At 41.4% G+C, this 142199-nt stretch overlaps 9 protein-coding genes, 1 long non-coding RNA gene and 5 pseudogenes across 13 annotated transcripts in view; 9 read left to right on the top strand and 6 right to left on the bottom strand.

Moving 5' to 3' along the window:
* The first annotated feature begins 1563 nt into the window (after positions 1-1563).
* Positions 1564-5774, top strand: LOC116932510 (uncharacterized protein K02A2.6). The gene is made up of 4 exons (XM_045180723.1): positions 1564-2783; positions 2886-3058; positions 3119-3244; positions 3317-5774. Exons 1-4 carry the CDS (start codon positions 1628-1630, stop codon positions 5417-5419), a joined length of 3558 nt encoding a protein of 1185 aa, XP_045036658.1. The 5' UTR covers positions 1564-1627; the 3' UTR covers positions 5420-5774.
* Positions 5775-9230: 3456 nt separating this feature from the next.
* On the top strand, positions 9231-12575 carry LOC116936048 (annotated as a pseudogene).
* Positions 12576-22336: 9761 nt separating this feature from the next.
* Positions 22337-23529, top strand: LOC123477442 (lactosylceramide 1,3-N-acetyl-beta-D-glucosaminyltransferase-like). Its single transcript, XM_045180778.1, has 2 exons — positions 22337-23274; positions 23345-23529. Exons 1-2 carry the CDS (start codon positions 22728-22730, stop codon positions 23527-23529), a joined length of 732 nt encoding a protein of 243 aa, XP_045036713.1. The 5' UTR covers positions 22337-22727.
* Positions 23530-26288: 2759 nt separating this feature from the next.
* LOC116925953 lies at positions 26289-28807 on the top strand. 2 transcript variants are annotated; one of them, XM_045180710.1, is made up of 5 exons: positions 26289-26474; positions 26703-26904; positions 26967-27475; positions 27548-28173; positions 28247-28807. In XM_045180710.1, exons 2-5 carry the CDS (start codon positions 26764-26766, stop codon positions 28702-28704), a joined length of 1734 nt encoding a protein of 577 aa, XP_045036645.1. In that variant the 5' UTR covers positions 26289-26474; positions 26703-26763; the 3' UTR covers positions 28705-28807. The 2 variants fall into 2 exon arrangements, with proteins under 2 accessions (XP_045036645.1, XP_045036644.1); XM_045180709.1 differs by having other exon boundaries at positions 26289-26904.
* A 2474-nt stretch (positions 28808-31281) lies between these two features.
* LOC116935507 lies at positions 31282-33704 on the top strand (annotated as a pseudogene).
* A 2030-nt stretch (positions 33705-35734) lies between these two features.
* LOC123466310 lies at positions 35735-37561 on the top strand (annotated as a pseudogene).
* Positions 37562-43698: 6137 nt separating this feature from the next.
* On the bottom strand, positions 43699-61246 carry LOC116935786 (alpha-(1,3)-fucosyltransferase C). Of its 3 annotated transcripts, none has more exons than XM_045180694.1 (3): positions 61096-61246; positions 60119-60279; positions 43699-44821 (listed from the first exon to the last, which is right to left on the bottom strand). In XM_045180694.1, exons 2-3 carry the CDS (start codon positions 60254-60256, stop codon positions 43757-43759), a joined length of 1203 nt encoding a protein of 400 aa, XP_045036629.1. In that variant the 5' UTR covers positions 60257-60279; positions 61096-61246; the 3' UTR covers positions 43699-43756. The 3 variants fall into 3 exon arrangements, with proteins under 3 accessions (XP_045036629.1, XP_045036630.1, XP_045036627.1); XM_045180695.1 differs by lacking the exon at positions 61096-61246 and adding an exon at positions 60509-60624; XM_045180692.1 differs by lacking the exon at positions 61096-61246 and adding an exon at positions 60404-60570 and having other exon boundaries at positions 43700-44821.
* LOC116934851 lies at positions 50806-52434 on the top strand (annotated as a pseudogene).
* On the top strand, positions 56841-58447 carry LOC123477384. Its single transcript, XR_006652582.1, has 2 exons — positions 56841-56967; positions 58310-58447. It is a non-coding gene; the product is annotated as an uncharacterized LOC123477384 (long non-coding RNA).
* Positions 61247-74051: 12805 nt separating the features above from the next.
* Positions 74052-75596, bottom strand: LOC123477443 (ATP-dependent DNA helicase pif1-like). The gene has a single exon (XM_045180779.1). The coding sequence runs from the start codon at positions 75594-75596 to the stop codon at positions 74052-74054; it is 1545 nt and encodes a 514-aa protein (XP_045036714.1).
* Positions 75597-75600: 4 nt separating this feature from the next.
* LOC116926850 lies at positions 75601-78201 on the bottom strand. The gene is made up of 3 exons (XM_045180780.1): positions 76147-78201; positions 75688-75752; positions 75601-75619 (listed from the first exon to the last, which is right to left on the bottom strand). The coding sequence occupies exons 1-3, from the start codon at positions 78199-78201 to the stop codon at positions 75601-75603; spliced, it is 2139 nt and encodes a 712-aa protein (XP_045036715.1).
* A 15188-nt stretch (positions 78202-93389) lies between these two features.
* On the bottom strand, positions 93390-95128 carry LOC123477444 (ATP-dependent DNA helicase PIF1-like). The gene is given in 3 exon segments (XM_045180781.1): positions 93390-94129; positions 94208-94573; positions 94576-95128. Coding segments are annotated over 3 exon segments (1659 nt in total).
* A 578-nt stretch (positions 95129-95706) lies between these two features.
* Positions 95707-98625, bottom strand: LOC123477445 (annotated as a pseudogene).
* An 18366-nt stretch (positions 98626-116991) lies between these two features.
* Positions 116992-118831, bottom strand: LOC116916436. The gene is made up of 5 exons (XM_045180782.1): positions 118709-118831; positions 118453-118618; positions 117858-118071; positions 117128-117316; positions 116992-117046 (listed from the first exon to the last, which is right to left on the bottom strand). Exons 1-5 carry the CDS (start codon positions 118829-118831, stop codon positions 116992-116994), a joined length of 747 nt encoding a protein of 248 aa, XP_045036717.1.
* Positions 118832-139927: 21096 nt separating this feature from the next.
* The window catches only part of LOC116934647, a 2399-nt gene continuing 127 nt past the window's right edge, over positions 139928-142199 (top strand). Inside the window, exons 1-4 of the mRNA XM_045180783.1 lie at positions 139928-140191; positions 140390-140725; positions 141529-141990; positions 142063-142199. The exon at positions 142063-142199 is cut by the window's right edge and continues 127 nt beyond it. Coding sequence (XP_045036718.1) covers positions 140005-140191; positions 140390-140725; positions 141529-141990; positions 142063-142199 — 1122 coding nt within the window. The 5' untranslated portion in view covers positions 139928-140004. The remainder of the gene's footprint in view (positions 140192-140389; positions 140726-141528; positions 141991-142062) is intronic.

The following is a 142199-nucleotide window of genomic DNA, read 5'->3' on the forward strand; positions in this document are numbered from 1 at the left end:
CAGATCGCCAAGGAATCCTGGAAGTTGAAAACGTAACACTCCCCACGTATGTCAATGAACCACAAACTATACAAATCACGGTTCAACGGGACCTAAAAAAAGCTAAAACAACTGATTCGAAGTGCACACAGATAGAACTAGTATCGTCCTCTCCTTTATCATTCTCATTCACTCGACCACTTCACAAACTGTTCAGCTTGCAGGTTACTAATCTTGAATATCTAGCAGTAGTTGAAATTAAAACTGTTCTACTGATCGGCAGTAGTACAAGTTCGTTGCATAGTAAGCCTTTCTCTAGAGGAGGTACTTGCCCAGAAGGAAGAAGTGGTGGCTCCTCGGAGGACTTTCTCCCATCCAGATCCAATGCATTAAACGAAATCCGCCAACAGATTATAGAGTTATGGCCGGCCAGGCCTGGTTAGCCAAATTGTTTCGGGACACTCACTTCTAAACTCTCACCAATTCCGCTTCAAATTTTCGATTTCCACTGCATGCGCATGTGGCCAGCCGGTTGAAACCACGGAACACTTTTTATTTCACTGTCCTTTGTTTTCTTAGCCTCACATCGTTTTCAAGTCTATTTGCCAAGCAAATCTAGTCGATTGGCCACCAAGTCTAGCTATCATACCCACAGTCCCAGATACTTGGAAAGAAATGAGTACTGTTGTAAAGTCTACCACTAGGTGGCCTCGCATCGTCCTCTCTCAGGTCGAGTCCACCCAGACGGCACTGGATAATACACAGACGCACACAGACTACCAAGACCACAACATGGTGTCAGAAGTGCTCGAGTAATTTTTCAATTTCTCGCGTGTAGTGTGTTTCTTGATGTTTCACACTGAATTGGAACTGGTAATTGTCGTTCCCTAGCCCTGATTGTGGGGTGATTCGTGGTAATTACGTCTCTGTCGTGCCGACGCTATCCGTTTGTATCTCGAGCATCCGTTCTCGCACGTGGTCCAACTAAACTGTATCCAGGCCAATCGAGAGCATCCGTCCTCTCTCGTGGTTGATTTCAACATTTTCTGTTGCGTATGTATCCTGGTTATCGTTTATTTGTGTTTCCGACGTTTGAAATTGTGCAGCCATGGCCCAAGGCTTGAAGTTCCCTGATTCTTTTGCGTTCACGGCGCCTAATTTGGCCTTGGAGTGGGCGCAATGGCGTCGTCAGTTCGAGTGGTATATTAAAGCCACGCGTAAGGGCGAGGCAGATGAAGAAATTTTGGTTGGAGTGTTGTTATCTCTGCTTGGAAGAGAGGGAGTCAAGATTTATGAGACGTTACCATTGACAGCGGCAAATGCAAAAAAGATTGCTGAAGTGTTGACTGCGTTTACGACGTATTTTGAGCCCCTTAAAAGCGAGGTGTTCGATCGCTTTCTTTTTCATCGTCGTGTCCAGCAACCGGGTGAATCTTTCGACACGTGGCTGCTGGAGTTACGCAGTATGGTGTCGTCGTGTAATTTTGGTACGCCCGCGGTTATTGACTCTGTATTACGAGACCAGATTGTTTTCGGCGTGGCCAGTGAACATGTGCGCGAAAAGCTTTTATTTGAAATTGACTTAAAGTTGGCCGGGGCCTGCAACATTGTTCGCGCGTGTGAGTCAGCTTCGTCAAAACTGACCCAGATGGCGCCACGAGGAGAGTCTACTGTTCATCGCCTACATGACAACCAGCCAAAAGGAAAGCAGGGCATGAGCTCTTACAACAAATCGAGTCAACCTGGCGGGAACATGCAGCAGTATGTTAATTGTCAGGGTTGTGGCAGACGTCATCGAAAAGATCAATGTTCTGCAGCAAAAGTGGTGTGCTTCTCGTGTCAACAAGTCGGCCATTTTGCAAATAGGTGTCCGAATGGGGGATCTCAACAAGGTACGTCACACCCTCGCAAGATGGCGCCACCACCTGCACCTCCGACGGGTACCCGACAACCGACAATGCGGCCTGCACAACGCGGAACTTTTATGCAACAGCAGTTGCACGCCGTCGAACAGGAAGATTTTGATGGCCAGTTGACAGGAGCCAACGGGTTCTTGGGAGAAGATTACGTCACTCATCAACTCACCTGCACAGAAGAAAAAATGGACGAGTGGTATGAAGATATGGCGGTTGATGGAAAGGCAACTATTCGTTTTAAACTTGACTCGGGCGCTACGTGTAATGTGTTGCCATATGAATTGTATGCGAGTGTGTGCCCGAATGGTGCTCCTTTGGAACCTGGTCCAAGAGTAAGAAACTACAGCGCAAACGGTGGTTATCTGAATGTTCTGGGCGTGTACAAGGGACAAGTGGTTCGTCGTGGAATAGCCTATGTGCTTCGATTTGTGGTGGTTAATGAACCTGGTCAACCAGCCATCTTAGGGCTTCCGGCGTGCAAGTTAATGAAGCTCATCAAGCGCGTTCATTCCGTCACCGTGTCGCCGCCACAACTACAGCCGCCAATCGTGAAAGAGTTTGCAGACGTGTTCAACGGCATTGGAAAGCTTCCAATTGAACATGAAATACGCCTGGCAACTGGTCCTAATCATGTGGATCCGGTGGTGTCGGCGGCGGGTCGTGTTCCGTTTAGTTTGGAGAAAAAAGTGTTCGACAAACTGGATCAGATGGTTGCTGACAACATCATTGCTCCAGTAGTCGAACCGACGGAGTGGGTGAGCAGAATGCTGGTGGTTGGAAAACCTGATGGAGACGTCCGTATCTGTCTTGATCCATCTGACTTGAACAAGGCTATACAGCGGCAACACTTCATGGTGCCGACGGTGGAACAGCTGTTTGGAAAGATTGGTAAGGCAAAGTATTTTTGTAGCCTCGACGCTGCATCGGGTTTTTACCAAATACCTCTGTCTGACCGCTCTTCATATTTGTGCACCATGGCAACACCCAAAGGAAGATATCGTTTCCTGCGGCTCCCGTTTGGCCTCGTCTCGGCTCCCGAAGTTTACCTTCAGGCCATGTCGGAACTGTTCGGCGATTTACTCGGAGTGCTTATTTACTTCGATGACTTTTTGGTGATGGGAGAAACAATGGAAGAACTGGAGTGTAATCTGCGCCGAGTGCTGGTACGTTGCAGAGAAAAGAATTTAAAGTTGCAGTTAAAGAAATACCAATTCTTTGTTCAGAATCTTCCCTGGTTGGGCCATGTGATCGGAAATGGATCTTTGAAGCCGGATCCTGAAAAAGTGGAAGCTATTGTGAAGATGCCGGCCCCTACGGACAAGAATGGCTTGATACGCTTACTTGGAATGGTAACGTACTTGGACAAATTTTGTAAAGACTTGGCTGTTCTAACGCGACCTCTTCGTGACATGTTGAAGCAGGATGCGGCATGGGTGTGGGACGCGCAACAAGAACAAGCATTGAATGCCCTCAAGTCCGCCATTTCCTCGTTGCCAGTTTTACGTTTGTTCAATGTTTCCAAACCGTTGGTGGTCTCCGTGGATGCTTCACCCATCGGTATTGGTGCAGTATTATTGCAAGATGGCCAGCCGGTGGCTTTTTCGTCCACATCGCTTACTGAGACTCAAAAACGTTACTGTCAAATAGAAAAGGAGCTGTTGGCGGTTCAGTTTGGTTTGCTGAGATTCCGGCCGTATGTTTATGGACAAAAAGTGACAGTTGAATCGGACCACAAACCGCTTGTTGGTCTGCTGGAAAAGCCGATAGCAACTTGCTCCCCAAGGATCCAACGGATGCGACTTCAACTGCAAAGATTCGACTTTCGGCTTGTATATAAGCCCGGCAAGGAGCTTTTCATCGCCGACACCTTGAGCCGTGCACCTTCGCCACGTTTGTTCACGGATGACGTCACCCAGGATAGTGAAGACCAAGTGCATCATGTGCTTCATAGTCTCGTCACTTCCGTGTCCACACGGAAGCGTTATGCCGAAGCCACGGCCTTGGATCCAACTCTGCAACTTTTGAAAACGGTGATTCAAAAAGGATGGCCTGAGAAGCGTGCTCAGTGTCCGGCTGCAGTCAAACCGTATTGGTCGGTGCGGAGCGAATTGTCAATGGTGGAAGGCATTTTATTGTGTGGCAGTCGTTTAGTGGTTCCAATGTCCCTTCGTCGCGAGACCATGGAGGGTATACACGACGGTCATTTCGGTGAAACGAAGTCTGTCTTACGCACGAAGTCAGCAGTGTACTGGCCCGGTTGGGAGGACCAAGTGAAAAATATGGTGGCCAGTTGTTCGGTTTGCCAAGAAAACCGTGGTCGAAACCCTAAGCTGCCGTTACATCCCGTTCGGCTTCCGGATTACGCCTTTCAGCTAGTGTCTGCTGATTTGTTCGAGTTTGAGCGCGTGAACTATATTTTGCTGGTGGACGCATACAGCAAATGGCCGTGTGTTGTTCCCCTTAAGTCAACAACGTCGTCAGCCATCATTGAAGAGATGTCACGATTTTTCTGTGACTTTGGACGGCCAGAGGAGTTGGAGTCTGACAACGGGACTCAGTTTTCCAGTGCGGAGTTCCGTGAATATTGTGCATCATTGAACATCAAGCAAGTGACGTCGAGTCCCGAGTTTGCCCAATCCAACGGACTGGTTGAGCGACACATCCAAACGGTAAAACGCACTTTACTGAAGATGTTTGCTGAAGGAAAGTCCCTGTGGGAGGCGCTGGCAGCCATTCGTTCGACCCCGGTGTCCGGCTCATTACCGGCCCCGTCCGTGCTACTTCAAGGACGTAATCTTCGTGGTGTGCTGCCTTTTCTCGACGCATCCTTATCGCCAAAGCTGGTGCCGGCGTCGTTTGTACGTCAAGAGTTGTCTCGTCGACAACAAACGGCGGCGTTTGTTCAACCCCGCCCAGTGAGTGTTCGGTCGTCTGCGTTGACTGTAGGACAACGTGTTCGTGCCTTGATCAAAGGGACGTGGCAACTTGGTGTCGTAAATGTGGTGTGCCCAGAACCACACTCTTATATCGTCCGCTTATCTGATGGGCGTATGTTTCGTCGTACACGCTGGGCAATCAACGTCGATAACGCGAACAGACCGACAGCCGTTCAGCGGACCATGCAACCTTCACGTCCGCAATTTTCACGTGGCCCGATTGTCGTTCCACCCACTCAGCCGCCGGCTTTGGTTCAGCAGAGTGGAAGTTCAACAGTGGCTGTCCAGTCACCGCCAGTCAGGGCCGGTCCAGTCGCTGGTGTCAATACTCCGTCTGGACAGTCTTCCGTGTTCCAGTCGTCTGCTCAACAAGAGTCTACGCCGGGCCGTTCTGTTGAAGCGCCCAGCCGCCCTGTTCGAGAGATTCCGGCCTCACCCGCTCGTTTATTTGTTTCACGTATTCCCGTTCGTGACCGGGTGGTTTGGTTGCCCCCTTCGGCCAGCAGTGGTCAACATGCTCCTGTAGCCGCCCTTGGTGTTACCCGCTCGGGCCGACGCTACATCAAACCTCTACCACCCTCTCAGTAAACGACGAAAGTCGACAGTCCATCCTTCCGTCCGATTTATCTTCATGTCATTTCAGTTCATTGTCGTTTCGTTATTCATCGTTCACTGCTCATTGCTCATCCGTTTATTTTCATCTCACCTAATCATTGTTCGTTCATCTTCGTTCACATCCTCATTGTTCATTCATTTTGGTTTATTTTCACATTTGTCTTACATTTTGATTGCATTCATTTGTGTTCGGTATGGGGGCTGTTGTTCGTATATGGTTAAAGGGGGGAGATGTTGTAAAGTCTACCACTAGGTGGCCTCGCATCGTCCTCTCTCAGGTCGAGTCCACCCAGACGGCACTGGATAATACACAGACGCACACAGACTACCAAGACCACAACAAGTACCTTCATCCACAGTACAAAGCGCCTTCGCCGGCAAATCTCTTGATTCTTTTATTACTATCTCATCTTTGTTCCCAAAATTCACACTCCCAACACCTTAGAACTATTATCTTAGCAAACTGTAACTGTGACCAAGGCATTCTATGCGGTTGAGGCTATACCGGAGACCGTCGGCTGGCGGTCTTGAAGGTTCAACCAAGCCAGGAAGACTCTGCGGGCCGTACTAGAATTTGTCATGGTCACCTGATCAGCATGGCGTAAGCAGGCCCAGTTTCCAAATTTAAAAAAATTAATTAAAAAAAAATAAAATCAGCCCTGTATCCATGCCAACGATTTTGCCTAACTTAATACTTGACCTTAAATCCAGTAAAAAATATCACGCCTCGATCGGTTCTGACAATGTTTGTTCTGAAAAACTGTGTTTTCTGTAAATAATCGCCCTGTTTATCGGCAAATATATTCCGGGCAGTACTCCACCATAGGAGCTGAGCCCAGTTACAAAAAATACCCTACATTCGGTTAACGCCATTAAACGATTTACATGGGGGGGTTGATTTTTCGCACCATTTTAGGAACGTATTTCTACAAGTTTATTCAAGTAGACTTCGGAAATTCTATATGTACCTTGATACCTAGGGTTGAGCTTTTTGCTCGTACATGTCTAAGTCAATCTTACATCTAGAAGTACTCTGTCTGGTAGTTCAAAGTTGTATTCTTTTGCCCTCTTGTCATATTGGATTTTTTGTCTTACTATAGCGTCAAATAATTTTTTTCGAAACCCTGTGCGAAACCCTCTCTTAGGCGTTTCATTGTCTGGCTTTTATAATCTGCGGAGTGATTAATTCTGCTTCTGGGATTTAAAATCTTTCGACGACCATGTTCGGGTCTTTTGCCATTATTTAAAAAAGGGGCTTTCCATTGTGGAGAAGTGGACTAAATTTCTGTAAGCCGACGCTATTGGGCCCAAAACCCCTTTCAAATGTTCATAACCAACATCTATGTATTATCGAATCATTTAGTAATATCTTTTAATATATCTGGCCAATAGAATTTGTCTCTGACTCTAAAGTATGTGCGTAGAAACGCTAGATGTCCCGCTAAAAGAGAATCATGGTATTTTTTAACTACCCTCTTTCTCAGGTACCACAGTTTGGTCCTGTACATATTTTCTTCTTTTTTTAGGTAGCATAAAAATTCCAACTCAATACTACGCCATCGATCCTAAAAGTTCCCATTTCTTTCACCCTTTAGAGTTCTCTTGTTCATGTTTTTCTGATAGAGTTCCTTCATTCAAATAATTCATTATCTTTGTGCAAAGTTCATCTTTCTTCTGCTCATCTGACCATTCTTCGGTTACTACAACGCGAATACGAGAGGAAAAATCAAATCAATAAAAGAGTTGGTGTGTTCGTTTCCAGGCTTGTATCTAAGCTTAAATTTGGCTGCAGATAATGCGATCGACCAACGTCCCAACCGACTGTTCTCACTCTTGTGAGATTCAAGCCATTGGAGTCGTCTGTGATCACTAACGATCTCAAACATTTCATCATATGTAATTTGTATCCCATATATAATTGCTAATACTTCGCGCTTAATTGCTGAATAGTTACGCTCGGCCAGAGTCATAGACCCCTGGTTCCTCCACTATGGCTTTTTTACCTCTGAGAAAAGGGGTAACTCTTGTGGGAAATACTATACCAAAAAACGAGGGTTTAAGGTCCGGGCATGGTCGTGGGCGTAAGAGTGGTTTTTCGCTAGGTGCGAGTACCATCTGGCTACACATGAATTTCTGTGTGGAGTGAAACAACACACTCGCAAGAGGACCTCTCACGGGTGGAAAATCACTCTTAATCTAAAATAATGGAAAATCTCTCTTCTAACTATCCCTCTTGTTTTAAGTCTGGTGTTGTCTACACCAAAGAGTTGTACCGTGGCCAGTACTAAAATTTTTGATTTGATTCCCAGTTCTCTGCAAAATTTCCGTTTTTATTAAGCTTCTACCCGCACTACCCGCACCACGTCACCGATTTGTAGCTTTATAGTCGTGGTATTTTGTTTTTTCTACTTTCTCGGACTTCATTAACATTCTGTCGGGGCTGCGCCAAAAACAAATGCAATTAACTTGGGTTCATTTAGCACTATTAAAAAATATTTTTTTAAATAAAAGCTATTTAAATTACATAAAGTAATTAATTTAGCGAAGACTCATGCAAGGGGCAATTGAAACATCCCTGTTTTCAGCACCCTTTCCATAGATGCTCGCGAAATCTGTGCTCCTTTTCCTTTAAACCCATGTCGCTATTGCCCCGATGGCGTGTTTTAATTGCCCTGTTTTTTTTTTAGTTTTTAAAATTTTAGGTGTCTCTTGTTTTTTGGAGTTACAACTAGTAATATCTGTATAACTCCACTCTCTAAAAAGAGATGTCTAGAAAAGGTAGACGATTGTCTACTTTTATCTAGACATTTTTGTAAACTTAGTAACTCCGAGACATTGTGTCCAAAATTATATAGAAACAGTGTCTTGTGGTGTAGCGGGTGAATTCCCATATGCCGCTCCCCGTTTTACCTCGGCAACCGATACGCCCCTCAATTTTTAAGGTTAAAACAAAAGAGATTTTTTCCTTAACTTTGCTTTCATAATCGTTTTGAATGTATTTCCGAAAGAGATATTTCGGAACACTTTATTGTCTTTAAATGAAATACCTTTAGTGCACAAACAGAACATCAATCGCTTTTTCTTAATACATAAGCATGTCTACAGGATTCAAACCCTGATTTTTTAGGTTCGTAGGCATCTATTCTATCACTGTAGCACTTCATTACACACTATTATAACTGAAGTATTGCCGTAATTTACGTTCTATGATGGCTGATAGCATATTTTCGAGGACTATTTTTAAATGTTTTAAATATAACGAGAATATTTTCGTGGACAATTTTAAAATAGTTTAAATATTACATTTTATATTTTAAAATGCAGTTGTTATTATGGCACGAGGTTGGTTCTTGGTAAAACAATTATTTGTACAGTATCCTGCACAAAAATCCAAACACCGATTTAATTTTTTTAAAGCCACCTTTTGGCGGGGTAAAGGGTTTTTGTTTGTTTTTCTTAAAGAGGGAGGGTAGACGGGGTGATGGACATATAGGGCAGGGTTGGGTAGGTCTAGACATAAAAAAATGCCTTAAGGTATTACGCTTTAAGGCAAGTTACAGGTCAGGACATTTTTGAAACCTCCAGGGTGGTGTGTTTGTTGTTGTTGTTGTTGTTGTTGTGTGTTGGAAATTTAGGGCTTGGGCTTGATAATATTATTCTAAATTCAGTTCGCATCAATTATCTATGTGTTGACCTTGTATTCTAGCTAATTATAAGCAAACAAGTTAATGTGGTGGGCGTATACCCTGACTAGCCTCAGATCTTTTTTAGCTTTCAAGCAAGAATGTCGTCCGACAGTTCGTCCGACTCTAGCTCATCTAGCTCTAGCTCTTCTAGTTCTAGCGGAAAATCAAGTTCTAGTAGTTCTTCCCTTCTTAACTATTCTACTCGTAAGTTCAACCTTTCCAAGGCAAAATCGACAGGATTGTCCAAATGGATCGTCACAGGCATCAACGAGGACAGAATCAAGAAGTGTAGAGAAATCTACAAGCCCACGCTGAAAAAGAAGTCCAGTATCCTGACAAATCCTACTTCAGACGAATCGATCTACCCCCGCCTGAAGGCCTCCAAGGGTTCGAACGCCACCAAAGCCAACATTGATCCAACCGAAAAAGCTCTCAAAAAGGTGTCGTTTAAAGTTCTGGACCTGGTGAAACCGCTATTATTTCTGGCTGATCGATCAAAACTGAAGAAAAAATCTAAGAGCGACAGTGTGGCTATAAAAGTGGCTCTCAGACTCTGGACCACACCCTTTCGTGACATCATGAAATCGTGACGCCATAACATCCTATCTCAAGTCTACCCCGAGTACATAGGACTGCTGGAACGCGACGATATCTGGTCCAGCGGAATGGACCTGTTTGGACGAAAATTCATGAGACATCTCGTCAAAGAAGCGAAATCCCAAGCCACCTTGGAAGGAATTGCCAAGAAAAACCAGAAATCAAGTTCGACCAAAGACCAGCCGGCAGCTTATTCGGGCCAGTTTAACAAGCCCAACAATCACTTCAACTCCGCATTACGCGATGGGTATGTCTCAATCTCCCCTTATTCTTTTGGTGGACGTATCTCGCGTTTTGTCGATGTTTGGCGGAATATCACAGGCGATCCGTGGATTCTAGAGACTGTTCAACACGGCCTTAGTTTGGATTTTATCTCGCTCCCAACGCAACAGCGAATCCCACATAACGCCGTAATGAATGCCGAACAAATACGTATTTGTACTGAAGAAATCGCATCTCTACTAGAAAAAGGGGCGATAACGCAAGTAACTGATTACGGTTTTATTAGTAGCTTCTTTTTGGTTCCGAAAGCGTCAGAGGGGTGGCGTCCTATCATTAACACCGGCATTTCAAAATGGAGGGCGTCAACACCGTGAAATATACTATATGAAAAGGGGACTGGTTAGCTAAAAAGGATTTGAAAGACGCGTATTTCTCCGTTGCACTTAACCCATCACAAAGGAAATTTTTTTGTTTTAAATGGGGGGAGAAGATTTTTCAATATGTGTCAATGCCCTTTGGCCTCGGGCCAGCTCCCAGAGGTTTTACAAAATTTTTAAAACCTATTATCGGTTTCCTTCGACAGCAAGGACTCCGTTTAGTCTTGTACCTCGATGACATTTTGATAATCAGCCATTCAAGAGAAAAAACACAAGAAGCTGTCAAACAAGTAGTAGGTTTGCTCGAATCGTTGGGCTTCGTTATCCAAGAAGAAAAATCCGTGAGAGAGCCGTCGCAGTCACTCGAATATATCGGTCTGATGATCGATACGATTTCAATGTCGTTTATATTCCCACAAAAGAAAGAAGAGGAACTGGTGGAAAAGTGCGGTAGAGCTTTCAAGTCCAAAACTATCACACACAGAGAGCTGGCATCCATTTTGGGCATTTTGAACTGGGCGGCCCAATCAGTCAACTATGCCCCAGCGAATTACAGAGACTTACAAGCCTTTTACTAACGACAATCTAAGTTGGCGCAAGGGGATCTCTCATTTGTCGTCACTCTTCCATCAGAGGCCAAATCCAACTTATCGTGGTGAATCAAGCGGGCTAATTTCTCGGAAGGTCGGAAGATAACTTCCCCCCCGTCCATTATTATTTTTTCCGACGCATCGTTATCCGGTTGGGGAGAAGTAAGTAACACGATCAGGACAGGGGGACCATGGACCACGGCAGAAACTCCACTTCATATTAATGAACTCGAGTTAATGGCTGCTTTTAATGGTCTGAAGTGTTTTGCAGCATCAGCATATCAGACTTCAGTCGAGATCAACATCGATAACACCACGACCTTCGCGTATATAAACAAGAAAGGAGGTACAAAATCTAGGCCTCTTTGCTCAGTCGCTTTAGAAATAAGCTCTTGGAGTGAAAAACGGGTGATCGACCTTCATGCAATTTATTTGCCCGGTGAATTCAATTTTATCGCCGACGCAGAGTCACGCAAGCCGCTTTCGACGGGAGATTGGAAGCTCTCGACCTCAGCTTTCGAAAAGATTCGACAATTATGGAGCGGAAAGTCGACCTGTTCGCCAGCTCATGGAACGCACAACTTCCGATTTTCGTCAGTTGGTTTCCCCAGCTCGGTGCGTGGATGACAGACGCATTCACACTGAACTGGAGATTCATCCGGAGTTTCGCTTTCCCCCCTTTCAACCTCATCCCGCAGTGCCTTTCGAAGCTGATCCAGGACCAAGCGACAACGGTAATTATCACACCGCTCTGGCCCACGCAGTCATGGTTCCTGATCCTGTTAGAACTGTCGATAGACATACCCCGCTTGTTCCACCAAGAACAGGATTTGTTGACATCCCCGCTGGGGGAATTCCATCAACTAACGGCCAACCCCTCCATCCGGTTAATCGCCTGGAGGCTATCGGGAGTTGTCTCGATAGCCAAGGCTTTCCGCCAGAAGTTGTCCAGCTTCTTCTTTCACCAACGAGAGAGAACACAAACACTGCATACCAGTCGGCGTGGAATGGTTGGAGTAATTGGTGCCACACAAGGACAATCGATCCCATGTCTGGTGGTGTGAAGGAAGTCCTGTGCTACCTGGACCGGATCTTTAAAAAAGGTATGAGCTACAGCTCCATCGATGTATCCAGATCGATGCTTTCCTCTACTCTCAACGTGACAAGTGACGGATCAAGAGATATCGGTAAAATTCCCTTGGTCACTCAGCTGATGAAAGGAATATACAACGCAAAGCCCCCGACTCCTAAATATAGCAGCATATGGGACCCGTGTACGGTTCTCTCCTTTTTTGACGTGACAGCCGGGCGGGCCCGTTCACTCTTGCAACTGGCCCGCAAAGCGGTAACCTTGCTGGCCCTTACAACCTTATTGAGATGCTCCGAAATCGCCTCCATACAGACAGATGTGATCGAGTTTTCAGGATCTAAAGTTTCCTTTAATCTCGGAACGCTCCGGAAGTCCCAACGTTCCGGCCCACTTATGCGTTTCTCGCTGAGAGAATGGGAACAGAATAGGGCTATTTGTCCGCTCACCTGCCTTCGCACGTATGTAGAAAAAACCAGCAGCCTGAGGTCTCCCCATAACGCAAATCATCTTTATATCGGCTCAACAAAACCACATAATCCAGTGACAAGTTCCACGGTAGGGCGATGGATTAAGGACCAGTTAAAAGAAGCAGGCGTGGACACGTCTGTTTTTTCCGCACACTCTACCAGAGGGGCGGCGGCATCCAAGGCCGCTTCGGCCGGAGTATCAATTCAAACAATCTTGAAGCAAGGCCACTGGGCCAACGAGTCAACCTTTGTTAAGTTCTACCGCCGTAATACAGCTATTGAGCAGAATTGTATCGAGTCCACCGTTCTTGCAGATAGGAATACGGACTCTGACTGGTTTAATTTTTTTACGTTTCTCAAATCACTTGTTGCACTTATGCTTTAAAGACACATAGATAGTTGGTGCGAACTGAATTTAAAATAATTGTAAATTGTTCGAGCAAGCGAAGCTTGCGTTGGACAATTGAGATTATTGGGAATGAAGATGAGCATCAACTAGCTATATTCCCTCCCACCCAGCCCTAAGTTATCTTGGGAAGAGTTTGTTTTTCTTTTCTTTTTGTTTTTTTTTGTTAAATTTATTACAAACTTCTCTTTTCTATCTTATAGATCCGGTAACAGAAACGGGCCTAACTGGAAGAACAATTGGAAGAAGAGTAGCGGTGGGCGATTTAACGAAAATTAGAATTTTTTTTGTGTTTATGTTTACCCTTTTCAAAAAGATCTGAGGCTTGTCAGGGTATACGCCCACTACATTAACTTTTTTGCTTATAACTAGCTAGAATACAAGGTCAACACATAGCTAGTTGATGCTCATCTTCATTTCCAATAATCTCAATTGTCCAACGCAAGCATCGCAAGCTTCGAAGGCTCGAACAATTTACGATTGCTTATCGAAACAATTTAGCTTATGTTCCAGCTGCCTGTGAATGCTAAATTTTTTGAGTAAGAAATATTTCAAAGCCATAGCTCAACATTTCCAACTGTCACTTAAAAAACACACACCCTAAGGGTTAAAAAATGACCTGACCTGTTACTTGCCCGGAAGAAAAAAAGCAAGGTATAGACTTTCCCAACCCTGCCTTGTCGTGTCCTCACCCCATCTACCCTACCTATTAATAAAACAAAACAACAAAAAACCAGTAACCCTGCCAATAGATGCCTTTCAACATTTAAATCGCTGTTTGGATTTTTGTGCAGGATACTGTACTCCAACTAGCATAAATCAAAAATTAGCCATCTCAACGAGTAATTGTTAATAAATTTGTACCTATTGTTTCCTCTCAAACATTAGCTTAACCTAAGACCTAATTGTACTCTATTAGCTCCACCTTAACTGGTTGTGGACACGATGTATTTAGCCATTTGACGCAACACAAAAAAACAAAAGAAAAACGGGTTTCCTTATTCAGGTGATAACGCCCCTTTCCACCTCAGACGCTTTTCGGCTTTGACGCAACGCAGTCATGGCGGATTCTAATCCAAGTTCAAGTTCTAGTTCCAGTTCAGTCTCATCAGGGGAATCTCATCGAAGCAACCACAAGCGGGATCGGGCAAATCTCAGCCGAGAAAGAATAATCTTAGACCAGGCACGTGAGCAGGAGCTACAAGAGCGCAGGCTAGAGGCCCATCGAGAGCGGGAGCAGCAAGAGAGAGACCGACAGAGGCGAGGAGATCGTCGGCAAGAGGGAGACCGTAACGGTGACTCTGATAAGCCCACTGGAGAGAGCCCGCCTCAGCGCAAATTTGCAGTACCAAAAAGGCGCATGCGGGTCGTCAGAAACTGGATGACTTCCACCTTGAGTCCTTCGGAAGCCAAGCAGCTACGAGAGAGGTTTTTGCCAAGCTTTACTGACACAGATTTTGATTTGAAATGCCCTCAGGTGGATTCCTCTCTGGCCCGGCGTTTGAAGGATCTCAAATGACCCGAAATGTCGAAGGCCGAGGCTACGGAAAAGTCGTTGAAATCTGAACAATACAAAGTCCTAGACGTCGCCCGTCCGCTCCTCTACCTAAAAGAGCAGATGGCTGAAGGACAGCTTCAAAACTCGCCCATGGCTGAGGCTGTTGACGTCGTTATGCGTTTGTGGGGCCATACTTTCTATGGAATCAAGGCCAGCCGCCGCAAAAATTTATTGAAGGTGTCCGACCCAAAGTTCGTCACCTTGCTGGAGGAAACAGGACGCTTTCAGACCAAACAGTGCGGAGCCCTATTCGGCAGTCACTTCATTAAAGAAATGGTCAAAGAGGCAACTAACGACCAGAAATTGAGGAGCATCGGGCGCCCAGCGGGCCAACCATCGAGCTTCAGAAGTCGCTACCCAGGCCCCAGCTATAACCCAACAAGTTCGGCAGGCGGCTATCATTGTAGTGGCTACAATGGCGGCAACCGAGGCGGAAACATCAGGGGAGGCCGCAATGCGACCGAAGTTTTTAGGAACAACAAGCAAAAATCGAGCTAAAGGTATGTGCCAGTTTTATCGGCGTCTAAACAAGCCGCGTGTTCTTACCCTATTGGGGGTAGGTTACGTTTTTTCGTGCACTTCTGGATCTCGATCTCAAACGATCCATGTATCATTCAGAGTATAAGTGAAGGCGTTAAAATCGATTTTGGATCGCCCCCGTTTCAATCACATTATCAGGGTAATATGCAGATTGGTAAGGATCAATTAGAAATCTATTAACAGGAAATAAAATCTCTCTTGAAGAAGAGGGCCATTGAGCCATTCGAGCCGGGAATGGGTTTTATCAGAGGCCTGTTTGTGATCCCGAAACGTACGGGAGGATTCAGGCCCATAGTAGATTTAAAAGCCCTTAATAGGTTTGTGAAACCCGTTCACTTTAAAATGGAAGGTATTCCGCTCCTTCAAGAGCTGATCCGCCCAGGTGATTTTTTTACTAAAATTGACTTCAGGATGCATACCTCACCCTTCCCTTACGCAAGGAAGATCGGAAATTTGTACTGATCAAATGGGGAGAGGTTTTCTCTCAGTTTAGAACCCTGGCGTTTGGTTTGTCGTCAGCACCCTGGCTTTTTACAAAAATCTTGAAGCCAGTCATAACTTGCCTGAGGAAACAAGGAGTCCGCCTCATAATTTACCTTGACGACATGCTTCTGCTTAACAGCTGCAAGGAAGGGGAGAGGAAAGATTTTTTATTAGCATGAGAGGTTTTGGGAAACTGAGGTTTTTTTATAAACGTAAAGAAATCCGTCGACAAGCCAACGCAGATCATCGAATACCTTGGATTGGTCGTTAATTCCCTCCTTCTTTCTCTTTCTCTTCGCCAAGAGAAAGTTGTCGAAATTTTAAAATTGTGTGGCGAACTATTGAAGCGTAAGACAGCTTCGCTCCGGGAGATAGCGAGGGTAGTAGGTAACCTAGCTTGGGCGGTTAAATGCATTCCTCTCGCCCAGGCGCATTATAGAGCTCTACAACGTTTTCATATAACGGAAAGCTCCAGATCCAACGGATTTCTCAACACGACCGTGACGCTAGACAAAGAATCGCGTGACAATTTAACCTGGTGGGTGGATAACATTGAGTCCGTGAACATTCGTGCAATGATAGCAGTAGAACCTGATAATACTATATACTCGGACGCGTTAAAAACAGGATGGGGGGAGTCCAAAATGGAGTTAGGACAAGAGGCCCTTGGATGGAAGACAATAGGGATCGACATATCAATTTATTCATTGAATTATTGGTGGCTCTTTTTTCATTGAAAGCCTTTACGGGGAATTTACGCGTAATTTCCGTCCGTCTAATGATGGACAATTTCACGGCGGTTCATTACGTAAACAAGTCAGGTGGAACAAGGTCGGCTAATCTGAACGCAGTCATTTTGGCTATTGTATTTTGGTGTGAAAGTAGACAGTTTTCTATCCAGGCGTTTTACGTACCAGGTATTTTGAATGTGGTTGCAGATCACCAGTTCAGGCTGAATCTGGAGGCCGGCGATTGGAAGCTACGGCAAGATTATTTCCAACGCATATCGTCTTAGTGGAACCCTCAAATAGATTTGTTTGCGGCAGCTTGGAACCGACAGCTGGACAGGTATGTTAGTTGGCAACCACAGCCGGACGCGATGGCAGTGGACGCATTCACACTGGATTGCGGAACATTAAGGGGCTATGCGTTCCGCCTTTCAAACTCATCCACAGATGCTTGCTGAAGATCTGGAAGGATCGAGCGGATGCGCTTCTGCAGACGCCGGTCTGGTTAGCACAACCATGGTGGCCAACGATAATGGAGTTGGTATAACAACAGCCCCGTATCCTGAAACCAGCGGCGAATCTACTAATGGATCCGGAAGGGAACCCTCATCCGTGGTTGGCTCGTGGGTCGATGCTGATGGCCGCCTGGGCCTTATCAGGGAAAGATTGGAAAACAAAAGCCTTTCGAGCAAAGTGGTCCACCTACTCCTGGCAGGAAATCGTGAAGCCACATCAACTGCCTACCAAACCTGCTGGAACGGTTGGGTCAGTTGGTTTACAGAGCGGGTTCAAGATCCCGTGTCTCCTGCTCTAGGTACCGTTTTAGAATTTTTATCCGACCTCCACGGAAAAAAACTGGCTTATATGTCGATCAACGTGTATCGTTCGATGCTATCGGGAACTCTGGAGCAGATGGAAGGCTACGATGTTGGCAAACATCCATTAGTTCTCAAATTAATGCAGGGTATATTTAATTCTACTCCTCCAAAGCCAAAATATACCGGGTTTTGGGACGTGGAGGTAGTTATGCGCCATATAGAGTCATTGGGATCAGATGTTGATCTAAGCCTCACCTCCCTGTCGCAGAAACTCGTCATTCTGTTAGCTCTGATTTACTTATTCAGAATTTCTGAAATTGCGGCAATTGACTCGGATTCCTTGGTTTTCTTGGGTCCAGTCGTGAAGTTCGCCTTATTGAAACTCAGAAAAAACCAACGCAAGCCGAAAGGTATCAAATACTTCTCCTTGCGCAAACTGGACCCCACTTCTAACCTTTGTCCAGTCCTATGCCTTTAAAGGTACGTGAGTATGTCTCAGTCTTTCAGAGGGAGCAGGCGGCCTTCCAGCTTGATATTGGGTACCAAATCACCGCACGCTCCAATCGGAGCCTCGTCTATTGCTCGATGGATTAAATCGGTGCTAGCCGACGCAGGGGTCGACATATCGATTTATAGCGCTCACTCTAGCCGTGGAGTTGCCGCCTCCAAGGCCAAAGCTTCTGGGATGCCTATCAAAACAATTCTTCGTACGGGTAGCTGAGAAATGGAGAGTGTGTTCTCCACACACTATAATAAGAGCATCGTCACCGAAAGTTTCCAGAATGTAATTCTGGGTGCAGAGTGACTAGTAGACTTCGAAATCACCCAGTTAAGATGGAGCTAATTGAGTACAATTAGGAAATTGCTCGAGATTGCGTAGCGATCGATGAGCAGCTGAAATTGTACGAAGTTAGAGAGAACTTAACTAAGGGTAATGAATTACCCACCCAACCATCAGTTATTTACTTAAAATTCTTTGATATTTACAGAGGACGCAGCAATGGCTACTAACTGCCTCTCAGATATCAAAATACAGAGGATTCCATTCCCCGACAGAAGAAGCATTATTATTTATTTATGAGAAGCCTCAAAGGTCTGAGGTGGAAAGGGGCGTTATCACCTGAAGAAGGAAACCAGTTTTTCTTTTGTTTTTTTTTGTGTTGCGTCAAATGGCTAAATACATCGTGTCCACACCCAGTTAAGGTCTCTCTAACTTCGTACAATTTCAACTGCTCATCGATCGCTAAGCGATCTCGAGCAATTTCCTAATTGCAGTGGCCTTGAAGGTCATGGGATAGAAGTTGGAAAAAGGAGGGTTGATTTTTAACTTTGGTTTTCAGTAATAAGCGGTCGCTCGATGAAGGTGTCCAGCGTTCGCGAAAAGTGAGACGATAGGAGGCGTTTTCTTTTCCTTGGAGCGCAAGAGGACTGACCTTCAGGGGGATTATGAAGGCGGTTGAACAGCAAACCTCTTTTCAATACAAATTATTTGCTTTTCATTTAGAATAATCTGTAAAGAAAACGAACTAGAAAAATTTTGTCTACCGTTTTCTAAACATCCCTTTTTAGAGAACACAAAAAAAAATATTGTTGTGTAACTAAGATAGTTTGCTACACAACTATATATTTGCTGGTTGAAGTTAATCAGTATTTTAGTCAGGATTGCCAAAAATACGCAAAACATTTTTTTAGGCTAACGAGGGGAGCTTTGACATGCAGCCTAGGGGAATAAAGGGGTTGAGAGCGGCGAAAGGAAAGAGATGAAGTTCCGCCCCTCAAAGTCAAAAGGGACGGAAAAAACGCTATTTTTTGTCAAAAACCTTAAAATTAGAATAATTAAATAAAACAAACGAGAGATAACACATCTCTAATTTTTATATATAGTATAAATCAATATCTACTCTATACAATTATGAAAACGGCTTATGAAAATTCTCGCAGCCGGGGAAGATATTGATTTTAAAGAGGGGAGGGTATCAAAACTTTGTCCTTAAATTAGTAACCTTAAACTAAATATTTTTTAAAAACAAATTAAACCAAAAGATAGCCCGTGAAAATCTGATTAATAATATATATTTTAAAAAATTAGATTATCAAACAATAGGTCTACAAATAAAGAAAAACAAAAAACGCACGGGAAAAGTGGACTACGACAAAATGAAAAAAACTAATTTTCATTTCGCCGTATTTTAAAAACTAATCGTCGAAAATGGACGAAATTTGGAAAACAAGTTATTTAGGATAGTATAAACCTACTGTCCAAATTTCGCTAAATTCTAAAATATGCACGCGCCAACGATTCGGTGACTTCGGCTGGATTGACCCAACATTAAACACAATACGTCGTTTTTTGTGCCAAGTCAACATAGTCGGGGGAAAAAAAGAAAAGAAACTCATGCCTCTGTCTGAAAGGATGTAGGTCCCAGTTGCAAAAATAATAAAATGTTGGCAATATAACTTCAGGAACAGAACTTCTTTTTTTCTTTATTCATGCAGGCATGCACAATTGAAGCTTTTGGATTGATCTTTCTTTTAAGAGATGCGGATCACAAATTATTTCAATAAAATCTCTTGGACACAATTCTTCTAAATTAAGAATTGTCTACTTACCCTCCTGCAAGCTAGCCCCACTCTCCTCTACAGTTTGTACGCTGAATGTGTTTTTAAAAAAACATACTCTCTAAGAAATATCTCTAGAAAAAATTCCTAGAATACATTTTGGTACATTTTTACCAATATACTTGCCGTTTTTTCACTGATTTCCCCGCCAAAATCCCTACAATATGATTTTTGAAAGGCTACGAAAAATATCCGATAATTAATCGCGGTATTCCGATTGAAGGACAAACATATTAGGGCGGGTTGGCGATCGTAACAAATAAAAATAAACAAAAGCGTTTCCAGAGGCCTTGCCTAATTACCTTAATGATTTTTTATCCTAGGTGGGGGGGACATTTTTGTTTGTATTGTTTATGTAAGAAGGAAGGATTTAAACAACAGGGTTGTTTTCCCTTAGGTTTGGCAAATTTTTTATCCTAACGAATAAGGATTTTTTAACGGGAAGGCACAATTTTTCCATTTTGGTCTCAAGATGAAGAGCATGAGTGCAGTTGTTGATTTTCAATTTTTTCCCGACAATTCGACAATCGTAAAATCAATTTCTATGCAGCTTTAATGGCCGAATATACATAACACATAAGATTTTCAATTCTATGAAAATTTTTCCGAAAATTTTTCTATCACCCTATACACATCTCACAGTGTACTGCATGCTATAATGCAAATAAATCGTTCAATGTGGCACAGTGGTTAAATATCAGACTACTCTGCGAAAGACGTGTGGTACTAAAGTTCGGCCCTCTAAAACCTACCAGCTCTGAGGTAAACGAATGCTAGGTGGAAGAGAGATAATACACAGCGGTTGTAGAGTACTTATTATTCATACTTAATAGAAGGCTAATTCTAAGTATGTTCAATATAATAAGTATAATCATTTTAGTTTAAGCATGGTAAAAAAGAATAAAAGTAGGGGAGACCGGGGCTACTTGGCTCACATTTGTGTTAGATGCGTCTCAAGCCTTTACTTTTAATCAAAATGAGACAAACTTATATTTTTAATATTAATTAACATCTAATCTATAAAATTGCTTCAGACAAGAAATACAATAAATGACGCGATCATGATGAAAAAAAAATGTTTTATTGGGACACCTTAAATGGGCGACTTACCCCGTCTCCGGGGCAGGTTGCCCATTCCAACGGGGCAAGTTGTTCAAGTTATTTCACATTAGCATACAAAACACACATGTAATCGTCGATATTTTCTTCACATTTTTCGCATGACCATTGATAGCAGATTCCAGTGCACTGTATCTATCCAACACTACTGGAAAAATAGTCAGCGCCACACTCAATGCAGATTTCGTCTTTATTTTTAATACTAAATGCCTTAGACATTTTTTGGTTTTCTTCTTTTGCCAACTTAATGGCCCTTCCAATAAGGTCGGGATATGCTGAAGCATGGTTTGTTTTTCGAATATAATTCGTAATTCCTCATTTTTTATGTTAAAGAAGAAACAAAACGAAAAATTCAGTTCATCACACTGAAACAACTTGAGCCAACTATCCCCTTCAAAAAAGAGCCAACTGACCCCTATATGGGGTTGGTCCACTATTTATTATTTATAAAATGTTTGCGAACAGTCAATAAAAATTTTAATGTAAGCCAATTAAAGCTGAATGAATGATGAATTCATCCATTTAAAGCTTATAAGTTTAAATCACTTACCTACGCCAAGAAAAAGAAAAGCACGGAGGAAAAAAAAAGTTGGTCGGCAGTTGTCGAAAACGTTTTTCGTATGCTGTTCGTTTTTTTTGCACAGTAGAAAAAGTGAAACAACGTCAGACCATCTAACTGTCGATTTTGAAACTATTGGCTATTTTGAAAACAGCAGGTGGTAATTAACTGATTTTTAAATAAGAAATGAGCAACCTACCCGATGAGCCAACTAGCCCCGGTCTCCCCTATGTTATTTTCTTATTTCAGTAGGCTAAAATCCCTACTTAAATTTTACAGTACTGTTCAGTGTACAGAAAACACTTAAATGGCGAAAAATAAGTACTCTTTTCAATCGCTGTGTAGTTTTAACTATTGACAAAAAATTATATAGCTTTCATTTTAAAAAAATATTAGAAATAAAAATTTTTAAGTTAATGTTATTCAATAACAATTAAAATAATGTTTAAAAGTTAATGATATTACAAAGTACTGCATTATGATGAAGGACGTTTCCATACATTTAGACATACAGACCTTAAGAATACAAGAATACAGTTAGGGTAGAAGGGGGAAACTATACGTCTGGACCTTGAAAATGAAAGGGGTGGATACACCCACTAAATTTTGGGAAAATAAAGGTAAACTGACTTTAGCATTCCGATTTAACACTATTTTGCCGATTTAAGTTGTCGGTAAAAAAATGCCGACAATAAAGTGTGTGCGTTGATTACCGAGTTATTTCTTGGTAAAAATCCAGACATTTTTCTTAGAGAGAACAAACCAATGCATGAACTTTAAGTAGAAGGAGCAAAGAACTTAGTTCATCAAAATCTAAGAAAAAATGATCCTATTTGATTTGTTATTTGCTTAACAAAACATGGTAATTTCAAAATAATCACCAACATGCTTTTCTTGTTTGTTATTGGAAAACTCGTTACACGGCAATCCCTCTTGCCACAGGATGCGTTGGTGTGTTCTAAAAATTAGTTTAGATGTTTCGTGTTTTATAATTTTTCTAATTTAAATTTTTTATGTTTTTTTTTAGGATGTAGTGCATCCTAATATTTCGGGAATGGAAGGACAAAATCAATTTTCAGTTCAAGCAAGGGAAAGTGTTAAATCGACAATAAAGGGATTGAAATCCGAAAAAGAGATGCTGGAAAGAAACGTAAACGAGAGACAAAATTTTAGTAAAAATTTGTTGTTTGAAGCTGGTAAAATCCGTAAACCACTGACTGAAAGGATTGCAGGAAAAGTAAAATTAGAACAAAGGCAAGAAAAGAATAAAAATTTTCAAAGGGAAAAAATGGAAAAAAAAGCGTTCTCCGTTATTTCACGGACAGCCAAGAATATTCTGACAATGAGCTTGCATCAAGCTTAAGTGGCAGTCTTTATCCTGGAGCGGAATATTATACCCAATTTTCCGTTGCCCGACTAGAGATGTCAGCACTGATTGGAATCGGATCAGTACATCCTGGTTTCGGTCCCGTCATTAACGACGTTTTGTCCTTCCAATACCCTATTTGCATTTCATCTTGTCATGATTTTATATCTTCCAATACTAGTATTTTTATCGCTGTGCTATCAGCGCCTTCCAATTTCCAGAAGCGAAACTTAATTCGACAGACATGGAAAAATCATTTGAAAGTTTTACATCAGGAGGGTTTGTTGGAAATAGCTGGTTTCGGATTTATTTTAGGACTAACAGATAACAGTGTTATTCAAAGCAAAATTGAAGAAGAAAGCAAAATATATGGCGATTTAATGCAAATCAGAATATCAGATTTTTATCGGAATTTATCTCTAAAAGTCGCCGGCCTACTAAACTGGTTGTACAGAATGTGTGCCAATATTGACTTTGTTCTGAAGGTTGACGACGATGTCTATGTCAACGTACGAAACTTAGCGCAATTTGTTCATACTTATCGACAGTTCAGTCACAGTGTGTTTGGTGCTGGAGACCCCAATGGGGGTTGGCCTGATCGAGGTAAAAAGATGCACTAAATTTTAGATAAACGTTATTTTCCCATACCAATGAACCTTACACTTTTTATAAGATGGTAAATGGGAAATATCCTACGAGGAATGGCCATGGATCGATTATCCTCCATATATTTTGGGGGCTGCCGTTCTAATGCATGGGAGCACAATCGTTCCCTTATTTGCTGCTTGTCAAACTACACCAATGATGCCCTTTGATGATGTTTACCTATATGGTATATGTAGGGGAGACCGGGGCTAGTTGGCCTGGTTTTTACACACCCTGTCTTACCACTTGTAATTTTTCCTGTAATGATAACATTTATGGCCTAGCTGATGTTTTGTTATCTTATCTAAATTGTAGCGTCAAAGAAAATGCTAATTTAGAAAAACTTTCTGCCCAAAAAACAGTTTTATTAGGACACTTTCAGCTGGCAACTTACCCCGTAAGTGGGGCAAGTTGCCCGTGAAGTCGGAGCAAGTTGGCCTTAAATCTTTGCAGCCCACATAGCAACGGGTAATCTTTAAGACATCCAAAGGATATCCGGTAGTCCAAAAGACATCCCGGACTAAAAAAAGATGTCCTTAGGATGTCTTGTTAGGGATATTTTGGTACAAGGACATGCCTGACAAAAAAAAGATGTCTTTAAGATGTCCCGTCAGGCCTACTTTTGGGACAAGACAAAAGAAGACTAAAAAAGGATGTCTTGAAGACGTCCTGTCGGGGATACTTTAGGCCAAGGGCATGCCAGACCAAAAAAAGATGTCTTTTGGATGTCTTGTTGGGGATACTTTGGGACAGGGACATGACTGACAAAAAAAAGATGTCTATAAGATGTCCCGTTATGCCTACTATTGGGACAAGACAAAAAAAGACTAGAAAAGGATGTCTTTAAGATGTCCTGCCGGGGATAGTTTAGGCCAAGGGCATGCCAGACCAAAAAAATATGTCTTTTGGATGCCTTGTTGGGGATACTTTGGGACAGGGACATGAATGACAAAAAAAAGATGTCTATAAGATGTCCCGTCAGGCCTACTATTGGGACAAGACAAAAAAAGACTAGAAAAGGATGGCTTTAAGATGTCCTGCCGGGAATACTTTAGGCCAAGGGCATGCCAGACCAAAAAAAGATGTCTTTTGGATGCATTGTTGGGGATACTTTGGGACAGGGACATGAATGACAAAAAAAAGATGTCTATAAGATATCCCGTCAGGCCTACTATTGGGACAAGACAAAAAAAGACTAGAAAAGGATGTCTTTAAGATGTCCTGCCGGGGATACTTTAGGACAAGGGCATGACAGAACAAAAAAAGATGTCTTTTAGATGTACTGTCAAGAATACTTTTGGACAAGGCCTTTTCGGACTACAAACAGATGTCTTAAAGATGATGACACGTATGAATTTTCATCTTCTCTTCTGTCATCCACACACGACTCGCACGCCCATAAGCAACATTTTTAAATTGCACAATGAATCCAATCTTCTTTAGTGGTCGAATAACGCCCTTCGCATTCTGGGCAAAATGATTCTTTTTTCTTGACTTCTTTTTTTTTCCGCTTTGCTGGCTTGCTTTTCTTGAACTCATCAGCTTTAGAGTTGGGAGGCTGTTCAGATAACACAATCTTCCTTGCGGCTTCTCGTAATTGTCAAAAAAGGCGTCATACACAGCGGCGACAAAATACCTAATTTTTGATACTTAAAAAAGGCCAGCTTACTAGATCTTTTTTCCGTACTTAATTTCTATAAGATACTTAATTTTTATAGGCTACTGAAAAATTCAGTAACTTGAGGTTAATTTTTGGAAAAAAGAGTTAGCCGGGCTAGGATTTGAACCATGGACCTTTATATTCGCTGTCTTATACTTTACCGCTGCGCCACTTCAATTGTTAATAAAAGAACTAATTTAGCTAAAAATCAGGATAAGATAGATAAAGTGATTGAAAATTTTCAAAAATTTTTTTGATACATTTACAAACATGTGATTTTGCAGCTAACCAGCTAAAGTTTTTAATACATTGAAAAGTAATGATCGTACAAAATGTATTTCATAAAATTTAAGTGCCATATATTTCAGAAATTAAAGAAAATTAACATAAAAAAATTTTAAGCGTGGTTCAAAAACCCAGAAATCCCTTAGATTAAATAACTGATTTGTAGTTATAACTAGTAACTTAGTTCAGGCAACCTGTCATGAGATGGGCTTGTGTTTGCCAAAAAATAGTTAGCCTTATTGCTAAATTTAAGTTTGGTTCCTTAAGATTAACAAATGTTTTTGAGAACGAAGAAATTTTAGTCGCCGATACTTGTGAAAAGGTGATGTAAAAGTGAAAAAAGATAAAATATATGCGACCAGAAACTAGCGTTGCAAATCCTTCAAACTAAACAAGTTTGTTTATTGGGTTTCAATAAGTTTTTTTCCATAATTTAGTTTCTATTTCATTAAGTTATTTTATTTAGTATTGGGTTTTGTCCCATCAAGACAAAACACGTAATTAATTCGATAATTTACCGCCCTCTTTTGGGGGAAAACTCTTTAAAAGTAAAGATTTTCTATCAAGGATCTAGAGTTCGGCCCCAATTTCTTGATACCTGGCCTACTATACTAGAACGTAGGAGAGGTTGGGGCTAGTTGGCTCAAGAGCAGTTTGGCAAAACTTGTTTTTTCAGTAATACTAATAAAATTATAGTCCTACAAAAATTTGGAGTTATAAACGTCATAATTCACCATCTTAAAAAAAACTCTGTCCTATAAAGTCCAACGGTGTGATTGATAAATAAAAGAAGTTTTTCGGTTTAAAATGGTGTTGACTGCTTTTTTTTTACTTTTGCAACTGCACAGAGGCGACAAGATACTTAATTTTTGATAACTAAAAAAAGCCAGCCTACTAGATTTTTTTTTCTTCTTAATTTCTATAAAATACTTAATTTTAATAGGCTACTGAAAAATTCAGTAATTTTATAAACTATAGGGGAGACCGGGGCTAGTTGGCTCACGGGGTAAGTTGCTCATTTCTAATTTAAAAATCACTTAATTTCCGTCTGCTGTTTTCAAAATAGCCAATTGTTGCAAAATCGACAGTTAGATGGTCTGACGTTGTTTCAGTTTTTCTATTGTGCAAAAAAAACGAACAGCATACGAAAAACGTTTTCGACAGCTGCTGACTAACTTTTTTTTTCGCCGTGCTTTTCTTTTTCTTGACGTAGGTAAGTGATTAAAACTTATAAGCTTTAAATGGATGAATTCATCATTCATTCAGCTTTAATTTGCTTACATTAAAATTTTTATTGACTTTTTGCAAACATTTTATAAATAATAAATAGTAGAGCAACCCCATATAGGGGTAAATTGGCTCTTTTCTGAAGGGGTTAGTTGGCTCATGTTGTGTCAGTGTGATGAAACTTGACATTTTGTTTTTTCCAACTTTAACATAGGAAATGAGGACTTATATTCGCAAAAAAAAGCCATGCTTGAGCATCTCCTGAACTTATTCGAATGGCCATTAATTTGGTAAAAGAAGATAACAGAAAAATCTCTGACATATCTAAGGCACTGAGTATTCCAAGAAGATCTTTGACTCGTTATATAAAAACTGGAGAAGAACAGCCATTAGTTGGCTACAGCAAGTCACGCAAGGTAAGTTTTCATTCATATTTTATGTTTATATAACCTTTAAATACATTTTATATTTTGTCTAGGTCTTTTCATCTGCGCATGAGAATGACTTGGAAGAATACCTTCACCAATCAGCTGATATCTACTATGGGCTCTCTCCGAAGGAAGTCAGAAAGATGGCCTGGCATTATGCCTCCATGTTGGAGCTAAATTTTCCTGAAACGTGGAATACCAATAAAGAGGCTGGAGTGGATTGGTTCGGTGGGTTCCTCAAGCGACACCCAACTCTCTCCATTAGGAAGCCTGAAGCAACTTCCCTGGCACGGACATCTGCTTTTAACCAACATAATGTTGATCTCTTTTTTGATAACTTGTCAAAGTTGCTGGATCGTGAAAAGATCAGACCACACTGTATCTGGAACATGGATGAGACCGGTGTGACAACTGTCATTCCATGTGAGAAAATTGTTGCCCGACGTGGACAAAAGCAAGTTGGAGCGGTAGTTTCAGCAGAGAGAGGAGTGCTTGTCACATTGGCTTGTGCCGTTTCAGCTACTGGAAATTCTATTCCCCCATTTTTCATATTCCCTAGGTAAGGTGATTCATTCAATTCGATCAGGTGACCATTCAAAATAATTGACTATTAATAATTTATCTTTTTCAGGGCAAACTTCAAGCCTCACATGCTAAATGGAGCCCCCCTTGGCAGTAAAGGAACGGCGAATAAGTCCGGATGGATGTTGGAATCAACCTTTAATGATTTTATGGACCATTTCATCTCTTCCGTTCGTCCATCAAAGGATCATCCTGTCCTTCTCTTACTGGATAATCATTCGTCACACCTGTCTCTGGCCGCGTTGGATTTAGCTAAGAAGAATTCCGTACATCTCCTCTCTTTCCCTGCGCATTGTTCGCACAAGCTCCAGCCACTGGACGTGTCCGTCTACGGACCGTTGAAGAAGTATAATACTGCTGCCCAAGCTACCTGGATGCGAAATAATCCTGGTCGTACGATGACCATTTACGACATCCCCGGAATTATCAACAGTTCGTTTCCTCTCGCTTTTACTCCGTCCAACATTATTGCAGGCTTTCAGAAATCAGGGATTAGTCCATTTGACCGAGATGGATTTCATGCTCTTGCCGACTACGCTCCAGGTTATGTGACCGACCGGGTAGAACCAGCCGAAGAAGTGCTGATGCAAATTCCATTGCCGGATGAAAACATCCCGTTCACTTTTCCTTTTGATGAGAATGATGATGCAAATTTTGACAACATTGACATTGATGGTAGGCCTAACTATAGTTTTAAGAATGGTGACTAATATTTCAAAAATAATTCTTTTTTTCATGTTTCGTGTAGAAGCCCAAATTGTCTCAGAAGCTGTGCCATCTCCCCCAGTTCCGCGACAAAAATCTCCTCTGCAAGAATTGCTGCCACTACCCAAAGCTGGACCAAGAAAGCAAACCAAAAACAATGGCCGTCGTAAAAGAACAACCGCTATTTTGACCGACACTCCGGTTAAAGCAGTCATCGAAGCAGAGAAGATGGCTGTAAAGAGCAAAGCTGCTAGAAAGATGTTTCCGGATCAACCTGGTTCCTCCAAAAAGAAGCGGATGCCGAAAAAAAAGCAAGGCGAGCAGTTAAAATCAAAGAAATTTAAAAATAAAGACGAACTGTGCATTGAGTGTGGCGCTGATTATTATTCCAGCAGTGTTGGTTGGATACAATGCACTGGAATGTGCTCTCTATGGTCATGTGAAACATGTGCAGAAAATGCTGATGACTACATGTGTGTTTCCTGTGCTAGTGGCCTATGAAATATATTGGAGCCAACTGGCCCCGTTGGCATGGGCAACCTGCCCCCGGGATGGGGTAAGTTGCCCATTTAGGGGTGTCCCAATAAAATATTTTTTCAATCATGATCGCGTTATTTTCCGTATTTTTTCCAAAGCAATTTTATAGATGAGATGTTTATTAATATTCTCAATATAAATTTGTCTCAATTATATAAAAAGTTTAGGCGTGGGATGCTTCTAAACAAAAAGTGAGCCAAGTAGCCCAGGTCTCCCCTACACTGTTAAAAAAGGTAACGATTTTCGGTAGATGATTACTGTCGATAATCGTTAGCTGGTATCTCTAAGCGTTATGTGCTACTTTTCGTAAGAAATAATCCACAGTTTCTGGTAGATCGTCGCGGAAAATCTAGATGTTAAAAAATCTAACGATTTTCGGAATAAATTTGATACCGATAATCGATAGTTTCAGGTAGATCCTATCTCTATATATAATATCTTTCTCTTTAAAGATATTTTCGAAGAAACGACGGGGGTATATTATTCATAAAAGTAGTATACACACAAACAGGAACAAAAAGAGGCAGGATGAAACTGATAGACATAAAATTCTTCAGTTTTAAGATATTCTGAGCAATTTGAAAATTATCTGGTCTTTTTTCAATTGGGAAAAACTGGACTTTGTTATAGAATAATACAGTTCGATAAATTTTACAAAAAAAGAAAAATTTTCCGCAGTGAGAAGCAATATTTAAAATCATATCAAATTCTTGAGGTGTGTGAAATAATGGGACCCAAAATCAAGCTTTCTTTTACACTGTTAAAACACATACTATTGTCTTGGGTTGCTCATTTAATTTTTTTAAATTACAGTACCCACGCCAGGTATTGGATCACCTCGGTCCAAAAAAGGCGTTTTAACCCGCGCGAGATAGGCCTAACGGTGTCTCGCGTGTGAATTTTTTTTAAATACTAAGATTGCTCGTACGAGGTTAATTTTTTTAAATCAGAAAGGTAAAGAACTAGTCTTTATCTTTCTGATTTTTAATTTGTAAAAAGTATAGTTGTTATATGGGAAAAAGGATCATTTTGAAATATTGGATCACCCCCGACATGTGCTGCATTCGTTATCCCTACCCGCGGTTATGCCGTCGGGTAACTTGGTTGTAACTTGCGTCCCTTTCTTACCCCTCAACCCTCTCCCATACCCGTTGGCGTAGCCGCGGGTAGGGACAACGAATCAATATATTATCAATTTCACAACATAAATTTTTATGAATCGTTGATGTTCAAAAACAAAATTTTTGCACGGAAGATCAATTGTTTCTAAATCTTTAAAGAATTCTCCCAAATCTTTCTATCATCTAACGCACTTGAATCGATTTTGAATAGATATTTTTTAATCAACCGGCATCGAAGGTGGTATATTTGATCGCAGCTTTGGCTACCGATGTATAACAAAGGTCTGTTGTTCGAAACCCGTTGAGTACAATTTTTCCATGTCTCAATTTATTATTTTAAGTAGGCTAGTATACTACAAATGTGACAGAATTCATTATTCCATATCGGAAAATTGTCGGCCATTTTGGGAGGGTATTAGAAACACAAGGACTACAAAAATGTGGCTGTTACTTGAAGGTTGATTTTACTACAAGTCCGTAAAACTCCCCTACCAAAATGGCCGACCGAAGGGGAGCTAAATTGCTTCGGGGGATGAAATAAAGCGGAAAAACTGATGCTTATAAATTTTAATATATCTCACTAATAAAATAAAATTATATAGCTTGTATGCAGACTTCACGGTGTGTGAGGTCACGTAGGTGACGGGAAATTGAAATAAAAGTATGAAAGCACTTGCTTTTCCATAAAATACTTAATGAATTACTTAATGCATAAATGTCTTCCCTGTGAAATGTACAACAAACTTATTGATGTCATCTCAAAGCTTAATATCTTGGCTATATTATAAACGAATTTACAATTAGTTATCTCTGTTTATCCAATAAGAATAAAACAAAATAGGACCGCACCCATTTTTTTGACAATTTACCCTTGGTTTGGGGTAAGTTGTCCTGAGCTTGGGGTAAATTGTCCATCTAACTATATGATCACTTTATAGATGTAGATCACCGTTGCAATCGTAACATACAAACACTGGATCTACACAATCAACACTTGCCCATGTTTTACAAGATGTCACGTCGTGTTCCGAACTCAAAAGCTAGCTTTTTAACACCATTTGGTGTAAGACTAAAATAAATATCACAAGGCTTTTTCAAATACTCTTCTAGTGCACCTTCTTCTTCATCAGTAAAAATCTGTACTCGAACAAAAATTTTAGTTCATGTAATTTTTACTTTGTCTGAGTAACGCACTGAAAAGTTTACCTGCTTGGGTTTGGCATACCCTATAAAGAAAGTTTTATCATGTTCAGGCAATTCATCAAGACTATCCTGGTGACGGGGATTGTTCGTCTGCTACTGTCGAACTGTCACGCTTTTCAGCCTCTCTCTCATCTTCATCATTTTGCGTGTTTTTTTAGTGTTCTTGCCACAAACTGCAACTCCTTAATCAGTTTTTACGCTGATCTCGGCCCACTCCATGGATGAGTTTGACGGTGGCACTCCTAGCGACCCACCGGGGAGTGACAGACAATGTAAACATTGCAACAAGACATTCCAAATTGTCCATAACGGCTATCGCTGCTGCACCCCTGAATGCACGAAAGCCCAGCTAGTTCTAAGACGTCTGTCCTCCAGCACGTCTACGGCCATGAAAAAGTCAAACAAGCGGAAAAAAGATACTACCCAATCTCCTGACAAGGTGGATTCCAACGATACGAAAAAGTCAAAGGCTGACACTGTTTCCGCCTTTATTGCTGATCATCCACTTGCCACCATAAACTCGGTAAGTAAAACTGATCTTATATCCAGCTTATGTTCTGCTTTGTCCCTTCTAGAGAATCAGCTTCTTTTTATTTCTGAACTTGAACTCGCAATCTCTCGACTTAGTGATGACAACGTTTCTGTCCTCGAATCAAAAGTCGCCAGTCTTAGTAGCGATTTAGAAATCCTGGAACATCAAATTAAATGTCTAAAAGATGAGGCTGTACAAATGAAGGTAACTTTTGCTAATTGCGTCCTAAAACTCCAGCAAGCTAGACCCCCCCCCCCCGGTAAAGCCAGCCCACCTTTTTCTGGTCCGTCGTATGCCTCTGTTGCCCGTAACAACCCCTCTAGTTCAATTCTAGTTGGTAAGTGCACCGACGTTTCTGTGCCACCTTTAAACGCCCAGGCCGTTGAGGAGTTTCTGGATACCCCAAACAGTGGGTTGATTCCCTCACATGTTCGTTTTAAGAACAAAAAAATTTTTGTCACCCTCGACAGTGAGGTGCCTGTAGCCAAGGCAGAAGCACTCCTGAACAACCGACCTGATTTTAGCAGCCGCTTTGAGCCTGCTAGTAAGCTTAACGTGTCGTACCCTATTGTGGCACTGTTTGTTAATGTTTCAGATGTGAACAGCCTCAAGGCTAAACTGGAGCACTGAAACTGCGATTTACGTGGGCCGATACACTCCGTAAAAGTAATTTACACCTAGCCGCAAACCACCGAAGGGCACGTCAAGATCTTTCTCAAGTCCAGGGCCGTCAGGGAAGTCGTTCTGGCGCAGGGCAGGGGTCGATCCTCGGCACCTACTATCGTTTGGTGCCAGTTGATTTGAACCGGGAAGTGCGACGCTGTTTAAAATGCCAAAAATACGGGCATATCCAGCGGGACTGCTCTTCGAGCCATGCAAAATGAAAGTGCGCTGGTAGACATAGTACCAAAGAATGCACATCTGAGGTTCCGACATGTGTGAACTGCAGTGGCTCCCATCAATCCGTCCACACTACAAGCGTTGAGCAGGTGAAATCAGTTGAGCGGTATAGGACTTTCCTTGACATAAATGCCTGACAAAAGCGCTGCTCTGCAATCCGAATATGCGTTTCTTAAATGCTTAAGTTCAATTTACGTCACTCCTCTCTTGCTTCTTCCTCCCTTGCACAAGTTATTCTTGATTTTAACATTGATATGGTTCTTGTTCAGGAGCTTTATGCGCATCCATGCATCCTTCCAGTTGTAGCAAATGTCCCCCCTGGGTTCTCATCCTAACACCTGCTCTCCACAGACCATGCATATGGGGCTGTAATTCTGGTACGCGACTCAGTGGCCAAAGCTGGCAACATAGTCTGTAAGCATATCTCCAATTTCGCTGCTTGCGTTGAGCTGTCAACGAGGCACGGCCCCTTCCGCTTTTCCTCCATCTACCTTCGCCATACCATTTCAAATTTCTTGACCACGGTTTTTCCCATTTTTGAGGTTGCTTCCGCACCTTTTGCAATTATTTGCATTGACGTTAATGCCAGGTTCCGGCTCTGGAATAGTGCATACAACGACGATTGTGGCTCTGATCTTGAGTCCTCTTTGGTCTGCTCTAGGCTAAGCGTCGTCAACAGACCTCCATGTCCTCCAGGTACATCTTTTGTTGATCTCACCCTTACTGGTGACCAAGTCAACGTTAAACGTTGGCTTTTCCTCTCCATTCCTTCCCTATCTGATCACCCATACATTTTCTTTGAAATTGATCATGGGGATTTTGACAAGCCTAACAAGAAATCCTACCGGCCTTCTGTACCAACGCTGCCCCGAATCAATCGGGACCTCTACTCCATCGAACTAGCGAAAGCTCTTGGCCGACTACCCATTCCAAGACATATCGAGTCTTCTGAGGCAGTTGAGACTCAGATTGCGAATCTTACCTCTGCTTTATCCGCGAGCGCCTTTGCCGCCAGGATTCCTGTTTCTCGACTCAAGTGTAGTAAAAACATGGTTTGGTGGACTAAGGATCTCTGTGCCCTTCGAAGCAGAACTCGATCTCTCTACAATGCCTGGTCAAAACATAGGAATACTCAAAGCAAACAGCTGTACCGGAGTAGCAAGTGGATGCATCAGCGGGAGCTAAGAGCTGCTAAATGCAGAGCCTAGAATAAGGTCAGGAAGAGTGCGACCGATGGAGATGTTTTTCGTGTCCTATCAGACTTCAAGGGTAAATCTAAATCAATCCCCTTACCATCTGAAATCCTAATCGATGGCGCTCCGTCAACTGACCCGATTGCGATAGCTGATTGCTGCGCCCGGCATTTTTTTCCGGACGAACCTCCATCCGACACAGCTCACTTAGCAGTTGAAAAAGAAGCCCTGGCCTCCATTCACGCCCATCATGACGGTGCACCCCCTGTTTTTTCAGACTGGTAATTTGATTCCGCCGAACACTCATTAAATCCAACATCTGCTCCAGGAATAGATAGCATATCAGCCGACCTACTACTTTTTAGCCTACCGTTAATCAAACCTTACCTCTCCGTAATCCTGAACGCCTGTATTCTTATGTGTTTCTTTCCGGTTTCGTGGAAAATTTCGAAGGTTGCAGTGATCGGCAAGCCCAACAAAAGTGACCCTTCCTCCTTAAACAGGTACAGGCCGATCAGTTTGGTATCGAACCTGGCCAAAATTCTTGAAAAGGTAGTCCTAGGGCAGTTAGTCTGGCCTGCCAATGCAGGTGACTGGATTAGCACTTATCAGCATGGTTTTAGAGAGAATAGGTCGACAGAAACAGCGGCGCATTCCCTGATCTCCTTCATCGAAGGAACTTTTTCGGAATAAAAAGTATGCGCCTCTGCCTTTCTTGACCTTAAGAGTGCCTTTGACTCCGCCTGGCATCCGGCAATAATTTTTGCTCTTGCCAAACGTGCCTGCCCGAATTACCTGATCAAAATTATGCATAGTTTTCTTTCTAATAGACTAGTGACTCTCTCAACAAATCAGCACACCCTTAAAAGACAAGTCAATCTGGGATGCCCGCAAGGTGGGGTTCTCTCACCATTTCTTTGGAATCTGCTCGTTGATGATCTTTTTCGACTCCCATGCCCTTTCCCGGTTAAAATTATTGCATACGCCGATGATAACACAATTGTAACGGCCCACAAAGATGCTTATATCGCTACACAAAATATGCAAACTGCTTGCGACGCAGTTGGAACGAGGCTTTCCACTAAAAAATTGTTTATGAATGCTGTCAATGTTGAAAGTAAACTCAGAATCGATATTCGAACGTTGTGCTTCTGTATCAACGTTCTGTTTCCACTTAACACAATCGTCTATGTGAAGTTATTTTACCTCTTCCCAAAGAGTTGAGAAGAAGACTTCCAGTCTTTTTACTCTCATGCTATGAGAATGTCGTTTCTATCTACCTTCTGATTCTTGAGATGGCGTCATATTCTTCAAAGGACGTCAGCCATATTAAGAAATTTGGCGGAACATATTTCTCTTTCTGAAAGTTCCAAGTTGAGTTAGTACTGGAACAACACCAACTTTTAAGTATAGTTAAACGGAAAGAAATCTGTCCACTGCCTCATGTTCAAGAAGAAATTATCATCAACCAAGAAGCTATCGCTCTTTGGAAGAAGTAATCTCAAACTTCTAACTCAGTACCAAATTGTTTATCCTTCATCTTGAAGTGAAATTTCATTACTCATATTCCTCGTTTAAGGGAAGGTGTTGAAAGTAAACTCAGAATCGATATTTGAACGTTGTGCTTCTGTGTCAACGTTCTGTTTCCACTCAACACAATCGTCTATGTGTAGTTATTTTACCTCTTCCCAAAGGGTTGAGAAGAAGACTTTCAGTCTTTTTACTCTCATGCTATGAGAATGTCGTTTCTATCTACCTTCTGATTCAGAAGAGTTAACACGTTCCATAATACTTGAAGCAACTACCTAATTGAATACAAAACTATTTAATCAAAGTGTTTTACTTCTCTGCAAAACTCAGCAATTAAAACAGTTTTTGTGTTGTTCTCCCGTAGGCAAGTCTCCTTGGACAATCTCTCCTTACTCAAAAACAGGGCCAGAAACTTGCCTTCAAACTCCGCCTCCTTCCTTGGTTTTGTTTTGGATGCTCGTCTGAAATGGGATAAACACATCCAGAGCAAGTGTGGGTCTGCGACGAGGGCCATGATGGCGTTTTGCAGCTGCTTACGGCAGTTTCTTGGGTAAGATAGCAGGCGATTGCGTTTCCTCTATACTTCCACCGTTGAGCCCATTTTCGTATACGGTTGCTCTATCTGGGCGTCCGTTCTGCGTACGAAGGCGGGAGTCCAAAAGATTTGCTCGTTTCAACGTTTAATCTGTCGGGTGAAAGCACGCTCGTTTAAAACAGTCCCTACAGAATCTCTCCTACTGCTATCCAACCTCCTTCCTCTCGATCTTCGCATTCTAGAAATATCTTCTTTTCGCCTATTCTCGCAATCACCCGGCGAGTTTTTTGCCAACTCATCTCGCAAATTCATCCAGCAGAGTCTTCCCGACACGTGCAAAGGTAACACGTTGGCTCGTGCCAGTCTCCCTCTCCTTGATCAACTTCCTCCATGGAGAATCGTTCTGAATATTACCAACCTATCATATACGTCAAACGCTCTGCTACCAAACGCTCCTAACACCTTGCGCTGTTCCAAACGTGTCTACCAGTACCGTGAGGCCACTGGGTTTTGTGCAGTTTTTTCGGACTCAATGGCGGTGATTAGTATACGAAACTTTTTGCTACCTTCTTCTGTCTCTTTCCGAGTTGACCTCAGCATCGCCGTCTCCGAAACAATCAGGATAATTACTGACCTCAAGCCTAAGTGCAGAAACAGCGAGATCTACGTAGCCGAGAAGATAAAAGCCCTCAATCCTGCCACTGCTCTTTTTCCGTCGGAGGCAAGCAATCTTGCTCTTTTGGTGTCGCTTGGTAGCTCCTACCACATTTTCACTGCCACTAACCCAAACTTGCAGGGCCTCATACTTGCTGGTTTCTGGGCCAAATCTCTTTCTCCGCGCTCAACACAAAACACCCCATTTTCGCCAAACATCCTGGAGCAACAGATTGCGTCGTACGTCTCACACGCATGGCATGAGGAGTGGCTGTACTTACCATCTAATCTCAGTGTCAAAGCTTTCTTCCCAGATGTGCAATCCGCCAAAATGCTTCTCAAAATTAAAACCAGTGCTCTCTCAACCCAGCTATTTACCGGCCAATGTCCTCTCAATTCCTACCAGCATCGTTTCGGTTTCACCTCATCTGCCTCCTGTCGCTGCGGTGCCTCTGATGAGTCAGTTGTACACTACCTCTTTCAATGCCCTATCTACTACCCTCTCAGAAAGAAGCTAGTTGACTCACTCTTAGCAAGCCAAATCCCGTGGCACCGCCCTCTCTGTTTATTTCCAAAATCCCACCTCTCCTGGAATACGCTAATCCGATATATACTTAGCACCAAGCGTTTTCTCTCCTAGGACTAATTTTTAAGCTAAGCCTCTTGAACTTCCATTTTACTTGTTTTGCTTGTTCGCTTTGGTGAAGGGTCCAGAAATGCGTTTTCCTGCTGGCCATTTTCCCAGCGACCGGGTCCAGGGTCGCGTTGTCAGTGCTTGCTGCTCCCATGGACAGACTGGTGCTGTGCCTATGGGATGCCCCTACACTGTACTCTGTAGACCTGAACCTTCTTTTTTGTAAAAAATTCTCTATAGACCAATTGGCAACTACTAAATGGTAGCTAGTTGTGATCCGCCACTGTTTCATCTCTCTCCTGCCTCTGTTCTATTTTTATTTCTCCTGCCCATCAGCTCTCCAGATTGGGGCTCTGGGAACTGTGGCCGGGGGCACCCGGGTGAGACTGTAGCTATGCCGGCGACCACCGGCTGGTGGTTTTGAAGGTTCAACCAAGCCGGACAGGTACTCATAAAATCCCCCCCGTTCTCGCCACCGGCAGGCCCGCACTAGAGCCGTCGATAGGCCCAGTTTTCACACATTTGTAAAAATCTCCAATCTTTAACGTCCTTCTTCCCCATGTAAATATGTATAGCTAAGTTCTCTTCGGAAGCAATACACAGGGCAATACTCGGCCTCCAAGTCTAAGCCCTTTATATAAAAGAAAAATAATAAAAAAAATCAGAGAAGTACTTCTTTACATTCCTTCCAAGACTTTAACGGGAAACATCATATTCTCTTGCTGCTTGAGACACATTCATTCCGCTCTCTACTACAGCTTTGATAGCAAGAATCCAGATATCTTTAGGAATTTCACCCCTGTTAGTCTTCCTTACATATGTTCTCATTTCACCTGTTATTAGATATGAAAATTTGGATGTAAGGCAAGAGAATTTTAGCACCTAAAAAATTGAAGGACAACTTGCCGCAACCTCGACTGGACAACTTGCCCCAGCCATGGGGGGTAAAGATTATTTTGATTTTTTAATAGTAAAAAAAAAATATTGAAGTATAATTAATATAAAGAACGAAGCTGTATACCTGAGGATAAGAATGACACTGTCCTGGACTTTCAAAGTAAACAATTTATATCAAAAAGCCTGAGAAAACCCCGAATTGAAAATTTGTGAAATTCCGACTGAAAACACGTTTCGTCTGCAGCTTCCGCAATTCTGCATGTAATGCCATCAAACTACAATTTAGAGTCGATGCGGTCAAACTGTACACCACAGAATTTTTAGTATTTTTTAAAAGCAGAGGGCACTAATTAATGCCATTTGGTCAACTTACCCCTTGGGACCACTAACCCCGGTCTCCCCTATTATAGGAAATTTTTTCCTCTTTTGAACTGTAACAATGGATTTTTCTTAATCACTTACAAATGAGAAATAAAACTTTTTATTTTAATAAACCCCGGGTTGGGGCAAGTTGATACCTTGCAACATGGGGCATGTCGGCATATGTATTATACATGCATACCTATAAATTTTTTTTTTTGCATTTTAGGCTATTAATCTTGATGTAATCTATTACAACTTATTTCTGAGTTTCCCACTCTGAAATAACTATATAATTTTTCTTGATTTTAATGTTATTCTAGTTTGATTACAACATCAACATTTGACTGAAATTCCCATAGAAAGTGCAAACTTACCCCACTACCACTACCAACATACCCCGTAATAGGGGCATGCCGGCAACATTTTTCCAACTCTTTGAACGTTGATTTCGATATGAATTCTTTGACGTAGATTAAATAAAAAAATAGTGCGAGAAAGCGGGTTATCTAAACTTTCTCTTACAACTTTTCGGGTGCGAAATAGGAAAAATAAAAGAAACAAGAGAAGAAAATTAAAAAATGGTACCAACTAGCTCAAGCCTCCCTTACTTTATTCCTTTAAAAACACTTATATAAAAACTTTTACGATTTTTTCAAGTATCTTCAATGTGATAAGTATAATCATTTTAGTTTAAGTATCGTAAAAACGAATATAAGGTAAGTATGTAACTTTCCTATTTCAGTACGCTAAGATCGTTACTTTAATTTAAAAGTACTTTTCAGTGTAAAGAAAACACTTAAATAGCGAAAAAAAAGTACTCCACCACCGCTGTGTATTTTATTTCTGCTATGCACTAAATGCTTCTTTAGAATAAGGCAAACATAACTGTTCGATACGATAATTCAAACACACACTACTAAGTGGCCTTCGCACTTTTTTTAATGTTAATGTGCGTGTGTGACGTCTGTGTGCGTTTCTTTTAAGTAACGTAAAAACGTCGTAGGGGAGAGTGGGGCTAGTTGGCAGGAGGGCATGTTTGCATTTCCTCTAGAAGAATTGTGTGAAAGAGGTTTTATTGAAATAATTCATAGTCAAAGATGTTTATCGTGCGCTCATTTGTGCAAAGTTTTATAAATTTATCCCAAATAGTTTAGGAAATAGAAAATAACGAAATTTTTTGCGTCAAATCCACAATAGTTGCGTGCTTGGTATTCATCAATTTTAGATTTTCTTGGTATGCATATAATTTTTAAAAAATATTAGTTTTATAGAAAATTGTGTCCTCTATTGAACTGTAACAATGGATTTGTTTTAATCAATTATAAAGGAGTAATAAAAACTGTTATTTGAATAAACCCCGGGTTGGGGCAAGTTGATACATTGCAACATGGGGCATGTCGGCATAAGCATTATACATGCATATGTATGGTACATGGTCTGTCAAAATGTCAGGGAATTGTAAGTCGAATGTTTGCTAGATATGACTTATGGTGAACAGTGGTATGCATTAGAGGCCAAAATTTGGCACATTTTAGATATTTCACTTTATACGATGTTCACCTGTGAAATGTTTGCCTGAATTATGTATATTATTTTTTATTTTTTGCATTTAAGGCTATTAATCTTTATGTAAGTTATCACACAGCAGCGGTTCCCTACTTATTGTTTCCTACTTAAGAGGTGCCAGGGTCTCTTACATGGCTTTGGATACTTAAATTCCGCCCATACTTACACGAGATTTCCTACTAAAAAAACCTGTTTCATGTAAGAATGTTGTAAGTAGCTAAGTAGGCTCAATAAAGGGTCTAGCATACTTAAAATTCATTCGCATACTTTTTTTTCTGTAGGGCAATTATATAATCTTTAGTCAAAAATTCAGCAAATGACTTCTATCACATCGAAATTTGTTGTGGTTATAAAGATATATCCATAAATGGGGTTCAGAAATGAAAAAAAATTGTCGCATTCCGCGGGATTCGAACGTCAGACCTTCTGAGTCGTAATCCGATGCCTTACCACTGAGCTACACTCGATGATATTTAACTTGCAAACATAGCGTCATATACGATAAAGGTCTGTTGGGTGACAGAAAAATTTTAGGAAAAATTTTTAAGAAATGGTATCATTTGATTTTACGTGCTGAAATTCTGTAATCAAACACCACCGATTGATAAAATTTTTGAAGTTCATAGTTATAATTTGAATTAATTTATGCTAATATTAATTTGATTAAATTAAATATCGTTTTCTTAGTTGAAATAGAAAAAGATAGAAAGAATAATGTTCAATTATCTACCGAAAATCATTACCTTTTTTAACAGTGCAACATTATAAACTTCCCGGTATTCCTGTGATAGAATTTGATGTGTTCAAAATAAGTTGTTGGATTTTCAATTGACAGTTCATGAGTAGTGTTTGATCATTAAAATTCGTCAGAGTTACAAGATACTTGCAATTTTAACGACTTTGATTTAGTCAACCTGCTTCATTGTGCAAGGTACTTAACTAAAGAACTTAAATGGTATAAAAAGTACTTAAATTTCGGAAAACGATACTTAATTTTGATACAGCTTTTAAATGTAAGTATTAAAAATGGGTAAAGTATGTTTCGCAAAACTTGAATTAAGATACTTAAATTAAAACATACTTATTTCGAATGTTTCATACTTAAAATGCCATTTACCATCTTATTTATAAGTGGGATGGTAAGTGTAAGTAGCATAACCACATATAAGTATTTGCAATTTACATTAAGTGACTTGGAAAACTCGTTTTAAGTAAGAAAATAGCAAATTTAGTAGATTTCCGACCTACTTAATCAATCAGTAGGAAATTTCCTACTGAAATACTTACATTAAAGTTGGTTACCGCTGCTGTGCACTACTTATTTCTAAATTTCCCACTCTAAAATTACTATAGGATTTTTGTTTATTGTAATGTTATTCTAGTTTGTTAACAACATCAACATTTCACTGAAATCCGTATTTGAAATACATGGGGCCAACTTACCCCACTACCACTGCCAACTTACCCCGTTAGTGGGGCATGTCGGCAAATTTTTTTTAGCATTTTGATAGTCGATTTCGATATAAATTCTTCAACGTAGATCAAATTTTAAAAAAGCACAAGAAAGCTGGTTATCTGAGCTTTCTTTTACAATTTGTTGGGTGTCAAACTATGAAAAATTAAAGAAACCAGAGAAGAAATTTAAAAAAATGTACCAACTAGCCCCACCCTCCCCTACTACTGTCTGTTTTTACTTAAAAAATCAAGTGTCTTTTTTCAGTGATTAACTCCGTAATCCCGTGTCCTAATCACTGCTGTCTCTTCTTGTGTAAACTAAAGGTGAGAACCAAATGTTCTGATGCATATTTGTGTATTGCATATTTGTGTATTGCATATTCGTGCAGTGCATATTATGCATAATCAAGTGAAGCCCTACTGATGAAGGCAGAGAGAAGCCCACATGCTGTATGTGATGGCTAGCTTAAATAAAGAACGAAACTAACGAAACGCCCTTGTTATTTCTATATTCAACAAAAACAATGACTGTTAAAAAAGTACACCACTATTTCGGGGTTATTTGCACAAAACATTCGCCAAATGAGAACTTTCTATCGTATCGCAATACACAATTTTTTGGGGTATTAAAGGTACGGAATGAAAAAATGTTAGTACGAAACGGGAGTTGTACACCAAAACTTACGATTTGTAGTCCGATGCTTTACCACCGTGCTACATTCGATGAAACCTCCCACGCAAAAATCTCTTCAAATATGATTAAAGTCGGTTAGGTGATGAAAATTTTGGTGAGAGTTTTTAAAGATAGGGTAACATTTGATTTTACGTGCTGAAATTCTGTTTTCAAACATCGCTGATTCACAAAATCTGTGAAGTTGATAACTATACCTTGAATTAAATTGATATAATTAAAAAACATTAATTGAGCAACCCAAAACAATTGTGTGTGTTTGAACAGTGTGAGAGAAAGCTTGATTTTGTGTCCAAATATTTCCCACAGCTCTAGAATTTGGCATGATTTTAAATATAGCTTCCCACTGCGGAAAATTTCTCTTTATTTGTAAGATTTATCGAACTGTATTATTCTACAACATATTCCAGTCTTTCCTAATTGAAAAAAGACCAGATAATTTTCAAATTGCTCAGAATCTCTTCAAACTTAAGAACTCAGTTTTATCCTTCCTCTTTTCCTTCCTGTTTGTATGTAGACTACTTTTATGAATAATATACCTGCCTCGTTTCTTCGAAATTATTTTTCTCTTTGTATATAAATTATTATTATTTGTCCAAAAAATTTGCATTAGATTTGAAAAATGAGTATTAAAACCACGAATTTCTCGAAAAAAGAAAAAATTTCGTACATTCTCACATTTTTCGAGGTTGACAACCCCAAATAAGTGGTAGGGGAGGGTGGGGCTAGTTGGCAGGAGGGCAAGTTTGCAATTCCTAATTAAGAAGAATTGTGTGAAAGAGGTTTTATTGAAACAATTCATAGTCAAAGATGTTTATCGTGCGCACATTTGTGCAAAGTTTTATAAATTTATCCCAAATAGTTTAGGAAATAGAAAATAACGAAATTTTTTGCATCAAATCCACAATAGTTGCGTGCTTGGTATTCATCAATTTTATCGTTTCTTGGTATGCATATAATTTTAAAAAATATTTGTTTTCTAAAAAATTGTGTCCTCTATTGAACTGTAACAATGCATTTGTTTTAATCAATTATAAAGGAGTAATAAAATTTTTTATTTCAATAAACCCCGGGTTGGGGCAAGTTGATACATTGCAACATGGGGCATGTCGGCATAGGCATTATACATGCATATGTATAGTACATGGCTTGTCAAAATGTCAGGGAATTGTAAGTCGAATTTTTGCTAGATATGACTTATGGTGAACAGTGGTATGCATTAGAGGCCAAAATTTGGCACATTTTAGGTGTTTCACTTGATATGATGTTCACCTGTGAAATGTTTGCCTGAATTATGTATATTATTTTTTATTTTTTGCATTTAAGGCTATTTATCTTTATGTAAGTTATCACAACTTATTTCTGAGTTTCCCACTCTAAAATAACTATAGGATTTTTGTTTATTGTAATGTTATTCTAATTTGTTTACAACATCAACATTTCACTGAAATCCGTATTTGAAATACATGGAGCCAACTTACCCCACTACCACTGCCAACTTACCCCGTTAGTGGGGCATGTAGGCAAATTTTTTTTAGCTTTTTGAACGTTGATTTCGATATGAATTCTTCAACGTAGATCAAATAAAAAAATAGCACGAGAAAGCTGGTTATTTGAGCTTTCTTTTACAATTTGTTGGGTGTCAAAAACAGAAACCAGAGAAGAAATAAAAAAAATTGTATCAACTAGCCCCACCCCCCCCTACCCTTCTTAACATTGATCATAAAGTGTTTTTCATTGCATCAACGTAAATAAGCTGGATCGTTTTGACAATTAGCTTTGTCAAACCACCAGCTCTTTATATCCCAATAAACTTTTGGAGGTAACCCCTCATCATGGGTCATGCGACAGAGGTCGCACAAGCCACTGTTGTATGGAATTGCAATTTCATAATTGTTTTTCCAGTTAAAATATTTAGCATATAAGGTATCGCTTCCATTCAGAAGTGAAAGGTATTCAGCAAGCTTTTGGGGAGTCGCGAAATCCATGGCGTTGATGAAAGAATTAGGAGGTGCGTACCGGTTGTATTCAGCACCACCCATGGCAATTGGAACGGTATCGTACTTCAGACTTCTGTAAAACTTTTCCGTTACGTAGTCCGTGCACCACGAGTTCTCAAATGCCAGATAAAATTTGTAGTCATGGCGTAACATCTCGTAACACGAAGACGAACAATTCCGCATAGTACAGGATCCGAAAATATCTACCTCTACATACTGACTCAGCTGCTGAACGTACTCCTCGCGGCGGATTGTTGTAATGCAGTTGGATACGAACCAAGCCACCATCTTTCTTTTTCCTTTGATTAGCATTTTAATTGCACGAGCATGTTTTGCCTTTTGTGCCACTTCCAATGACTTTTTTATAACAAATCCATAGTCAGCACGATGAATTATATCTGAGTCCCAACGGTAGGTCATCGTCCAATTAAAATATCCATACCGTACACGGTGATCACTTATCTTGGCTATACTTGAATAAGATGGTGACTCAAGGTTGAAAAAAACGAAACGCTGGTGCGGATGGCGGTTTATAGGGAAATTTGTTGATGTATCGATATAAATAACGATGATGTCGCTTTGATTTAACAGCGTAACGTCAGACGTAAAAAGACACGATGTTATCGGACATTGGGAATTTACTAAAATTTGATCTGCCAAGCTTGAATCCCAGTTACTCCACATCAAGATGGTTTTGAATTTCGTGATGTTAAACGTTGTCTTGGTCGTCATATTTGTTGCTTCAATCGTTTTGACATATTGATCATTTTCAGGAATAATAAAGCGATAATCGTTGAGTGATAAATTCTGTAAGATTTGGAAATTTAAAAAGATTATTAAACGCATCTATTAATTAAACGACGACTTACACATCGAAATTTGGCTGCTAAAAAACAAACAAAAAGAAATTATTTTTATAATCTTGTAATTTTTTTCTTTTCTTCAATGGTTTGGTTATTCTTTTGGTGAATGGGATTCAAAGCATAGGTCTACTACAAACTTATTGTTTTTCAGACCTATTTCCCTCAAGACCTCGACCAGATGCTTAGTGGCAACACCAGATTTTTCATGGGAGAATTTTTCTATCGCAACTTAGAAAAAGTGATATCTGTATATAAAATTTAATCATTTTATCGCTGATATGTTGAAAAGCAGTCTATAGCCGAAGGCTTAGCAGCCCTTTTTAATAAGGGCAACATCAACTTTCTTCGAGTCGTTGGCCAAAATAAAGGGGAGACCAGGGCTAGTAGACCGGGCCCAGTCAAAATCCGACACAATTAATTGCATGTTTTGATACATGATTTTTATTGGGACACTTAAGGACGATATAAATTATGTATTGAATCATACTAAAGTCTGAAATATTATATTATGATCAAACAAATAATAATTTCTGTCCCATTTGTAGTATACTAGGCTACTTATAATAATAAATTCGGACACGGAAGATTTGTACTAAATGGTTTTTAACAACAGAACTATACATCGATATTCCAACGTGCTACCAATTATGACATCTTCGATGCCGATTGAAAAACAAATATCTATTCAAATTCGATTCAAGTGCGTTAGGTGATAGAAAAATGTTGGGAATTGTTTAAAGATTTGGAAACATTTGATTTTATGTGCTAGAATTTTGTTTTTGAACATCAACGATTCATAAAAATTTATTTTGTGAAATTCATTCATTCTACTTTACTAGTCATTTTTGTAAACTTAGGAGCTCCGAGACATTATGTCTAAAATTATATAGACTCAGTGTCTTGTGGTGTAGCGGGTAAATGCCCCAAAACCGTTCCCTGAGTTACCTAGGCAACCGATACGCCCTTCAATTTTTAAGGTTAAAACAAAACGGATTTTTTCCTTAACTTTGCTTTCAAGGTCGTTTTTAATGCGAAAGAGATATTTCGGAACACTTAATTGTCTTTAAATGAAATATCTTGAGTGCATAAACAGAACACCAATCGTTTTTTATTTACACGTACAGTATGTTCCAAAAAAATCCGACCACCCTTTTCAAATAAAAATGCCCCCTGTTGTCAAATAGCACAATCGCATCGAGTTTTAGGCCATATTGAAGCAAATGGTAAAATGTGGAAAAGCCATGTAAGAAATTGCCATGGAAACGAGACACCCATCAGTGAGCTCGCATCCTTACATCAGTAAGTGCTGGGAATACTTGCCGTTAGGCATAGCAAAGACTTTAACAAAATTTTTACCATTTTTTTACTCTACTGGTCTACGCGAGACAGAGTTAAGAAATGGAAATCTCGTTTCTATGGCAACCAGACATTTATTTTAGGTGGATTTGCTCAACCCCGAAACAAAAGAATATTTTCATTATATCATTATTAAATTATAGTAATATAATTTAAATTACTATTTATCAAATTTTTTAAACTGAAATAAAATAATATTTAATTTCTATTTATGAATATTAGATTTATTTATTATAATAGTAAATTATTAGGCATTCTTTTGTTTTGAAACGTTTTCATTAAAAGAATACTTAATAAGTCACTATTATAATTAATATATTTAATATATATTATTTATTCCAATTGTTATTTTTTAATAAATTGTGATTTATATTATATTATTATAATCTAATAATGATATAATTAAAGTATTCTTTTGTTTTTGTTGGTTAAGCAAATCCACCTACAACAAATGTTTGGTTGCCATAGAAACGAAACTTCCATTCCTTTAGTCTGTCTCGCGTAGACCAGTAGAGTAAAAAAATGATAAAACTTTGTAAAATTCTTGGCTATGCCTAACGGCAAGTATTCCCAGCACACACTGATGTAAGGATGCGAGCTAACTAATGGTTGTTTCGTTTCCATGGCAATTTCTTACATGGTTTTTCCACATTTTACCATTTGCTTCAATTGGGCCTAAAACTCGATGCAATTGTGCTATTTGACAATAGGGGGCATTTTTATTTGAAAAGGGTGGTCGGATTTTTTTGAAACATACTGTACGTACAGTATCCCGCACCAAAATCCGAACAACGATTTAATTTTTTAAAGCCACCTATTGGCGGGGTAAAGGGTTTTTGTTTGTTTTTCTTTAAGAGGAAGGGTAGACGGGGTGATGGACACATAGGGCAGGGTTGGGTAAGTCTAGAAATTTTTTTCTAATGCCTTAAGGTATTACGCTTTAAGGCAAGTAACAGGTCGGGACATTTTTGCAACCCCCAGGGTGACTAAAAACGACAGTTGGAAATGTTGGATTTAGGCTGTGTAATATTCCTTACCCAAAATTAATTACAGAGCTGCCTGTGCACAATTATGTCGATGCCGATTGCATATGTATAGAGCCTCTGATTGAGACACCGCAGTTCAGTGTTCGATTCTCGAAAAGGAATTGCGAAATATTTCGTATATTTATAATATTCTTCATTCGAATATGTTGGGAATAAAAATTTTTTTAGAACGAAGTGAATTCTTATTTCTTAAGTTATTTAATAAACAAAAAAAGCACATATTGCACGATGAAAACTTGTTTTATATATTAACGAGGATTTCTCATAAGGTAACCGTAATAACTCAGCACCTCATCTGGAGTCGAACACCGATGTCAAGCATCACATTCAGAAAGTCTACACCTACGCCATTGACAACGACGTAAACATTCACAGGCAGCTGGAACATAAGCTAAATTGTTTCGGTAAGCAACATTACCAAGCCCAAGCCCTAAATTTCCAATTGTCGTTGAAAAAAACACACCACCCTGGGGGTTGCAAAAATGTCCTGACCTGTAACTTGCCTTAAAGCGTAATACCTTAAGGCATTTTTTTAATGTCTAGATTTACCCAACCCTGCCCTGTCGTGTCTATCACCCCGTCTACCCTCCCCCTTTAAAAAAAACAAAAAACCCGCTATCCCGCCAATAGGTGGCTTTAAAAAATTAAAGCTGTGTTCGGAGTTTTGTGCAGGTTACTGTACGTCTACAGGCTTCGAACACAGGTACTCTTAGGTTCGCATGCATGCATTCTATTCAGTACACAATATCATCACTGAAGTATTGCCGTAATCTACGTCCTATGATGGCTGATAGAATATTTTAGGGGACAATTTTTAATGCTTTAAATATCACGAGAATATTTTCGGGAACAGTTTTTAAATGTATTAAATATTACGTTTAATATTTTAAAAGGCAGTTGTTATTATGACACGAGCTGGGTTCATAGTAAAAAAATTATTTGTACTCCAAATAGCATAAATCCAAAATTAGCCATCTCAACGGGTTATTGTAAATACATTTGTATTTATAGAGCAAGTGACTGACGCGTACCCCCATTGTTTTACGAACCCACCTTGGTGTTTTAAGATTAGCTTTTGCGGCTGGAAGCCATGTTTGTTTCGCGATAAACATGGCTGCCAGCCGCAATTTCTCTCTTAAAATAGTAAGGTGCTTTCGTAAAACAGTAGGGGGTACGCGTTATCACTTGCTCTACTGTTTCAACTTAAATATTAGCTTAACCTAAGAGCTAATTGCAGTGGCCTTGAAAGTCATGTGATAGAAGTTAGAAAAAGGAGGAGTGATTTTTCACTTTTGTTTTCAATAATGAGCGGTCGCTCGATGAAGGTGTCTGGCGTTCATGAAAAGTGAGACGATGGGAAGCGTTTTTTTCCTTGTAGCGCAAGAGGAGTGACTTTCAGGAGGATTATGAAGGCGGTTGAAGGGCAAACCTCTTTTCCATACAAATTATTTGCTTTTTTCAAAACAATTTGTAAACAAAACGCGATAGACACATTTTTTCTACCTCTTTCTTAACATCCCTGTTTAGAGAGTATTAACAACCCTGAAAATTTGGTAAAATAAAACAAAATTCACTTTTTCCATTCTATCTGGGTTGCTCACCCCGAAAGACTTGTAGGGGAGAGTGGGGATAGTTGGCAGGAGGGCAAGTAGGGGAGACCGGGGTCATTTGGTATACGGGGTAAGATGCTCGTTTGGATTTGTATCCATTTGAAATTTCGCTTTTTTCAGAATTGCCAAAATGTTTATTTTTATTCGTAGATTACCCCCCACCAAAAAATGTTTCGTCTGCACTTCATTAGTAAAGTTTTAATCGTCAAAAACGTGTTTCAGTTTTGCCGACCAACTTTTTTTTCGCGGACTTATTTTCCATTTTTTTCTTAGGTATGAATAACATATTTGTGTAGTGACCCATATAGCACATTTCTGCCGTCAGATGTCCGAATCATGGCCGAACATCCGTTAGATATCCATGTACTCAATGGGTAGTTCCAGGGATGTCCGTCGGCTAGTCACCTTGGAAGTGCAATGGATGTGCGAAAATTATATTCTACGGACCTCCTTCCAACAGCCAAGAAGATTTTCAATTGTTTCATTTAAGGATCGGCCTCAAGCCAATCGGGGCACTTATATGCCAATCGGGTTTCTCATTTCGGGCCAACGAGGCGTGGCTCAGGGTGGAAAATTCTTCTCCCCGAATTCAATTGGGGTTTAATCGAGGTACTTAATCAGGGAAGCTACCCCGATTGCAATCAATCGATTCATCGATGCAAAAAACATAATCGATTGACTGTTTCACCCGATCGATCCGATAACAACCCCGATAATAGCTCGTTCTACCCGCCTGCCCCGATTTTTACTCTGAAACCGAAAGAACGGCATTTTTAAAAAATTGCGTCGGGACAACGGGTTGACCTCAAATTTCTCCCCGCACCGCCCCGGTTGAAAAAGTCGCACCTCAATTCAGCCTCGAATGCACTTTATCCGTGCGGGGCGGTTAACTCGATTAGAGCTAATTGATGCCGATCGCTAAGTTTCATTATTAATTGTCAAAATTTCTTTGTTTCCAAAAGGGGAGAACTTAACCGTGTTCAAATTTTTCCCTTGAATGTATTTTTATTTTAAGTCCAGCATTCAATACGAAAAATTAAACAAAATAAAGGAGTAGTTATCTATTTGCCGGGTGGTTTATTTTTAAATTTATTCAAAAAAAAATGAATAAAATATATGTAAGTCGTGAGGTTGTTTGCACAGGCTTGCCGTTTAGCTTACGGGAACCAAGCCATTGGAAATTAACTCGCAGAAAATATATATTATTTGGCATTTAATAATATTCGAAGCAACTATACTTATGATAGGATTTTAATTTCAAATAATAAAAAACTACTTTAAACTTAATAAATCATGCTGAAAATTAAAATTTAAAAAATATTTATCATAAATTGTTTAATTGCAATTTATACACTTCTGGTTTAACCTAAGTTCGACATCATCTTGACTTCTTCAAAATCCTGTTGGTGATTTGTTATCGAAAAAAACTCAAGTGTTTTACAACAATTCGATCCGTTTGTTCTAAAATGACATTTAATGCATGAGTCGAATGGCACAGTGGAATAATATTCGAATGTGGTGCGGGAGACCCGAGTTCGAATCCAGATATAGCCTAATGATTTTTCAGGATTATAGGTCCAAGGCTACAGATATAGCCAAATAAAAGCCCGTTCGGATATCCTCAGAATGTCCGACGGCGCTGTTGAGGGCGGTCAAAACCAAAAAAAATTACATCCTTAGAACATCCAAATCGGATGTTGGACTGTCCGGCGGATATAAAAAAGATGTACTCGACATCCGACCTCGACATCTGTCGGACATCCGACGGACTGCATTGTGTTAGGTGGGGATGTTCGTAGATAGCTTATTCCTCAAGCTATTTTTCCGTTTATTTTTTTTCTGTAGTTAAATTTCATTAGATTCTATTTTAATAATTTGATGAAAATGACTAATGGGAAAGGTTGGCAATTTTTCCATGGGGCAAGTTGGCCAACATGGGTGCGTCTGTCAAAGTGAGCCTATTCAAATTTTCTTCTTGTATTTTTGCAGAAAAATGAGAAACTACGTTAGAAAAACTGACAGAGTAAAGACCCCATCTGATGTAATTGACAAAGCTGTTGCAAAGGTGTGGGACGAGGAAAATCAGTTTCTAGTTTGGCTATTCTTTTAAACATTCCAAGAAGAAGCCTTACAAGATATGTTGAAAACAAGAAGAAGTCAGGTTTAGAAGAACAAAAAAGGCCTAATAGTGTTTCTCCAACCCATCATGGGTATTCATCTGCGCGCCAGGTAACAGTTTTGTTATAGTTTATGTTAATATGAGCTTATGTGTGTAAACATTTATCGTGCAGGTTTTCAACAAGGAAGATGAGGCTCTGCCAGCTGATTACCTTCATCGTTCAGCAGATATTTACTTTGGGTTGTCCACAATTGATGTTAGAAAGCTGGGTTTTAATGTTGCCACAAAGAAAAATCTAAAAATCCCACCTTCGTGAATTGAAAAACTTGCACCTTGACCAGACTGGTTTGCATCATTCATGAAACGCCATCCTACTCTGGCAATAAGAAAACCTGAGGCTACTTCCCCGGCAAGAACCTCATAATTTAACATCCACAATTGTGATTTAACTTTTGACAATTATCAAAGATTGTTGGTGAGAGAAAAAATTGGGAATACATGGTAACATGGTAGTAGGCCCTATGTCGAATGTAAGGCCAACTTGCCCCAACTCAAAGGGCAACTTGCCACGGCGGTGGGGTAAGTTGGCCACTGAAAGTGTCGCAATATAACAGTTTTTTTGGTAAGAACTATATCTTTAGTGTTTATTTTTTCGATGCCACCTTTTAGGCGAGATATTGTCGCGGTTATTGAGGCCCCATGGACTAGTTGTCACGTCCGGCGCTCCTATATCAGTTATTGACCGCAACTCTACCCGAGATGTCCGGCAGTCTTGTCAGCGGATATTTCCCCCGGTAGCTGCTGTCCACAAAAGTGCATAAATACTTGTATGTGTCCCTTACTGCGCCCCAGTATACTTATATCTGTTGTAGTTTGGTGTACGTTTTACGATGAATAAACGTGTCTTAGTCACTACCCGGGTCTTGAAGTAACTCCCCGCGTTACAATATTAATGAATAATAATTTAGAAAAAAATTTATTTCATTAAAATTGGCCTGTGAGGGACCGGTGTGTGAAAAATGCGCCAACTAACCCCGGTCTCCCCTAGACAATTCTTAATTGAGAAGAATTGTGTCCAATAGATTTAATTTAAATAATTTGAGGTCAAATGTGTTTATCGTGCGAACATTTGTGTAAAATTTTGTAGCTTTATCGCAAACGTTTAGTAAATAGAAAATAACGAAATTTTTTGCGTCAAATCCACAACAGTTGCGTGCTCGGTATTTATCAATTATACTTTTACTTGGTATGCATATAATAAAAAAAATATGAATATTTTAAAAATTTTTGTCCTTGATGGAACTGTAATAATGGATTTTTTTTAATCAATTATAAATGAGTAATAAATATTGTTATTTGAATGCACCCTGGGTTGGGGCAAGTTGATTCATGGCAACATGAGGCATTTTGGTATATGTATAGTACATTGCCGGTTAAAATTGTCAGTGAATTGAAAGTCGAATTTTTGCTAGATATGACTTATGGTGAACAGTGATATGCATAAGAGGAAAAAATTGGGCACATATAAGGTGTGTATCACTTTCCACGATGTTCACCTGTGAGAATTTTGCCTGAATTAGGTATATAATTTTTTTATTTTGATGCGATTAATCTTTATGTACATTGTTAAAATTCCACCTGCTTTTTGGGCATCAAAAATCCCGAAAGTCAATTCTGCCAGAATGGGTGTAAAAAATCCCGAAAAATATTGAAGTGGAAACATTCCTAAAATCGGGATTTTTAAAATTGTAAAATCGATATTTATGAGTCCCTAAAATTGTGGGTTAAAATGGTGCTATCATGCGTCACATGTCAAATGTGCTATCTTTTGTTCAGCGCTTGTAAATACAAAGTAGAACAGAGGTTCAGAGGGAGGTAGAGGAGGGTGGGGCTAGTTGGTACAATTTTTTTAATTTCTTCTCTGGTTTCTTTAATTTTTCATATTTTGACACCTAAAAAATTGTAAAAGAAAGCTCAAATAACCAGCTTTCTCGTTCTATTTTTTAATTTGATCTACGTTGAAGAATTCTTATCGAAATCAACGTTCAAAAAGCTAAAAACAATTTGCCTACATGATCCACTAACGGGGTAAGTTGGCAGTGGTAGTGGGGTAAGTTGGCCCCACGTATTTTAAATACGGATTTCAGTGAAATGTTGATGTTGTAAACAAACTAGAATAACATAAAAATAAACAAAAATCCTATAGTTATTTTAGAGTGGGAAAATCAGAAATAAGTTGTGATAACTTACATAAAGATTAATAGCCTTAAATGCAAAAAATAAAAAATAATATACATAATTCAGGCAAACATTTCACAGGTGAACATCGTATAAAGTGAAACACTTAAAATTTGCCAAATTTTGGCCCTTAATGCATACCACTGTTCACCATAAGTCATATCTAGCAAAAATTCGACTTACAATTCCCTGAAATTTTGACAGGCCATGTACTATACATATGCATGTATAATGCCTATGCCGACATGCCCCATGTTGCAATGTATCAACTTGCCCCAACCCGGGGTTTATTGAAATAAAAAATTTTATTACTCCTTTGTAATTGATTAAAACAAATCCATTGTTACAGTTCGATAGAGGACACAATTTTCTATAAAACTAATATTTTTTAAAAATTATATGCATACCAAGAAAAGATAAAATTGATGAATACCAAGCACGCAACTATTGTGGATTTGACGCAAAAAATTTCGTTATTTTCTATTTCCTAAACTATTTGGGATAAATTCATAAAACTTTGCACAAATGTGCGCACGATAAACATCTTTGACTATGAATTATTTCAATAAAACCTCTTTCACACAATTTGTCTAAATTAAGAATTGCAAACTTGGCCTCCTGCCAACTAGCCCCACTCTTCCCTACTGGGAGTATGCCAGAGGGGGGACTCCGCGCCGATTCCCCAAAAATTACACATGCATCGACAAAAAATTCATTCAGGGAATTCATATCATAAGTTAGTACCATTAGATTTCTAGCATCTACAGAGGAATGAATTCTGTATCAATGCCAACAAACGGCATGCAAGTGGTTGAAGCCGTTTGTATATACAATTAAAGAAATAAAAACACCCTTTCCTCATAAACTAGCATGTAAGAAACACCATGTTCAGAGATAGCTGCACTCTCAATTTTTTATTTCTGCCTTTTCCCTACTTTTCGGCCACCATGCGTAGTAGAACGAAAAAGGTAGAGAAATGGTAGAAAATTTTGTTTACTTTTAGCTAGTAGGGGAATGGAAGATGACCTACCATATGGTAGACAAATGCATGTCTACCATAAAGTAAGAATTAGCAGACGAAAACGCAAAATCACAACAAAAATGGAGAGGCGATTCCCAAGTAAATATGCACTTTTCGTTGGAATATAACAAAACAAAACTTGGGAAGCAAACAAACTTTCTTCTGATGACTTACAGGTTAATTTTACTTCCCCTTTTTAAATTTGTCATATTTTATTTGATTTTATACAACTATTTCCACTTTGGCTTTTTAAATTTTTTATTGAACATTAACATTTCCTTTGTTATTTTGAAATATTTGGGTTAAATTAGCGATTAAAAATGAAAAAGATAGAAATTATAGTTTAAAATTAATATATAATTATTTAAAGTAGGTTTTTATTATTAACAAATACTCAAATGTCCTAAATGTAAACATACTTTAGTTTTCAGTCAGAATTTTTTCTAAGTTCTTAACTGAATCCTCGAAATAGTCAGGAAAATGTTTAAAACAGTAACATGTTGAAATAGCTGAGTGGTGAAGGCGCTTGACTGCGAACATTAGTAATATGTGTTTCCGTGTTTGATCCCCACCAAAGACTTTTCTTTTTTTCCGTTTTTGTCAATGGTAGACTAGTCTACCATTGCAAATGGTAGGCAGATGGTAGAGGATCTACTTTACCCTACTTTTTAAAAATCGACGGTTTTCCGTCCAAATGGTAGCAATTTCTACCAAAAAGTAGCATGTTTCATTTCGCTACCAAATGGTAGCCAAAAGCAGTGAAGAAGTAGAAATCAGAAATTGAGAGTGTGGGTTTTACTTTGACGGAAAAACCAGCAATCAGAAATGTTTTAAAATCACACCGCTAAATAGAAATTTTTTTTAGCTATTAAGCGGTATAAATGTATAAGAAATAGCTTATGGGGAGGGTGGGGCTAGTTGGCAGGAGGCCAAGTAGGCAATTCTTAACTTAGAAGAATTGTGTGAAAATTTTTTTATTGAAGCGCCTTTACCACTCAACTATTTCAATACATTTTTTGTAATATATTTTCCTGACGCTTTCCGCGATTTAGAAAAAATTCTATCTTAAAACTAAAGAATGTTTACATTTAAGAAATGTGAGTATGTGTTAATAATTAAATCCTACTTTTACTAATTAGATATTAATTGTTCACTGTAATTTCTATCTTTTTCATTTTTAATCGCCAATTTAACCAAAGATTTAAAAATAACAAAGAAAATTTTAATGTTTAATAACAAATTTAAAAAGCCGAAGTGAAAATAGTTATATGAAAGCCAAGAAAATATGACAAATTTAAAAGGGGAAGTAAAATTTACCTGCAAGTCATCAGAAGAAAGTTTGTTTGCTTCCCAAGTTTTGTTATGTTATTTTCCAACAAAAGGTGCAATGTTTACTTGGGAATCGCCCCTCCATTTTTGTTGTGATTTCGCGTTTTCGCCAGCTAATTCTTACTTTATGGTAGACACGCAATTCTCTACCATATGGTAGATAATCTTCCATTCCCCTAATAGTTAAAAAAACGAAATTTTCTACCATTTCTCTATCTTTTTCGTTCTACTACGCATGGTAGACGAAAAGTGGCAAAAAGGTAAGCAAGACCCATGTTGGGAATTGACTTTTTTTTCAACAACAAAATTTCAATTTTTTTCAACCATGATTCACTCTCATATAATTTATATCAAATTTCTTATGTGAACGGACCCAAAATTAACAACGGATTAATAGTTTTAGCTAGAGGAGGAATGGGAGATTATGTAGGTATAATATATGATAAGCGAATGCATGTCTACAATAAAGTAGGAACTACCCAACGAAACACGAAGTCACAACAAAAACAGAGGGACGATTCCATTTGAAAAGGGAATTTTTTGGCTGGCAATTAACTTAACAAAACTTAAGAATTAAACTAACATTTCTTTTGGCATTCTGTGGTTCAATTTAATTTCTCCCTTTAAATTTGTCATATTTCCTTTGTTTTTACAAAACTGGTTCCAAATGTGCTTTTTAAATTTGTTATTGTTTATAACATTTTTTTTTTTGTATTTTTGAAATCGTTTGGTCTAAATTAACGATTATACAAGAAAATCAAATAATTATTGTGTAAATTAGTATCTAATCAGTAAAAATAATATAACTGTAACCACATACTAAATGTCAACTTACTTTGGTTTTCAGTGGGAAATTTCTTCTAAGTTTTCAACCGAATTCCGGAATTACTACGGAAAAAAAATACTTTCTGAAATTTATAGAAATAGCTAAGTGGTTAAAGCGTATGAAAGATGAATTTATCGTATAATGGTCTAGGGTTCAAATGTGGGGATCCAGCTAGGTTTTCACTCCTTCATTTTACTATGTAGGGGAGAGTGGGGTCAATTGAGACACTTTTTGGTTTTCTGTATCTTTTGAAAACTAAACTCAAAATTTTAACATAGAAATTATATAGGATTGTAGCCTACAATCTCAGCTACTAAATAGTATTTTTTTTATAAGAAAAAATTAAGTTTAATTGTAGTAAATTGTAAAAAACTAAGGTTACTTTTTGTGTTTCAATTGCCATGGAAGCAGGGCAATTGAAACGGTGGGTCGACGCAATTGCAACGTGGGTTTTCCCATAAAGAAAATTGTTTATACCCACATAAAATCAAAATCGAGATATCTCAGCATCCACAAATGCTAGTGTGATCAAATTTTACCACAAGGTACAGTGCAATTTATAGATTTTTTACATATGCTTATGATATATCGTACTTAAGTTAAAAATATTTAAATAATTAAATAAAAAAAATTCCATTAAGCTATTTGCTTTTTCAAATAAATCCCAAACGGCTAATGCAAGTATTATAGATGTGCTAATATGATGATTTACATTTGTTGAAATGAATTACATCAAATACTTGCAAAAAAAATGCACCCACTCGCGGACAGGGATATTAACAAAGTGTTTCAATTGCCCTACAATAGGGTCATCGTTACATTTAATTATTTAAAATTATTTAAGAATGCAGGAAAAAAATTAATGACCTTAAGTTATAGAAAAATGAATTGCAAATCGTTTAAAACCAATTTTATTATTAAAGCGTACCACTTTAGGGTTCAAAACAAAAAAATTCAAAAAGCAAAATTAACAGACGAAGTACAAAAAATTGTTTTTTCGAGATAACTTAAAAAGTTTTAAATAAAAAAACCTGTTAATTTTTCTGAACTTGTAAACCCCTTCATTCTATTTACCCTAATTTTTTCAAGAAAATTCCTCTGATACGGTGCGAGAAACAGTTTTTGTTTCAATTGCCCTGTGTCTCAATTGACCCCACTCTCCTCTTTGAAGCTATTGTTTTGTTTTGGTCTACTATTTAATTTTGGATGTTGGAATTCTTAATGTTGCCCAATGTTGTTTTTCACCGTTATTGGCTGCAAATCGGAAAGGATAGAGCATGACATTTCAAGTTGAAAACAACCCGGGCCGATGTGCGATTCGGATCTTGAACCGATGAACGATTCTGGATCAGCAACAATATTGGACCAAGACTAAATTCCAGCCCGGGTCAATTGGCTCGTGGTTGATCCCTAGTTGTTATATCTTAGTTGTTTAAGTATATTGACCATATGAGACGCCAGATTTAGTCCATTCTTTCTCAAAAGACAGAAAACGTCAAATTCTAGATTTTTCATCATCAGTGCCATTTTCAAGCATTTACGTCGTCTGCTATATTTGTTATTTAGCGACTACAGAGTTACCATATAGCTACATAACAAAAGAATACTTCCAAAATGGTGTTTTGTAAGAAAACATAAACGAAATTACCAAAATTCCACGAGCAACTCACCTGTTATAGCCCTGAATGTGTTAAAATTAACTAAATAATCATCCAAAACATTTTATCGGACGTTTTAAGGACACTTATTTTTGTTTTCGTAATTTTTTTAATTTCCATGATTTCCCTAAATTTTCGTGATTTCCTTAAATTGTATTTAGTATCTAGGTAGTTATAGGAAATATTATCAGTAAACTTTCTAATTTTTAATTGTGAAATATTGATATAGGAATGCAGTCGATCACTACGTAGCACCCAACGACTCAGAAGATTTCAGACAACTTACCCCAGCTATGAGACAATTTGGCCGTCTTTTGTTTTCTCTTTATTTTCTCATTTTTTAATGAATAAAAACTTGAAATAGAAATATTTTACAATCGTTTTAAAGATAATTTCAAGCTAAATCTTTGTATTAGCTTCATAATTTTAACGTGGCAGAAAAAAATCAGAAGAATTCTCAAAAAATGACCCTGACAACTAACATCCCTCTCCCCTATCTCCTTCTAAACGACACAATTATCCGAAATTTCTGGGCTACAAACAGAAAGATACTTTCGAAAAAAAGACGCAGGTACATTATCCATAAAAGTACATACATACAGGAACGAAAAGAGGCAGGATGAAACTGATAGACATCAAATTTCTCCAGTTTTAAGAAATTCTGGGCAATTCGAAAATTATCTCGTCTTTTTTCAATTAGAAAAAAGACTGGAATTTGTTATAGAATCATACAGTTCGATAAATCTCACGAATAAAGACAAATTTTCTGCAATGAGAAGTTATTTTTAGAATCATACCAAATTCCTGACTGTGTGAAATAATTGGACCTAAAATCAAGCTTTCTTTTACACTGTTAAAACACATACAATTGTTTTGGGTTGCTCATTTAATGATTTTTAATCATAATCGACTTTAATCATATTCGAGGAGATGTTTGCTTTTAATAATTCATCGAATGTAGCTCATTGGTACAGCATGGTACTGTAAACTCAAATGACTGCAGTTCAAGTGCCGTGGCATATTAATGTTTTTTTCATTCTGTAACTTTAATACCCCAAAAAATTTCGTATTGCGATACGATACAAAGTTTTCGGCGCTGAGAACCCCAGATCTCATTTGCCGAATTTTTCGGGTAAATAACACCGAAATATTGGTGTACTTTTTTAACAGTGACTGAAAAAAAAACAAGGATTTGGTGGGGTTTATACCCGAGGTCTAATGATTATTATTTCACTTGTCAGACGAGTTAACCACTAATATACAGTCATGCGTGCAAGTTTCTTTAGCAGGCAAATGGGTATATATCCTTTCATTTTGTTTGGACGGAAGGGATACTATGGTGCCTACCATACCCTCGTTTTCTTTCCATTCTTTTCTTCCTCTACGTTTCAGTCAATTTTCCTACTTTTAATGTTGCACCTTTTTCGCGGGTTGCAAAGAAAGAGAAATAGGAATAGCATAAAGGGGTACGGTAGGCACCAAACTATCCCCTCCATCAAAAAGAAATAGAAGGATATAGACCCATTTGCCTGCTAAAGAAACTTCCACGTGTGACTGTACGTTATTTCGTCATTTTGATTGAAAAGTGAAAATATAAAAAAAAATAAAATAGTTTCTTACTTAAAACTTAAGTTAGTTAAATTTAGAACATACGAGTTCCAAACAGTTTCAACCTATTTACTGATCAGATACCAAATTTCCACAAATATCATACATATTCCGTAAAACGGATTTTAAAATTGCAAATATCGAAATAGTCATCTGCTTTCGGAACACGTTCTGAAAAAGGGATTTTAAAATTACAAATATCGAAATAGCCGTCTGCTTTTCGTCCCTCGCTTTAAAAGTAGGCGACGGCTACCTGTTTTAGGGTAGCCTTTCCGTTTTATGGATTCACTTAATGGACGATTTTCGGAATAATTTTTAACAGTGCATATTAACTAAAATTGATTGTCATTGATACATCATTTGAATTTAATGTTAAATGTATATTACTAATAGAAGAAGCAACAGTGATTTAGGCTATTTGAGATTTAACCTGTTCGAAACGAAGTCCTTTATTAATTTCAATAATGGGAGTATTCTGCGCTGCTTCCCGTAGACTGTACTGTTGTTTTAGATAATAAATGATAACGAGTAGCATTGATAGTGAAACAAATCCATCCGCATTCGCCATTCTTGTTTTCACTAACAATTGTCCTGCGCAAAAAAAAGGAAATTAAGATTTTTAAAATTCAAATAGATTTTATTTTATTCACTGTTAATTTTTGTTAATGGTTTTTGTACCCAAAAACAGTATGAAAACGACGGACACGAGACTTACGATTTAAGCAAAGTATTTTCTTTTTTAGATTTTAGAAAACGCCGGTTTTAACATCACGCTTATGGGGGAAAGGGTATGTAACTAATCAAGTGAACGATACTTTACCGCACCGGGTGTTATTCCTACTATTTTCGTTTGTAAGAAATTTGTAGCGCGTCTTTTATCCTGATAGAAGAAATAAGAAAAAAAAAAATTCTAAAAAGATATATAAGTTCTCCTGAGACACGTAGTGCCATAAAAATCCATTGAAAATGGAGGGTGTACCTAATCGTTTGGTAGGTAGGTAAAAAATGTATATGGTAGATCGTGTTTACTGTAAAATTTATGTAAATACTTGAATATTATATTTCCATTATAAAAAAATAGTAGTAGATAATAACTATTTTGTTGTTACTTATTTGCGACTATGATAAGGCATATTTGATAAATGGTTACCAATTTTTCGGATATTTGAACCACAAAAAATTGTAACCCATCGAATTTTTCGTAAGCCCTACGAAAATTTTGGGGTAGATACGAAATAATTGGGGATTTAAATATGATTTTTAAGCAACGCCTAATTTTTGGGGTTTTAAACCCCAAATTATAATTGTGTAACTAAGATAATTACTACACAACTAAAAATTTTTAGTTTAATTAAATCAGTATTTTAGTCAGGTCTCCTCTATATTTTAAAAAAATTATACTCATACCAAGAAAAGATATAATTGATGAATACCAAGCACACAACTATTGCGGATTTGTCGCAACAAATTTCATTATTTTCTATTTCCTAAACTATTTCCGATAAACCTATAAAACTTTGCACAAATGTGCGGACGATAAACCTCTTTGACCACGAATTATTTAAATAAAATCTCTTGCACACAATTCTTCTTAATGAATAATTTCCTACTTGCCCTCCTGCCAACTAGCCCCACCCTCCCCTTGACATAGACCCAAAATCAATCTTTGTTTTATAGAGGTTTTTCCATTTGGTTCGTGTAAGTAGAGGGAAAAGTCGGTGCGGCTAGTCGACTAGTGCGCACCATGGCGGGGGATAGCCGAAACTTGCTGCAGACTTTGCTTGATCCAACATATAGACACAGTTGTGTCTCTTGGTTCTCTTGGTTGGGAGACACAGTTGTGTCTATATGTTGGATCAAGCGCAAAATTTTTAGACAGCTGTGATCGCGTGATGGCGGTCTATCCAGCGGTATCACACGAGGAGCCGTGCGACCGCTCCTTCCGGTAGCTGACTCGGCCGGTTTCGGCATGTCCGATTTTCACGCAGATTTCACGGTCCAGCTGCTCCTGCCCGGCCTAATTTGTCATTTTTCCATTCGTAGGGCGATCCGAGTTCACGTACAAAAGTTATTCACGGTCAAACATGGAGACGAGCCTCTGAATTTTCAGCGGAAAAAAGCCCGTTTCCCGGAATTTTATAAACGGTTCTTACGAATTTTGCCGCCTTTTTTCCGCCGAATTTCTCCGGAACCCGGTTTTGGTCTGGCTGCAGCTCCTTTTCCTCCTCGTCCCTCCCACTTGTCCCTCCCCCTTTCCTCCCCCTTATCTCTCCTCCTCTTTTTTTTCCTCATGTATGCTTATTTTTCGGCACAAATCCTGTAATACCTTCGGTAATATTAAAATACTAAAGTATTTCAATATTTACACTCAGGGACAAGTTATGCGCGTTCGCGTATCGCCCTTCGGGAATTATTTGTTAAGGAATCGTTAGTTAAGAAGCGCGTTCGTAGTGCGTTCGCGGCCTAGTTAGACGCGTAAGAAAAGTGCATCTGGAAAAAGCGCCCAAAAGCTGTAAGAAATTTTTGGGTAAAAAAAGTTGTTCTCTAGGGATTTGACGGGTTCGATATCTCCGAGCGGCTACCTGCTATTCTCGGAAAATCCCTTTTTATTTGTCGCACGAATTTTTGTCCGATTATTTTTTAAAAAATATGAATAAATAGAAGACATTCACGAGATCGTCGTCGTGTGATTGCCGTTTCGATGCGACCTCAGATAGTTGATCTGCGGGCATTTGAAACTTTAGGTCGAACGTTTTTCTCGGAAACCAATTTCCGAGAATGCTAAGCCGAGATGCAGCGAGCTGGTCCCCACGGACCACGCTCGGCCGATTTTTTCCCGCTTTTAATTCGAAATCAATTCAGCCGCTGACCCGATTTCATTTTCGTTTCGGCCAAAGATCTTGCATTTTCTTCGGCTACAGTCTCACCTGTTTCAAAAAATTCTGTCTTCCTTGAATTCCCGAAAAGGCCGATTTAATTCGATAAATTTCGTTCCCTCGATTACCGAATTTCGAAAATCTGTTCCGACCACCCACCGTTGATCATCCAGATTTCTCTTGAAGTGGTGGTTCGTTTTTCGTTTAATCGTGAAATGGCCGAACGGGATGGAAAAACCAAACGACACAGCCTACCTCTGGCTCCGGAGAATTTCGACCTATTCTTGTGAAAAGGGACCTCAGTTTTCCGGCGATTCCAACCCCCGAGAGCGCGCCAAAAAATCCAGACCACTGTAGCTCTTATTTAATTAATGCAGTTAAATTCGACAAATACCTTCGGTATTAATTAAAAAAAAAAAAAAAAATTAATTTCCCTCAGGGATAATTTTAGACACAATGTCTCGGAGTTACTAAGTTTACAAAAATGTCTAGACAAGAAGTTCATAGCACAATACCTTCGTGTAAATTGAATCTGGAATTGTGAAACAAAATTATGGTGAAAACGAGCCGCGTTCATCGATGGCTATTGCAGGTGCGTGCGGCGATCCGCTGTTGAGATTGGCGTGTATGTTTGTAAACTTTTTTTCGTTTTCTTGGAAAATGGAGCAGTGAGTCCCTGGTTAATTGCTTAACCCCCCGCTGACCTTCTTTCCTTCTTGTATTTTTTTTATTTTTTAATCATGACGGGTTGGGCACCGTTCGATGCGTTGGCTCACGCTGATTCCGTCAGTATGAATGTCAGCGCTAGCAACGGTACCGTTCGGGAGTTATGATTTTTTTTGCCCGTTCACACCAATTCCCCGACTCCCACAAGTGCCTGGCTCCTCTTTCCCATGGCGTCCAACCCCCATGGGATTTTTTCCATCCAAATATTTTTTCGTTCATCATTAGATCACGAGACCGGTATCATTGGATGTGGCTCGTCGAGCTCGTTCCGATGGTGCAGGTCCCGCCTTGATCGGATACACCGTTCGGCCGCAAACGAATTTTAAAGCTCGAAAAATGATTATGGGCCTCTACCTGCCAATTCTAGGAATTCGACGTCAAAAGCGCAGCCGCGTTTGGAATTTATTTTCAAAAACTAGTAACTTTGGGCCCGTCCAGAGCCGGGAGATAGGTGGCCCTAGCATATTTTAACGTTTTTTTCGCCATTTAATTCTGCCAAACTGTTAACGTTTAATTTTTGCCCGTCTACTCTTCAAGGTTTCTGCGTTCCTATTTTTTGCCCTCCGACCCGTTCACTGTCTACTTGCCAAGGTGTCCGACGCCTAGTTGCCCGTCCTCTTCCTCATAGTCTGCACGTCAACCTATTTTGCCTGGCAAAACGACCGCTGTAGGTGCCTGTCGTCCCAATCGGTGGCCCTGCCAGTTTATACCCTCACAGTCTCAGCCCGTCAAATCGCTACCTGTATCTGTCCGTCTAATCCCTCACAGTCTCTGCACATCGGCCCAATCTCTGTCCACTAAAATGCCCGCTGTAGTGGACCGTCTGCCCTGTCCTTGTCCCTGCCCGCCTTCTCCATCACAGTTTCTGCTCGTCAACCCACTCGCTGTCCACAAAAAACCCGCTGTAGTTGCCCGTCAGCTCCCTAACAGTCTCTGGCCGTCAAGCTCCTCTCTGCCCGTCAACCAACAATGGATCCGCAAAAACGCCCCGTATAGTGACCCGTCAATCCTTTTGTTGCCTCTGTTCATTTCTCCCTTCTGAGTATCTGCCCGTCGACCCACTTACTGCCCTCCAAATTGACCGCTGTAGTTGCCCGTCAACCCACTCTTTGCTTCTGCCCGTCGATCTACTTGCTGCCTTTGCCCGTCACATCACTCACTGCCTCTGTCCGTCAACACCCTCTCTGCCCGTCGACGCACTCTTTGTCCGCCAAAACGCCCGCTGTAGTTGCCCGTCGACCTTATCGTTGCCTTGCCCGTCGGTCCCCTCATAGTCTGTGCCCGTCAACCCAATCTCTGTACCTGCCCGTCGACTAACTCTCACAGTGTCTGCCCGTCGACCAAATCACTGCCGGCCAAAATTTCCGCTGTATTTGCCTGTCGAATCACTCGCAGTCTCTGCACGTCCTCCCACTCGCTGCCCACAAAAATGCCCAAATGAAGTTGCCCGTCAACTGATATATTGCCTCTGGCTATCTAATCCCTAACAGTCTTTGCCCGTCGACCCCCTCCTCTGCCCGTCAACCCCCTCTTTTCCCGTCGATCAACAATCGATCAGCAAAAATAACCACAGTAGGGGGCCCGTCGACCATATCGTTGCCTCTGTTTACCATCCTCCTCACAGTCTCTGCCCGTCAACCCACTTACTGCCCACCAAAATGTCCGTTTTAGTTGGCCGTCAACCTATTTATGGCCCCTGTCCGTCGGCTCACATGCTGTCTCGTCCACCCGTCCTCTCGTCCGATTTCGTCCACCTTTTACGCATCTAGTCTTCCAAAAGCCTCATCCCGCCATTTACCTTAGCCAGTAGCCGGCGGCAACTTACAGCCAATCACAGAATGCGCACATTGCAAAAGACCCAAAACTCCTCCCACAATTTTCCTTAGATTTTTATAGAGTATAGACTAGTATACGGTGGCCCGTCCCAGGACGGTAATAGGTGAAGTCTAGTATTCAGTGTCTGCTGTGCATTTAGTTGAGTAATACTTGTATTGTCTGCTGCACGATAGTTGAGTTATACTTGTATTGTCTGCTGCACGTTAGTCGACTTTTACTTTAATACCCCTTATACTTTTTACACCTTAATCTACTTTAAGCCTCTTAATCCATGTAAAGCCGCTTAATCCACTTAAAACTCCTTAATCCTTGTTAAGTCGCTTAATCCACGTTAAGACCCTTAATCTACTTACAACTTATTTATCCACTTGTATCCTCTTAATCCATGTTAAGCCGCTTAATCTACTTACAATTTATTTATCCACTTTAAGCCCCTTAATCCACGCATTGTCAAGTCGTACCACTGATACACGTACCAAATAATGGAGGGAAAACCAATCACGGTAGAGCGCACTTGGGAAGTTCCCCCAAGGCCATGCCCGTGCTCCTTTCTTGGTCCTTTACTTGCAGATTTAGTGTCTTACCAATGCCCGTAGTTCCCAACCTATCCGTTGATTCCGCCCTGCCCGCGGGTCTCGCCCTACCCGTAGGTCTCGCCCTGCCCGTAGGTCTACACCTGCCGGCCGTTTTCCCCAGTCCGTCCTTTTACCCGCCCTGTCCACGAAAATTCGAAAGAGAAAGGTTAAGCTTAATGGCGGCAGTTCGAACCCTTTTCAGGTGGTCGACCTTTTTCCAGGCAGAAAAAGTTACGTGAACCCTCTCGAACCAATGGAAGCACGTGCACTGGAACAAAAGGGAACAATCTCTTAATGGTGTTGGATCGCACTCAATTGAGCTGTTAAGAAAAAAAAATACAATGGTGGTTCTTTGAGGGATGAAAAAAGTAAATGGTGTCTAAAGGTTGTTGGAACGCAGTCAATAGACTTGTTAAGAAAACATGAATTGGTGCTTGTTTGAGGGATGCAAGAGGGAACGGTCTCTTAAGGAGTTGTAAGAACTCAATGAATTTGTGGTTGTTTGAGGGATGCAAAAGGGAAAGGCCTCGCAACCATGTTGGAGTGCAGTAAATGTATCTCTTGAGAACACAAAGAATAGGTGGTTCTTTAAGGGATGGAAAGGGAACGGTCTCTTAATAGTGTTGAAACACAGTCAATTGAGCTGTTGAAGACAAAGAATTGGTGGTTGTTTGAGGGCTGCAAAAGGGAACGGTCTCTGAAGGGTGTTCAAAAACAGTCAATGGAGCTGGGGAAAACAGAAAGAATTGGGGCTTGTTTGAGGGATGCAAAAGGGAACGATCTCTGCAGGTTGGTGGAACACAGTCAAATAATGTTTTGAATACAAAGTAATGGTGGTTGTTTCAGGGAAGCAAAAGGGAACGGTCTCTTAAGGGTGTTGGATTGCAGCCAATGGAGCTGTTGAAAAACACAATAACTGGTACTTTTTTAAGGGATGCAAAAGAGAACGGTCTCTTAATTAGTTGTAAGTACTCAATGAATTAGTGGTTGTTTTAGGGATGCAGAAGGGAACGGTCTCTAAAAAGTGTTGGAATGCAGTAGATGGAGCTGTTGAAAACACAAAGAATAGGGTGGATGTTTGAAGGATAGAATAAGGGAGCGGTCTCTTAAAAGTGTTGGAATGTAGGCCATGGGGCTGATAAAAACTTAATAAATTGATCCTTGTGTAAGGGATGCAAAAAAGGAATGGTCTCTAAAAGTGTTGGAATGCAGCCAACGTAGCTGTTGAAAACACTGAATTGGGGCTTATTCGAAAGATGCAAAAAAGAACGGTCTCTGAAAAGTGTTCGAATGCAATCAATAGACCTGGTGAAAACAATGAATTGGGGCTTGTTGTGGGGATGCAAAAAGGGAACGGTCTCTTAAAAGTGTTGGAACGCAGTCAGGGGAGCTGTTGAGAACAGTATGCAATAGTGGTTGTTTGAGGGGTGCAAAAAGGAACGGTCTCTTAAAAGTGTTAGAACGCAGTCAGTGGAGCAGTTTAGAACAAAATGCAGTGGTGGTTGTTTTAAGGGTGCAAAAGGGAACGGTCTTTGAAAAGTGCTGCAATGCAGCAAAAGGGGCTGTTGAGAAGCCAAGGAATTGGTGGTTGTTTGAGGGATGCAAAAGGGAACGGTCTGTTAAATGGTGTTGGAATGCAGTCAATGGAGCTGGTGAGAATACAATGAATTGGTGTTTGTGTAAGGGATGCAAAAGGGAACGGTCTTTAAAGAGTGTTGCAAAGCAGTCAATGGAGCTCGTGAGAACACAAAGATTATGTGGTTGTTTTAGGGATGCAAAAGGGAACGGTCTCTGAAGGTTGGTGAAAAGCAGTCAAGGGAGCTGTTAAAATACATGGTAATGTTGGTTGTTTCAGGGAAGCAAAAGAGAACGATCTCTTAATTTTGTTGAAACGCAGTCAGAGGAGCTGTCAAGAACAAAAAATAATATTGGTGGTTTGAGGGCTGCAAAAGGGAACGGTCTCTTAAAGTGTTGGATACAGTCAATGGAGCTGGTGAAAACACAATGAATTGAGGCTTGTTTGAGGGATGCAAATGGATACGGTCTCTTTAGGGTGCTGGAAAGCAGTCAAAGGAGCTGTTGAGAACATAAAGAATGTGTGATTGTGAAGTGATGCAAAAGGGAATGGTCTCTCAAAGGTGTTGGAATGCAGTCAATGGAACTCATCAGAATACAATGAATTGGTGGTTGTTTGAGGGATGCAAAAAGGAACGGTCTCTTAAAAGTGTTGGAACGCAGCCAGTGAAGCTTTTGAGAACAGTATGCAATAGTGGTTGTTTGATGGCTGCAAAAGGGAACAGTCTCTAAATGGTGTTGGAATGCAGTCAATAGAGCTGGTGAGAACACAATGAATTGGTGTTTGTGTAAGGGATGCAAAAGGGAACGGTCTTTAAAGAGTGTTGCAAAGCAGTCAATGAAGCTGGTGAGAACACAAAGAATTGGTGGTTGTTTGAGGGATGCAAAAGGGAACGGTCTTTGAAGGTTGGTGAAAAGCAGTCAAGGGAACTGTTAAAATACATGGTAATGTTGGTTGTTTCAGGGAAGCAAAAGAGAACGGTCTCTTAATTTTGTTGGAACACAGTCAAAGGAGCTGTCCAGAACACAAATTAATATTGGTTGTTTGAGGGCTGCAAAAGGGAACGGTCTCTTAAAGTATTGGATACAGTCAATGGAGCTGGTGAAAACAATGAATTGGGGCTTGTTTGTGGGATGCAAAAGAAAACGGTCTCTTAAAAGTGTTACAACGCAGTCAGGGGAGCTGTTGAGAACAGTTTTTAATAGCTGGGGTTTGATGACTGCAAAAGGGACCGGTCTCTTAAAAGTGTTGGAACGCAGTCAGGGGAGCTGTTTAGAACAGTAAGCAATAGTGGTTGTTTGAGGGCTGCAAAAGGGAACAGTCTCTGAAAGGTGGTGAAACACATTCAATTGAGCTGTTGAAAACACAATGAATTGGTACTTGTTTTAGGGATGCAAAAGGGAACGGTCTCTGAAGGATGTTGAAACGCAGCCAAAGCTGTCAACAACAAAATGAATTGGTGGTTGTTTGAGGGATGCAAAAGGCAACGGTCTATGAAGGGTGGTGAAAAGCATTCAAGGGAGCAGTTAGGAATACATTGTAATGTTGGATGTTTCAGGGAAGCAAAAGGGAACGGTCTCTTAATTTTGTTGGAACGCAGTCAAAGGAGCTGTCCAGAACACAAATTAATAGTGGTTGTTGAGTAATGCAAAAGGGAACGGTCCCTCAAAGGTGTTGGAATGCAGTCAAGGAAGCTGTGAACAACACAATTAATTGGTGGCTGTTTGAGTGATGCAAAAGGGAACGGTCTCTGAAGATTGTTGGAATACAGTCAATGGAGCATGATAAAATAAAATGAATGGGAATTGGATTGTAAAGAACACAATGAATGTGTGGTTGTTAAAGGGATGCAAAAGAAAACGGTCTCTGAAATGTGTTGGAACGCAGTCATTGGAGCTGTTGAAAACAGTATGCAGTGGTGACTGTTTTAAGGGTGCAAAAGGGAACGGTCTCTTAAAAGTATTGGAACGCAGTCAGTGGAGCTGTTGAGAACAAAATGAAGTGGTGGTTGTTTGAGGGGTGCAAAAGGGAACAGTCTCTGAAAAGTGCTGCAATGCAGCCAAAGGTGCTGTTGAGAAGTGAAGGAATTGGTGGTTGTTTGTGGGATGCAAAAGGGAACGGTCTCTTAAAAGTGATGAAATGCTTTCAGTGGAGCTGTTGAGAACAAAATGCAAGGTGGTTGTTTGAGAGGTGCAAAAGGGAACGGTCTCTTAAAAGTGATGGAATGCTTTCAGTGGAGCTGTTGAGAACAAAATGCAAGGTGGTTGTTTGAGAGGTGCAAAAGGGAACGGTCTCTTAAAATTAATGGTTAGCAGTCAGTGGAGCTGTTGAGAACACTAAGCAATAGTAGTTGTTTAAGGGCTACAAAAGGGACAATCTCTTAAAAGTGCTGCAATGCAGCAAAAGGAGCTGTTGAGAACCCAAGGAATTGGTGGTTGTTTGAGAGATGCAAAATGGAACGGTCTCTGAAAAGTGCTGGAACGCAGCCAAAGGGGCTGTTGAAGACCCAAGGAATTGGTGGTGAAAAAAAATGTCAATAGTAGCGCGCGCACAACGATAGTTACCCGGAAAAACAAACAGACAGATACACAAACAAATCCCTCCCACAAATACCCTTTGCGCATTAATAGAAGTAGTAGACGATGCTTGTCCTCTGCCCGTCGTTTCAAACCTGTTATTTGTTTCGGCATTCCCGCTGGTCTTGCCCTGCCCGCCGTTTTCCTACGTCCGTCCTTTTACGCACCCTGTCCGTGCTAATTCCAAAGAAAAATGTGAAGCCTAACCGGCAGCAGTTCGAATCCTTTTCAGTTGGTTGACCTTTTTTCAGATAGTCAACCTTTTTCCAGGCAGACAAAAGTTACGTGAACCCTCTCGAACCGATGGAAGCGCGCGCACTGGAACAAAAGGGAACAATCTCTTAATGGTGTTGGAACGCAGTCAATTGAGCTGTTAAGAAAAAAAAATGCAATGGTGGATTGTGAATTCTTTGAGGGATGAAAAAAGGAAATGGTGTCTAAAGATTGTTGGAACGAAGTCAATAGACATATTAAGAAAACATGAATTGGTGCTTGTTTGAAGGATGCAAGAGAGAACAATCTCTAAAGGAGTTGTAAGAACTCAATGAATTGGTGGTTGTTTCAAAGATGCAAAAGGGAAAGGTCTCTCAAGTATGTAGGAGTGCAGTAAATGGATCTGTTGAGAACACAAAGAATAGGTAGGTGTTTGAGGGATGCAAAAGGAAACAGTCTCAATGGTGTTGGAATGCAGTCAAAGGAGCTGTCCAAACACAATGAATGGCTGGTTGGTTTAGGGAAGCAAAAGGAAACAGTCTCTCAAAAGTGTGGGAACGTAGTCAAGGGAGCTTTTGAGAACAAAATGCAGCTGTGGTTGTTTGAGGAGTGCAAAAGGGAACGGTCTCTTAAAAGTGTTGGAACGCAGTCAGGAGAGCTGTTGAGAACAGTATCCAAAAGCTGTTGTTTGAGGGCTGAAAAAGGGAAAGGTTTCTTAAAAGTGTTGGAACGCAGTCAGTGGAGCTGTTTAATACAGTATGCAGTGGTGACTGTTTTAGGGGTGCAAAAGGGAACGGTCTCTTAAATGTGTCGGAACACAGTCAGAGGAGCTGTTGAGAACGAAATGAAGTGGTGGTTGTTTGAGGGGTGCAAAAGGGAACAGTTTCTGAAATGGGCTGCAATGAAGCAAAAGGGGCTGTTGAGAAACCAAGGAATTGGTGGTTGTTTGAGGGATGCAAAAGGGAACGGTCTCTCAATGGTGATGGATACAGTCAATGGAGCTGGTGAAAACATAATGAATTGAGGCTTGTTTGAGGGATGCAAATGGGAACGGTCTCTTAAGGGTGCTGGAAAGCAGTCAAAGGAGCTGTTGAGAACATAAAGAATGGGTGATTGTTGTGTGAAGCAAAAGGGAACGGTCCCTCAAAGGTGTTGGAATGCAGTTAAGGAAGCTGTGAACAACACAATGAATTGGTGGCTGTTTGAGTGATGCAAAAGGGAACGGTCTCTGAAGATTGTTGGAACAAAGTCAAGGGAGCTGGTGAAAACAAAATGAATGGGGGCTTGTTTGAGGGGTGCAAAAGGGAACGGTCCCTGAAAAGTGCTGGAACGCAGACAATGGGGCTGTTGACAACCCAAGGCATTGGTTGTTGTTTCAGGGATACAAAAGGGAACGTTCTCTCAAAGGTGTTGGAACGGAGTCAGTGGAGCTGTTGAGAACAGTAGGCAATAGTGGTTGTTTAAGGGCTGCAAAAGGGAACGGTCTCTTAAAGTGTTGGAGCGCAGTCAGTTGAGCTGTTGAGAACAAAATGAAGGGGTGGTTGTTTGAGGGGTGCAAAAGGGAACGGTCTCTTAAGAGTGTTGGAAAGCACTCAATGGAGCTATTGAAAACACAATAAATTGGGGCTTGTTTGAGGGATTCAAAAGGGAACGGTGCCTGAAAAGTGCTGGAACGCAGATAATGGGGCTGTTGACAACCCAAGGCAATGGTTGTTGTTTGAGGGATACAAAAAAAACAGTCTCTCAATGGTGTTGGAACGCAGTCAATTGAGGTGTTTAGGACTAAGAACTGGTGGTTGTTTGAGGGCTGAAAAAGGGAACAGTCTCTCAAAGGGGTTGGAACGCAGTCAATGGGTCTTTTGAAATTTCAAAGAATAGTTTGTTGTTTGAGGGATGCAAAAGGGAACGGTCTCTGAAAGGTGTTGGTATGCAGTCAATGGAGCTGTTTAAAAACTAAAGAATATGTGGTTGTTTGATTGATACAAAAGTGAACGGTCTCTGAAGGGTGTTGAAACGTAGTCAAAGCTGTCAACAACAAAATGAATATGTGGTTGGTTAAGGGATGCAAAAGGAAACAGTCTCTGAAGAGTGTTGGAAAACAGTCAATGCAGCTGGTGAAAACAAAATGAATTGGGGCTTGTTTGAAGGCTGCAAAAGGGAACGGTTTCTCAATGGTGTTGGAATGCAGTCAATGGAGCTAATCAGAATACAATGAATTGATGGATGTTTGAGGGAAGCAAAAGGGAACGGTCTCTGAAGGGTGGTGAAAAGCAGTCAAGGGAGCTGTTAGGAATACATTGTAATGTTGGTTGTTTTAGGGAAGCAAAAGGGAACGGTCTCTCACAGGTGTTGGAATGCAGTCAATGGAGCTAATCATAATACAATGAATTGGTGGTTGTTTGAGGGATGCAAAAGGGAACGGTCTCTGAAGGGTGGTGAAAAGCAGTCAAAGGAGCTGTTAGGAATACATTGTAATGTTGGTTGTTTGAGGGAAGCAAAAGGGAACAGTCTCTTAATTTGGTTGGAACGCAGTCAAAGGACCTGTCCAGAACACAAATTAATAGTGGTTGTTTGAGGGTTGCAAAAGGGAACGGACTCTGAAATTTGTTGGAATGCAGTCAATGGAGATATTAAGAAAACAAAGATTAAGTGGTTGTTTGAGGGTTGGAAAATGGAACGGTCTCTTAAAAGTGTTGGAACGCAGTCGGTGGAGCTGTTGAGAACAAAGTTGCAGGGGTGGTTATTTAGGGATGCAAAAGGCAACACTCTCTGAAATTTGTTTGATTGCAGTCAATGGAGATATTAAGAAAACAAAGATTAAGTGGTTGTTTGAGGGGTGCAAAAGGGAACGGTCTCTTAAAAATGTTGGAACGCAGTCAGTGGAGCTGTTGGGAACAAAATTGCAGTAGTGGTTGTTTGAGGGATGAAAAAGGCAACAGTCTCTGAAATGTGTTGGAATGCATTCAATGGAGATCTTAAGAAAACAAAGATTGTGTGGATTTTTGAGGGATGCAAAAGGGAACGGTCACTCAAGTTTGCTGGAATGCAGTCAATGGAGCTGATGAGAAGACAATAAATTGGTGGCTTGAGTTGAAGGAAGCAAATAAACAGTCTTTTACAGTTTGTTATTGCATATTTTATTGCTTGAAATTAGTGAATAGCAATGGTAGATGGCGTAGAAAAATGTAAGTATGATGTCGGCCATGTTGGAAAAGACGTGTAAATTAATTTGCGGAATGCAGGGTTGGGATTGGCTAGAGCAAAAAATCACGTGACTCGCATGCAACCAATGGCAGCATGCGCCTACACGAAATTTCTCGGACAAACAGACAGATACACAAACAAATCCCGCCCACAAATACCCCTTTGGCTTTTATAAAGGTAGGAGGACTAGTATACGGCGGCCCGTCCCAGGACGGTAATAGGTGAAGTCTAGTATTTAGTCGGACCTGTCCTTAAACCCCTTAATCCACTTAAAGCCCCTTAATCCATTTTAAGCCGCTCACATCAAGCCCCTTAATCTGCTTACAATTTTTTAATCCACTTAAAGCTCCTTAATCCACGTATTGTCAAGTCGTACCTCTCCTACACTTAACAAACATTGGAAGAAAAACAAATCACGGTTGAGCGCACTTGGGAACTGCCCCCAAGGCCATGCCCGTGCTCCTTATTTTGTCCGTAGACCGAGGCGGAATTTAGTTCCTCTTTTTTAATGGTTGTCGTTATCACATGGGCTGTGATTTTTAGGGGTTTTTTCTTCGGCTCTGGCTATTCTTGTAGGAGAACTTCCTGGAAAACAATGTTTTTCGTGAATACCTTGTTCTTATCTTGTTCCGTGGTTTGTGGAATATTCCTAAGTAGCTTGACCTGTTTCTCTGTTTCTTCGCACTGAACCTTGACACCTTCTCTTGATGTTGCACGCGAGAATGCGACGTATAGTTGGCCGTGGCTGAAAACGGATTCAGGAAGGTAGATGCCTACTCGCTCAAAAGTCTGTCCCTGTGACTTGTTGATGGTCATAGCGAAAGCCACAAGCACAGGAAACTGCAATCTTTTCAGACATCCGCGGGAGGAAGACGTTGCGTCCTTTGTGTTTGCCGGCCGCGATCTCTGCCACGATCAGGTTACCGCTGAGCGCCTTGATGATGAGCCTCGTGCCGTTGCAAAGTCCCTGTCGTGAGTCAATGTTCTTGAGAAGAATGACGATGGCTCCTATTTTCAGTTTGAGTTGGTGCGGAGGTAGCCCAGAGACATTGAAGGTGTTTAAAATTTCCGGAGGGTAGTTGGAAATTTCCTCTGGGTCCTCTGAATCGATGGTGTCGATACTTTTGCAGACTTTTAACGCGCCAGGCATCTCGCTGATGATCTTGTTTTTGATCCTCAGACAATCTTCATTCTTGGGACATAGAATAGCCCGGTTGCAAACTTGTTCTCTGACGCCTTCGTTTAACAGATCGGATGGATTGCCAAAGACGTGTTCGATTAAGTTGGTTCGAATGTTGAGAAAGTCTTGCGGAATTTCGATGAGATCTGGGTCGTTGAGTCGTGGTATTTGTGCCAAAGATCCGTTTCCAAGTTTAATGAGCCAATCGGCGAAATCTTGACTACCATCCGCGGAACGCATGTTCTGCACCAATCGAAGCTGTCGAAAAAGGGTCCAAGTCGCATTAATGATGATGGTCGCTTCGGTGACTTTGACCCTATTTCCGTGCCTCACAACGGGTAAGCACTGTCTAAAATCGCCGCCGAGCAAGAGAACTTTGCCACCGTAGGGATCGACGCGATTCTTCATGACGGTTTGGAAAAGATGATTGATCGCGTCGAGGGCGTGGTTGGTTTTCATGGTGGCTTCGTCGGAAATGATGAGACTGGCGTTTCTGATCAGTTGCGCGTTGTAGCTGGCTTCTTCGATTTTCGATCTTGTCGTCTCTGTTATTGGAGGATAAATCTTGAACTGCGAATGGTAAGTTGTTCCGTCCAGTAACAAAGTGGACGCGATCCCCGTGGAAGCCACTGCAATGACTTTTCTCCCCTGACCTTGAAGGACGGTGATGAGGGTGTTGTAGAGAAAGGTCTTTCCCGTTCCTCCAGGGCCATCAAGGAAATACTGTCGTGGATGTAAGTTGTTGACATCGTTGACAGCAGCCATGACTTGATCGAAGGCCGCGCGTTGCCCGTCGTTGAGCTGTGCCAACATCATTTCGCCCATGAGTCTCTTTTCTCTTTGATTGTTTTCGTTGTTCTCTTCCATCTGAGCTTCGACCAGTTGGTTAATCAGCTGGAAATCAGGGACAGGCAGGGAGAGATCTTCCATCGTCTGATTGTGGAGACGTAGCTTGTCCTGAATCCATTTCAACGTCAATTTTTTGGCCACGTTGGCTTCGTGTCCGCTTCTAATGTAGTCTTCCATCAGATGGTTCAGGTTGATTTCAAATAGATGCAGAGCGTCGGAGGGATTGCAGAACAGGCAAATGTCGACAAAAAGCTGCCTCAGCTGAAGAGGCATTTGGAATGCTGCCGCTTCCTGCATGGCTCTAGCCCAAGCAGTGTCGTCTTCCAGCAAATTAAGTGATATTGCTGCCGCTTTGAAAGTGGGATGGACAATCTGGTCGACTGTTCGCAAATCTTCAAAGCTTGTTGGCCCTTTAACGTTGATGAGAAGCAAACGAAGGCAATGCCGTTCCACCTGTCGAACGCCAACCATGTATAGGCGACCGATGATCTTGGCCCGTTTCACGCGAGGCTTCCACGAATTTGTTTTCTTGATGAAAACGTAGTGGTGAGGTATTTCTCTGTAGAAATATTGCCGTGCGCTCTCGTCGACGCGATTCAACTTAAAGAAAGCAGTTAGGTTGGTGTCTCTCGAAGCGGCATTGATGGCGGCTTGAATTTCGTTTCCCGGTTGGAAAAAGACGGGCTGCTCTCGGGGCAAATGGACGGCCAGGCGATAGATGGCATGCGAACGGTCGGAAAGGGAAAACTTAAAGATTCGCCAACAGGCTTCCGGCGCGCTGACGTAACGCGCATCAAGATGGCACGTGATTTCGTCCCACTCCACCCCGACCGTCGTATTGAGCCACGTGAAGCTCCGCCTGATGTTCGCGGATGTACTTGACGCGGTTGGCTTCAATCTTTACGTAAGAATCGACCGTCCATTGCTGAGTGAGTGATCCGCCGGCCAAGACGTTGTTGAAATATTCCCGAATCGACATGAGAAAGCTGTAAAATTCGCACTGCGTGATCCTTTTTCGTCTTCCTTCGCCACGATTCAATCGTTGGGGATCGTTATCGTCTTCATCCATTTGCTCCTCTGGTTCAGGTTCTGGTTCTTCCAACAGCTCTTCCTCACCAGCTAAAGCTTCTAATGGTGCATTTTCTAGCCGCAGCATCTCATCAAGTCTTGGGAGATCGATCTTTTCCTCTTCATCCACATCCATTGCCCGTGCTGCTGCTTCCTCTCTTTCACGTCGTGTAGTGGTGGTATAAGGCATGTTTACATGCCAGCAATCGTCACCGTTGGGGAAGAGCAAAGGGTAAGTCATTGGGTCGCACATGGGCTGTTGTGTGTCAATCTGAACGAATGTTCTCCCTCTGACCGGGATGAAGAGATGGCCACGGATATCTCTCTTCGCTGGCGGCTCACCATTTGCGCTTTTGAAAATCACAGCAATCTCGTTTGTCGTCGGGCTGTTGTAACGCCTCTGATCTAGATTTCTTCGATCACTGCTGATGATCATTCCTACTGTTTGGTGCGGTAGATTCTCATCTTGGGCTCGGCGGTACTCTTCTATAAGCACTTGACGCATCATCTTGTAAATGGCTGCGTTCGGATTCTTTTCTCGGAGCATTGCGTCCAATTCCTCCATCAAGTTTCTGCAGCATCCTCCGTTTGAGGTGGAAAGCGCTCTGAACTCACCAGCCTGCGCAGCGTCCATGAAATAAAGATCCGCATACCTAGGATTATTCGTATGGGGGCCGACGGGTGTGGTGTTGTGGTACACTTGACCGTGGATTCTGAAACAATAAGGTCCACGCCCTGGGGGAGATGAAATATTGGCTCCCAACGAAGCAAAAGCGTGAGCGCTGTTGTAATTGCGGATCTTCGTCATAAACGCTTTCGCCTTTGGATGGTCATTCTGCAATAGTTTAACCAGCGGTTGAGGGCACTCTTTTGGAGGTGGGAGAATCACCTTTCCTTTTGCGCAGCATTGGGTGAATTTCTTGTCTGTCGGTTGTTCACCCTTGAAATGCCTGGCATTACATTCGCCGCAATTGACGGTCATTTCTCCACAATCGTGCAATGGAACTCGGTCATCGGAAGCCAATGTTTTGCAAGCCGCTCTATGAGTTCTTGGCACTCTCGCACGGTTGCAAGCAGCCAATAGCTCTTCGCGAAAAGTGCGCTCCTCTTCAGTTTCCAATGGTATAATTTCAGCATGTTCAAATGCATTCATGGCGCGAAGTAATTCCTCGTCTTCCTCTCTCTCTTCTCGCAAACGTTCCATTCGAGATTGACTCTCTTCTCGTCTTTCTTCTCTTTCTTCTTCTATCTCTGCCGCTCTGTAGTTGGCTGTTTGTTCCCTGTTAAGTTCCCTACGTATTTCCGCCTCTTCTTCCGTTTCTTCAACCAGATACATCTGATGACGCAATCTGTCAGCCATTGCACGCAAAGTCCTTTCTTCTGCTGTCTCTTCAATACGTTTAGCTCGATGGCGCTCGATATCTCTTATTTGTCTAACTCTTCTCTCTTCTTCGTTTTCTTCGACACGCAGAGATTGCTGTCGCAACGCTTGGTCTCTTAGTCGAACTTGATATACCTCTTTAGACTCTCTAGCTCGGCACTCCCTTCGCTTGGCGGACTCAGTGTCCAATCTTGCTCGTCTGTCGTCTTCAGTTGCGGTTTGACATTGTCTCTTAGCAGGTTCAGCAACTTCGTCTGCATTTTCTCTTGCCCCACCTTGAATTGGTTCTTGTTGTAGCGCTCTTTTCTTGTTTTCGCGAACATAAGTTGCTCTGGCTCTATTTTCTTCATTCCGCTTCGCCTTCGTCTGCGGGTCTTCCTGTGCTCTTCTTTCTCTTTGTTTCCTATTTTTTTTTGCTTTTTCAGCATCAGTCAATTGACGACGCGGTGCCATTGTTTGGTTGCTGATAATAATGGAAATGTTCGATTCTTGAATGGGGCAGTCTGAGTGGAGGGCTTTTGGAGGGCTGTTGGAGGAAAAAAAATGTGCAACAAATTCAAAGTTATTAAAACAGGCAATCGAATTTTGGAGAAGGTGGAAATGGGGAGCGTATATTGAACACCGCAAATATCCGAAAACACTTTCAAATTAGTCTCTTGAATTGACGAAAACAAAAATTACACCGCAAAAATTTCCTAAAACACTTTCAAATTAAACTAAGCCTATTAAAATGTAAAATTGAAACCATTCCACCACACGACACCGTCCCAGGCAGTTGCTCAATGTGGTTTCCGAGTGCTTAAACCTTATAAAGTTGTTGGCCCTTAACACCTATCACTATATCTCCGTTATTAAAGGACTGTTCTCAAGTCACAGGCTCTGCATTCTCCCGGCCTTACCGTAGTCTTTGGCTTCGGAGCGTGCCTGACAACGAATCATCACCCGCACAGGAACCTGTGTTCCACAGTGACTTGAGAAGGACCCTTAAAGGAAGTTAGTTTTTCGGTGCCGGGTTTAATCCAACAACTCTTTGGTGGGGGAAGGATTAGGTTGGGGAATACTATACTTGAAAATTAAAGTCCAGACGTGTGATTCCCCGCGGTGGTGTGGCAATTTAAGCGCCAGGATAGAATGTTGCGATGAAAGCCTTGATAACCTATGAATTTATCGTAAAAAGGAAAAATTACAATAAAAATAGATAAAGATGTGAAGAAAAACCGCTTACTTAATTCATTAAAACATAGTTTTGTTGTGAAAATCTTCAAATCAACATAGAAAAAGTTTTGTTTCTTTTGCAGCTTTTGACAATAATTATCCATAAATGAAATTTAGAATTGACTGCGTTCCAATATTTTTGGGACCATTCCATTTTTAAAAAGTATTATACAGTAGATCTTTCTTTTGCAAAAGTCATTCAAATTTTAAAAAACTACGTTCCAACGTTATGGTGATCCTTTTCATTTTTAAAACCTTTATCAATTCTTTGGAAGGTGACACAGAAAAGGTTTTATCAAAGAGTTTGAACGCAGTCAATCAATCAATGAAACATCTTATCCCAAAACAGTTTACTTAGAAAGATTTTGATCAAAAATTTCCTTTAGTTAACCAAAATTGATTATTAGATTGGTGTAACATGGAATGCAGGCAAATTTTTAGCCAGAAATAACATTCAAAGATTTAAGGCGTTGGTGTTTTGTAACAGATTTTCAATGTTTTGGCACCGTTCCCCCTTCAACATTGGAATTGGTTTTTTGTTAAAGAATTTTAAGGAAAAGTTTTCACATGCACAATCAATTCCAATTTTGAAGACTAAATGTTGACTTAAACTTAACAAACACAGTATTTTTTCTGTTATGGCCTGCAATTGGCAAAAGGACTGCGTTTCAAAATTTTTTTGGCACCGTTCCCTATTCAACATTAAGATGGTGGTTTGTTGCTGATTTTCCCATTAACATTTTCTCATGCATAATAAATTCCGTATTGAAGAAACGATGTTGCCTAAGACTTAGTAAATCCAGTATTTGTTTAAAATTGTATCCACATTTGGCAAAGGACAGTGTTTTAAAAAGTTTAGGCATCGTTCCCTTTTCAACTTATGAATTAATGGTTTGACACAAATTTTCTAAGAGCAGTTTTAAAATACACAAATAATTCCAATGTAAAATGGGAAAATTTAGCTTATAAACTTAATAAACCAAGTCTTTGATTCAGTTGTGGCCTGCAATTTTGAAAGGACTGTGTTTTTCAATATTCTTGCTACCGTTCTCTCTTCAACATTGCAATTGGTTGATTGATACAAATTTCATAAAACAATTGTCTTGACAATAACCAGATCTTTTATAATATACTACCTGTTTGTTTGGTTTTTTTAACTGTGGACGCGGTATGCTCTTTGTCAACGTGTGTAATTTTTCTTGGAAAACTTATATAATAATTTTGTCTGCTTTTATTTGGGTTTTACGTTTGCTTTCATCGGCCATCTATTGGTCAAATATTGACTTTCATACTGCTGACTACGAAGAAAAGAGGGTGCTAAAGCATAGAAATTTGTGCAGCGCAATGTTTGAGAGATCATGGTTCATACATCATGGCGGTACAAAATCTGCTGGACGACATGTCTGATTCCCTCTCTATTTCTGTCGACGACGAAAATGTGGAAGACATAGACAGTATTTTATCCCAAAATACCGCTTTTAGAGATCGGGGGAAAATATACCATAACTGACTGCACCGAAGAATCGATGATAGAAGAGGAAGAGGAAGAGGAAAAGATGAAACAAAGAACGGAAAAAGAGATTGAGTATTTACAAAGTGAAAAAAATGATCAGAGGAAAACAATAAATATAAAAATTGGCAAAGAAATGATGGAAGAAGAAGAGGAAAATGTAGAAAGGGAGCTAAGGGAGAAGAAGAGAAAGATTGATATGGAAGGAAGAGAAACTAAAGATGAAGAACTAGAAATGAAACTAAGAGAACTGACGAAGAAGAGAAATGCGGAAATGGAGAAGAAAAAAAAAGCGGCAGAATAGAGGCAATTCACATCGCGGTTTCGCGTGTCAATTGTTTCGATGTCCGCCATTTTCTCTGGTTGTTTATGTCATGTTTTGCGCTGTCTGTATTGGCTGAAAGTGTTATTTCCCAATACAAAGTGGATTTTGTGATTCAGTGTTAAATTATTTTTTATTTTTTTTTGTGTCAGTTAATTGCTACGTATCTTGGTTAGTATGTGTAGCAATTTCTGTTTTCAGATCACATTTCTTGTATTTAAAAAAAAATCTTTTCTGTAGGGCTGTCATGGGTTTTCATTATATTGTTGTGCCCCGGGTTGCAAAAGATCAGGCAGGGATAAAAGTGTGCGTTTCTTTTCTATACCTTGCATTCGTAAAAATCCAGGGAAACTGGAAATTGGATGTTGTGAAACGCAGAAGAGAAGTCTGGTTGAAAAGACTTCATCTTGTTGGCCAAAAAATTACAAATAACAATAGAGTTTGTAATGCACATTTTGTTCTAGGTAAGTCTCGACAAATTTATTAATAGTTAATGTGTGAATCTAATTCTTCTATTTGAAATCACACAGGAAAACCTTTTTACTACACTGGAGAAACACACCCAGACTGGGCCCCATCCCTGAATTTTGACAAAGTGTATGTTAACGCTAAGTCAGCCATGGATAGAGAGTCAAGAAGAGTAATTTTAAATGTTCAAAGAGGTAATACAAATTATGAAGTATAATTTATTCATACGTTATCACAATTGTTATTAACTACATGCAGCATTTCAAGAAATGGTACAAGATCCCGAACAAGTGCCAATTGAAAATGTGCACCTTAATGAAGAAGTGGTTAATATTTCATTAACTGAAGGTCATGAAGAACTTTTCCCTCCACTGTGTACTGAAGCTGAATAATAATTCTTTAATTTGACCGTCACTAGCAACAGAAGAGTCTTGATCAGATAACGGCTCCAGAATTTCTATTTCAAATATACTGTGTCATCCATGACAGCCCTACAGAAAAGATTTTTTTTTAAATACAAGAAATGTGATCTGGAAACAGAAATTGCTACACATACTAACCAAGATACGTAGCAATTAACTGACACAAAAAAAAATTAAAAAAAAATAAACACTAATTCACAAAATCCACTTTGTATTGGGAAATTACACTTTCACCCAATACAGACAACGCAAAACATGACATAAACAACCAGAGAAAATGGCGGACATCGAAACAATTGACACGCGAAACCGCGATGTGAATTGCCTCTATTGCTCCGGTATCGAAAGTATCCGGAAAACAAAGCATCAGATTTGCTGAGGGAGCTGGAAAAACGGGCCGAAGAAGCACGCTACACCGCTATTCAGTAATTTTTTTTAAACCTTTTTTTTGTATGAATTTATTTTTTATTTTAAAAGGTTTAAAACAGTTAGTCTAGAGGAAAATGTTTAAAAGGAAATGTAGCCTATAAATTTAGCATTACATTGTATTATTACTATTATTGCAGGCAACAATAGAAAGAAATTGCAATGGACTGCGTTTTAAAAATTTTAGGCACCGTTCCCTGTTCAGCATTGTAATTGGTTGCTTGTTACCTGTTTTCAAACAATAGCTCTGTTATGCAAAACCAAATCGAATGTTGAAGAAGGAATGTTGGTTAAAATATAAGAAACAAAGTCATTGCTTCTGTTGTTGCCTTCAATTGGCAAAGGACTGCTTTTCCAAAAATTTAGTCACCGTTCCCTGTTCAGCATTGTAATTGGTTGTTTGTTACATATTTTCAAACAACTGATCTATTATGCAAAATCAATTGCAATGTTGAAGAAGGAATGTTGGTTAAAATATAAGAAACACAGTCATTGCTTTTGTGGTTTGCTACAATTGGCAAAGGACTGTGTTTCCCAAATTTAAGGCACCGTTCCCTTTTCAGCATTGTAATTGGTGGTTTGTTGCAGATTTTTCAAAGAACAATTTGCTTGTACACAATTAATTCCAATGATGAAGATCGAATATTGTCTAAAATCTGGAAAAAATCTTTCACGCAACCAATTGCAATATTAAAGTGCGAATTTTGCGATTGCAGTATTGGCAATGGTGTCTTAGATTTTGAAAATCCCCGCCTATGTAGAATTAAAATGGAAATAAAATTTATAAAATTTATTATTTTGTATTAGGGCACGAAAAAATTCAACCACAATGGACAAACTGGGGACCGAAGCAAGACAACATCTTCATATGCTGAGGTGCAGGAGAGTTGCGGAAGAGCAAAAAGAGAAAAATAGCAATAGTGCTGGCAAGAAATAGATATTGTCTTACGTGTATTTGCATTTCGTCATTCGGCAATCGTAATAAAAATTAACAAACGATGGTTACATTAAACAGCTTAACTTTTGCGGTTGGGTAGAAGGTAAACTCAGGTCAACACTCAATCTATGTTCCATGGCTGGTGCACCGACGTCTGTTTGTTTACCTATTTCAAAGTGACACATGACGTCAAATCGACCAATAAAGTAAACATTTACGGAGCTGTTAAAAAAACAAAGAATATGTGTTGTTTTCTGGATAAAAAGGGAACGGTCTCTTAAAAGTGTGAGAACGCAGTCAATGGGGCTGTTGAGAACCCAATGAATTAGTGGTTGTTTGAGGGATGCAAAAGGGACAATCTCTTTAAAGTGTAGAAACGCAGTCAGGGGAGCTGTTGAGAACAGTATCCAATAGCTCTGGTTTGAGGGCTGTCTCTTAAAAGTGTTGAGACGCTGTCAGTGGAGCTGTTTAGAACAGAATGCAAGGTGGTTGTTTGAGAGGTGCAACAGGGAACGGTCTGTTAAAAGTTTTGGAACGCAGTTAGTGGAGCTGTTGAGAACAGTATGCAATGGTGGTTGTCTGAGTGATGGAAAAGGGAACGGTCTCTTAAAAGTATTGCAACACAGTCAGGGGAGCTGTTGAGAACAAAATGCAGTGGTGGTTGTTTGAGGGGTGAAAAAGAGAACGGTCTCTTAAAAGTGTTGAAACACAGTCAGTGGAGCTGTTAAGAACAGTATGCAATAGTTTTTAAGGGCTGGAAAAAGGAACGGTCTCTTAAAAGTGTTGAAACGCAGTGAGTGGAGCTGTTGAGAACAGTAGGCAATAGTGGTTGTTTAAGGGCTGCAAAAGGGAACGGTCTCTTAAAGTGTTGGAACGCAGTCAGTGGAGGTGTTGAGAACAAAATGAAGGGGTGGTTGTTTGAGGGTTGCAAAAGGGAACGGTCTGTTAAAAGTGTTGGAACACAGTCAGTGGAGCTGTTGAGAACAGTAAGCATTAGTGGTTGTTGGATGGCTGCAAATGGGAACGGTCTCTTAAAAGTGTTGAAACACAGTCAGGGGAGCTGTTGGGAACAAAATGCAGTGGTGGTTGTTTGAGGGATGCAAAATGGAACGGTCTCTGAAAGGTGTTGGTATGATGTCAATGGAGCTGTTTAAAAACCAAAGAATATGTGGTTTTTTGAGGGATACAAAAGTGAACGGTCTCTTAAGGGTGTTGAAACGCAGTCAAAGCTGTCAACAACAAAATGAATTAGTGGTTGTTTGAGGGATGCAAAAGGGAAAAGTCTCTGAAGATTGTTGGAACACAGTCAATGCAGCTGGTGAAAACAAAATGATTGTGGCTTGTTTGAAGGATGCAAAAGGGAACGGTCTCTCAAAGGTGATAGAAAGCAGTCAATGGAGCTAATCAGAATAAAATGAATTGGTGGTTGTTTGAGGAATGCAAAAGGGAACGGTCTCTGAAGGGTGGTGAAAAGCAGTCAAGGGAGCTGTTAGGAATACATTGTTATGTTGGTTGTTTGGGGGAAGCAAAAGGGAACGGTCTCTTAATTTGGTTGGAACGCAGTCAAAGGAGCTGTCCAGAACACAAATTAATAGAGGTTGTTTGAGGGGTGCAAAAGGGAACGGACTCTTAAATTTGTTGGAAAGCTGTCAATGGAGATGTTAAGAAAACAAAGATTATGTGGCTGTTTGAAGGGTGCAAGTGGGAACGGTCTCTAAAGGGTGGTGAAAAGCAGTCAAGGGAGCTGTTAGGAATACATTGTAATGTTGGTTGTTTGAGGGAAGCAAAAGGGAACAGTCTCTTAATTTGGTTGGAACGCAGTCAAAGGAGCTGTTGAGAACATAAAGAATGGATGATTGTTGAGTGAAGCAAAAGGGAACGGTCCCTCAAATGTGTTGGAATGCAGTCAAGGAAGCTGTGAACAACACAATGAATTGGGGGCTTTTTTGAGGGATGCAAAAGGGAACGGTCCCTAAAAAGTGCTGGAACGCAGACAATGGGGCTGTTGACAACCCAAGGCATTGGTTGTTGTTTGAGGAATACAAAAGGGACCGGTCTCTCAATGGTGATGGAACGCAGTCAATTGAGCTGTTGAGGACTTGGAACTGGTGGTTGTTTGAGGGCTGAAAAAGGGAACGGTCTCTCAAGTATGTTAGAACACAGTCAATGGGACTTATGAAAACTCAAAGAATAGGTAGTTGTTTGTGGGATTCAAAAGGGAACGGTCTATGAAGATTGTTGGAACACAGTCATGGTAGCTGGTGAAAACAAAAGGAATTGGGGCTTTTTGAGGGATGCAAAAGGCAACGGTCTCTCAAAGGTGATGGAATGCAGTCAATAGAGCTAATCATAATACAATGAATGTGTGATTGTGGAGTGATGCAAAAGGGAACGGTCCCTCAAAGGTGTTGGAATGCAGTCAAGGAATCTGGGAACAACACAATGAATTGGTGGCTGTTTGAGGGATGCAAAAGGGAACGGTCTCTGAATATTGTTGGAACACAGTCAATGGAGCTGGTGAAAACAAAATGAATGGGGGTTATTTGAGGGATGCAAAAGGGAACGCTCTCATAAAAGTTTTGGAACGCAGTCAGTGGAGCAGTTGAGAACAAAATGCAATGGTGGGTGTTTGAGGGGTGCAAAAGGCAACCGTTTATGAAATTAATTGGAATGCAGTCAATGAAGCTGTAAAAAAAACGAAATAACTGTAAAAAAGAATATGTGGTTATTAGAGGGATGCAAAAGGGAACGGTCTCTGAAATTTGTTGGTATGCAGTCAATGGAGCTGTTGGGAACAAAATTGCAGTAGTGGTTGTTTGAGGGATGAAAAAGGCAACAGTCTCTGAAATGTGTTGGAATGCATTCAATGGAGATCTTAAGAAAACAAAGATTGTGTGGATTTTTGAGGGATGCAAAAGGGAACGGTCACTCAAGGTTGCTGGAATGCAGTGAATGGAGCTGATAAGAAGACAATAAATTGGTGGCTTGAGTTGAAGGAAGCAAATAAACAGTCTATTGCAGTTTGTTATTGCATATTTTATTGCTTGAAATTAGTGAATAGTAATGGTAGACGTCGTAGAAAAATCTAAGAATGATGTCGGCCATGTTGAAAACGACGTGTAAATTAATTTGCGGAATGCAGTGTTGTGATTGGCTACAGCAAAAATCACGTGACTCGTATGCAACCAATGGCAGCGTGCGCCTACACAAAATTCTCGGACAGACAGACAGATACACAAACAAATCCCGCCCACAAATACCCCTTTGGCTTTTATAAAGGTAGGAGGACTAGTATACGGCGGCCCGTCCCAGGACGGTAATAGGTGAAGTCTAGTATTTAGTCGGACCTGTCCTTAAGCCCCTTAATCCACTTAAAAACCCTTAATCCATTTAAAGCCCCCTAATCCACTTAAAGTTTCTTAATCCATGTTAAGCTGCAAGTAACTTATTAATCCACTTAAAGGCCCTTTAATCCATGTTAAGCCGCTGAATCCACGTAAAGAAACTTAATCTTCTTACCAACTTAATGATCCACTTGTATCCTCTTAATCTATGGTTAGCCGCTTAATCTACTTACAATTAATTAATCCACTTTAAGCCCCTTAATCCACGCATTGTCATGTCGTACCACTCATACACGTAACAAACCATGGAGGAAAAACAAATCACGGTTGAGCGCACTTGGGAACTGCCTCCAAGGCTAGCTCCTTACTTGGTCCTTTCCTTGCAGTTTTTGTGCTTTACCAATGCCCGTCCCCTGCCCGTCGTTTCCAACCTGTCCGTTGTTTCCGCCCTGCCCGCGGATCTCGCCCTGTTTTCCCCAGTTCGTCTTTTTATCCGCCCTGTCCGCGGAAATTGGAAAGAAAAAGATTAAGCCTAGCTGGTGGCAGTTCGAACCCTTTTCAAGTAGTCGACCTTTTTCCAGGTAGTCGACCTTTTTCCAGGCAGCAAAAGTTACGTGAACCCTTTCGAACCAATGGAAGCAAGCGCACTGGAAAAAAGGGAACACTCTCTTAATGGTGTTGGAACGCAGTCAATTGAGCTGTCAAGAAAAAATGTCAATAGTAGCGCGCGCACAACGATAGTTCCCCGGAAAAAGAAACAGACAGATACACAAACAAATCCCTCCCACAAATACCCTTTGCGCATTAATAGAAGTAGTAGACGATGCTTGTCCTCTGTCCGTCGTTTCAAACCTGTTATTTGTTTCCGCCATTCCCGCTGGTCTCGCCCTGCCCGCCGTTTTCCTACGTCCGTCCTTTTACGCACCCTGTCCGCGCAAATTTCAAAGAAAAATGTGAAGCCTAACCGGCGGCAGTTCGAATCCTTTTCAGGTGGTTGACCTTTTTCCAGATAGTCAACCTTTTTCCAGGCAGACAAAAGTTACGTGAACCCTCTCGAACCGATGGAAGCGCGCGCACTGGAACAAAAGGGAACAATCTCTTAATGGTGTTGGAACGCAGTCAATTGAGCTATTAAGAAAAAAAATACAATGGTGGTTCTTTGAGGGATGAAAAAAGGAAATGGTGTTTGAAGGTTGTTGGAACGAAGTCAATAGACATATTAAGAAAACATGAATTGGTGCTTGTTTGAAGGATGCAAGAGAGAACAATCTCTAAAGGAGTTGTAAGAACTCAATGAATTGGTGGTTGTTTGAGGGATGCAAAAGGAAAAGGTCTCTCAAATATGTTGGAGTGCAGTAAATGGATGTGTTGAGAACACAAAGAATAGGTGGTTGTTTGAGGGATGCAAAAGGAAACAGTCTCAATGGTGTTGGAATGCAGTCAAAGGAGCTGTCCAAACACCATGAATTGGTACTCGTTTAGAACCGCAAAAGGGAATGATCTCTTAATTAGTTGTAAGTACTCAATGAATTGGTGGTTGTTTGATGGATGCAAAAAGGAACATTCTATGAAAAGTGCTGGAACGCAGTAAATGGAGCTGTTGAGAACAAAATGAATTGGTGCTTGTTTTAAGGGATGCAAAAGGGAATGGTCTCTTAATATTAATGAATAGCAGTCAAAAGAGCTGTCGAGAACACAATGTAATAGTGGTTGTTGGAGGACTGAAAAAGGGAATGGTTTCTTCAAAGTGTTGAAACACAGTCAGTGGAGATGTTGAGAACAAAATACAGTGGTGGTTGTTTGAGGAATGCAAATGGAAACGGTCTCTTAAAAGTGTTGGAACGCAGTCAGTGGAGCTGTTGGGAATACCATGAATTGTTGCTTGGTTTAAGGGATGCAAAAGGGAACGGCCTCTTAATGGTGGTGGAACGCAGTCAATTGAGCTGTTGAGGATAAAGAATAGGTGGTCTTTGAGGGATGCAAAAGATAATGGTCTCTGAAAAGTGCTGCAATGCAGCAAAAAAGGATGTTAAGAAGCCAAGGAATTGGTGGTTGTTTGAGGGATGCAAAAGGGAACGTTCTCTTAAGGGTGTTGGATTGCAGGCTGCGGAGCTGTTGAAAAACACAATAATTGGTACTTTTTTATGGGATACAAAAGAGAACGGTCTCTTAATTAGTTGTAAGTACTCAATGAATTGTTGGTTGGTTTAGGGTTGCAGAAGGGAACGGTCTGTGAAAGGTATTGGAACACAGGCAACACAGCTGGTGGGAATACAATGAGATGGTGCTTGTTTTAAAGAATGCAAAAGGGAACGGCCTCTTTTGGGTATTAGAATACAGTCAAAGGAGTTGTCCAGAACACAAAGTAATAGTGGTTATTTGAGGGAAGCAAAGGTAACAGTCTCTCAAGGTTGAGGGCACACAGTCAGTGGAGCTGTCAAGAACACAGAATTGATGGTTGTTTGAGGGATGGAAAAAGGAACGGTCTCTTAATATTTTTGAAACACAGTCAAAGGAGCTGTCCAGAACACAAAGTTATAGTGGTTGTTTGAGGGCTGCAAAGGGGAACGGTCTCTTAAAAGTGTTGGAACGCAGTCATTGGAGCTGTTGAGAACAGTACACAATATTGGTTGTTGGAAGGCTGCAAATGGGAACGGTCTCTTAAAAGTGTTGAAACGCAGTCAGGGGAGCTGTTGAGAACAAAATACAGTTGTGGTTGTTTGAGGGGTGAAAAAGGGAACGGTCTCTTAAAAGTGTTGAAACACATGCAGTGGAGCTGTTGGGAATACCATGAATTGTTGCTTGGTTTAAGGGATGCAAAAGGGAACGGTCTCTTAAAGGTCGTGGAACGCAGTCATTTGAGCTGTTGAGGACAAAGAATAGGTGGTTTTTGAGGGATGCAAAAGGGAACGTTTGCAATGGTGTTGGAATGCAGTCAAAGGAACTGTCCAAACACAATGAATGGGTGGTTGGTTTAGGGAAGCAAAAAAAACAGTCTCTCAAAAGTGTGGGAACGTAGTCAAGGGAGATTTTGAGAACAAAATGCAGCTTTGGTTGTTTGAGGGGAACAAAAGGGAACGGTCTCTTAAAAGTGTTGGAACGCAGTCAGGAGAGCTGTTGAGAACAGTATCCAAAAGCTGTTGTTTGACGGCTGAAAAAGGGAACGGTCTCTTAAAAGTGTTGGAACGCAGTCAGTGGAGCTGTTGAATACAGTATGCAGTGGTGACTGTTTTAGGGGTGCAAAAGGGAACGGTCTCTTAAAAGTGTTGAAACGCAGTCTGAGGAGCTGTTGAGAACGAAATGAAGTTGTGGTTGTTTTAGGGTTGCAAAAGGGAACAGTCTCTGAAATGGGCTGCAATGAAGCAAAAGGGGCTGTTGAGAAACCAAGGAATTGGTGGTTGTTTGAGGGATGCAAAAGGGAACGGTCTCTCAATGGTGATGGATACGGTCAATGGAGCTGGTGAAAATATAATGAATTGAGGCTTGTTTGAGGGATGCAAATGGGAACGGTCTCTTAAGGCTGCTGGAAAGCAGTCAAAGGAGCTATTGAGAACATAAAGAATGGGTGATTGTTGAGTGAAGCAAAAGGGAACGGTCCCTCAAAGGTGTTGGAATGCAGTCAAGGAAGCTGTGAACAAGACAATGAATTGGTGGCTGTTTGAGGGATGCAAAAGGAAACGGTCTCTGAAGATTGTTCGAACAAAGTCAAGGGAGCTGGTGAAAACAAAATAAAATGGGGGCTTGTTTGAGGGATGCAAAAGGGAACAGTCCCTGAAAAGTTCTGGAACGCTGACAATAGGGCTGTTGACAACCCAAGGCATTGGTTGTTGTTTGAGGGATACCAAAAGGAACGGTCTTTCAATGGTGTTGGAACACAGTCAATTGAGCTGTTGAGCACTTAGAACTGGTGGTTGTTTGAGGGCTGAAAAAGGGAACGGTCTCTCAAGTATGCTGGAACACAGTCAATGGGGCTTTTGAAAACTCAAAGAATATGTAGTTGTTTGTGGGATGCAAAAGGGAACGGTCTATGAAGATTGTTTGAACACAGTCAAGGTAGCTGGTGAAAACAAAAGGAATTTGGGCTTTTTTGAGGGATGCAAAAGGCAACGGTCTCTCAAAGGTGATGGAATGCAGTCAATGGAGCTAAGCAGAATACAATGAATTGGTGTTTGTGTGAGGGATGCAAAAGGGAACGGTCTTTAAAGAGTGTTGCAAAGCAGTCAATGGAGCTAATGAGAACACAATGAATAGGTGGTTGTTTGAGGGATGCCAAAGGGAACGGCCACTGAAGGTTGGTGAAAAGCAGTCAAGGGAGCTGTTAAAATACATGGTAATGTTGGTTGTTTCAGGGAAGCAAAAGAGAACGGTCTCTTAATTTTGTTGGAACGCAGTCAAAGGAGCTGTCCAGAACACAAATTAAAAGTGTTTGTTTGAGGGCTACAAAAAGGAACGGTCTCTTAAAGTGTTGGATACAGTCAATGGAGCTGGTGAAAACACAATGAATTGAGGCTTGTTTGAGGGATGCAAATGGTAACGGTCTCTTGAGGGTGCTGGAAAGCAGTTAAAGGAGCTGTTGAGAACATAAAGAATGTGTGACTGTGGAGTGATGCAAAAGGGAACGGTCCCTCAAAAACAAAGAATATGTGGTTATTTGAACGATGCAAAAGGGAATGACCTCTGAAATTTGTTGGAATGCAATCAAAGGCGCTGATAAAAAGACAATGAATTGGTGGCTTTAGTAGAAGGAAGCAAAAAAAAGTCTATTACAGTTGGTTATTGTATACGCAATTGCTTGAAATTAGTGAATTGTAATAGTTGATGGCGTAGAAAAATGTACGTATGATGTCGGCCATGTTGGAAAAGACGTGGAGATAAATTGCGGAATGCAGGGTTGGGATTGGCTACAATGAAAAATCACGTGACCGGCCTACAACCATTGGCAGCGTGCGCTCACATGAAATTTCTCGGACAAACACACAGACAGATACACAAACAAATCCCGCCCACAAATACCCCATTCGCTTTTATAAAGATAGGAGACTAGTATACGGCGGCCCGTCCCAGGACGGTAATAGGTGAAGTCTAGTATTTAGTCGGACCTGTCCTTAAGCCCCTTAATCCACCTAAAAACCCTTAATCCACTTAAAGCCCCTTAATCCACTAAAAGTTTCTTAATCCATGTTAAGCTGTTGAATCCACGTAAAGCCCCTTAGTCTACTTTCAACTTATTAATCCAATTAAAGGCCCTTTAATCCATGTTAAGCCGCTGAATCCACGTAAAGAAACTTAATTTTCTTACCAACTTAATGATCCACTTGTATCCTCTTAATCTATGGTTAGCCGCTTAATCTACTTACAATTAATTAATCCACTTTAAGCCCCTTAATCCACGCATTGTCATGTCGTACCACTCATACACGTAACAAACCATGGAGGAAAAACAAATCACGGATGAGCGCACTTGGGAACTGCCTCCAAGGCCATTCTCCTTACTTGGTCCTTTACTTGCAGTTTTTGTGCTTTACCAATGCCCGTCCCCTGCCCGTCGTTTCCAACCTGTCAGTGGTTTCCGCCCTGCCCGCGGATCTCGCCCTGCCCGCGGATCTCGCCCTGCCCACGGATCTCGCCCTATTTTCCCCAGTTCGTCTTTTTACCCGCCCTGTCCGCGGAAATTGGAAAGAAAAAGATTAAGCCTAGCTGGTGGCAGTTCGAACCCTTTTCAAGTAGTCGACCTTTTTCCAGGAAGTCTACCTTTTTCCAGGCAGCAAAAGTTACGTGAACCTTTTCGAACCAATGGAAGCAAGCGCACTGGAAAAAAGGGAACACTCTCTTAATGGTGTTGGAACGCAGTCAATTGAGCTGTCAAGAAAAAAATGTCAATAGTAGCGCGCGCACAATGATAGTTCCCCGGAAAACAAACAGACAGATACACAAACAAATCCCTCCCACAAATACCCTTTGCGCATTAATAGAAGTAGTAGACGAATCTTGTCCTCTGCCCGTCGTTTCAAACCTGTTATTTGTTTCCGCCATTCCCGCTGGTCTCACCCTACCCGCCGTTTTCCTACGCCCGTCCTTTTACGCACCCTGTCCGCGCGAATTCCAACGAAAAATGTGAAGTTCTTTGTGGTTGTTTGAGGGATGCAAAAGGGAACGGTCCCATAAGGGTGTTGGATTGCAGCCAACGGAGCTGTTGAAAAACACAATAATTTGTACTTTTTTACGGGATACAAAAGAGAACGGTCTCTTAATTAGTTGTAAGTACTCAATGAATTGTTGGTTGTTTTAGGGTTGCAGAAGGGAACGGTCTCTGAAAGGTGTTGGAACACAGGCAACGTAGCTGGTGGGAATACAATGAGATGGTGCTTGTTTTAAAGAATGCAAAAGGGAACTGCCTCTTATGGGTATTGGAATACAGTCAAAGGAGCTGTCCAGAACACAAAGTAATAGTGGTTATTTGAGGGAAGCAAAGGTAACTGTCTCTCAAGGTTGGGGGCACACAGTCAATGGAGCTGTCAAGAACACAAAGTTATAGTGGTTGTTTGAGGGCTGCAAAAGGGAACGGTATCTTAAAAGTGATGGAATGCTTTCAGTGGAGCTGTTGAGAACAAAATGCAAGGTGGTTGTTTGAGAGGTGCAAAAGGGAGTATACGGCGGCCCGTCCTAGGACGGTAATAGGTGAAGTCTAGGATTTAATTGGACCGGTTTTTATCCATTTAAAGCCCCTTAATCCACGTATTGTCAAGTCGTACCTCTCCTACACTTAAAAAACAATGGAAGAAAAACAAATCACGGTTAAACGCACTTGGGAACTGCCCCCAAGGCCATGCCCGTGCTCCTTATTTGGTCCGTAGACCGAGGCAGAATTTAGTTCCTCTTTTTTTTTTGTGGTTGTCGTTATCACATGGGCTGTGATTTTAGGTTTTTTTTCTTTGGCTCTGGCTATTCTTGTAGAAGAACTTCCTTAAAAACAATGTTTTTCGTGAATACCTTGTTCTTATCTTGTTCCGTTGATTGTGGAATATTCCCGTAGCTTGCCCTGTTCCTCTGTTTCTTCGCACTGAACCTTGACACCTTCTCTGGATGTTGCACGCGAGAAAGCGACGTATAGTTGGCCGTGGCTGAAAACGGATTCCGGAAGGTAGATGCCTACTCGCTCAAAAGTCTGTCCCTGTGACTTGTTGATGGTCATAGCGAAAGCCACAAGCACAGGAAACTGCAATCTTTTGAGTTTGAAGGGCAAGTCAGAGTCGGTGGGAGACATGGACATCCGCGGAAGGAAGACGTTGTGTCCTTTGTGTTTCCCGGCCGCGATCTCTGCCACAATCAGGTTACCGCTGAGGGCCTTGATGATGAGCCTCGTGCCGTTGAAAAGTCCCTGTCGCGAGTCAATGTTCTTGAGAAGAATGACGATGGCTCCTATTTTCAGTTTGAGTTGGTGCGGAGGTAGCCCGGAGACGTTGAAGGTATTTAAAATTTCCGGAGGGTAGTTGGAAATTTCCTCTGGGTCCTCTGAATCGATAGTGTCGATACTTTTGCAGACTTTCAACACGCCAGGCATCTCGCCAATGATCTTGTTGTTGATCCTAAGACAGTCTTCATTCTTGGGACATAGAATAGCCCGGTTACAAACTTGTTCTCTGACGCCTTCGTTTAAGAAATCCGATGGATCGCCAAAAACGTGTTCGATTAAGTTAGTTCGAATGTTGAGAAGGTCTTGCGGGATTTCGATGAGATCTGGGTCATTGAGCCACGGTGTTTGTGCCAAAGATCCATTTCCCAGTTGAATGAGTCAATCAGCGAAATCTTGACTACCATCGACGGTGCGCATGTTTTGCACCAATCGAAGCTGTCGAAAAAGAGGCCAAGTCGCGTTATTGGTGATGGTCGCTTCGATGATTTTGACCCTGTTTCCGTGTCTCACAACTGGCAAGCACTGTCTAAAATCGCCGCCGAGCAAGAGGAATTTGCCACCGTAGGGATCGACGCGATTCTTCATGACAGTTTGGAAAAGATGATTGATCGCGTCGAGGGCGTGGTTGGTCTTCATGGTGGCTTCGTCGGAAATTATGAGACTGGCGTTTCTGATCAGTTGCGCGTTGTAGCTAGCTTCTTCGATTTTCGATCGTGTCGTCTCTGTTATTGGAGGATAAATCTTGAACTGCGAATGGTAAGTTGTTCGTCCAGTAACAAAGTGGACGCGATCCCCGTGGAAGCCACTGCGATGACTCGTCTCCCTTGGCCTTGGAGGACGGTGATGAGGGTGTTGTAGAGAAAGGTCTTTCCCGTTCCTCCAGAGCCGTCCAGGAAATACTGCCTCGGATGTGAGTTGTTGACATCGTTGACAGCAGTCATGACTTGATCAAAGGCCGCGCGTTGCCCGTCGTTGAGTTGCGCCAACATCATTTCGCCCATCAGTCTCTTTTCTCTTTGACTGTTTTCGTTGTTCTCTTCCATCTGAGCTTCGACCAGTTGGTTAATCAGATGGAAATCCGGGACAGGCAAGGAGAGATCTTCCATCGTCTGGTTGTGGAGACGTAGCTTGTCCTGAATCCATTTCAACGTCAAGTTCTTGGCCACGTTTGCTTCGTGTCCGCTTCTAATGTAGTCTTCCATCTGATGGTTCAGGTTGATTTCAAATAGATGCAGAGCGTCGGAGGGATTGCAGAACAGGCAAATGTCGACAAAAAGCTGCCTCAGCTGAAGAGGCATTTGGAATGCTGCCGCTTCTTGCATGGCTCTAGCCCAAGCAGTGTCGTCTTCCAGCAAATTCAGTGCTATTGCTGCCGCTTTGAAAGTGGGATGGACAATCTGGTCGACTGTTCGCAAATCTTCAAAGCTTGTTGGCCTTTAACGTTGATGAGAAGCAAACGAAGGCAATGCCATTCCACCTGTCGAACGCCAACCGTGTATAGGCGACCGATGATCTTGGCCCGTTTCACGCGAGGCTTCCACGAATTGGTTTTCTTGATGAAAACGTAGTGGTGAGGTATTTCTCTTTAGAAATATTGCCGTGCGCTCTCGTCGACGCGATTCAACTTAAAGAAAGCAGTTAGGTTGGTGTCTCTCGAAGCGGCATTGATGGTGGCTTGCATTTCGTTTCCCGGTTGGAAAAAGACGGGCTGCTCTCGGGGCAAATGGACGGCCAGACGATAGATGGCATGCGAACGGTCGGAAAGGGGAAACTTGAAGATTCGCCAACAGGCTTCCGGCGCGCTGACGTAACGCGCATCAAGATGGCACGTGATTTCGTCCCACTCCACCCTTGGTTCTTCGCCTTCTGCCAGATGATACGTTCCCACTTTTTGATCCATTTACAGGCAATCGTACCCTTTGTAGACGTACTTGAAGATGTACTTTACGCTGACGATGGATGTGCAGTATTCGAGGTTGATGTGGGAGTCATACTTGAGGGATAACCAAGGGTTGTAAGGAACGACCCATCTGTTGTCAACTTCGAAATGCGTGTGTCCTCGTTTCAAGCGGTGTACAACGCCCGTATCTCTTCGTCTGTAAGTGGGGTAGCCGTTATCGTTTAGGAGTGTTTCTTGGCTATGTTGTTTCGGGAAAGCCTTTGAGCACTTGTCGCCGTCCATGCAAGGGGATTTTTTGTTGATCAACCCACACGGACCGTGAATCATGTGGGTCATGACGCTCTTATAAAGTCTCGGATGCGTTGTATTATCGGGAATTTCCGCGCTTATGGTTGCATCCACATCTTCCGCTGTAGCAGGGGCGTCACGCTCGTCAATCCAAATGAGCATGTGACAGTGGGGCAATCCACGCTTCTGAAATTCAATGACGTGTATCCGTGCAGTCGCAAATCCCAGCACCTGGCGTTTTTCAATGTCGTTGACCAACTCAATTTTCTTTTGCTGGAAGACTCTTGCTTGCTTGCTTGCTTGCTTGCTTGCTTGCTTGGAAGAATACTGGCTTGCCGAATTTACCACAGATGGCCATTGCATCTTGGTACGCTTGCTTCAACGCCCTTGGGCTTCCGATGAAACTCGATGGGAGGACGTGATAAGATCCGTAAGGTTTTCTCGTTCGGTGCGATTATGCAAGTAGTCCAAGAGACCGTCGTATTGAGCCACGTGAAGCTCCACCTGATGTTCGCGGATGTACTTGACGCGGTTGGCTTCAATCTTGACGTAAGAATCGACCGTCCATTGCTGAGTGAGTGATCCGCCGGCCAAGACGTTGTTGAAATATTCCCGAATCGACATGAGAAAACTGTAAAATTCGCACTGCGTGATCCTCTTTCGTCTTCCTTCGCCACGATTCAATCGATGGGGATCGTTATCGTCGTCATCCATTTGCTCCTTTGGTTCCGGTTCTGGTTCTTCCACCAGCTCTTCCTCACCAGCTAAGGCTTCTACTGGTGCATTTTCTAGCCGCAGCATCTCATCAAGTCTTGGGAGATCGATCTCTTCCTCTTCATCCACATCCATTGCCCGTGCTGCTGCTTCCTCTCTTTCACGTCGTGTAGTGGTGGTATAAGCCATGTTTACATGCCAGCCATCGTCACCGTTGGGGAAGAGCAAAGGGTAAGTCATTGGGTCACACATGGGCTGTTGTGTGTCAATCTGAACGAATGTTCTCCCTCTGACTGGGATGAAGAGATGGCCACGGATATCTCTCTTCGCTGGCGGCTCACCGTTTGCGCTTTTGAAAATCACAGCAATCTCGTTTGTCGTCGGGCTGTTGTAACGTCTCTGATCTAGATTTCATCGATCACTGCTGATGATCATTCCTACTGTTTGATGAGGTAGATTCTCATCTTGGGCTCGGCGGTACTCTTCTTCAAACACTTGACGCATCATCTTGTAAATGGCTGCGTACGGATTCTTTTCTCGGAGCATTGCGTCCAATTCCTTCATCAAGTTTCTGCAGCATCCTCCGTTTGAGGTGGAAAGCGCTCTGAACTCGCCAGCCTGCGCAGCGTCCATGAAATAAAGATCCGCATACCTAGGATTATTCGTATTGGGGCCGACGGGTGTGGTGTTGTGGTACACTTGACCGTGGATTCTGAAACAATAAGGTCCACGCTCTGGGGGGGATGAAATATTGGCTCCCAACGAAGCAAAAGCGTGAGCGCTGTTGTAATTGCGGATCTTCGTCATAAACGCTTTCGCCTTTCGATGGTCATTCTGCAATAGTTTAACCAGCGGTTGAGGGCACTCATTTGGAGGTGGGAGAATCATCTTTCCTTTTGCGCAGCATTGGGTGAATTTCTTGTCTGTCGGTTGTTCACCCTTGAAATGCCTTGCATTACATTCGCCGCACGTGACGGTCATTTCTCCACAATCGTGCATTAAGACACGGTCTTCGGAAGCCAATGTTTTGCAAGCCGCTCTATGAGTTCTTGGCACTCCCGCACGGTTGCGGGCAGCCAATAGCTCTTCGCGAAAAGTGCGCTCCTCTTCAGTTTCCAATGGTATAATTTCAGCATGTTCCAATGCATTCATGGCACGAAGTAATTCCTCATCTTCCTCTCTCTCTTCTCGCAAACGTTCCATTCGAGATTGACTCTCTTCTCGTCTTTCTTCCCTTTCTTCTTCTATCTCTGCCGCTCTGTAGTTGGCTGTTTGTTCCCTGTTAAGTTCCCTACGTATTTCCGCCTCTTCTTCCGTTTCTTCAACCAGATACATCTGATGACGCAATCTGTCAGCCATGGACAGCAAAGTCCTTTCTTCTACCGTCTCTTGGGCGCGTCTGACCTGATGGCGCATAGAGTCTACCATTACGCGCGAGGATCTCTCTTCTTCTGTCTCTTGAGCGCGTAGGACTTGATGTCGCAAGTTATCCTCAATCATCCTTACGCGCCTTTCATCATCGGTTTCTGCGTTGCGTATAGCTTGCTGTCGTGTTGCTTTATCTCTTAACCTTGCACGTCTTTCATCCTCGTTTTCCTCTTCACGCAAAGCTTGCTGCCGCAATGCTTGCTCTTGTAGCCTAGCTTGTTGCACTTCGGCTGGCTCTTGAGCTCGGTTTTCTTTACGTCTTTGCGCTTCTACGTCTAGACGCGCTTGCCTGTCTACTTCATCTGGGGTTTGACGTCGAACTTCTTGATCGAGACGCTGTTTCTTTTCATCGCGCACATATTGTGCCCTGGCTCTATTGTCTTGCAAACGTTTTTCTCTAGCCTCTGGATCTTCTTGGGCTCTTTTCTCTCTTTGCTTCCTATTCTTTTCTGCCTTTTCAGCATCAGTCATTTGACGACGCGGTGCCATTGTTTGATTGTTGATAATAATGGTAATATTCGATTCTTGAATAGGACAATCTGAGTGGAGGGCTTTTGGAGGGCTGTTGTAAGATAAAATAATGTGCAACAAATTCAAAGGTATTAAAACAGGCAATCGAATTTTGGGCAATCGAATTTTGTGGAAGGTGGGAATGGGGAGCGTATATTGAACACCGCAAATATCCGAAAACACTTTCAAATTAGTCTCATGAATTGACGAAAACAAAAATTACACCGCAAGAATTTCCTAAAATACTTTCAAATAAAACTAAGCCTATTAAAATGCAAAATTAAAACCGTTCCACCACACGACACCGTCCCAGGCAGTTGCTCGATGTGGTTTCCGAGTGCTTAAACCTTATAAAGTTGTTGGCCCTAAACACCTATCCCTATATCTCCGGTATTGAAGGCCTCTTCTCAAGTCACCAGCTCTGCATTCTCCCGGCCTTACCATAGTCTTTGGCCTCGGAGCGTGCCTGACAACGAATCATCACCCGCACAGGAAACGTAATCCACAGTGACTTGAGAAAAAACCCGCAAAGGAAGTTAGGTTTTCAGTGCCGGGTTTGATCCAACAACCCTTTGGTAGGGGAAGGATTAGGTTCGGGAATACTATACTTGAATATAGAAGTGTGGATGGAATTCCCGGCAGCGATGCGGCAGTTGAAGCGTCAGGGTCAGAATGTCACAATAGCATCCAGATGAAAAATTAGGGTTCAATTTGTTGGAAATATGCCCACAGACTGGTAGCTGTCTTTTGTATTCAACACACAAAAACATGAAACATGATTCACTTACATGAATGGGGCAAATCCAGATTAATGATGAGACACAAAGTGTATAATAGAACTCTCTCAGAGTGTAATACAGTGGAGTCACAGACTCTGCTGTATAGAGTACAAAAATCAAGTAAGTGGGGTGAGAGGTAACGGTGGAGCGATACAGAGAGATGGAGGTTGCTAAACAGCAACTAGGGTTTGACAACCCAGTACATTTTGCTATTTCTCAACACACCTTCTCAAAATGAACTGGCTAGTGGCAATGCGGTACCTCAATAATTCCAATGGAAGCTCTTAGATGAGCGAAGCGAGTTTCTTCCAGCGGCTTTGTGAGTATGTCTGCAAGTTGATTATTTGAGCTTACGTGGTTGATTTTGACAGTCTCGTTGATCACCTGTTCGCGGATGTAGTGAAGGCGGACATCTATGTGCTTGGATCGTGTGTGATGTTCAGGATTGTGGGCAAGTGCTATAGCACTCTTGTTGTCACAATTTAGGATTGTTGGTCTCTCTTGGCGTATGCCGATTTGATCCAGCAAGCGTCGGAGCCAAACAGCTTCTCTTGATGCTTCACTTGCAGCTATATATTCAGACTCCATTGTTGAAAGAGCAACGCAATTTTGCCGGCAGCTAGACCAGGTCACTGCTGCTCCGTTTAGGATGAAAACAAATCCTGAAGTTGATCGGCGCGTATCGACATTTCCGGCATAATCTGCATCAGAGAAAGCCACAATTGTGTCGGGGTTTGTGTTTTGTCCGGAATAGCATAGTCCGTGTTTTCGCGTAGATGCAAGATACTTGAGAATTCTCTTGATTCCCTTCCAGTGTGGCTCTCCGGGGTTCTCGCAGAATTGGGCCAGCTGATTAACAGAGTGCGCGATCTCCGGGCGGAATGTGATGGCTGCGTACATAAGGCTTCCTACACTCTCGCGGTACGGTATTTTGCTCATGGCGGCTTTTGAAATGTCAGTAGTGGGTGACATGGAGGCAGATAGACGAGCGCTCTTGTCGGATGGAGTGCCGATACTGTTACACTCGGTCATGTTGAATTTGGTTAGCACCTTTTCGATGTACTGTGGTGATGAGAGGTATAGCTTCCGGTTTTGTCTGTCGTGATTGATTACCAGACCCACAAAATGCTCTGCAGGGCTACATGTCATCTTGTACTCACTTTGAAGGTGATGAATGATGGTGGTTGCAGTGGTCTGATCATCAAAAGCTAAGAGACCGTCGTCGACCCATACAGCGAGAATGATGAACGCACCTTCTGTTTCGCGAGTGTAGACACATGGATCTGCTTCACTTTGTTTGAAGTCTAGTTGTGTAAGAGATGATTGGAGTTTCTGGTACCATAGGCGCGACGATTGTTTCAGGCCATAGAGTCCTTTGTGAAGTAGACATACGAAGTTTTCATGACCAGGGGTGACATAGCCTTCGGGTTGTTTAATGTAGATTTTCTGGTCGAGCTCTCCATACAGAAAAGCTGTCTGAATGTCGATCTGGAGAAGCTGTAGATTGCGTGAAGCTGTGAGGGCGAGAATTACTCGCAGCGAGTCATATCGGACGACCGGAGCATAAGTTTCGTGATAGTCGACTCCGTATTTCTGTTTAAATCCTTTTGCCACGAATCTAGCTTTAAATCTGGTGATTTTACCTTCTTTGTCACGTTTTGCTTTATACTGCCACCTGCTGGGTATAGCGGAATGTGATGAGGGTAGTTCAACTAGTGTCCAGGTCTTATTCGAGCGTAGAGATTGGATTTCGGAATCCATTCCTTCTTTCCACTTGTCGGCAAACGGCGATGCCATTGCTTCTGTGTAGCTGCCGGGTTCTTGATATAAAATGTTGAGTGCGTCTTGCATTAAAGACGTGTTGCTGTTTGGTTTGGGGCAGTTTATCTGGTCATTCTGGCCATCAGTATTAAGGTGCGGGGTTGCTAGGGCTACCGGCCACTGCTTCTTTGGAACCAGGCCTCTCGCTGATTTTCTTATTTGGGGCTCAGTAATGGTTTTAGGTTGAGAAATCGGTTTGTCGAAAATTTCGTCTGCGGGATTTGTTGGATCAATCTGCTTGTCATCGCTGGGCTCTGTAACAGAGCTCTTTTCACCAAAAAATTTTACGTCTCGACTAATCATATTTCTCCTTTCTTTTGAGATGTGAATGATGTATGCTTTGGTCTGTTTGCAGTAGCCGATGAAGAGACCTTCAACTGCTTTTGGTTCGAGCTTACGCCTGTCAGCGTCTGGGACATGTGCGAAGGCTTTGGTGCCGAACACTCTGAGATGGGATACGTCCGGCTTCTTGGCATGCCAAATTTCATAAGGCGTTATTATTGTGTCATGATGAAGCGTCCGATTAAGAGTGTAAATTGTATAGTTGATCGCAGCTGCCCATAGGTAGAGGGGTGTATTCTTGGCGTGTAGCTCAATTCGGGCACCTTCCACTGTAGTTCGATTATCGCGTTCAGATACGCCATTCTGTTGTGGTGTATGAGCTACAGATGTTTGGTGAATGATACCTTTGGTGGAGAGCCATTTCCGGAAAGAGTTACTTGTATACTCGCCCCCATTGTCTGAGCGTAGTATGCGAGGGCACTGTCGAGTCTCAGTAAACATCTTTTCCACGTATTCTTTAAAACATTCTTCTGTTTCGGACTTGTTTTTCATAAAGTATGCCACTTTATATCCACTGAAGTCATCTTTGAATATGACGTTGTACAGTTTTCCGTTTGGGGTCGCTACTTGAAATGGACCAACTAGGTCTGAATGGACGATTCCTCCAACTTGTCCAGCTCTGGTTCTTCCTTTTGGAAACGGAAGACGCGACATTTTTCCAATTATGCAGGCTGTACAGTCTTCTTTGTGTGAGGTGCTGCCCACGACGTTTAGACCTGTTACCGCATTGAGTTTGATCATTCGTTGCATGGTTGCGTAATTCACATGAGCGAATCGTTCGTGCCATATTGCGAATGTTGTTGCGTTTGTACTGGCGACTTTGGCTTCGATGTTTGTTTCATCAGCTATTTTTTCTTGTGAAGTGATGTCGAGTTGATATAGGGTTTCACCAAGTCGCCTTCCAGTCATAAATATTTCTCCGCCGCGGGTGATTCGAATGTCTCGTTGTTGGAAGTAGACCTCAAAACCAAGCTCGGTTATAGTGGGGATCGAGAGGAGGCTGACTCCAATGTCTGGCACGAATAGGACATTCTTTATAGTTCCTTTGTGCTTGCTTCCGTTTATGGTGGCGTAGATAGGCACATCACCAACTCCGTGGGCATAGAGTACTTTATTGCCTATTCCATGAATGGCTCTCGACCCAGGACTAATTGGTTGAAAGTTTTTGAATTTTTGTCGCTGGTCAGACATATTGTCGCGGGTGAAAAGGGGTAAATGTTTATCTCTTCACAGAGATGATTCACCCGCTCATTGAACTACGCTGCGACCGTGGGAATGAATCATTGCAGATAATCAGTGCTAGAAGTATATACGGAGACATGCGCTCCGGAAGGGCGTAATTAGCATAGCAGTATAAATGCAAGTGTAAAATTCGGTAAAAGACAAGTTCCCTGGTTTCCCTAGAGTTCTTCAGACGCTTCTCCAACTTTCGGTAATGGTTATCCCTTTTGTTTGAGTTAAACCATTGTTTAGAATTTAAGTCATCACTTGTTGTATTTGTTTGTTCTTGTCCCAATACAACTCGTGTGACAATTGGTGGAGACGCAGCTCGTTACCCGTAAGTGACGAATTAGTGCTGCAGAGTTTTAATTTTTGAGACGCAGTTCGTTACCAGTAAGTAACGAATTTTTTGCTGCGGTGTGGCAATTATTGAAGACGCAGCTCGTTGCCTGAGAGTAAACGAAGTCGTGCTGCAGTCATTTTTAGCCGATGCCGAAGAGGACAAACCCACGGCTACCTAGTTGCCCAAGAGACCCCAGCCGACGATTACATCCGCTTCGAGAACTGTCAAGCGTTCCGGTAGAAACTTCACCTACCCCAGCCTCATCGTTGGAGAGTGGAACTTCCTTTGTTGGTGAAGCCCTAAATTTTGAAGGTCCTATTCCAAAGGACCATTTGACCGAAGAAGCTGACAGTCAGGGTGAATCAGTCGAGACTGGAAGAGATTCAGACTCGGATTCAGAAACCGAGGTCGTTTTGAGAACTGCAAGTCCAGTTGTTCCAGTCAGTGGACAACAATTTATAGTGCCATCAGGGCCTATTGTGCAGCCACAAAGACAAGCTATGGCAGCTGTCAGAAAATGTATTAGCCCGCCTATCTTTCGAGGTAGTCCGGATGAAGATGCGCGCCAATGGATGGAGCGCTACGAGACAATTTCCTCCCATAATGGATGGGGTGACGCCGAAAAACGTAATAACTTCAATATGTACTTGGACGATACTGCAAGAAACTGGTTCCTGTGTGCAAGAATCCCGAACGGCTGGGAAGACACGACAGCACAACCTGCTGCAGGAGGGAACCCTGCCACACCTGCAGTTACCGGCCTTCGTTCGATGTTTTTAAAGGAGTTTCAACCGGATAACTATGGCCTTTTCCAAGAAACAAGACTAAGAAGCAGAACACAAGGAATGGATGAGCCAACTGTTAGGTACTATTATGAAATCCTCAACCTTTGCAGACTGGTCGACTCGAATATGTCGGAAGCACACCGATTGGAGCACCTTTTTCGAGGCCTTCGACCAGCCCTACTTAGAAAAATTTACCCGTTGAAACCTAAAACATGTGAAGAGTTTTTAACACTGGCCAAAGCTTATACGGAAGCGTCGCTCATGTCAGAAGCAAGAGGATGGCAGGATGCGGCAATGGAACCACAGAAACCTCTTGAGCAGGCACCAAACCTTTCCGTCGTCTATCCAGACCAGCAAGCAGAATTTATGAAGTCAATGCGTGAGTTAATCCAAGACACGTGTGAGAAATTAATGGCAAAGAAGCAAGAGAAGGCAAAAGGGCCCTACAAGCCAAAAGGACGTTCTACTGACGGGAGACCATTTTGTTTCCATTGCAAGAAACCCGGGCACGTCGCTCGGCAATGTTTCAAAAATCCAGAATCTCCAAATTATAAAGCTCCGACACGGGATACAGCGCCAGCTACGCCGTCAACGGCGAATACAGCAGTAAATCTGGCGACCCAAGCTCCTAACGTACAGGAAGAAAAACACCTGTTGAACTTCGATGGAACAAACTTGATTAAAGAACCTGTGTTTTGTGGAGAGGTGAATGCAACAGCAGTAATTGACACTGGTGCAGCAGTGACAGTTATCTCTCCTGAATTATTGAAGAAAACACAATTCGTTCAGCAGCCATGGAGTGGTTCCGGAATTATTCTCGCGAACGGTTCACGAGTGATGCCCGAAGGAGCAGCCGAAATCCTGGTGACGCACAAAAACAGATCTGTGAAAGGAAAAGCAATCGTTATGGCAATGTCAGGAATTGAACTTTTGATGGGAAATGATTTTCTCAAACAATTTGGATCTATACGGATTAATTACCAGACGGAGAAACCTCTTCTCACTATGGGTGATTTACCGCTTGCAGTAATCTCCCTCCCTGCGAAGGAAGAAACAGAAAATACTGTGTTAGTATCCAACGAGCGTCAGGAAATTCCAGCGTATTCAATTAAACCGGTTCCAACGAAAGTTTCTAGTAAACTGGAAGGCGCTTGTGTCCTGAAACCATCAGTTTCACTGATGGCCACGACAAGTCTGTCTACGGGTCACGCCCTTGTGCAGAAGGACCTGGAAAACATTCCTGTAGCAAATCTGTCTCCCAAATCAGTGTGGCTGGAGAAAGGTGTAACATTGGGGACTTTAGAAGAAATCCAAGAAGTGGAAAAAGCAGAAGAATCTGGTGAAGTTCCAGGAACAAATGCTACGATTGAAGAAATGGATGAAAAAACTAAAAATTTATTGGATAATTTGAAAAGCAGAATTGGAGAAAACCTGCACGAGGATAAAAAAAAGTGAGGTATTGAAAATTCTCAAAAGTTCCATCAGCTGTTTCGCATTTAGTGAAGATGATTTGGGGCACTGTACGTTGGTGGAGCACGACATTAACACTGGAGTTAACCCTCCAATTCACCAGCTCCCTTATAAGAGTGCCTGGAAGGAACGAGCTGTGATCCAGGAACAGGTGGAAGGAATGTTACGCCAGGGAATAATTGAACACTCGGACAGCCCTTGGTCTTCGCCTGTGGTCCTAGTAAAGAAGAAAGATGGAACTTGGCGTTTTTGTGTTGATTATTGCAAACTTAATGCAGTGACCGTAAAAGATTCCTACCCGCTGCCTCGTGTGGCCGATACATTGAGCCGCCTGGAGGGGGCTACAATCTTCTCCAGCATTGATCTCCAATCCGGTTATCACCAGGTGCCAGTTGCCAGCAAGGATAGACCGAAAACAGCTTTCGTAACTGCGGATGGATTATATCAGTTCCGTGCTCTTCCATTTGGATTAACTAATGCCCCAGGCACATTTCAGCGGGCAATGGATATTATTTTAGCCGGACTTCGATGGACAACGTGCCTGGTGTACCTAGATGACGTCATCGTCTACTCGGCAACGTTCGAACAACATTTGGAACGACTCCAATCAGTGCTGGATTGCCTTGCAAAAGCCAACCTGAAACTAAAATGGTCAAAATGCTCATTTGCTAAGAATACATTAAAAGTATTAGGTCACGTCGTTACCAAGGAAGGTGTTGGTCCGGATCCTGAAAAACTAGAGGCGGTGGAAAATTTTCCATCTCCAGCAGTAGGCCATTCAACAGCAAATAAAGTCAAACGAGTACAAAGCTTCCTGGGATTGTGCTCCTATTACCGGCGTCACATCCAGAATTTCGCAGCCATCGCACGTCCGCTTACATCGCTAACAAAGAAAGACATTCCATTCATTTGGGGAACGGATCAAGTTAGTAGCTTCAACGCTCTAAAAGCAGCACTTACATCAGCTCCAGTGCTAGCTCATCCAAACTACGAGTTACTGAAATTCTACCGGACGCCTGTGGTTTCGGCATAGGAGGTGTACTAGCACAGCGCATCGATGGAGTTGAAAGACCAGTAGCTTACGCAAGCCGCTTATTATCGAAATCAGAAACAAATTATTCTATCACGGAGAAAGAATGTCTTGCATTAGTATGGTGCCTTACCAAGTTTCGATGTTTTGTGTGGGGTTGTCAAGTGAAAGTGATCACCCATCATCAAGCGTTGTGTTAATGAGCAATGGGACCTCGCCGGACGTTTAGCGCGTTGGAGTCTCTCGCTTCAGGAGTACGATATAACTATCGTATATCGTAGTGGGAAAACACACGACAACGCCGACTGCCTCTCACGAAACCCACTTCAGCAGATCGAAGAAATGGAAGATGATCGATGTTTCATCGTTGCGGCCATTGGACCAAATGCAGTGGATATCCTTTCTCCCGAAGAAAACGGCTCATTTATCCGCAAACAAAGAGCTCACCGTGATTGGAGCGAAAAAATCTCGAAGCTCGAGGACGGAAAAGAAAGGGTGAAAAACTTCGTTCTGTGCAACGGAAAACTCTACAAAGAAACTTTTAAGGATGGAAAAAATTACAGAAGATTATGTGTACCTGTGGAATGTCGTGAAAGAATTTTGCAAGCTTATCACGATGACATTGTTTCCGGTCATTTAGGCATCAAGCGGACCCTCCACAAAATTTGCAGTCGATTCTTTTGGCCGAAAATGAATCTTGACATAACTCGCTACGTTCAGAGTTGCGTGAGCTGTCAAGGAAGAAAAGGAGTTCCAGATAAACCTCCGGGATTCCTGCAATGCATAAAAGTAGAAAGACCTTTTGAGAAATTGGGTATGGATCTGCTAGGTCCATTCCCTTTGTCTCATAAGGGTAACAAAATGATAATTGTTGCAGTAGATTACCTAACTAAATGGGTTGAGCTGAAAGCTATGCCAACCGGCAAAGCAGAAGATGTCGCTGAGTTCTTCGTTAACCAAATTTTTCTTCGCCATGGAGCTCCAGAAGAAATCATCACTGATCGAGGAAAATGCTTCGTTGCTGAGTTAACTCAGGCAGTGGTCAAAAAGTTACACACCAACCACAAAACAACATCCAGTTATCATCCTCAAGCAAACGGGGCTGTGGAAAGAATGAATCATACGTTAGCAGCAATGCTTTCCATGTATGTTAGTACTGACCAGCGGGATTGGGATGAGACCCTACAGTATGTGTGCTTTGCGTACAACACAGCCAGGCAAGAATCCACAGGATACTCTCCATTCTTTCTCCTCTACGGACGCGAGCCGAAATTACCAATCGACCTGGAGCTGGGCGCGGATCCGAATCCATTGTTGACAGAAGATGGCGCCACAAGAGATTACGCAGATCGCCTATTAATCGAATTATCGACAGCTAAAGAAATAGTGAAAACTAGAATGGAAGAGGTAAAAAACAAACAGAAAGAGAGGTACGACTCACATCATCGGGATCTGTCCTTCCAATCCGGAGATTTAGTGCTAGTGTACAAACCATTCAGAAAAGTGGGAAAATCCGAAAAACTCCTTCACCGATGGTTGGGACCTTTTAAAGTGTTGAGGAAAACCACGCCGGTGAATTATGAGGTGACATCAGCAACCGGTCGAGGGAAAACGGATATTGTGCACGTCATCCGTATGAAGCCATTCTTTGAAGCCTCAAATGAATGGCAGCTCCCACAAGAAATAGCTCCAAACAATTTAGAAGAAACCACTGAAAAAGAACACAGGGAAGATCAAGAAATTGAATCACAAGATGTACCAGCAGTTACCAGCCCTCAAGCGGTAGCAGATGACAAGGAAACAGTTACCGAACATCCCACAGCAGATGGCGTCGTGGTAGCGCCCTCCACTTCAACTGAAATAGCACAAGCTCAAAGGCCCATCCGTAACAGAAGACCACCCGCTAGGTTCCTAACTTGCTTGGTACCATTCTTGATGCTCCTGTTTACGGTCTTCAATCCACCAATGGTTACGGCACTGATCCTGAGAGAAAACACGATTTTTAAAGAACATGTAGATGTCGCTTTCAGTGAATCAGCATGGACAATCTGTTGGGGATTGTCAAAACCCACAAGAAGAAAGAGTATCCAAGTTTGGAAGGCCCGTCAGACGGCCTATTGTTTTTGATTTATAATTTATGTTATAATTGTAAACTTTGTGTAGGCCGCCAGGGGCGCTGCCAAACAGAGCCTTCTTGGTGGCCGATATCGGCAATAGCCGTTGTTAGAATTTTTCCCTGTGTAGAGGCAGACGCCATTTCTTGTGTCAAAAGTCAGTTTCAAATAAACTAGTGGTAGAACCTGCCTAAGTTAAATTACAAAGGTATTGAATCGCAGGTATTAGAGTTGTTAATTAGATTTAATACTTTTCATGGTCCTTCGAACCTTTTTTGAGACTGACGATATCGTCCAAGTAATTGGCGTAATTTAAAAGTGTAGACTTTGAGTGAGAGATTCAACACGTGTTGTAAGGAATCACGTGTTAGGGAAATTTTCAACCCACTATTAATTTATAGTGTAAGTGTTTTGACCTATCTGTTACCTAATTAACAAGTCGTTAAAGGTGTGCGATTTTGCAAAAATACAGTCTTTTGTTTCTTCTTAAACTCGTTTTTGTGTTGCTTTCTCAGACACAATATTGCCTTGGGATATCCCACTACAATTGTTATTTAGACAACTTTTTCAGATCACCAGTAGAACTCCACAACAGAAATGGCTGCCAAGAGATTGAATCAAGCAACGTTGGCGGTGACCATAGAAGTTTTGGAGAAAGAACTTCATAAAGACTTGAAGAATTATGAAACCGCAGCTAATGAAAGCAGACTGCAGGAAGCTGAAACTTCGTTTGAGCTGGCCGATGACAGGATGAAACGACTAATCAGAAATTACGAAACAATCATCCCTATGTTGGAACAAGCCCCCGAAGTTCAACAGAAGTACCTGGTGCAGCATGAAGAGTTCGTCGACCGTTTCCACAAAATAACCATCGACTGGAAGAAAAAGAAACCAGTAGTAACAACAAGTATGGCAAGCCCCATACTTCAAGTAGCAGCTCCAAGTGGAAACAATACACCTCCAAGCACAATTACTCCACCGATGAATGCGATGCAACTGCAAGTACCTTCAACCCCGTGGAACATTTCACATCTGTTACCACGGATAGAAATCACCAAGTTTGATGGAGATCTTAGCAAATGGGAGGATTGGTGGGCAATTTTTCGCACACTGATCCACGAGAATCCGTCAATGAGACCCATCGAGAAATTCAGCAGACTGAAGTTGCATTTAACGGAGGACGCAGCTGGTGCGATATCGTACTTGGATCTGACAGACAACAATTATATCAAAGCAATAGATATTTTGACTGGGAAATACAACAAGCCGAGATCGGTAAAAGCAGACCATTATATTGCCATTACAGAACTTCCAAGAGTAGAACATCAAGAAGACTTTAAAGGGCTACGGAAACTACATGACAAGGCAATGGGCCATGCTTTAAACCTCGGCAGTTTAGACCAACAAACAGCTCAGAATGAAGCAATTATGGAAATCTTGACCAGAAAACTGCCAATTGAACTAAAATCTCGATGGCATGGCAAAACCAGGCAGTTCAACAAGACATTAGCAGATTTCTTTACCTTCATCGACTCAATAGCTGCAGATTGGGAGTATGCTTACTCAACCGAGAAGCAAGAGAAGAAGAAAACTAGACCAGACGCAAGCGAAAAAACGCAAAAAGTAACATTTGCCACCACACCTACGGCAGCTGAACTAGCAGTCACAGGCACTGCTACAGAATATAAAGACAGGAAACAGAACCCTATGGTCAAAAGAAGATGTTTATTCTGCAATGATAAACATTCACCGGCTAAATGTGATATCACCCTAGAGAAGAAACTGGAGCTAATCAAGAAAGAAAAAAGGTGTTGGAAGTGCCTGGGACAAAATCATCAGGTGAGAGAGTGTTGGAGTACAAGAAAATGCTACAAGTGCGGAATGGGTCACCACACGTCTATCTGCAACAAGGCAGTTAAACCGAAATCGGTGACAGCAACTGTGGCAGCGTCTCCAATGTTAAAAGTAGCAGATGGCGCTCCTCTCTCAATCGAAGCACGCCTATTTGGTGGCGTATACGTCCAAACGGCAACAGTGGTAGTGGAGGGCCAGAACGGGTGGCATAAAGCTATCGCCTATATCGATCAAGGATCGAATGCAACCCTTGTTAGAAGTGAATTGGCACAGACTTGTGGAAGGCGGAAGATATTGAACTTGAAGCAATAGAGCAACCCGAAATCGGGAAAATTGCTGGGTCAAGTAAGACAGAATTCGTCAGCGAACTTTGGAGACAAGGATACCAACTAGCCGACGACAGAATACTGAGCGGAAAAGCAGGACCCTGCCAAATAGACGTCTTGATCGGAGCGAATCAAGTCTGGAAGGTTCTCGGCTCAAAACAGATCGTGTCGAATACAGGTATTCGAGCGATAGAAAGTAAATTGGGATGGCTATTACTAGGGCAAGATGAGAAGGTGGCGTTATCGTCTACAACGGCTATCAGCTTTCTCTTAAAAGCTAAACTAGGAACACCCAAAGATTTACATGAAGAAACTGACCCGAAAAAAGAAGAAATTGATTTTGCCAGATGGTGGAAACTAGAGAGTCTAGATCCACTGCAAAAGGTGCCACTTTCAGAACAGTAGAAGACCTATGCAGAGTCCATCACTCAAGATGATGATGGACATTATGTAGCACCGCTCCCATGGAATGGGAACAAAAAATACCTCAGCAAGAATGAAGCCATGGCAGAAGGTCAGGCAAAGGCACTGATAAGAAGATTGGACATTGACCAGGAGATGAAGACTTCATACGAAGCCGAGTTCAGCAAATTAAAGGAACTTAGGTTCATTTCCAAGGCGGATACGTCATTCGACGGTATCTACACGGTTCTGCCCCATCATCCGGTTGTCAGAAAAGACAAAACCACCAGTAGAGTAAGGCCAGTTTTCAATGGTTCAGCAAAACCGAAAACGGGTTTCAGCGCCAATGATTGCCTAGAAGAAGGACCCAATCTGAACCCAGACATTCTTGACATCATGTTACAGTTTAGGCTCAACCCCATTGCCTGGACAGCTGACATTAGACAAGCGTTTCTAATGGTGAAACTGCTTAAAGAAGACGCGGAAGCGTTAAGGTTTTTTCTAGAGGATGAAAACGTCCCAGGATCACTGCAACTTTATAAATGGAACAGGCTTCCATTTGGACTCACATGCAGCCCGGCAGTGCTCAGGACCTTCCTGAAGAAACATTTGGAGTCCTATGAAGGTGACTTAGCAGAAATCAGCAAACAAATTCTACGCCATCTATATGTAGATGACTACTTGTCGAATGCCTCTACAATAGAAGAAGCAATGGCCGTAATCGGAATTGTGCTGAAACTTTTTGCTGACGCAAACATGGACTTAAGAAAATGGGTAACAAACAACCAACAACTGCGTAGATATCTACAAAAACAAGGCCTAACCAATGACTCCGACAAGTCGCACTCATGTCTTAATTTAGACCCACAAAAAGTGCTTGGAGTTAGATGGAATACTAGCACGGATTGCTTTTATTTCAAGGCAGATGTTATCGTAGACGCAGCAGCAAAAGTTCAAATGTTAACTAAACGAGCTTTTGCAAAAATTTCAACAAAATTGTTCGACCCACTTGGATTAATTGGACCTGTAACGCTCCAATTTAAGCTTCTTTTTCAAGAATTGTGGGAATTCAAGATTGGATGGGACGAGAAGGTGCCCGAAGAAACAGAAAGCCGTTTCAGGACAATTGTTGAAGATTTAAAATACATTGACAAGATTCAAGTGCCAAGAATGATTTCTATGGCACCTAGCAAACACACGCAAGAACTGCATGTTTTTTGTGATGCTTCAACCAAAGCGTATGGAGCTGTTGCTTACGTGAAATCAAGACATCCAGAATTCATTCGGCTAATTTGCTGCAAAACCAGAGCAGCACCACTCCCGAAGAACGAGGTTTCTCTACCACGGTTAGAGTTACTTAGTGCCGAACTCGGCAGTGTTCTAGCTGAAAGAATCGTCAACGCAGTTGACAAAGTAAATTGGGAAGTGCATTTATGGACTGACTCAATGGCAACCCTTGGATGGATTCGCGGAGAAGCAAACCGTTGGAAGATGTTCGTCAGAAACAGAGTTGAATCCATCCAGAAAAGGTTTAAGCCAGATCACTGGAAACATTGTCCGGGGAAAGACAACCCAGCAGACCACGCATCAAGAAGCTTGACAGCAAAGAAGTTAGTTGCGGCTTCTTCCTGGTGGGGAGGTCCCTCCTGGCTGAAACTGGAAAAGACGGAATGGCCGCAACAAGATATGCCGACATCAGAAGTAATGCAATTAATGGAGATCGAAGCAAAATTGAAGCAGAAACTACAAATCCTTGCAGCTAACAGTACTTCGGATTGGTTTGACGTACTCGTATCAAGAGCAAGCAGTTATCTGAGAGTTTTACGTACAATCGCCTGGATGTTTAGGATATTTAGGAAGGAGTCGCCCGGCAAAGCAACTGAAATGATCAGGGGAGTGGAAGTTTCCTGTCTCTCTGTTCACGAAATCGCCGTCGCCGAGAACTTCATCTTAAAACTCATTCAAAAAAGGGCATTTGCAGAAATCTACGAGTCCTTGCAAAAGGGAAAACCACATGGTAAACTGCTTCACGGTATTGATACACTCAGGCCCATTTGGGATGCAAAGGAGCAACTCATCCGAGTGACTGGAAGAATAGGCCCGGCCCTAAAAGAACTGCTCATCGATCCACCCATCCTTCTTCCATCAAACGAGAGGATTGTCGACCTGATGATTTACTATCATCATGTTAAACGGAAGCATGCTGGTGTCCAAAACACTCTGACGTTCTTACGAAACCGTTTTTGGATCATTCGTGCACGCCAACGGATCAAAAGTGTCATAAAAAAGTGTGTTAAGTGCCAACGAGTTCAATCGCGTCCCTTTAATGAAGAAACTGCTGCAATGCCATTGGATCGAACCAAGAAAGCGCAGCCATTTGAAGTGATCGGGATCGACTACTTCGGCCCAATGTATGTGCTAGAAGAAGTGCTTCTTATTGAAAAGGACAGTGATGGGAACGATATCGAGAAAACTCGTGTTGGTGAAAAGAAAGTGCATACGTGCTTGTTTACTTGTGCAGTCACAAGGGCTGTGCATTTGGAGCTTGTGACTGATCTGACAACACAAACCTTTATGTACGCGTTAAGAAGAATGATGTCACGCCGAGAAGATTGTAAAATTATCTACAGTGACAACGCGTCAACGTTTACTTGTGCCGCAAAACTAGTGACGGAAGATCCTACCCTAGCCAACTGGCTCTCAAGTAAGGGTATAGAATGGAAGTTTTCTCCTAGCCTAGCTCCATGGTGGGGTGGGTTTTGGGAGAGGATGGTCCACTCCGTTAAAGAACCGCTAAGAAAGGTGCTGGGGAAAATGAAGGTTAGTTTCGACCAACTTCACACCATACTGGTGGAAATTGAAGCTATCGTGAATTCACGGCCCCTAACTTATGTTTCTGGCGACGCACATTCCTACGAAGTTTTGTCTCCACAAAAGTTGCTGACAGGAAGACAACCTGGAGCTACATCAGAGTCACCCGACTCAACGAAGATGAGCCGTAATGACCTCATCGAGCTGGACAAGCAGAGGAGCGAACACGCCTTAACATGGTGGAGGCTGTGGCAAGAGTCATACCTGTCTGATCTTAAGCGATTTCATTGTCGCAAGGGAAAGGGCACCAGAATTCCGCGTGTTGGCGAAATCGTCCTGCTAAAAGAACCTAACATCAAACGTGTTTCGTGGCCGACAGCTATTGTTACAGGAGTGATACCTGGAACCGACGCCAAGGTGCGAGCGGTTGGTTTACGACTACGTTCGGGTAAGGAAACCACCAGGAGCATCCAGACTGTCTATCCATTAGAAGTTCAAGCCGATATCGACACGCCCGTCGATGATACCGAAATCGGCACAGTGGAGAAGACTACGTCTACAAGAAAGAAGAATCCGTTCCGTAAGAAGAATTTGGAATCGCGCGAGGACGCTGGCGATTCCGGCGGGGAGGATGTTGCGGATTGTCAAAACCCACAAGAAGAAAGAGTATCCAAGTTTGGAAGGCCCGTCAGACGGCCTATTGTTTTTGATTTATAATTTATGTTATAATTGTAAACTTTGTGTAGGCCGCCAGGGGCGCTGCCAAGCAGAGCCTTCTTGGTGGCCGATATCGGCAATAGCCGTTGTTAGAATTTTTCCCTGTGTAAAGGCAGACGCCATTTCTTGTGTCAAAAGTCAGTTTCAAATAAACTAGTGGTAGAACCTGCCTAAGTTAAATTACAAAGGTATTGAATCGCAGGTATTAGAGTTGTTAATTAGATTTAATACTTTTCACAATCGTAACTGACCTCGATTTAGGGACGGCTGGAGCAGCAATAGCTTACTTGCAACAGAAAATTCTCCAACAACAAGCAGTGGCAGACAAGTGGAAACAGCAAGGATCTCGACCACAAAAAATAGCAGCCAAAAGAATTTTCAGCAAATTACGAAGTTTCTCGAAGGAACTGGAGAGCGTGACCGAGCAATTCGCGACCGTGAAAGAAGCCTTAAACACCAACCCAAGAAACCGACGTAGTCTCATCGACGGAGGTGGATCAGCTCTCATATGGCTTTTTGGCGTTTCAACACAGCAGGACCTAGAAGAATTAAACAGTCAGGTGCAACAGGTTAAACTGAATCAAAAGGAAATGATACACATTATGGACAAGCAAGCTACCGTTCTGAACGAATCGTTGTGGGAATCCAGAGCCAACTCTCAGTTGATTAGAGAGCTCCGAGGACAGTTTGCGTCCTTGCAAAGCGTGACCGCACAATTATTAGAGTGGAATACAAAGCTAGAAGAGCTTGACTTAGACCATTTCGAGTATTTCTTCCAGCTGGACGACACGTTTGAGGCGCTGAATCAAATCCTGCAATGGCTACACCAACTTGCCGATAGCCTCAACATAGGATTCAGTCTATTAGCAAACGGGCATTTAGCCCCTCAAATCGTTTCCCCAGCACGATTTAACGCAGTGATTTAAAATGTCAACCGACAATTACCTAAAGGATGGTCAATTTCCAGCGATGAGCTTTGGGTGGCTTATCGTGAATCCACAGTCACGGTGGTAGCATTGGAACATCATTTCAGGATCTTCATTCAGGTCCCTATCTTCGATCATGCTCAACAGTATAAGCTGTTTCAGATCATCAACCTGCCGGGGGCCGCAGATAATGGAACGCATAGTGTCAGCTTTAGCAACTTACCAAACTTTCTTGCAGTAGCAGCTGACCTCGAAACATTCCTGGAACTCTCCAAAGACGACGTCCGGGAGTGCAGTAAAATAGGTCGACCGTTATGTAAATTCCATACGGGCATCAGCAAACGGAACGCTCGCAAGTCCTGCGCCATAGCAGCATTCATGAACGATGTACCTCGAATCAAGACGCAGTGCCGGAAAAAATTTGCAGATTGGCGAGGTCCAGAAGTCGTATACATTGGAGCAAATCAATGGGCCTTCTCGGCGACGAAACCACACGACATAGTATTCTCATGTCCACCCAATGTTGGACAACCGCCCCTAAGAACGCTAACATTACCAGCAGTTGGAATATTTGAAGTACCTTTGGGTTGTACGGCGAGAACAGAAGATTGGGTCTTCCCAGCCAGCATGGAGGGAAGCATAGAAGCCCCGAACCTTCAAGCGGCGGTGCTGCCATCTGTCAACGTTTTTTCTCAGGACCCAACCATTAACAGCAGCGGGAAGCACGTCATCATCGAAATTCCGCGGGAGAACACGAGTTCGATAGACATCATTAGTGAATTACTTCAACGGAATGACCGCGCCAGGTTAGCTGCTGAAATGACGGGGGAACAAATTCACAACCTTGTGACCAAAGTGGATAAACAGATGGAGACATCTTCTGCCCGATACCCATATGAATTAATAATAATAGCTGTAGTATTAAGTATGGGAATCACATTTTTGGGTTATAAATTTTACCTACTTAGTGCAAGGTTAGCTGCTCACGAACAGCACGATGTGGTCAGCCTACCACCCGAAGACCGCGGGAGGGAAGAGTTGGAAATGCAGAACCTGTAAAACAATAATTCACTTCCCGTAGTTATTATGCACCTATAGTAATCATGTACCATTGTGTCAAACTTAGCCTATGATGCCCTCTAGCGTAGTAACAAGAAAAAAGAATAGTTGTGTTAAAAAATGTATTGAAAATTCAAAAAGGGAATACCGGATTGCAATTGACAAAGGAAAAAATTATAAGGCTTCAGATTCCGGATTCTCCCCCAAGAGGTTCAAAACTTCCAGCGCGACCAGTCGGGCTGCCAGCCGAGCCTCCACCGTGGAGAACAAAACCTCTGAATGGAAGTCGGAACGTCGGGGGGACGGATGATAAACATCCTCACCTGACTCAAGCCACCACAGAAGTCAAGCATAGTTGTGGGAATAAAAATCGCGATACTTCGCGTAGCCGGGATACATACTAAAAGAAAGAAAGAAAAAAAAAAAAAAAAAAGTAAATATCATGATGAAGAAATTTCCTAGAACACAAAGGGAAACATACCTGTAATAGAAGTACAATTCCCAAACTTCCCCTGAAAACGGTGTAAAATCCAAAGAGGTACCCGTAACCTTAGCATCGTTTAGGAGTGTGGCAAACAGCCTCCGATCACTTACATTCAGGCGCACAACGGCAACGTCAAAATACCTCCAATCGGACAATACATCGGAAAGGGTGAACATCTTGGAAGACCTGTATCACACCAAAACTGAAAATGAACTGTGCCAGCAGAAAGGCTGTGCCCGATTTTTATTCAGTTTCAATAACCTTCGCGGATCACAATCATTGCCTATCAGTTCCATTTCTTTTACATTGGTGTTATAGTTAGTGTTAACAAGGGTAACCTTCATGCTTTATCGCAGGTAGATAAGTACAGTCGGGTCGCCTGTCTTAAAGAAGGGGGACCTGTCGCGGGTGAAAAGGGGTAAATGTTTATCTCTTCACAGAGATGATTCACCCGCTCATTGAACTACGCTGCGACCGTGGGAATGAATCATTGCAGATAATCAGTGCTAGAAGTAGATACGGAGACATGCGCTCCGGAAGGGGCGTAATTAGCATAGCAGTATAAATGCAAGTGTAAAATTCGGTAAAAGACAAGTTCCCTGGTTTCCCTAGAGTTCTTCAGACGCTTCTCCAACTTTCGGTAATGGTTATCCCTTTTGTTTGAGTTAAACCATTGTTTAGAATTTAAGTCATCACTTGTTGTATTTGTTTGTTCTTGTCCCAATACAACTCGTGTGACAATATGCTGAGTTGCGCAGTCTCTGGACCAGTGATTGGTATAGTTAGGACAGTTCGAGCACTTCTTAGGCGGCCTTCTGTGATTGTCTTGTCGGTGAGAATGATGCTGGCCAATAAATGCACCATCTTCATTACTATGACCTGTTGCGTTGCTTTCAGGCTTCCTCCTTTTAATTTTTCGTTCTTCTTGTACGAGTCTTGCCCTAAGGGCATCAATGGTCTTCTCATTCATGGGCATGCTGTCCCATGCTGTTTCCATGTGTTTAAACGATTCAGGGAGAGTACAAACAATTTTTGCGATTATCTCATCGTCGCTGACGTGTACACCTAGATCCCGTAGCTGGGATGCCATTGTCTCGGTGTTCGTGACGTGGGTAATGATATCATCTCCTGTTTTGTAGTCGAGCGAAAGGAACTCTCTATGAAGCAGGTGCTTATTGTCAGCTGCCCGCTGTAGGTATTGAGTGGACATTCTTGTCCACATATCATATGAAGTACGACAGTTAATTAGACCTAAGGGAAATTATAACACGCATTACTTTTACTGTGTTACTTAAGGTGAAGACGATGTTTAGTCTATTCACCTTTCTGACGTTCTTTGTCATTTGTGTGATAAATCATGGTCCTTGCAATGCAGTCTTTCTTTCTCCATTCTTTTAGAGCGCCAATGTTTGTAGGTATAGGATAATTATTCTCGTCTTCAAAATTTGCATCATCTGCAAATATCTCATCAGGGCACTGTTCGTAACCCTGGGTGTAAGAAGGAAATATTATTAACATTGGTCACATGTTGGCGTGACCAGCATTTGGTATAATACCAAGAATTGAAATATTAAATACCTCAACAATATCTAGGAGCTCGACCAATTCCAACTCCATAAGGAGACCGTGCTTCCATTGTTGGTAGTTAGTGCCATCAAATTTGTCAATGTGTTTTATGTCTAGTCTGCGAGACAGATCCATGTTGCATCAGTATAGAGAACACGTGCCTGGGCCCATAACCTGTTGGAAATATGCCCACAGACTGGTAGCTGTCTTTTGTATTCAACACACAAAAACATGAAACATGATTCACTTACATGAATGGGGCGAATCCAGATTAATGATGAGACACAAAGTGTATAATAGAACTCTCTCAGAGTGTAATACAGTGGAGTCACAGACTCTGCTGTATAGAGTAGAAAAATCAAGTAAGTGGGGTGAGAGGTAACGGCGGAGTGATACAGAGAGAGGGAGGTTGCTAAACAGCAACTAGGGTTTGGCAACCCAGTACATTTTGCTATTTTTCAACACAATTCCCCCCAGTAGCAGTTTAAGTGATCGTTATTTGTTTCTGAAAAAAGTGGGAAAAATTTATTGAAAAAATACCTATGAAAAACAGCGTAGTAGATAATTAAGTTTTCTTAGAAATCACCATCTCTTGTGTAATTTGCTGTAAATGATAACAGAAATGCTGCGTTCCAAAATCTTTTAGGGGACCATTCTATTTTGAGAAATCTTGTACGCAGTCAATATTTCTGCAAGTTTACCACAAATGGGCTGCATTCTAACATTTAGAGGAAATTTTACCTTTTGGAAAACTAAGCTGATTTAGGTTGAAGCTGAAACATTGAATGTTTACATGGAATCTTGGAACGCATTAATTTTTTCCTGCCAAATTCTGTGAAACAATTCAACACGCAGTAAAAATATTGAAATGGACATGACATCCAAATTATTGATTTGTGTCAGGATGTTAATGAAATATTGCCTTCTTAATGGTTTCAGTGTGTTTTGTGAAGTAAAAATCAGAAAGGCCAAACAAAATCAAAAGAACGCAGTCAACATGTCACTAAATAGAGCATTCATATACTAAAAGGCCAAGCTGTATTGATCTATTGGAACGGACTCAGTGTTTCGTTGCTTTCATTCAGATCCAAAAAGAGTCTGCGTTTCAATTTACTGACTAACAATTTCCTTTGTTTTTAGTCAGATCGACAAAGAGTCTGTGTTTCAAGGTACTGACTAATAATTTTTATTTGAAATAAAGGAATGCTTTGTGTAAAACTTGATGCATGGAACAGTATCACCAAGCATTATGAAAAGTAAATGTTTCTCCTAATCACACCAATTACAAATAAGGGGGGTGTTAGTTAAGTTTTGGGAACGTAGACTTGGTTTCTGTAAAAAATGTAGAAGATTGGCCCTCAAAGTTGTGGAACGCAGCAACTACAACCAATTGATAACAGACAAACTTTACCATTGACAATTGCTTTTACGTTGAATAATCTACACTGGCAGCCACAACATAGTATCACAGCCAATGCACATCATTTCTAGCCATTCAAGTGTCATTTAAGGAATGAAATAAAAAAATGTATACACCAAATATAGTAATACTTACTCCTGTGAAACGTGAACCACTGGAAACTTGATAATCACTCTTAGAAATAGTATGGATAGATACTGGTTTTCAAATTGTGCGAAAGTTAATGAATGACAGCGGAATGTTGCTGCGGAATGTTGCTGCGTTCAAAGCGTGTAATCGCAATTGTTAAGGAAAGACAAACTCGTCTGCTAGCCAACACTTGGCTCTACCGTTTGTTTACCGGCTGTTTACGGTTGTTTTTTGTTTTGCGTAGATCCTAGCAACGCAGCAAGGAATATTTTTAATTCTTTTTATTTGTTTAACTGAACGGAAAAAAGAAAAAGAATGGTTACTCGCCGAGTTTATTTCTTAAGTCATTTCAAAATTAAAAGAAATGACCGCCCAACGGGTCCATTATTATACACAATTTGCCCTTTCGATTAACAATCTTATGGAGCTGGTTAGAACACAATAAATTGGTACTTGTTTTAAGGGATGCAAAAGGGAACAGTCTCTAAAGAGTGTTAAACACAGTCATTTGGGTTGTAAAGAACACAATGAATATGTGGTTGCTTAAGAGATGCAAAAAGGAACGGTCTCTTAAAAGTGTTGGAACGCAGTCAGTGGAGCTGTTGGAACAAAATGCAGTGGTGGTTGTATGAGAGTTTCAAAATGGAACAGTCTCTTAAAAGTGTTGGAATGCAGTCAGTGGAGCAGTTGAGAACAGTATGCAATAGTGTTTGTTTGAGGGGCGCAAAAGGGAACGGTCTCTGAAAAGTGCTGGAACGCAGCCAAAGGGAATGGTGAAAACCCAATGAATTGGTTGTTGTTTGAGGGATACAAAAGGGAACGGTCTCTTAAGGGTGTTGGAAAGCAGTCAATGGAGCTGTTGAGAAGCCAAGGAATTGGTGGTTGTTTGAGGGATGAAAAAGGGAACGGTCTCTTAATGGTGTTGGAAAGCAGTCAATGGAGCTGGTGGGAATGAAATTAATTGGTGCTTGGTTTAAGGGATGCAAAAGGGAACGGGCTCTGAAATTTGTTGGAATGCAGTCAATTGAGATGTGAAGAAAATAAACATTATGTGCTTGTTTGAGGGCTAAAAAAGGGAACGGTCTCTTAAAAATGTTGGAACGCAGTCAGTGGAGCTCTTGGGAACAAAATTGCAGCAATGGTTGTTTGAGGGATGAAAAAGGCAACAGTCTCTGAAATGTGTTGGAATGAATTCAATGTAGATGTTAAGAAAACAAAGATTGTGTGGATTTTTGAGGGATGCAAAAAGGGAACGGTCACTCAAGGTTGCTGGAATGCAGTAAATGGATCTGATGAGAAGACAATAAATTGGTGGCTTGAGTTGAAAGAAGCAATTAAACAGTCTATTACAGTTGGGTGAAGGTAAAAAAACAATATTACAAATTAATTCTATTACAAATTGTAATAGTTGACGGTGAAGAAAAGTGTACGTATGATGTCGGCCATGTTGGAAAAGACGTGGAAATTAAATTGCGGAATGCAGGGTTGTGATTGGCTCCAGCAAAAATCACGTGACCAGCATGCAACCAATGGCAGCGTGCGCCTACACGAAATTTCTCGGACAAACAAACAGACAGACAAATACACAAACAAATCCCGCCCACAAATACCCCATTCGCTTTTATAAAGATAGGAGACTAGTATACGGCGGCCCGTTCCAGGACGGTAATAGGTGAAGTCTAGTATTTAGTCGGACCTGTCCTTAAACCCCTTAAACCACTTGAAAACCCTTAATCCACTTAAAGCCCCTTAATCCACTTAAAGCTTCTTAATCCATGTTAAGCCGCTGAATCCACGTTAAAACCCTATAATCTATTTACAAACTTTATTATCCACTTGTATCCTTTTAATCTATAGTAAGCCGTTTAATCTACTTAAGCCCCTTAGTCTACTTTCAACTTAAAGCCCTTAATCCATGTTAAGCCGCGGAATCCACGTAAAGACCCTTAATCTACTTATTAACTTAATTATCCACTTGGATCCTCTTAATCTTTGGTAAGCCGCTTTATCTACTTACAATTTATTAATCCACTTTAAGCCCCTTAATCCACGCATTGTCAAGTCCTACCAGTCATACACGTAACAAACCATGGAGGAAAAACAAATCACGGTTGAGCGCACTTGGGAATTGCCTCCAAGGCCATGCTCCTTACTTGGTCCTTTACCTGCAGTTTTAGTGCTTTACCAATGCCCGTCCCCTGCCCGTCGTTTCTAACCTGTCCGTTGTTTCCGCCTTGCCCGCGGATCTCACCCTGTGCGGGTCTCACCCAGCCCCGTAGGTCTACACCTGCCCGCCGTTTTCCCCAGTCCGTCCTTTTACCCGCCCTGTCCGCGGAAATTCGAAAGAAAAAGGTTAAGCCTAGCCGGTGGCAGTTCGAACCCTTTTCAGGTAGTCGAACTTTTTTCAGGTAAAAAAAAGTCACGTGAACCCCCTCGAACCAATTGTAGCGCGCGCACAACGATAGTTACCCGGACAAACAAACAGACAGATACACAAACAAATCCCTCCCACAAATACCATTTTCGCATTAAAAGAAGTAGTAGACGATGTTTGTCCCCTGCCCGTCGTTTCAAACCTGTTCTTTGTTTCCGCCCTTCCTGCGGGTCTCGCCCTGCCCGCCGTTTTCCTCCGTCCGTCCTTTAACCCGCCCTGTCCGCGCAGATTCGAAAGAAAAAGGTAAAGCCTAACCAGCTGCAGTTCGAACCCTTTTCAGGTGGTCGACCTTTTTCCAGGTAGTCAACCATTTTTCAGGAAGAAAAAGTTACGTGAACCCTCTCGAACCAATGGAAGCGCGCGCACTGGAACAAAAGGGACCAATCTCTTAATGGTGTTGGAACGCAGTCAATTGAGCTGTCAAGAAAAAAATGCAATGGTGGTTCTTTGAGGGATGAAAAAAAGAAATGGTGTCTAAAGGTTGTTGGAACGCAGTCAATAGAAATGTTAAGAAAACACGAATTGGTGCTTGTTTGAGGGATGCAAGAGGGAACGGTAACTTAGGGAGTTGTAAGAACTCAGTGAATTGGAGGTTGTTTGAGGGATGCAAAAGGGAATGGTCTCTCAGGTGTGTTGGAATGCAGTAAATTGATCTGTTGAGAACATAAAGAATAGGTTGTTGTTTTAGGGATGCAAAAGAACACAGTCTCTCAATGGTGATGTAATGCAGTCAAAGGAGCTATCCAAACACAATGAATTGGTGGTTCGTTAGGGGGAGCAAAAGGGAACGGTCTCTCAAGGTTGGTGGAACACAGTAAATTGAGCTTTGGAGAAAAAAATGCAATGGTGGTTTTGTGAGAGATGCAAAAGGGCAGTCAGTGGAGCTGTTGAGAACAAAATGCAGTGGTGGTTGTTTGAAGGGGGCAAAAAGGAACAGACTCTTAAAAGTGTTGGAACGCAGTCAGTGGAGCTGTTGAAAACAGTATGCAATAGTGGTTGATTGAGAGCTGCAAAAGGGAACGTTCTCTTAAAAGTTTTGGAAAACAGTCAATGGAACTCATGAGAACACCATGAATTGATGCTTGTTTTAAGGGATGCAAAGGGAATGGTCTCTAAAGAGTGTTGGAAAGCAGTCAATGCTGCTGTTGAAAACACCAAGAATAGGTGGTTGTTTGAGGGATGCAAAAGGGTACGGTCCCTAAATCTTGTTGGAAAGCAGCCAATGGAGCTATTGAAAACACAATGAATTGGGGCTTGTTTGAGGGATTCAAAAAGGAACAGTCCTCTGAAATTGTTGGAATGCAGTCAATGGAGCTGGAGAAAAGAAAAAGAATTGAGGCTTTTTTGAGGGATGCAAAAGGGAACGGTCTCTGAAGTGTTGTGTAACACAATCAAGGGAGCTGTTACGAATATAAAGTAATGATGGTTGTTTGAGGTAAGCAAAAGGGAAAGGTCTCTTAGGGGTGTTGGATTGCAGCCAATGGAGCTGTTGAAAACACCATGAATTGGTACTTGTTTGAGGGATGAAAAAGGGAACAGTCTCTCAATTCGTTCTAAGAACTCAATGAATTGATGGTTGTTTGAGGGATGCAGAAGGGAACGGTCTCTGAAAGGTGTAGGAATGCATGCAATGGAGCTGATGGGAATGCAATGAATTGGTCCTTGGTTTAGGAGATGCAAAAGGGAACGGTTTCTCAAAAGTTTTGGAACGCAGTCAATGGAGCTGTCAAGAACACAATGAATTGGTGGTTGGTTGAGTGATGCAAAAGGGAACGGTCTCTGAAGATTGATGGAACACAGTCAAAGGAGCTGGTCATAACAATATGAATGGGTGGTTGTTTGAGGGATGCAAAAGGAAACAGTCTCTTAAAAGTGGTGGAATGCAGTCAAAGGGGCTGTCAAGAACACAATGAATTGGTGGTTGGTTGAGTGACGCAAATGGAGACAATCTATTAAAGGTGTTGGAAAGTAGTCAATGGAGATGGTGAAAACACAATGAATTGGGGCTTGTTTAAAGGATTCAAAAGGGAATAGTCTCTGAAAAGTGCTGGAATGCAGCCAATGGGGCTGTTGAGAACCCAAGGAATTGGTTGTTGTTTGAGGGATACAAAGGGGAACGGTCTCTCAGCGGTTTTGGAACACAGTCAATTGAGCTGTTGAGGACAAAGAATTGGTGGTTGTTTGAGGGAAGCAGAAGGGAACGGTCTTTGAAAGGGGTTGGGATTCAGTCAATGGAGCTGGTGGGAATACAATGAATTGGTGATTGGTTAAAGGGATGCAAAAGGGAATGGTCTCTTCAAAGTGTTGGAATGCAGTCAATTGAGCTGGTGGGAATACACTGAATTGGTTGTTGTTTGAGGGATGCAAAATGGAATGGTCACTGAAGGGTGGTGAAACACAGTCAATGGAGCTGTTATGAATACATAACAGAATAGAATAGGTGTTGAAAACACAATAATTGGTACTTTTTTAAGGGATGCAAAAGGGAACGGTCTCTTAATAAGTTGTTACTACTTAATGAATTGGTGGTTGTTTGAGGGATGAAGAAGGGAATAACGGTCTCTGAAAACTGCTGGAACGCAGCAACCCAAGAAATTGGTTGTTGTTTGAACAATGCAAAAGGGAACAGTCTCTGAAGGGTGGTGAAACACAGTCAAGGTACCTGTTATGAATACTGTAATGGTGGATATTGGAGGAAAGCAAAAGGGAACGGTTTCTTAAGAGTGTTGGAATGCAGTCAATGGAGCTGTAAAAAACAAATGAATTGGTACTTGTTTGAGGGATGCAAAAGGGAACGACCTCTTAATCAGCTGTTAGTACTCATAGAATTGGTAGTTGTTTGAGGGATGCAGAATAGAACGGTCTCTAAAAGCTGTTGGAATGCAGTCAATGTAGCTGGTAGTAATACAATGAATTGGTGCTTTGTTTAAGGCATGCAAAAGGGAACGGTCTATTAAAAGTGTTGGAACACAGTCAGGGGAGTTGTTGATAACCAAATGCAAGGTGGTTGTTTGAGAGGTGCAAAAGGGAGGGGTCTCTTAAAATTGTTGAAACACAGTCAGGGGAGCTGTTGTAAACAGAATCCAATAGCTGTGGTTTGAGGGGTGCAAAAGGGAACGATCTCTAAAAAGAACTGAAATGCAGCAAAAGGGACTGTTGAGAACCCAAGGAATTGGTGGTTGTTTGAGAGATGCAAAAGGGAACAGTCTCTGAAAAGTGCTGGAACACAGCCAAAGGGGCTGTTTAGAACCCAAGGAATTGGTGGTTGTTTGAGGAATGCAAAAGGACACAGACTCTCAAGGGGTGTTGAACCCAGTCAATTGGGCTGCAAAGAACACAATGAATGTGTGGTTGTTTGAAGGATGCAAAAGGAAACGGTCTCTTAAAAGTGTTGAAACACAGTCAAGAGAGCTGTTGAGAACAGTATCCAATAGCTGTGGTTTGAGGGCTACAAAAGGGAACGGTTTCTTAAAAGGGTTGGAACACAGTGAGGGGAGCTGTTGAGAACAGTACGCAATAGTGGTTGTTTAAGGGCTGAAAAAGAGAACAGTCTCTCAAGGGTGTTGAAAAGGAGTCAATGCAGCTGTTGATCACACAAAGAATAGGTGGCTGTTTGAGGGATGCAAAAGGGAACGGTCTCTGAAGATTGTTGGAACGCAGTCAATGGAGCTGGTGAAAACAAAATGAATTGGGGTTGTTTGAGGGATACAGAAGGGAACGGTCTCTCAAAGGTGTTGGAATGCAATCAAAGGAGCTAATCAGAATACAATGAATTGGTGGTTGTTTGAGGGATGCAAAAGGGAAAGTCTCTTAAAAGTATTGGAACGCAGTCAGGGGAGCTGTTGAGAACAGTTTTTAATAGCTGGGGTTTGATGACTGCAAAAGGGACCGGTCTCTTAAAAGAGTTGGAACGCAGCCAGGGGAGCTGTTTAGAACAGTAAGCAATAGTGGTTGTTTGAGGGCTGCAAAAGGGAACAGTCTCTGAAGATTGCTTGGACGCAGTCAATGGAGCTGGGGAAAACCCAAAGGATTGGGTCTGGTTTGAGGGATGCAAAAGGGAACAGTCTCTGAATGGTGGTGAAACACAGTCAATTGAGCTGTTGAAAACACAATGAATTGGTACTTGTTTTAGGGATGCAAAAGGGAACGGTCTCTGAAGGGTGGTGAAACGCAGTCAAAGCTGTCAACAACAAAATGAATTGGTGGTTGTTTGAGGGATGCAAAAGGGAACGGTCTCTGAAGATTGTTGGAACACAGTCAATGCAGCTGGTGAAAAAAAAAATTAATTGGGGCTTGTTTGTTGGATGCAAAAGGGAACGGTCTCTCATTGGTGTTGGAATGCATTCAATGGAGCTAATCCGATTACAATGAATTGGTGGTTGTTTGAGGGATGCAAAATGGAACGGTCTATGAAGGGTGGTGAAAAGCATTCAAGGGAGCTGTTAGAAATACATTGTAATGTTGGTTGTTTGAAGGAAGCAAAAGGCAAAGGTCTCCTTATTTTGTTGGAACGCAATCAAAGGAGCTGTCCATAACACAAATTAATAGTGGCTGTTTTAGGGGTGCAAAAGGGAACGGACTGTGAAATTTGTTGGAATGCAGTCAATGGAGATATTAAGAAAACAAAGATTATGTGGTTGTTTGGGGGGTGGGAAAAGGAACGGTCTCTTAAAAGTGTTGGAACGCAGTCAGTGGAGCTGTTGAGAACAAAATTGCAGTGATGGTTGTTTGAGGGGTGCAAAAGGGAACGGTCTCTTCAAAGTATTGGAACAAAGTCAGTGGAACTGTTGAGAACAGTAAGCAATTGTGGTTGTTTGAGTGATGCAAAAGGGAGCGGTCTCTAAAAAGTGTTGAAACGCAGCCAAAGCAGCTGTTGAAAACACAAAGAATAGGTGGCTGTTTGTGGGATGCTAAAGGGAACGTTCTCTTAATTTTGTTGGAACACAGTCAAAGGAGCTGTCCAGAACCCAAATTAATAGTGGTTGTTTGAGGGCTGCAAAAGGGAACGGTCTCTTAAAGTGTTGGAACGCAGTCAGTGGAGCTGTTGGGAACAAAATTGCAGTGCTGGTTGTTTGAGGGATGCAAAAGGCAACGGTCTCTGAAATTTGTTGGAATGCTGTCAAGGGAGATGTTAAGAAAACAAAGATTATGTGGTTGTTTGAGGGGTGCAAAAGGGAACGGTCTCTTAAAAGTGTTGGAACGCAGTCAGTGGAGCTGTTGGGAACAAAATTGCAGTGGTGATTGTTTGAGGGGTGCAAAAGGCAATGATCTCTGAAATGTGTTGGAATGCAGTTAATGGAGATGTTAAGAAAACAAAGATTATGTGTTTGTTTGAGGGGTACAAAAGGGAACGGTCTCTTAAAAATGTTGGAACGCAATCAGTGGAGCTGTTGGGAACAAAAATGCAGTGGTGATTGTTGGAGGGGTGCAAAAGGCAACGGTCTCTGAAAAGTGTTGGAACGCAGTCAGAGGAGCTGTTGAGAACAAAATAAAGTGGTGGTTGTTTGAAAGGGTGCAAAAGGGAACGGTCTCTTAAGAGTGTTGGAAAGCACTCAATGGAGCTATTGAAAACACAATAAATTGGGGCTAGTTTGAGGGATGCAAAAGGGAACGGTCCCTAAAAAGTGCTGGAACGCAGACAATGGGGCTGGTGACAACCCAAGGCATTGGTTGTTGTTTGAGGGATACAAAAGGGAACAGTCTCTCAATGGTGTTGGAACGCAGTCAATTGAGCAGTTGAGGACTTAGACCTGGTGGTTGTTTGAGGGCTAAAAAAGGGAACGGTCTCTCAAGTATGTTGGAACACAGTCAATGGGGCTTTTGAAAACTCAAAGAATAGGTAGTTGTTTGTGGGATGCAAAAGGGAACGGTCTATGAAGATTTTTGGAACACAGTCAAGGTAGCTGGTGAAAACAAAATGAATTGGGGCTTTTTTGAGGGATGCAAAAGGCAACGGTTTCTCAAAGGTGATGGAATACAGTCAATGAAGCTGTTGAGAACATAAAGAATGGCTAATCAGAATACAATGAATGTGTGATTGTTAAGTGATACAAAAGGGAACGGTCCCTCAAAGGTGTTGGAATGCAGTCAAGGAATGTGTGAACAACACAATGAATTGGTGGCTGTTTGAGGGATGCAAAAGGGAACGGTCTCTGAAGATTGTTGGAACACAGACAATGGAGCTGGTGAAAACAAAATGAATGGGGGCTTGTTTGAGGAATGCAAAAGGGAACGGTCTCTCTAAGGTGTTGGAACGCAGTCAGGGGAGCAGATGAGAACAAAATGCAGTGGTGGTTGTTTGAGGGGTGCAAAAGGCAATGGTTTCTGAAATTAATTGGAATGCAGTCAATGAAGCTGTAAAAAAACAAAGAATGTGTGGTTATTTGAGGGATGCAAAAGGGAACGACCTCTGAAATTTGTTGGAATGCAGTCAATGGAGCTGATAAAAAGACAATGAATTGGTGGCTTTAGTAAAAGGAAGCAAAAAAACGGTACATTACAGTTGGTTATTGCATGCGATGACTTGTCTCCCTTGGCCTTGGAGGACGGTGATGAGGGTGTTGTAGAGAAAGGTCTTTCCCGTTCCTCCAAAGCCGTCCAGGAAATACTGCCTCGGATGTGAGTTGTTGACATCGTTGACAGCAGTCATGACTTGATCAAAGGCCGCGCGTTGCCCGTCGTTGAGTTGCGCCAACATCATTTCGCCCATCAGTCTCTTTTCTCTTTGACTGTTTTCGTTGTTCTCTTCCATCTGAGCTTCGACCAGTTGGTTAATCAGATGGAAATCCGGGACAGGCAAGGAGAGATCTTCCATCGTCTGATTGTGGAGACGTAGCTTGTCCTGAATCCATTTCAACGTCAAGTTCTTGGCCACGTTGACTTCGTGTCTGCTTCTAATGTAGTCTTCCATCAGATGGTTCAGGTTGATTTCAAATAGATGCAGAGCGTCGGAGGGATTGCAGAACAGGCAAATGTCGACAAAAAGCTGCCTCAGCTGAAGAGGCATTTGGAATGCTGCCGCTTCTTGCATGGCTCTAGCCCAAACAGTGTCGTCTTCCAGCAAATTCAGTGCTATTGCTGCCGCTTTGAAAGTGGGATGGACAATCTGGTCGACTGTTCGCAAATCTTCAAAGCTTGTTGGCCCTTTAACGTTGATGAGAAGCAAACGAAGGCAATGCCGTTCCACCTGTCGAACGCCAACCGTGTATAGACGACCGATGATCTTGGCCCGTTTCACGCGAGGCTTCCACGAATTGGTTTTCTTGATGAAAACGTAGTGGTGAGGTATTTCTCTGTAGAAATATTGCCGTGCGCTCTCGTCGACGCGATTCAACTTAAAGAAAGCAGTTGGTGTCTCTCGAAGCGGCATTGATGGCGGCTTGCATTTCGTTTCCCGGTTGGAAAAAGACGGGCTGCTCTAGGGGCAAATGGACGGCCAGGCGATAGATGGCATGCGAATGGTCGGAAAGGGGAAACTTGAAGATTCGCCAACAGGCTTCCGGCGCGCTGACGTAACGTGCATCAAGATGGCACGTGATTTCGTCCCACTCCACCCTTGGTTCTTCGCCTTCTGCCAGATGATATGTTCCCACTTTTTGATCCATTTTCAGGCAATCGTACCCTTTGTAGACGTACTTGAAGATGTACTTTACGCTGACCATGGATGCGCAGTATTCGGATCGCGAAAATTTTACGACAGCTGCGATCGCGTGGCTACGTTCTATCCAGCGGTACCCGATGAGGAGCCGTGCGACCGCTCCTTCCGGTAGCTAACTCGGCCGGTTTCGGCATGTCCGATTTTCACGCGGATTTCTCGGTCCAGCTGCTCCTGCCCGGCTTAATATGTCATTTTCCCATTCGTAGGGCGATCCGAGTTCACGTAAAAAAGTTATTCACGGTCAAACATGCCGACGAGCCGCTGAATTTTCAGCGGAAAAAGGCCCGTTTCCTGGAATTTTATAAACGGTTCTTATGAATTTTGCCGCCTTTTTTCCGCCGAATTTCTCCGGAACCCGGTTTTGGTCTGGTTGCAGCTCCTTTCCCTCCTCGTTCCTCCCCCTTGTTCCTCCCCCTTGCCTTCCCCTTATATTTCCTCCTCTTTTTTTTTCCCTCATGTATGCTTTTTTTTCGTGCCCGTATTGTAAATTTTCGGGCATAAATCCGGTAATACCTTCGGTAATATTAAAATACTAAAGTATTTCAATATTTACACTCAGGGATAAATGTAAAATTAATTGTTTGTTTTGTATTTCTGTATGTACGTGTGTGTGTGTGTGTGTGTGTTCGTGTCATTGCTGAGGGGCAGACAAGTCTGAACTTGTCTGACCTTGGCCAAACTAATACCCTTTGTTTTTGCTATAGGTTACCCTCCCTTACACTTCCGCCACCCCATTTACACCTAAAGTTTATTGTTCGCGTTAGCGCTCTTCTTTTGTTTTACCCTTTTTCTGCTTTTCCGCCGTAGTCGAAGACGGAGGGAGATGCAGCAATGAGGTCACTCTGATTCGATTTCGTCGTGGCTGCAGTCGCAACCTGTCGTTCCCTTTTTTTGTATTTGTAACCTCGTTCTTGTTTAATACATTCGCAGCGTGGCTCTTTTGGCCACTGAGTTAGCCACATTTTCAGCTCGTTTATTTCGGTGGTTAACCGTCGTTGTTAGAATCGGTGCTGCACCGATTGCACCGTCTTAGCCCAACTTGGTCTCCGCGAGACGGTCTCGAAGGATTGAGACCGTCACCGCTACATCCCAGAAGGACTATTCCGTCCCTCTTATTGGCTCTCTCCCTCTCCTCACTCTATAGCCCCTCCACCCTTTCTGCTTGTGGTGTGTGGCCTGTGGCGTGTGTGGAGTAGTCGGGCTGCCGCCTTCATTTGTTTGTTTTTCATGTTTATTTATTTATTATTATTTATGTTTACATTTATGGTTTTTAACTTACTAGTTTGTTAATAAACTATTGATACCTTTATTATATCATTTCAAATTTTTAAGTATCGTATCGCATTACGAAATTTTGGGGGTTATTAACCCTAAATATGTGGGGTATTTTAGGTACGGAATGAAAAAAAGACTGTATGCCACGGGAATCGAACTCAAGATGTTTTGATTCGCAATCCAATACTTTACCACTGAGCTACATTCAATGATACATTAATCAAACATCTGTTGAAATATAATTAAAGTCGGTTAGGTGATAGAAAAATTTAGGTCGACAACCCTTCGGGACTCAGCGTCATAAACCTCTTGCAGAATGCGGATAGCAGGATTGCTGTAGTCCGGCAATGTCTCTATCCGCCATCTTAGGAAAACCACACCCTTTTTTAACAGGGTCTCTTATGGGATTTTTTTTTCTAGATGAATAATTTCTAAAGTGGTTAGTGATAGAAAATTGTTTGACACAAGGTAATTAACTAGATTATTCAGGTTAAATTTAGAATACAAATTTCTTACCGTAAGTGTTTTTGAAGTAATTTTAATTTTACGTTTTGTAGATGTCGTCTGCTGTTGTTTATAGTGGTTACAACAAAAACAATATTGGTAATCTTCTTATTTTTCCTATTATTTCACTAAAACCACCACTAATTGATGTTTGGCTTTTGCCAGAATGTGTAATGTTTAAAGCAATTAGTTGAAAATGGTACTATGGATTATATTTAGATTTCAAGTGTTTGAAATTGGACAACACAAATGGCATGTGTGTTGCAAAAATTCTTCATTCCATGGCATTTTTTCTACCCTGACTAAGATCATGGTTGATTTACCCAAGCAGGCAGTATTATTTCAACACATTGCGACTGTATAGGAGGGTAAGTATGTACCTAGTTTTTGTTTATACATGTTACTCATAGTGTGAGTGAACGGTGTAGCCATGTAGGTGCTGTTAATAAAGAAGTAACCCGTATTAACAAACTGCTGCTAAAATAACACTGCCTGCTTGGTTAAATAGACCATGTCTTAGTCTGGTCTTACAAAATGGTTCCGAAAATCGTCCATTAAGTGAACCCATAAAACGGAAAGGCCACCCAAAAACCCAAAGGCCCGAAATAATCGATGGCTACATGCGAGAAAGGAGGGGAGTACGAATTGAGACGGACCGCTGGTAAATCGCCCATCATCTGGCCAGTGGAAGCAGCTCTCTCCCAAAGACAAACCTGGCAGAGTTGGTGGGTTCTCTTTGCTACTTCCCTCCCCCCAATTAATCAAAAAATGTTGACAGAGTTTGGCAAATAAGTAGTCGGTTCCGGCGTAATGCATTTCTTCATGCAGAACCTGGACGAGCCTCTCGGTCAACGGATATTTTCCAGGCAGTAGAGGAGGTTGTCGTACGGCAACTTGGAACGCCCGATCCATCTAGCTAGACGCAGCAAACCGTCTTCTCCAATGGTTGGGCTGAGGGCTAGCAGATGTGAAGAAGAAGGAAGAGCCTTCCCTCGTTGAAGATGCTGTATGTCGTCAAAGAAAGCTTCCGTCTGGCACCGTCTAACAAGCACCAAGCCCCTGCCTTCAAGTTTTAAGAAAGAGAAGAGGTTAGATTGATATAATTTAAATTCTAATCAGTCGAAGGGATCTGCAGCAGCCCGGATATGGTACTGCTTAGTGCGTTTCAGCTCTGCTGTGACAGCCATCCACGGTAAATCTTAAGGCCACTCTGAATCAGATTTTAGGAGAAATTCCGATCTATTTAGCAAGAGTTTTAGACCGTGTGGCAGCATCAGCGGGATTGAGTCGTCCAGGAACGAATCGACATTCTTCCGTTTCAGTCAAGGTTTGAATTCCGCCGATCCTGTTGGAGACAAAGACCTGGTAGAAGGATTCCGTGGCCCTGATCCAGTTGCGCGCCGTCCTGCTGTCTGTCCAGAAGAACCGTTGCTGAATAGGATAATTAAGGCAGCTCTGGGTGGCCGCGGCAACACGGGAACTGAGCAGAGCCGCATTCAGCTCTAGTCTTGGCACTAACAAAGTCTTCTTAGTTGCTAATTTACTGCTGTCCTTTACGATCTGGATTCGGACATGTCCGGAACGATACGTATGGCGTAGATACACAACCGCAGTATACGCTTTTTCAGACGCATCACCGAACACATGCAACTAGGATCTGTTTATTTCGGATTACTCAGGAAATAAGCAACGGGCAATAGAAACATTAGTGAGCTCCCGCATCATCCCAAACCAAGACTCCCACTATTCACGATCAATTTCATCCGCAGGATAAGACCAAGTTCTCGAAGCCGGATCTTTGCCTTTACGATGAGTGGGGCAGCAATCCTTAGTGGGTCGAAGACGGATGCAACCTTGCTGATAAGACTTACACGAGTAAATTCTTCGTCCTCCATGTTGCTAACTCGGAATCTCAAAGTGTCATTATGAACATTCCATACGACACACCGAGTATCTTCTTACTTCCAACATCTGTTAGGAGAAGATCTGGTGCTCCTTCTGGAGTCCTCTGCTCGCCTTGCATCGCTCGAACGAACTCGGTTGAGTTATAAATCAAAACTTGAAAATGCATATGGCTGCTGCTAAAGCCTTCCTTAAGATGATAGCCTCATCTACTGCATCGGCGACGGATCCGGCTGATCCCAAATAGTCGTCAAAATACATCTTTTTCTTCACCACGTATACGGCTTTTTGTCCCACGTCTGCTTCCCTACCTAATCGTTGGGTCGTAGGAATAGTTATAAATGGAAAGCAGGTAGCTCCAAAAGGAACCCGGGTAGGAAACAATACTGACCATTCTTAATCCGATGTTGATTTTAGGTCGGTTCACATCGTAAATGCGTTATAAGTTACATGAGATTGGTCCATGGTTGGCAATATATTGGAATGTGGTTTTTCAAAAACCAACTCAATTCCATCCTGGGCCATTCTTAGAAAGTTGAGTTTTAACGATGCATGTATCCCGCTACTAAACCAATGTAGATACAATTTCGAACCTTTGCTGTTGTTTGATATCGACTAGCCAATAATAATCCAATGTCCGAAACCCAAATTTCAACGATGTATATATCCCAATATTTATCCAATGTCAATACAATTTCGAATTTTTGATGCTGTTCGATATCGAAATACCAATGGTGCCCCAAAGTCAGAAATTCAAGTTTAAACGATATATATATCCATATACTAATCCAATGTTGGTACAATTTCAAAATTTTGCTTTTGTTCGATATCGAAATGCCAATAGTACCCCAAAGTCAGAAACCCAATTTTAAACGATATATATATCCATGTACAAATCCAATGTTGGTACAATATCAAATTTTTGCTACTGTTTTATATCGAAATGCCACTAGTACCCCAAAGTCAGAAACCGCAGCTTAAACGATACATATATCCATATACTATTCCAATGTTGGTACAATTTTGAAGTTTTGCTGCTGTTTGATATCAAAATGCCACTAGTACCCCATAGTTAGAAACTCAAGTTTAAACGATATATATATCCATATACTAATCCAATGTTGGTACAATATAAAATTTTTGCTGCTGTTTGATATCGAAATGCCACTAGTACCCCAAAGTCAGAAACCGAAGCTTAAACGATACATATATCCATATACTAATCCAATGTTGGTACAATTTTGAAGTTTTGCTGCTGTTCGATATCAAAATGCCACTAGTAACCCATAGTTAGAAATTCAAGTTTAAACGATATATATATCCATATACTAATCTAATGCTGGTACAATTTCCAATTTTTGCTGCTGTTCGATATCGAAATGCCACTAGTACCACAAAGTCAGAAACCGAAGTTTAAACGATTCATATATCCCTATACTAATCCAATGTTGGTACAATTTCGAAATTTTTGCTGTTGTTCCGATATCAAAATGCCACTAGTACCCCATAGTTAGAAATTCAAGTTTAAACGATATATACATCCATATACTAATCCAATGCTGGTACAATTTCCAATTTTTGCTGCTGTTCGATATCGAAATGCCACTTGTACCCCAAAGTCAGAAACCGAAGCTTAAACTATACATATATCCGTATACTAATCCAATGTTGGTACAATTTTGAAGTTTTGCTGCTGTTCGATATCAAAATGCCACTAGTACCCCATAGTTAGAAACTCGAGTTTAAACGATATATACATCCATATACTAATCCAATGCTGGTACAATTTCCAATTTTTGCTGCTGTTCGATATCGAAATGCCACTTGTACCCCAAAGTCAGAAACCGAAGCTTAAACTATACATATATCCGTATACTAATCCAATGTTGGTACAATTTTGAAGTTTTGCTGCTGTTCGATATCAAAATGCCACTAGTACCCCATAGTTAGAAACTCGAGTTTAAACGATATATATATCCATATACTAATCCAATGCTGGTACAATTTCCAATTTTTGCTGCTGTTCGATATCGAAATGCCACTAGTACCACAAAGTCAGAAACCGTAGTTTAAACGATTCATATATCCCTATACTAATCCAATGTTGGTACAATTTCGAAATTTTGGCTGTTGTTCCGATATCAAAATGCCACTAGTACCCCATAGTTAGAAACTCAAGTTTAAACGATATATTTATATCCCTATACTAATCCAATGCTGGTACAATTTCAAATCTTTGCTCCTGTTCGATATCGATTAGCCAATAGTAATCCGATATTGAACCAACAAGATTGTACGATCTGTATACCACGATACTAACCCAATGTCGATGCGATACGAATTTTGGTTGTTGTTTAAACTCGTTTAGCCAATAATCAACCAATGTTGAACACCCGTGTATAAATCAGTAATCAAATTCCGAAACTATTATAGCAAAGGGCCAAGCTTAGAAATCCATGCGAAAAAAAAAACAAGCGTTTTACTGGCAAACAAACCTTCTGCCAACGTTCGACTGCTAGAGTGTCATCGAAGTATTAGTGTAATCTAGCAAACAAGCCAGGTCGATTGGATCTAAGAATCTCATTTACTTGATGATACAAGGTTTTGTTTTTGTTCGGCAAATAGGGATTGTGTAATAATTGCCCTGCCTACATTTCTCCTTCGTCATGAAGAAACTGTCAAGATTTGCCAAAAAACGTACTGTTGATCGTGAACTGTCAGAGTTATGTGAATGGACAAAACAACCGAGGCCAACTGTACCAGCCCGTTTACAACCCATCCCGTTTCCAGAACCACAAGAGATTCCAGTGGCAAGGTAATGGATACACATCAAAACATAATATAGAGATACATTTTCTATCTTTCTTACATATTTAAACTCTGACATCTTGTAAACTCTTATAACCGTGTCGGTGCAATTTCGAATTGTTGCTGTTGTTCGATATTGGTCAGCCAATCGTAGACCAGTATTGGAAAGTCAAGTTTGAGCTATGTATGTTTCCCGACAATAACCCACTGTCGATACAATTTCGAATTTTTGTTCCTGTTCGATATTGGTTAGCCAACACTAAACCAACAGCAGAAATTCGAGTTTAAACGATGTACATTTTTCATACTAAACCGATGTCCATGCAATTTCGAATTTTGGACTGTTGTTCGATTTTGATTAGCCAACAGTAAACCAATATTAGAAAGTCAAGATTCTTTTATCGTTGATTGTGTAATTTTAAAATATATATTTCATATTAGGGATAGAGAAGTACATAATACCTCCAACGATGGTATCCTCATTGTTACACCAAGTATTGATGATACTTCCGGGATTTCTTGTGTAACACATATTGCAAACTCTAATAATGTCATGGAACAATGTCCTCTATCAAGCAAGGATGACATTGTGAAAGAACTGGCACTGCTATACGCAAGAAAAAAACTTTCTCTTACAGGCCTTGGAGAAGTAGCAAAACTAATTAAAAGGTTAGGACATGATATACCAACATATCCAACGACTATTCTGAAAACAACTAATACTCCGATCCGGAGTAGGAATTTTCATCATTTTTCGTTAAAGAAGAGTCTATTGGGGAAGTTAAAAAAAGGCATGATAAATAAGGAATCAACTATAATCAAAATTCAAGTTAACATTGATGGGACTCAGATTTTCAAGACTAACTCCATTGACTTGTGGCCGATACTTGGCCGAGTTATTAATTCACTTGATGCCCTGCCATTTGTCATCAGCGTTTTTGTTGGAAAAGGAAAACCCCAAAATCTTGAAGAATATTTAAGGCCATTTTTAGAAGAACTGATGGCTCTACAAAGTGAAGGTCTCGAATGTATGGGGATTACTTATTCAATTGAAATGTCTTCTTTCGTATGTGATGCTCCTGCTAGGGCATTTCTTAAAGTAATAACTGCGCATACGGGATATTTTGGCTGTGAGCGCTGCAATCAGAAAGGTGTTTATGATACAGTGTATCACTGCACGACATTTCCTGAAGTCACTGATGTTTCTCTGAGAACTAACGCGTCCTTCCGAGCTCAGTTAAACAAACAGCATCATAAAGGTTTCAGCCCACTACTAGAACTGAAAATCGACATGATATCTTGTTTTCCCCTGGACTATATGCATCTTGTTCTACTTGGTGTTTTCAAGCGCCTTCTTACAATTTGGACAGGCCACTGGAGTAAGAAGCACTTCAGGCACAAACTGGGTACGCGGGAGAGCGAGCAATTGGAAAAAAGGCTTCGTCGAATTCGACTTTCATATCCAGAAGAATTTCATCGTGTAGTAACATCAATGAAACACGTCAAGCAACTAAAAGCCGTTGAATTGCGCGCCCTACTTCTTTATATTGGACCAGTCATCTTTCAAGGAAGTTTGTCAACTAATCAGTACGAGCACTTTCTGTATCTGCATTTGGCAATAAGGATTCTTTGCTCTTCAGAAATGTGCAAAACGTACTCGAATGTGGCCAAACAATGTTTGCAATATTTTGCTTTTCAATTTGGGGAAATTTACGGCAGGAATCACATGATTTACAACGTCCATTCTATTGTTCATTTGGTGGACGATTGTGATGTCCATGGTCCGCTGGATTCCATTTCTGCATTTCCTTTCGAAACTTTTATTGGTACTATCAAGTTACTTATCAGATCACCCAATAAAGTGCTTGCACAAGTGGTTAGGAGAATTTCGGAACTTGAAAACATCTCAGAATTAGACCAAAGCATCAAGAAGTCCGTGTTCAACCCTGAAAATCCAGTAGCCTGTGTGAGCACATTGAAGAAAAATTTGAAAATCAATTCCAAAAAGGACTCGTACTATCTGTGCGAAAATGGGATGGCTGTCAAACTTGTGGGTCTTTCCGATACCTGTGTGTCTGTGAGATATTTTACAAGGCAAAGAAACTTGTACACGAAGCCAATGAAATCAAAGAACATTGACATATTCAAATCAGATGGATTAGAAGCAGAAGTTACAATCCTGGCAATAAATTCTCTACAACTTGTAGCTAAATGCTGGGTTTTGCCTATGTCAAAAGGTTGCTGTGTCATTCCACTTCTACATCATTCATGATCATCAGGTAAAATGCTATTAATGCTACATTCTTTGTTATTATTAAATATAAATTTTGTTATTCTGGCTAGGTGTCTAATTATATTCATATAATGATCGCCCGCATCTGGATTAGGACCATTATCTGAGACCAAATGTCTTCCCAATATTCCAAGTTAAACACTAAAAACGCAATCAATCGGCGTGTTAAAAATCTTTCTAGTGCAAATTTCATATGATTTCCCCCCCCCTATATGTTGTTTGTTTTACACGTATGAGCAATAATTCATCCTGTATAATTTTTCTTATGAAACTGTGAATCTCATCAGTGTCACAAGGTTACTGTTCTTTGAATACTGGTAATTAGATACACGTTTGATTCACACTTATTTCATTTGTATAGGTAATATCAACTATATTTCGAGTTTAATGAGTGACATTACTTGTTATCTAGTAAGAGTGACAAATACAAAATAACGTACACGATCAATAAAACCGATACGTGATGATTCAGGGGATTTAACAAGTATTTTAAAATATTTTATATTAATAGCGATGGATTTGTTTAATAATATCAGCCATAGCATCGTGGGTAGAACCTCTGAATGCGACGCGGGAGTTCCGAGTTCGAATCCCGTCACAGCATTAATTTTTTATTTTATTTCCCAATATTGATTTTTAGCCTCGCACATTGAATGTCGCTTGTTTATTGGACAACAAATACTTCAATTTGACATGGAAATACAGGTAATGAGGGCGCTAGTTTACAGCAGAAAATGAGGCAACGAAAATAGGCAGTTGTTCGCTTATATAAAAAAAGGCCTGGGTGTGAAATTAGCAGACTAGAATTAACTAGTCACATGTTTTCCACGTGTTAAAGATCGTCCAGCCAACATTATCTAAGTGATTTAATCTGTTCTCTTTGAAAATGAGTGAAATCGTTTGTGATAGACCAATTGGTTCAACATCGCCACCTCCAAATTTAGTGAAATACCGGAAAAGACGGATCGTGGATAAATTGGATTACGCAGAATCATCGGCTTCTTCACCGCAAAAAAAAACCGTTGGAAAAAGTAGAGCAACCAGCAAAGTTTTGAAGCCAGATTTATCAACGGGTATTTCAATTTTTGTTACTTCCCCTAATAATTTTTTTTAATTTTTCTCATTTTTAATAAGTTCATTCCACAAAACGCGGCCAAGGGAAAATGCCCTCTCTGAAGCTAACCCAGAGGTTACCGGTGAAGTAATGGCACAATAATCTATTTATAAATTTTTGCTTGACGTTCTTTAATTAATATATACTTTTATTACAGATCAGCAGCATCATATTGCAGCAGAAAGTGAAGAGGAAGAAGGATATAGCGAAGATGAAAGTGAAGATGAAAGTGAAGAAGAAGTGCCATTTCATGAAACCACAAGAGGAGGAGCTCAAGAGGAAGATAGTGGAGACGCCGATGGAAGAAGACCACCAGAAGATGGTGAAGGAGATAGTGGTAATGATGAGAATGGGGAACTATTAACAGAAATGCTTAATGAAACTGTTTTAGATCTGGCCAGACCAACATTGTCAGAAATTACTACTGTGGAAATACCGCTCAATTCAGCTGAGGAAACATTAGTGTTTCATATTACGGAAGAGGAACTTACAGGTAATATTTTCAATGCCACTAAATAGTAGCTGTAAAAATAAAACACTGCTTTTAGTACCCGATATTCCTTAGTTTTTCATACGATTCAATTCTGCATTACAATAAGATTTAACTTTAATTGCATTATATCATTTTTTCACATCTTTAAGAAATCTCACCATACATATATACATCGCCATTGCTCAAACAGCGATAGCGTTTGAACAAACTTTCCTGTCATATTATAAACCTCTCAATTAGTCAAATTCGAATTTTTTTTTTCGTGACCTATCCAAATAATTGTTTACTACATTGTTCATTTGTTTAAATTTTAATTATTTTGTCACAAGTACTGTTTCGCTTCAGAGTATCAAACAAATGTACGCTTTCCTTTGTTACATTGTCATGCATACGGTGAACCGAAAAAAGGAAAAATGAGGAAAGCGTAGATTGGTTTGATACTCTGAAGCGAAACAGTACTTGTGGTCAATAAATGAAAATTTTAAAAAATGAACCATGTAGTAAACAGTTATTTGAATAGGTCACGAAAAAAAAAAATTCCAATTCGACAAATTGAGAGGTTCATAATATGACAGGAAAGTGTGGTCAAACGCAATCGCTGTTTGAGCAACGGCGCTGTATATATGTATGTTGAGTTTTCTCATTTCTCATAGATTCCGAAGATGAATAATTGTATGCTAATGACGGTTGATCTGTATTGTAATGCAGATTTTAAATCTGTCCAAAACTAAGGAATAGGTGGTATTGATAGCCTTGTTTTATTTCTCCAGCTACTAGTTAGTGGTATAGAAGATAATACCCTCACTTAGGAATCTCCTTGTATATCATTTTAGCAGCAGTGGAGAGTCAGGAGCAAATGTCAGCCCAAGTTTCAGTTGCCCGAGTTTTGTTGCAACAGAAACAAGAAATTCGGGAACTGAAACTGATGATGACAAGCTTGTTAGAAAAAATGGACCATTTGCTAATTTCCCAAAATCCTAACCACAATGGCCGTTCCCGCATGACCAGCCCCGGTTTAAAATTACCAATGGAAACCAAAGAGGACCTAATCAAATTGGACATGGAGCTCGGCGAGAATGAGGAATTGAAATCTGCTATTGGGATTGCCCTTTCCCTCCTCGGAGGTAAAAATGTAAAAGACATCATTAGGACCATCCTAAGGGGACTGATGTCAAGGCAATTGCGGATGCAATATGTTGCCGCTAAGCCGACTAGAGAGAAAACAGTGTTTAAACAGCACAACACTCTTTACCGGTTCATCATTGGTAGGTTCCGTCAAAATTAATCATAGGTTTGAATCAAAATTTCTAATTCTTATTTTATTTGAATATGTATAGAATTGGTGAGAAGCTGCTGCACACGGGAACAATTGCCCGTGCCCACCGAAAAAGACATCCTTAAGTTCGCGAGCCTTGTATTCACGAATTCTGCTGACGAAGATGGCGGCGTAGTAGAGCGCAAAAAGAAAACTGCA

The sequence above is a fragment of the Daphnia magna genome, unplaced genomic scaffold (assembly GCF_020631705.1).
Source record: "Daphnia magna isolate NIES unplaced genomic scaffold, ASM2063170v1.1 Dm_contigs021, whole genome shotgun sequence".
In the NCBI taxonomy this organism is placed as follows: Eukaryota; Metazoa; Arthropoda; class Branchiopoda; order Diplostraca; family Daphniidae; genus Daphnia; species Daphnia magna.

Coding starts and splice junctions, on each gene's coding strand:
- LOC116932510 (XM_045180723.1), top strand. CDS start 1,628: ATGGCGCCACGAGGAGAGTCTACTGTTCATCGCCTACATGACAACCAG. Junction 2,784..2,885: donor ACAGCTGTTTGGAAAGATTG/GTAAGGCAAAGT, acceptor CAACACCCAAAG/GAAGATATCGTTTCCTGCGG. Junction 3,059..3,118: donor GTAATCTGCGCCGAGTGCTG/GTACGTTGCAGA, acceptor TTCTTTGTTCAG/AATCTTCCCTGGTTGGGCCA.
- LOC123477442 (XM_045180778.1), top strand. CDS start 22,728: ATGTCAGCACTGATTGGAATCGGATCAGTACATCCTGGTTTCGGTCCC. Junction 23,275..23,344: donor TGGGGGTTGGCCTGATCGAG/GTAAAAAGATGC, acceptor ACTTTTTATAAG/ATGGTAAATGGGAAATATCC.
- LOC116925953 (XM_045180709.1), top strand. CDS start 26,764: ATGGCCATTAATTTGGTAAAAGAAGATAACAGAAAAATCTCTGACATA. Junction 26,905..26,966: donor GCTACAGCAAGTCACGCAAG/GTAAGTTTTCAT, acceptor TATTTTGTCTAG/GTCTTTTCATCTGCGCATGA. Junction 28,174..28,246: donor TGACAACATTGACATTGATG/GTAGGCCTAACT, acceptor TGTTTCGTGTAG/AAGCCCAAATTGTCTCAGAA.
- LOC116935786 (XM_045180694.1), bottom strand. CDS start 60,256: ATGGCGAATGCGGATGGATTTGTTTCACTATCAATGCTACTCGTTATC. Junction 44,822..60,118: donor AAGGACTTCGTTTCGAACAG/GTTAAATCTCAA, acceptor CAAATCTTACAG/AATTTATCACTCAACGATTA.
- LOC123477443 (XM_045180779.1), bottom strand. CDS start 75,596: ATGCAGGAAGCGGCAGCATTCCAAATGCCTCTTCAGCTGAGGCAGCTT.
- LOC116926850 (XM_045180780.1), bottom strand. CDS start 78,201: ATGGCACCGCGTCGTCAATTGACTGATGCTGAAAAAGCAAAAAAAAAT. Junction 75,753..76,146: donor AACATCAGGCGGAGCTTCAC/GTGGCTCAATAC, acceptor GGCGTTCGACAG/GTGGAACGGCATTGCCTTCG.
- LOC116916436 (XM_045180782.1), bottom strand. CDS start 118,831: ATGGATCTGTCTCGCAGACTAGACATAAAACACATTGACAAATTTGAT. Junction 118,619..118,708: donor AGCTCCTAGATATTGTTGAG/GTATTTAATATT, acceptor TCTTACACCCAG/GGTTACGAACAGTGCCCTGA. Junction 118,072..118,452: donor TGACAAAGAACGTCAGAAAG/GTGAATAGACTA, acceptor TGATGCCCTTAG/GGCAAGACTCGTACAAGAAG.